Source organism: Protomyctophum parallelum (assembly GCF_964188405.1).
Source record: "Protomyctophum parallelum genome assembly, chromosome: 20".
Lineage (NCBI taxonomy): Eukaryota > Metazoa > Chordata > Actinopteri > Myctophiformes > Myctophidae > Protomyctophum > Protomyctophum parallelum.
In genome coordinates, this window is record NC_139718.1 from 24,653,907 (window position 1) to 24,759,542 (window position 105,636).

Here is a 105,636-nt window from a genome sequence, read left to right on the forward strand (position 1 = left end):
GATGTTGGTACCATTACGAGAGACAACAGGCCATGTTGATCAAAATAACATGTTTTCTAAATTGTGTAGACTTAAATTAACTTAAGTAATGCAGCTGTTTAACAATTATTCAACTCTTCAGTGTAAAATTGCCATGCGTCTCTCAACCATTCTGTCAAACTTCAGTGAATTAATCACGCGTTAAAAAAAATAGTGCCGTTAAAAGGATTGTGAGTTAACTAGTTAATAGTGCGTTAACTTTGACAGCCCTAATTATTATGCAATGTAATCTTTATCTTTTATTTTTTGTCTTGGCACTGCTGCTGTTTATACACCCATGATGCATTTCTCTATTAGCTACTTGGAAATGTTTAATTTATCATTGTATTGCAATCTTCATAAGAAACTGGATAAGATTGTCACCTAAATGCCTTGTAAATGATCAGAGCTGCTTTAGAGGACTTCCATTACGGACCATGCATATCGCACATTTGTCCACAAATAAAATGTATCACTGTATCACATCAGTGTAGTCAAAAAGAAGACTTAGGGTCAAAGAAGAAACGCAATATATTTTTTGACTACTGAACTGGCTCTGTGGAGGGGGAGGTGAATGATTAACCCAACTGTGCCCTTGAGCAAGGCACTTACTGCCCCTTTACTCTTACAGCTTGCATGGAGATGCTCAGCACACAGCAGTAAAGCACTGTGTAAATGTTAGGAGACAGTGGTTCATTGCAGCTGAAACAAATAGCATGCACACTCAGCAAACCTTTCCCATGTATAAAGTCCAAAAATATTTACCCGTACGAAAATTTAGATTTCACTTCCTTCACGACACATTGACAAGAACTACCATCAATGTTTGTCTACTGTAGCCTAAAAATGGGACAATTAGACTTAAATGGGACAATTAGACTTATTTACAGCTTATACTCATTGGCGCAAGTCACAAGTGCCAACCTGTGGAATCAAATGCCTCATTAGACCATCCATTAGAGCACAATATCACAAGTTTGATTGCAGAAACATGCCTGTGTGAGAAAACCTGTAGCTAAGGGGTTGTTTGTGTATGTGCATGTGCGTGCGTGCACGCACGTGTGCGTGCGTGTGTGTGTGTGTGTGTGTGTGTGTGTGTGTGTGTGTGCAAGGCATGTGCAAGCACACACGTACACGTGCTTGTGAAACAAACAACCCTAAAGGGATGTGGCTGAAGTATTTATGAGCATTACGTGCTGTTGCCATGGACAACAACAACAGCATGGCATGTCCATCAGATCAAACATCTCCAAGTGTGTGTATGAGTGTGGCCTGTGTGTGTGTGTGTGTGTGTGTGTGTGTGTGTGTGCGCGCGCATGTGCGTGCGTGTGTGTGTGTGTGTGTGAGAGAGGAAGGTTGTGAGAAAATAGTCCTTTGTGTCCTCTTAACACAAGCATACACACACACACACACACACACACACACACACACACACACTAACACACACACACACACACACACACACACACACACACACACACACACACACACACACACACACACACACACACACACACACACACACACAGCGCACGCATGCGCGTGCAAAGATATATGGTATTGTTTTAAGTGAAGCTAATAGGTTTAATTGAGTTCTTGCTGGAAATATGTAGAGTAGGACTCTAATTTATAATGTAATGTACATTCAAGCTGATGTGTAATTACGTTTATTGAGAAATTAAATGCAGGTTTATTTGTAGGCCCATTTCAATTTAGACAAATTAAAGTGCATTTTAAAGGCAGAAGTAAAATAATAACTGTATTCTTGATGTTTTCGTTTTCTTGATAGTCAGTCATCAACTGATTTTGATTGTCCATAGGCTTTTTTGATTGATTGATTGATTTAAGTATTTATTAACAGTTTGCAGAATTACAGTACATTTCAAGTACAACTCAAATACATAATACTAAACATAACAACAGCCTTTATGTTTTCTTCTTCTAATAGAAATATTTTCTTTCAGGATGTATGATCAATACACTTAGATTAGCAATACCCTGCCTATCTCCCAGACTCCCTCCCAGTCAGTTATCGGTTTGAATTAAACGATAATAATATATAAAAATGTAACTAATATAGGCTAATATTTGAATGATTTGTTTTAAAAGAAGAAAGCTCTCTCTCAGACTTATGCCAGTGTGCCAGTGATCAATCTCCCCTGTGCCAATGGTGGCACCCGTGCGGCCGTGCCTAAGGTTGTCTACCCCTGTTCTACAGTCTATCTCACTCCTTATATTTCTCTCTCACTATAATTCACTATACCCCTCGCAATAATATTATAACTTATCCTATTTTGTCAATTCAATATTTTCCAGGGTAGCCTTTGGGACATGTGACCCAAATTGTCAAATTGATAGACAGAGAGAGAGATATAGAGAGATATAGAGAGAGATATATATATATAGAGAGAGAGACAGAGAGAAAGAGAGAGAGAGAAAGGGGGGAGGGCCCCCCCTTCTCCTCTCGTGTGCGCGTCCCCGCGAGTGTTATGTTGGCGGGGTCTTGCAGTCCCTCCCTCCCCATCCTCGCCCCTGGGGCGCGTGTCCGCCGCGCGGTGTGTCCGCCAGGGGGCAGCTTTGTCTCGGTCTGAGGCTGCGCCGTTCCTGCTGCATTACAGAGAGAAAAATACCACCAGATGGCAGTTTAGGATTGCTGCTCTTCTCCAAGGCGCGGTTCCGCTCGCACGGCCAATTTTCAATATTAATATACGCACAATATACACACAAATATCGATTCATTATTTCGGAAGGTCCTTTTTGACTCAGCGATGGTCGATAAAGGTGAGTGACTTGTGTTTTGGTCATGTTTTGAGCGGTGGGAAGAGAGACGGAGCACAGATTAAAGATGGTGGACACAGAACGGGGGAAGGCTGGTTAGTTGGGGGATGGGCGCTGTAGCTAACGGAGGTGAATGTGCTTTCTCTCTCCCTCTCTCTCTTCCCCCAGTCAGTTACACAGAGCTGAGCGATTAGCCTCGCAAGCTAGCTCGAATATTTTCAGCAAAGACCACTTGCTAGAAGGCAAGTGGTGGCCGCAACAACACTCCCCTCTTTGATACAAATAGCCACCAGACGCGAGAGTTTGGCTCGTCAACAATATAAAGCCATGCGGTGTGACGTGTTTTGTGCCTCTTGCAAGGCAGTGAAGTGCAGAATTGTGAGCACCCCCCCCCCTCATTTGCAGACTCCTATTATGATTGTACAGTATTGCTGCCCGCTCGTCGTGCAGCGCGTTGGTTATTGTCATCTGTGCGAATGCTACTTGCCACGTTGGTTGTGGACTTCATTGTTATTCGCCTTTTGCCGTTCTGCTACTTGCATATGCATCTATTTAAGGATGTGGGATGCGATCTCTGCTTCTTGACTGTTACTTTTTCTTTCTTGTATCAACACGAATATCCCGCCCTTTGATGTTTCAAGTTTTAGCAGACTAATTTTGTTGTGGTGATGCGTCAGATCCCAGATTAATGCATTGTTTTAATATCACGAATGACAACCCAGGGGGGTGTTTTCACCTGGTCTTATGAACTTGCGTGCATGCATGTGTTACATTATTATGGCGTTTCTTTCCATTCCCGCCCCCTTCTGTGCGGGAAGCAGGCAACATTGAGCGGGGAAACGTGAGTCACAATGGGGGATGGGCTCCTGAAAGCTGACCCTGGTGACTGTTGAGTCCTACAGGTTTTTTAGTAGGCTAACTGGTCGCCTGCAGACTTTTGCACACACACTAAACAGCTGATGAGTTAGGGATAGTTATAGCAGGTCACAGTCGCCCCAGGCAGTGTACATGATTCCATGATTGTTGCATAACAGCTTTGTTTACAGTTTGAGAGCCATGTGATTTTCTTTCTACCAGCCTATGCCTGCTTGTCTGGAGCTTGCTGAGGCCACTTATCTGTAGATGATCACTTAATGCATCTAGGAAGATGTGACACAGAAGATGATGACCTGGAAAAGTTCATAATGAAAGTGAAAAGACCCAGCCACACACAACCAAGAAATACATGTGAACTCTTATCAGTCGATGTGTTATTTGATTCCCTTTTATATTGGGTGATTTACCTTGAGAGTCTTGGGAGTACATCTCTCTCCTGCATTTCACAGTTGCCACTTGCCAGCCAAGTGTATTGCGATCATGTGAAATTAGACAATCAGTAGCCGATTGATTATGTGATTTCCCCACTATGTAGGATGCTATGTCCAATAATAACCATTCATTAGCTGTATGTTCTCATTTTACTGTTTGTGGTTCATGCCGCAACATGGTCTCTGTTCACTCTGGACCTTTGATCACTCCATTTTATGTAAGGAGGAATGACCAATATTGACCAAATATAACCACCAAATCTGGTAATTTGTGATATAAATCAATTTGAATAGATGTTTTTCTATTCCATATTCACCACTGGTTAGACTACATTGCCATATGCTTTAAACCAAATGAACCATTCATAAGTAGTAGATCAGAGAGTTTTATTGTCTGTATCAGCCGAGACAACCGGCGGCGGTGGCTCAGGAGTAGAGTGGCTGGATGGTAACCGCAAGGTTGCCAGTTTGAACCTGGGCTCCTCCAGAGACTTTGAACCCCTAATTGCTCCTGTCCTGATGTGCTGGTTGGTGCCTTGCATGGTTTCCTCTCCCATCTGTGTGTGAATGTGCGTGTGAATGGGTGAATGTAATGCACAATCTATGTAAAGCGCCTTGGATAAAGGTGCTATATAAATGCACCTTTTACCATTTACAGTGGGAGTCTATCTCCGTTTCAATGCACTAGAGCTGTCCTAGATCCCTGGGAGATCATGGATTGCTGAGGTGGAGTGCATTAACGCAACACCCTACCATCAGCTCCTATTTACTTAGCACATGACACAATAATCAGACGCTGAATGACACAATATACCCATGACATTGTGGGCCAAATAAGGCGAGAGCTCTACAGACAGAGCTGCAGGACACTCACCCTGTTGATAGACTGTAAATATATTCATTCATACTGTATATTAGGGCTGCAAAATAAATGGAAAATATATCGAAACACGTGTCATTGTTCCGACGACACATTATCCAACGTATCGTTGGTCCGACTCTCCCCATTCCTAACCCTAACGCGAAGCCACGTAGTCGGAGTAATGGGATGTCGGAATTACGAGCAAACCCCTGATATCCGGTCTCTACACCCAAACGCAGGCGCGGCCCTCAGAGGCAAATTCTAATCATTTTTTGCCGATTTGTTCCCAGATTGGTAAAACAGAATGTGTGTACTGCAGCACTAAAACAGGCATGTGACAAACTATAAATAAAATTGGTGGAATTTAGAACGTTCTATTTTCCATATAATTAATATTTTTCATCTTTATGCAACATGATTTGCAAGGCCACAGTTTTCTGCAAAACGCCAGAGGACATTGTTGTCCAGACTCACTCTGCACTCTGCTATTTTTAAATAGCTTTCTGTATTAATTTATACTAATTTATTGAATTTTGGTGTCCCAAATACTGGACTATCAGGGCCTTCCCTCCTGTCAATCTGCCTTCAAGGTTCTGTTACCCCTAATCTCAGGTTCTGTTACCCCTAATCCCAGGTTCTGTTACACCTAATCCCAGGAATTGTAAAGAGGCATGGTTGGCAGGGTATTGTTGAATCATAATAACATAACAATAGACAAAATGTAGTGTCACTGCCACTGTTGAAATGAGGAATGTAGTGATTCACTCAACTGACGATTCGATTCATGATACTGGATTCAAGATACAATTTTTACATAATTAGATTTGAGATGAATTATGATATTTTAATTATTTCTCATTAAAAATGCTACTGTTTATGGTAATATTGTGCATCAGAAATGACAGATCAACAAGCTCACAAAGTGTTGAAAAGCACTGTGGCACTTAGTTTGCAGCTTGTCAGGTCTACTGTGTCTAACGTTCATTTTAGCTGATTTTAGTGATACCAGTGCAGTGGTAACTATCTGGTCATTATAGCTAAAACTGCTATTCCAACAGCCTGGTCGAAATGAAAACAGTCTCGTTGGAACCACTGCAAACAAAACAATAGGCATGGGTTGAGCTGTGAGGCTCTGTCCTAGTCTGCTGGCAAACATACTGTCCACCAGATCAAAAATATAAGTACGTGCAAATAGTATCATCATTGATGTGGTGTTGCATGCACAAAAAAAAGAGAGAAAAACGAGGCCACTTGTTGGAGAAGGACTTGCAAGTTGTTCTCAGCATTCTTGTCTTCCTTGACCGCACCAGCCAATTTGATATGCATGTGCTCCTCCTTGCAACTACTGTAGATAGAATTAATATATTATATCTGCAAGTAATATACATGTTTACATGTTAATTATTTCTGCTTCTTAAAGGATTTCACAATTACAGACCTTACTATAAATGCTTAGTTCTACAGCAAGGCTAAAATTGAAATTCTTTGGATTTAGCCTCTCTGGACTGCTATTTTCAGTTTTCTCAGGCATTGTGGTTGTGGTACAGCTACTGTAAGATAAGTGGGATAAATCTATCTAACGTTTGGCTTTTCTTGGCTCACAGCCTGAACTGGTTGTCCCTATAATAGACCTGTAAGGACTGGGTGTCCCACTTACAGATTTGAATTCAAAATAATAATAAATCAAGATCAAGATATTTGGCTATAGCTAGAATTATATTTCTTATTTGTAACTACTGTATTCAGCATGGAAGGGGGGGGGGGGGTGGACAACAAATGATTGAACCTGTTCAACCAGCATTAAATCAGTCAGTGTGATGTGTGTAATTGTTCCTGGCTGCAGCTGTGCCAGGCTAAAGAGGGGCGGGGCTCAACTGACGCACAACAGCAAGAAAAAGAGTATTTAGAATGGGCCAACTGCACACCAGGCCATCTCTGTTTTGAATTTCAGCTGTCTTGTAGCTTTTACCATGTTAACCTGTGGTTGTGTGAATGGAATGGAAATTAGGCATTGACTGAAAACAGTTTGGAGAACTCTACTGAGAATAAATAATACAATACTGTCACACACCCATGATAATGTTGTGACATTTCTTTGTTGCGATATCGATAAATAAATAAAACATATTGTTACATGCTTAGTGCATACTGTTGTTATGCATCTTCATGCTTCCCGAAGGATGAACCCTAGTACCACTCTCAGGCCAAAATTTCCACTTGCACACAAAATATCTCAATCTAAAAGGCGGATTGATAAGAAATGGGGTCGCTCAGATGAGAATCCTAACCATTTGAGAAGTATTGTGAGCTTGTGGATCTGCTATTTTCACTAGGCAAACGTCTGATTTCTCTTTTGGGTCATGGGTTAAAATGTTTGGGAACCACTGCTTTATTGGTCACTGCAGACATAGGAAAGATACACTACATGTTGTGTTTTGTACATGACACCAAGCCTTAAAGTGGCCTTAAAGTGCACTTCGATTTTCAAATATTCCTCGAATATGGGGGGAAAAGATATATTCTAATTAGTTTTATTATATAAAAAAAATGTTTATTTGACAGGGACAACACAAAAAACAATGTATGAAGTTATAAAAACAAATAAATATCCTTTTATCGGATCCAAGAAGCATGTGCACTGTCCCTCGTCCGCTGGTATCCTGTTTATAATAAGTAATTTTCTATATATTCAATATTCAGGCCAATTAAGACCAATATTCACATTTACTTCTTGAGGAATGTTAACAGCCCTACACCCACTCAGGAGAGTTTGCACTAGTGCTGAATGCTCATTATCATAACATTATATTGTAATACGTACAACGTACAATATGTACAACGTGCAAGATATTAATCAATGCAACAGATAATATGGATAGTATAATTTACATTTCCCCTGCTCGCCCTGGATGTACAGCTAAAGTCAGCCAATCACAAATATCCCTTCACACTCTGAGTGTGTTTATTGGCAGTTTCACAGGTCCTGCTTGCTCACCTCATTGATAATGATTTACTAGATGCCATCTAAAAGACTTTAATGCAGCAAGCAGCTTACCATACCAAAGCCTTCTTATGAAAAGCTTGGCCGCTTACGTGGGTTTCCTTATGTCAGATTTAAATGATCACTGCAAAGCTAAGTTTAGCACGTCTCAAATCGTAGTCAATCAAGTAAGCCTTTGACTTCAGGTCAGTGGAATTCAAAAGGAGAGCAAAATTGACTGGCTATTTTTGAAGACTGCTTAGTTTTCACTGTGTGTGACTGTGAATACTGTAGTCATATTGTATTACTATTAGGGATGTCAACGGTTATTCAGTATTCAGCATATATCCATTATCCGTATAATTATGCTTATCAGCTTCTTGGTTAATTTGCATAACAAACACACATTTGCTCACTGGGGCATATGTCGGAGACAGATCAAGAGCGAGAGCGAGCATGGTTTGGGACAATTTCACAAAGATAGACAATGAGAAAGTTGCATGCTAATCATTTGAAATATAAGCACCTGTGTGTCCAAGCCATCCATTATGCGTGGATGAGGACTGAAAGAAGAAATTATGAATGCGACTTGCGAGTTACCTGTTCCCTGGACATAACTGTAATTTCTGAGGATTTCTCGCCAGAGACTGGAGTAAATGGAGAGGACTCGTTGCCCAATGTTCCAATAGGAACCGGAGGAACAAGTAACTTGTTTCATTACAGGATTATTTATTGCCAATAAAAAGTATTCTGGTACGTGGCCTGGGCCAGGCACCTTGGCCGGTAGTCCGAGATTGGCAATGCGTGGGTTCGACTCCCGATCCTGACGGCCTTTACTGCATGTCACCCCCCCCATCTCTCTCCCCCATTTCCTGCCTTGTCTGTCCCTCTATAAAAAATATTTAAAAAATAAAGGCGAAAGCCTCAAAAAACAACAAAAAAAGTATCCTGGTACGTTACAGAATGACCTTTTGAGAAAAGCAACTTTGCATTATTATTATTTTTGCATTACCGATGGTGATGAACAATGATTAAAACCCACCTGCGAGAAAGTGGAGTGTTCTGGAGCTGTGATGGGCTTCATCAAGGCTCATTTGCATTGACGTTCTCACCAATTTCACCAATAAAAAAATAAATAGTGTGAATACTTCCACGACCGTACTAAAGGGCAACCTCTCTGTCTTCTCTCCATCTTTGCCATGTCCCACACATGCAACAAATGAATGTAAGCAAAACCTGTAATACCCTCAGCTGTGGGTCACATTTTGTGACCCATCGAATATGGTAGATTATTATGCAATCACCACAGACTGCAAGGATGGATTTTCCTTTTCCTTTGTGGCGAGTGCAACAGAATTAACAGGGACATATAGGTCTTAATGTAGCAAAGTAATGCCAAATTTTGGAAAAGGTAACTTAAGTTCATGTGCCTGAAGGCACATATCACATGACCACGTACACTTGTTATTGGTTAACTCACTTCTCACAACTTTTCGGGACAGTCCAAAATGAACGGATTCGTGGTTTTCCGGAGTTTCACAGGAAATGCAATGCAAGCTAGAATATACACAGGTACCTTCAATTTTGTTGTCCACACTTGCAGCTTTTAGCTAAGGTTGATCAAGGCCAATCTGGGAAGTAAAAGGTTTTCTCTGGAAAGTAAAAGGTTTTCTGATCCCATTAGGTACTGGTTCTGTCTGAATCCATCCCAAATCAGCACTTCATGTAGGGCTGATCATGCTACTTGACAGTGGACACGGTAATTGTAAAATGCAACACCTGTAATTAAGCTGCTAGCAGCAAGGTCAACAACACCTGTAATTATACATATTGATTTAACTATTGGTCAAGGCCGATGTCTTTTGTTTTCTTCCGGAACGGGCTTATGTGATAGGGGTGTGACGAATCAGTGAAGGTGAATGGTGTGATCCAGTCGGGAAGCAAACGTGGTCATTGCTTTCTAAATGTCTCTTTTTCCAACCATCCAAACAAAAAACTGAAGTTTTCAAACTAAACCCAGTCTCTGTTTCGAAAACACCATAGTAGTGGTGATGACGGTTGTAAACCTAGAAAAGGTTAGACGTTTTAAAGTAACAACTATTCCACAATCTCCAAAATGCTATATAGAGTCTGACTCTGGAACTACTGTACACCTCCCGAAATCCGAGTAAGTCATTTCCGTTAAAAATATATATTTTAAAATATCTTTCGAGCTTATTTTTCATTTATATTTCTTCTAAGCAGCAAGCTGCACCATAGATGATTTATATTTATATTAGGATAAATTAGCGCAACTGTAAAGACGAAACGGAAGTGAGGGGGAGGCTCCACTTCCGCTTTATATTTTACTCATGATCAGTGCTTCCATTGCTCCAGAGTCCAGACTGTATGAAGGAAGCATTTGAAAATTGCGAGAGGCAACAGTCTGGCAACGCACGCATGACTACCTAAATATTGTTATTCTCACATTTGCTGCTTTAATTGTCAGTATTACATTAGATACTTGTGAATTGAGTAATACATGTAATTGCTATGTAGAGTTCTGGATTGCACTGAAGTTAACCTGAATTATTCTCCTTAGCAATGGACTCATAATGAAAGTCAGTGTTGAGCCTGAATTACCTTGAGTGTTTCTCTCAATGACCTGAATTCTCAATGATTTAGAATTCATTGCCATATTAATCTCAATGATTTTGAATTAATTGGCATATAAATCAAACCTTATTACAGTCTCTACCACAAGACAGCAGAGCCCTTTAGCTCCGTTGTCCTTCTAACCCTTTTAACGCTATTCCAAACGTACACCACCAGACAGATGTAAAACTCACTATCGATTGCTATCAATCGATGTGAAACTCACTATCGATTGCTATCAATAATATCGATTGCTTGTAAATGTCATGTGTCATATGCATTGTGATCACACAAGACAATATGACAGATTCATTATAACAACCTGCTCTAAATAACTGGTGTAAGGTGTATGTATGAAGTGCGTCTCTGTGAAAACCTAGCTAAGTGACAGAATTGCTAAATTAATTTGTAATTAGCATGACAAGATCCCAGAATTATAAAGAAAATTCACATTGAAAAGTCCAGTCCAGAAGACAGGTTGGCCATCACAACTGCACGACACTAAATCCTCTCAGTCCATGTACAAGTCAAGAGAGTGTAGAAAACAAAGCATACAATAAATATACTAAACGGCAACTCAAGTTTTACAAGCAAGCTAAGCAGCATGTAAAACTGATATATGAGTGAATGAGTGAAATCATCAAATACAAAAATAGTGCCATACACATGGGCTACATGCACGCTGAAAGCCTGGACACTGACAACGACAGGTTACAGCCCTGCGCGCACCCAGCGTGGCTGCGTGACACACTGAACAGCACGATCACAACGGAATGCTTATCTGTCGGGGTCTCGGGGTGGCCAAATGGAGACGTTTGGGGAAGACAGATCCCGTGCCGTCAGAACAACACAATGACAAAATACATACAGACAGATGCAATGACAACGACACGTTCCTAAATCACACAAAACATCAAATTCTTATCCTGATTATATAAAGAACAAACTACAACTTGCTTTGAAGCCCAAAAAGCCAACCTCCGCGTTCACCGTTTAATAGCTTATAGAGATCAGGCTTGCCGAGTCTGTGCCCCGTTTTAAATCACTCCTTAAAACTCATTTCTACAAAGCTGCATTCAACCCCCTACCCATGTGATTTGTGATTTTATTGATTTCTTGTTGTTATTGTCATGTATTTTATTCTATTGTGTGTTCTCCTTGCTATGTTTTTATATATGTCTCTGTAAAAGCACTTTGTGACTTGTTCTAAAAAGGTGCTATACAAATAAAGCTTTATTATTATTATTATTATTATTATTATTATATCTCCATGGGCAGCAGACTGTGAGCGGTTAGGGACCGTCTACAAAGTGCAACACCGAACTTGAAAATATTCAATAACTTCCATTTATAGGCAGAATATCACCACCATATTTACATCACACATCAATGGTCACACATCAATGGTGTACTACAGCATTTAATTAGCCTATACTTTTGTGCCCAACCCAACTTCCCAAGACCATCTGTAAACAATTCCCCCCCTATCAGTAATGTGATCTATTACATCGCACACTGACCATGATTTGCTGTTCATATATTCAGAACGGGTAAGGACTAGTATTAATAAGCCAGTAGAACTGGATGTCAATAGCTTCATACAATGCAACAAGAACACAGCGTATGAATGCACTGCATATACTTCAGCTTTAGTACACTGCATACTAAGCTGTTGTAAATTGTGTGTAAAGTGGTGTACACAGTCTGACGTGTTATTCATGAATCATAAAAGGGACTGTACAGCCTTGACTTGTGTGTCTCACAGGTGTTGTATGGCATGATGACACGGATTCAAGCAAAAATAATATCTCACGACTGACAGATATTGTATGTACAAGTCCTAGTGTGAAAGGAGCCCCACACACTAGGCGCCGTTTCCGAAACAATTAACACAATATGTAAAATGATAAATGTTTTAGTAACATTGTTCCCGCTGTTCTATATACTGCCAACGAGGTGAAGAAATCACAGACCGAGGCTTTGACCTTTGCTTTTATATAATATCCATTCTATTGGAAGAACATGAAAAAGTTGCTAGTTAAAACATCCCGAGCGGCAAGGACAAGGACATCCCCCCCCTCCATTTTAGCCAATGAGACCGAAAATCTTAAAACGTGAATAACTCTTGATCTAAATCATTCCGTCCAATTCTAAGCAAAGATTATGTGTTAGACGGCCCATCGCGGTCCCGTCGCTAGTCGCGTTAGAATTAATCATACCTCCCGTTGTTGTCCATCGCCTCGGGAGTGTTTTGGCTACATCAAGCTACAGCTACATCCGGGATAGTGCCTGGTGCGTCGCTAAATGTGCTCCGCTGCTATAAATCGCTGGGTGCTCTGATTTAATGGATTAAATAACCCTGGGCGTTTAACGTGTTTTAACCACTCTAATGCTATAATATTACAATAACCGCAAAGCTCAAATAATCTAAAAGCTCAATGCATGAAATCAGTCGTGGCAACTGAGAACTTTAATCCATGTGATGATCTTGTATTTGAGAAGAGAGTTCACCCTGATTTAACCCAACGTGAAACCTTAACCCAACGTGAAACCAATTACACCGTGCTGAAGAAGTTGAACTTCGTCTCTCGTTAAAAAGACAGATCATGCCTTGACAACTTGTACATTTCTTCTGTCTGGAAGTGAGTCCCTCAATTGCAAAATGGATCAGCTGAGCGTTAACTCATTGACACATATATATATATGCCATTTCAATCTAACGCACAGTGACGCATGTGTATGTCATGATGTAAATAGGTTTTCAATCTAATGTATCCCGGGGTTGCAGGGATGGTCTTTCAGATGAGTCCCAGGGACATTTGATGAGTCCTACTTAAGCGACGTTAACCCTTGGAGTCCAAGGCTTGGACTGCCACCCCAATAGCAGCTTTTCAGTGCCTTCTGCCAGCTCTATTCATGATTTTAATTCATCATTTGAATGCCAATAGAAGAAGAAGCCTAAAGTGAATTTAAGCTTTTTGCACAAAGAAAAATAATAGGTAAAAAAAAATAGGTGTATATCCAACCAGAAAACTCAATTCAATTCAAGTAGGCCTGAAAGCAGCCTGAATTCAATTTCTCAACCCACTATGAGGCTAATGCATGCTTTTATTTGTTGACAGTGACAATTCAATCAACACATGCTCACCTCCAGTGAGTTCATGGCATGCCTAGTCAGCCTCCAACACTGAAGCTCAAATCCACGTCAAATCATTTTCCATGATAATGATCATGATAATGTGTGAGGGGTGCTAGCCCCTCCTATGTCCAGCTTTGAGGGTGTACATTGAATGCCATTGACAATGAATGGCCAGCTTTGAGAGTTTGTCCCAACACAAACAATGAATGGACAGTTTTGAACACAAACATTGCATAAACTCAAACATTGAAGACGAAGGTGGACGCAAACTCTGGAATTGGCCGGAATGAGATGATGTATTATGATGTACGATGATAAGAGCGCCCCTCACTTCACACGGGTGTGATTTTATTTACGTGTTTATAAAGGCTCGTCAAGCTTTTAGTTTTATTTGAGGATACTCCATAGCTGAGTATTATTTGCTTGGGACTTTAGAAAATGCTACAGCTGTCCCCCTGTGAGTTTAAGTCTAGGAAATGCACACATTTGTTGACACTGGTGGCAGTTGATCCCACATTCTTCCTTTCTTTTTTTTCTACATTCAGCGGCAGTAAAAGCAAGGCTTTGTGGACTGGAACACCTTATTAAAGGGTGAGCCTTTAGACAGACGGCTCAGAGAAAGAAGGCTGCCAGCGATGCTTTGCTCTCACTGAATAAAGGGGGAAGAGAGAGCGAGAGCCTGTGTGAAGAGGGTGTGAGCTAGTAGATGCAAGTCTGTTTTCATTTTTACCTTTTATTTGAGGGCATTTTAACTGGTGCTCTTTCACACAGAGTGACTGACACTGAGAGCAGAACAACAGTATGCTTAGCCACTTAAGCCCCCCATCCTTTTTGAATGCTAATCCTATGCCAAGCTTTGAGGGTTTGTGTGAACACAAACATTGGCTGATGAATTGGCTGATCACCCCATAGTGATGATTTGATTGGCTGAGCAAATACATATTGAGGATAAAAGTTAGGGCAGAAAAGTGAAGAGTGATTGGCCGCAATGACATTTGTGTTGATTTGATTGGCAGAGCACGGAATGTGATGTATGATGATGATTTAATAGCAGTATTGCTATTTAAAAAAAAGAAATCACCCCATGACATGCCAAAAATAGGAATACCAACAGTAATCTATGCAAAGTTCAGGGCACCACTGTACGCTGCTGATAAATATGGCATTTTTTGAAATAAATAATAATAAATCCATATCTCCATTTGCGCATCGAATTTCACAGAAGCTTTTCCTTCACTGTAGAATGAATTTGTAAAAGCATACTCTATTCAGTAGAGTGCCATGATAGAACCCTTAGATATACCGAAACATTACTGCAGTGTTGAGATGTAGCTACTAGCTCTGTGTGTTTTCCTGTGAGTTTTGACTGGAACTAGAAGGTGATCCATTATTGATCCCAGAGGGGGGCATCCAAGATTCCAAGGTGCCTCCAGTTGCAAAGGCACACACATTGATAACATGGCAATTTAGCAAACACAGACTCTAGGGGAGGCAGCCAGTCACTGAGGAGATTATTATGTATGCTGGTGAAGGATTCTACTGTATAATGCTATTATTAGAATTTAGATTCAGACAGAAAGGCTTGCTTTCAATTGGCACAGGGCCTGCCCTGAACACAAATCCTCCAGGTGGCAAGATTAAGAACCATATTGAAAGTATAAAGACCTTGTGTGCGTGCGTGTGTGCACACACGCACGCTTTGGAGGTTATTTACACAGCCTCTGCTTTACTATTGATTCACTGTTCCATGCCAAATCACCTCCACAGCTATGTACAAATGAGTTAGTCACAGAAGGACATAAACCTCAGCGTTACAAGCAATTAGAGGTTGGGTTTGGATGCTGGAACAGTGACAATGAAGCTTATCTGTTGCTTAGATTCCCATTTCATTTACATAGGCTATTTTTGTGAATTCCATTGAGCTGTACTTTTACTGAAATGCTGAAGCTCAGGCTATGACTGTGTTGTGCCCACAAGTAAGACATTTCTGCTTGTGTTTATATTTTATTGTCCAGAGCCCATCTGCTCTGCTAGTGTGTCTACTGTCTATGATGTTAGCACTGACTACATTACCGACAGATTATAGTGGTCCTTTAACCAATTGTCCCATTCCTCACTGACCCAGTCATTATATTTAGGACATGAAACCTATCTAATATCTATGATGTATGACTTCAAATGTGGGCCAGGACTTAATGTTAAATTTATAAATATGAATTTGTGACAATTTGTTGATCGGTCCAGCAGTTATTTTGTTTTTGTTTATTGTAACACTTAATCCCAAACCACACCAATGGGTCGCCATGCGTCTACTCAGTACTCGCAACCATTTATGCAGCTCCTTGCAACCAAATGGTTGCAAGTAGATGCATGGTGATTGGTGACACATTGGTGTGGTTTGGGCCATTGAATTGAACCATTTGAATCACATGGGTTGACTTGGGTCGACGTGTAACAGGACATATCGCTGGGACACTAAAACCGTCTTGTCCCGTCTCGACCCTTTGGTGTGGTTTGGTCTTTAGACTGCTGCTGTGTGGCCACAAGTGGTAGATCTCAAGCACTTCCGCTTTCCAGTCTCTGCAAATGAGAGAAGAAAAAGCTAATGATAGCATTAGCTCACGCTAGCTATATCTTTCTCCCGAAACTTTCATATTTCAATCGCGATGCTGTAAAAATAAAATCTGAAATCAGATCCAAACCTCGGATGTCTGATCAACGGACAGCAACGTAGTTTTCAAAATCCATATTAAGCGATAAAAATGCGTAAATACGTCAATCGCAGACAATAGATCTGCTATTTTGAGTATTTTCACCTCCAAATGTTTCTCTGTTTTTGCAGAATATTCATAATGACATGCCCAGAATAGGGATGCTAGGGTTTATTGCAAACGCAGGTCCCCTCAGTCCGTCAGTCCGTTAAACACCACACGCCTACACGTGACATCATGTGACAACATGTGACATCATCAGGGATCTCCATATATGGGCATTTATGTAGTCGCGACTGTAAACGACATCGCCAGCGGCCCTTCCCTGTACATGGGAATGTCAAGAAAAAAGGAAACAAAATGTCCATAAATGGGGGATTCCCAGCCGATGCCCTAATACAATCCCTGTTATGCCCATATATGGAGATCCCTGATGTCATCAATAGTAAGCCCATATATGGGAATGTCAATACCTGTATATGACCATATTGGGCGTCTTACTGGTTAGCCTGGAAACCAGACCAATCTGCCACAGGAAAAACAATACGCAGTGATATTAGTCTGGCCATGTCAGGCTAAGGGTTTATGTGGTTAACTTGCATATATTGCTTCCCAAAACACATCTTGCCATCATCTGTCTGACTCTAGTCGACACGCTCTGGTTAACCTTCACCAGGTTAACTGGTTTATCTGGGCTTTAGTCTATTATGCTGCTCAGCCCCACATTATTGCTCCATCATGATTTTGACTTTGACACCCTTCTATTCTGCCTGCATTAGCAGGCTGCTGTAGCTCCTGTTGGAAATCTTCAAGTGCTGTCAGGTCATTACAAAGTAATTATGGGTTTGGGGGCTAATAGCCCACTCAAGAGTGTGTGTGTGTGTGTGTGTGTGTGTGTGTGCCTCAGTGTCTGACTCCATATGAATTTGTCCCCCCCCCCCCCCCCCTTTCTGCCTGTCTCTCTCTCTTTGCCCTGTCCTATCCCTCCATTAGCTGTGAACAACAGGCGGTGTGAGAATCTGGGCCAAGGTGAGAGAGCAAAAGAGAGAGCGTAGACAGATGAGAGAAGAACAAATGAGTATTTTTTTCCTTCTTCCCTCACTCTCCCACTCTTCACCCCTCCCTCCCTCCCTTCCTCCTGCCATATTTCTATCTCGTCTGCTCCCACTGAGAATCCTCTGCTACTGTACACCCCCTGCCCCCCCAAACCTCCCCCCCCCACACACACACACACACGCTTTCTCCCGGCTCCATTTTGCGCAAAGCCGTAGTCAAGCAGGCAGCCATTGCAGGAGAGAGACTGAAGAGGACTCTGCATGTCCTCAGCGTCTTTCCTCCTGATTTAACGTGTCTCTTATCGTACTCTCTCTCTTAATGGGATTTATTTTCTTTCTTTTTCTTACCCCGGTTGTATCTATTTATCCCTTATTCATTGAGGTGAACCCCGTCCCCGCGGGAGCTTAAAATTCTAGTTTTCAGCAGAGAAGAGATCTTGTGTCTTATTTCTGCAGTTCACACACTGCCAGACACATACACACACAGACGAAGCACCCCTCCCCCTGACTAAGCTCTGTTACCGCATGGAACAGTGGATGAACATACAGTACACTTTCTTGTTGTAATGACAGATGGTACCTACCTTGTGTGCTTCTTTTTTATGTCCATGACATCCCATCCCTGAGTGTGTGTGCTGCTGTCCATATGATGCTCTAGTACTATTTTCTGATTCTGTGTACATTATGTGTAAATATCTGCGTCAAGAAAGATTATCTGATGATCATGATGGTAATCCTAATCTGGTGAAAGTGGATTGTGACAGTTGGCTACTGGGGGATTAGGCCAAGGTTCTCTGCTGTCAGATCATAACTGTCAGCACAAGAGACCTGTTGGTTGGGCTTGAATATCTGTAGTCCATTGGGCCTGGAAGGATGTATGGTGGACTGGCTAACATGCCGGACTGATCCCGGAGTCTAGCATGCCTTCTGTGATTTGTCAGCATATTGTGCAGAAAATGAAGGGCTGTGCTCAGAACTTTTTCTATCCCTACAAATAACCAATTGAACAATCAGGCTTTCATATCATATTGGTGCTTTAATGGAAATTGCTCTCAGGAACAGCTCAACTGATTTGTCCTCATCGTGATGTCATCAATGTCATCCTACTTTGTATAATTCCTCATATCATATTGGTGCTTTAATGAAAATTGCTCTCAGGAACAGCTCAACTGATTTTGTCCTCATCGTGATGTCATCAATGTCATCCTACTTTGTATAATTCCTCCTCTTCAGTTCCAAATGTGCATTTCCACTTTGTTTACAATGTCCACCATTGTTGATTTTCCAAGCTGGCATGGAATGGAAACAAGCCTGGTTTTATCTAGCATCAGTATTATAATGACTCAAATATTAAATAATCTGCATATCAGCACCCCCACCATCTCAGGACATGGGGCATGTGGTACTGCAGCTAAAACTGCGTTCAAATGGTGATTGAGGCTCAAACCATTAGAAATAACTTTGAGGGACATATATGATATGACGAAGCAGTTTTAAAATGCATGTTATTTGCGCTTTAAAACATTGATTAAGGAAGGCTGACTCTCCATAAACGGGATCGGCATCAGACCCAAAAGGATAAGGCTGGCATCGGTCAGGCACCAACTATTCCACAATCTCAGAATGCTATATAGAGTCGGGAACTACACCTTTTGCGTTCACGAAAATATTTTTTCCAAATATCTTTACATTTTATTTTCTTTATTTCTATTTCTGCCTAAGCAACAAGCTATATATGCTTTCTATTTATATTAGGATAAATTTGTGCGACTGTAAAGACAAAACGGAAGTGGCGAGGACTCCGAGGAGCCCCTATTTCCGCTTTATTGCTTAGAATACTCATGATAAAGCTTCCATTGCTCCAGACTGTATGACGCAATCATTTGAAAATTGCGAGAGGCAACAGTCTGGCCATACGAGACTAGGCTCTAATCATCAGGCATTGGCTGTAGCCTTCGGTTGGACAACCCCAGCCACTGACGAGTGCCTAGGTGCTAATTGATGTGAATAATTATAATGATTATTAATAATTAGTTGTATTTTGTATGGAGTTCATATTATTATTTAGTTAACAGTGGGAAAAAATAATTACAGTAAAAGTACATGGACCTGGAAAAGAAATCCCCGTTCATTTTCCTCATAGACTTTTCAGAAAGTATTTATTTAAAGACGTTGATGCCGCGGACAAAGCCAAATCTTGTCGTGACAAATCATGACAATAAACACAATGTTTTGGGCCAAACAAAGAATTAGAAAGTAGAACATTTTGTTGATTTGTTTGGTCCAAAATATTGTTTATTGTCATGATTTGTCACGACTCGAGTTGGCTTCGTACGACGCTTAAAATAAATAAATAAAATAAATACTTTTTGAAATGTCTATGGGAAAAATGCATTGGGATTCATTTCCTGAGCCTGCCGTCGTCATGAAAGGGGGCAGGACTGTGACGCTCTATAGACGGTTTTGAACATAATTGCATTTGTGGGCCTGGCTTGGGACACAATGATACACAACTCTGTGCTTTATCACCACCGAGTGACAGGGATGTGGCAATTACTGTTTATTGTTGGTCATTAGTGAAGTGACTACAGTTATCGCAGGTTGCAATCTGATGTGTCTAGCATATTCTTAATCTATTCAGTGTGTTGCGCTGGTATTCCTCCCTCTCATATTGCTTGCTATCTGTATTTTGTGGCTGTTTTTGTCTCTCAATACCTTCTCCCTTTTGCTTAAGCTTCTTTCCCTCTGTTTCTGTCTTGCACTTGTTCTATCGCTTCAGTCTACACACACTTCGAAAATCACTTTTGTTTCTCTCGACATCTGAAAGACGCTGATACAGAGATTCCCCCCCCCCCATCTCTTCTTGTCCCTGTTTTACAGATCTGGGCAGTGGGCACAGAGCAGCTTGTCTGTAGGAATCAGATAGACTATCAGCTTCAGCCAAGCTCTCAGTTTACGCTACGCTCTCAGTTTATGACCTCGTCGTCAGTACTGGAAAATACTAGGCACGAGTGGTCTGCTCAATAATGACTGAGATATTTAAAGTTGATGTGGTTTTACGCATCGCACCACAGCTTCAACACACCTCATCAGCCCCTGCATCCACATAGTCTTTCCAATTTCCAAACACAGTGGGCATATTCAGAGTTGAACTGTTGACGGCCTGCTGGCCATCTGACAACCTGTTTTGAAGATTAGAAAAAGAGTCTATCACTGTATTTGTCTGGTGGTTTGTCATTTTAGGCACAAACTACTAGGCTACTTTCATATCTATTTTTGTTATGCTACACTTTCGAATTTCCTCCGTGAGTATTCCGTTCTTTTTTCTGCCCTTCCCAGTGACTGTCAAGTGGTTGTTCAGTTATGTCACTGACAGGGTGTTGGTCCATTGAGCATGATGATGATGTTGATGATGACGAAGATGTAATAGGTTCCACCTGGACACTGACACACCCAGGCACAGTACTAGTCCAGTACTACTTTGACTGTGGTCCTTGGGGCCCCTGGTACTAAGGGACTCAATAAATACCAGGTGTTTCACTCTGGTTGAGTCCCCTGGTACTATTACGTAATATACAACAATGACAGTCACTGGATTGTATGTCAATGTCGCCGCTATATTTTATAATGATATAATAATACCCACTGAAAGAAATATGCCTCATGTGCAGTTTGGGGCTGTATATTATTAAGTACCTGGTCCTGGAGACAAAAGCCTCTTTTGTTTTTTATAAATATTACTGTTACTAGTATCTATATAAGATAAAGTATTTTGGTATGAAAACCCACATTTGTGCTTTATCCAAGTATCCTATATCATTTCATAACTACATGTCTGGTATTTGTAACAAACCCAACGGCTTCACAATCAGTTGAAATTTCAGCGAGTTATGGTGATTTTCAATAGACAAGACGAAGACATGCATGCAAGCCATGCATTAGGAGGCACATCATGCCAGGACATGGTCAATGCAGCATACAGTATTATCCATGCCTGGCTGGTACTGCTGATTAATGTCTGACCTACTAGAAAGTTAATTGCATTCACCTGGTGTCCCAGCTCCAGGTTCATGTTTAGACATCGGTAATTACGCCAGGTAAAACCTGCAGTAGCGGTATTAAGAGTTGTTGTTGTTTTCTTCTATTTAATGTCTCCATCTTCCTGCTGATACACAGCTGATAAAGATAAATCTTTTGGTTGTCGTACCAGGCACATAAACATTGTATATACCACCTGTTTGATGTCATACTCATTAACCTACATGGTTGATTTTGCTTCTGCAGCTCATTGTGCGTGACCTAGTTAGCTTTGTTTCCAAAAAACACTGAAGTCACAAATAATGATTCTCACTAAATCAGCACTTGTATTATCCAATGCAAGAAATGAGACTGTGTGCGTCTTGTTCCAACATTGTTTAGCTCAAGCTACTTATCCTGCTTCTTGCTGCAATGATGCAGCAAGAAGCAGCATGGCAAATGGCAAATTCTTGGGGTTTACAGGATTTTTATATTTCTTATAGTCCATACTGTTTGCCTGTAATTGCTTCCAAACTTAGTGGGAGGGGACTATTTATTTAAAAAAGAAGCGGAAAACAACTTCTGTCATGAACGCAACATCCAATGAACCTCAAATTGGAATTGCATGTTGAGGGGGTGCCCCCTGTCCCCCAAGCTTCCTCACGCTAGATGGTAACATCTCACAGTCCTGGTGAGGTTTTTAACACCATGACCCTCCTGTCATGGTATAATCTCTCTAGAGCCACCACTCCACCGTATCCACAACTTGAATCCACTTAACCCAATCTAATTCTTCTTAGTCCACTGCCCTCCATCACCTGGCTGTCACGCCTGGCTCCTCTCCAGTCGCCAGTAGCCCAAAGGGAGAAGAGATAATGTTAAGGTCATATATGTATCACCCTACTTCCTGACATTGCAGTGTTATCACTGTATGTGGTTGCTCTCAAAATATTTATATGAACAGGGGGAATAGATGAGACATGGTCTGCTATTTACAGAGGTTTTCAGTAATTTGAACCAAATTCCCCACAAGCAAAACATGCTAGTGTTCACTGATTGAATACTTTATTAGGCAGACAATCACAGATTCAGAAATATAATATCAGATGTGTGGGGTTTCAATTATCTGTCACTCATTCTGTCCTGTATATTGCAGTGGAAGTGATACTTGTATCCCTTTTGTTCCTTGAGTTGTGTAGACCAGTGGTTCCCAAACTGTGGTGCGTGCACCCCTTGTGGTGCGCGAGCGCCTTCTAGGGGGTGCACGACATGAAAAGGCTAATGGTGGTGCTATGGTTTTATTATACAGTAAATATATTAACATAGTGTCAATATATGCAGAATATAGCCTATGCTATATGCCATATTCAGGTTCATATACCGGTATGTGTATATATAGGAAATATATATAGCTTATGCAATTTCTATTTCCATGTGGGGGGTGCATCAGCTAGGTCAGGAGGTAACAGGGGGTGCATGGGCAAAAAGGTTTGGGAACTGCTGGTGTAGACTGTAGAGGATGTTTGCTTGTGATAATTAAATGTTATGATGAAGAGAGGTGTCGGGACACTACAGCTGCTCGCTTGTAATGCCTGTATCTTATATCGTGTATGAACGATCCTGTGGTTCTTGAAGATTTATCCTTATCCCTGTGTCCTTTTTGGTTGTTGAGTGTAGCACAATGTAAAAAGTACAGAGTACAGTCAAAGCTGAGAGCTTATCCCTAAAGTTTAGGGATGTGAAAAGGTAAAGATTAGTTTAGGGCCTAAACTAATCTTTACCTTTTCACATTGAGAGCTTGTAGATTGACTATTTTATCTATTAAAAAATGTTTTTCAAAATAGTAAAAAAAAAGTTTGGGGATAAGGGGACTACAATTAGAGCCCTTAGTCTTAAAGGAAAAGTCCTTACGGTCTTGTTTCCATTCAGGTCCTGTCCTGGGTATAAAATTCATAATCTTGACATGAAAAATAACAAAATTCAAATCATCACAAACTTTTATAAAAAAAAAGACGGGTTCAGAGAAAACATTTTCTTTCTGTGATAAATCGCCCCTTTCATATTATAAATTGACCATGTTTTTCTTAGGGCCGAGAGTCTGCGACACTATGGATGCTGCTATGAAAACACCCTTTAGCTTGGACGAGTACCCAATGCCTTATTCTGAACGTTTTGGGGGGCAGCTGCTAGTGGGACGTTTCAATGCCTGTAGTGTTTGTGTGGAAGTTCCACCAGTTTTCTTTTAATTGAGTTCACTGGTCTTCACTCTTTATCTGTCTATTGTCTTTGAATAGAGAGCAATAGAAAGCTGTCTGGATTGTACAGGGTTAATCAGCTTTAGCTTTACAGCGGCAGCACAAGCAGTCAGTGGCTGTGGTATACAGTACGAGACAGGCGAGGCAGAGTTAAGTAGCTTTATCCACTCAATTACAGCTCTACAGGGTGGTGTGGAGGCTAAGCTTGTGGCTGTAATACAGAGGAGAGATGGACGCCCTCTTGCTGTTTTACTCCCCTTTTGTTTAGTTTCGTAAGCTGGTGACATTTGGCTTGTCAGAACAAAAAATGAATTGCAAACAGAAGACGCTTAATTGCTAAGTACTCTATGAGATGAGACAAAGGTGAATAATTCACTTTGGCATGTTCTGCAGTGACAGCCTCGCATAACACAGGACTTGCTGACAAGACTACATAGACATGCCGGACTGGCATGTATTACAAGATCATCTATATTCAGACAGAACATACATACGAGATATTCAGGCACAGCAGACACATTTCATACTTTCATAGTTCATACTGCTTTGCTTTCTTGTTCGCCTTGTTCGCCAGGCCGAAGGTGTGGCCGAGACTATGTTTTGCCCCTGTCCATCCGTCCGTGTCCGTCTGTGAGCTAATCTCCAACACTGTTGGCCCGATCGGCATGAAACTGTGCATACCCTGGAGGCTAGAGCAGAACTGCTGCCCCATTCCTGTTATAGCACCACCAGGATTCAGATTTTTGCAAGTTTAAACAAGTTTTTTGATAATCACTGATTTATTGGTTTTGTCCAAACATTATGCAAATGGTTACACTACCCATAATCTCTATAGTCATGTGATCAAGAGTGGCTCAAATAAGCCACTTCACATTAACACCAATAACTCTTAACAGTAGCTGTTACCATGTACCATACCTGACTACAATGTCCGACCTTCATATATCAATATTTTTCTACTATAAATTTTTGCTACTACTCGAGAGGAGCACATTTTTCTAGTTGTTAATATGCCTGGTTGAAAGGGTCCTATCAACAGTTTATGACGGTAATAAACTAGGCATTGTTCTTTCCTTCTGCAGAGACATTTTTCTTCCATGCCACTTCAGTTATGAGACTTTATGATCAGCTGTATTGCAGTTTCTCCTTTCCTGACCAACAAGCAGGAAAATGCCACAATGTCTGGCAAACCTTCAAATTCACAAGTCAAGATAGCTTTAAAACGTATGATTACCTGCCCATGTGGACTCGTAGAACAGAGCGGATACGAGCCCTTGGCTTTGTTGTGTGGCTAATGACACAATTATTAAAATAAAAATAATTCAATTTAAAGGAAGAAAATGTTTCTGATCTGAATGTTTTGCTGCTTTGTAAATCCACTTATTTTAGTTAGTTGCACTTGAGCACTGTTTGACAGCACAGATGTCTTAAATTAGAGACATCTTTGCATGATTCTCAGCAAGTTTCTTTCAGGCTTTCTATCCCAGGGACATTGGTGTGCGCAGCAGGGATCTCTACCATTGTCCTCTTACTAGAAATGTACATTTCTCAGCATGTTGCTGGTCGAAGGCTCATTCCCTTGCCTGGCCCTGAGGCTGTAGCTGGTTGTGAGCCACCGTGAATGTGAGTTCTAATCACTCTGTTCAGTGTCCTGTACATCAGTGAATGTGAGCTCTAATCACTCTGTTCAGTGTCCTGTACATCAGTGAATGTGAGTTCTAATCACTCTGTTCAGTGTCCTGTACATCAGTGAATGTGAGCTCTAATCACTCTGTTCAGTGTCCTGTACATCAGTGAATGTGTGCTCTAATCACTCTGTTCAGTGTCCTGTACATCAGTGGTTCACAAACGTTTTAGCCCGTCGTAACCCAAAAGAGAAGTTAAACGTTCCCCGGCCTGGGACGAAAATGAGTGAAAATAGCAGATTGACAAGCTCACAACGTGTCGCTTCGCGCCGTGTTGTGAGCTTTTAAATCGGCTATTTTCACTACTTCCTCAACATTTGTTTTCTACTTTATGGAATTTCTTAGATTTTCCTTTTTCAAGAATTCAAGAAATTAATAAGATAATTAAATGAAGCGAGCCATTCAAATGTGTGCGCAAGCCACAAATGGGTCCCGACCCAGTGGTTGGGAACCAGTGCTGTACCCTGCATGCTTCTCTCTGGGACTTTGGGGGCCACTGCTAGCAGCCAAACTGGGACGGTGGGTTGGGGCGTTCACCAGGAACAAATTGGTCTAAAAAAAGACAACGCCACCACAACCAAGTCAACCATAGATTGTAACCTTCACATAATTATTGGCTATTTCGTCGTGAGGCTACTGAGGTCATTGCTATGGCAAGGGCTCCAATTTAACTTGCAAGATGCACATTTTGTACTCGTACCATTAATAACTATAACCTCCAGGAATGGATCAATAGTTTCCATTTGAAGTGAACTCAGGAATTCATTTTTCAATTGCACTGAATAAATTGCAGCCCCCAAACCATATACTGTACCTAGTAGTTATCTCTTTCTCAGTGCATTGGGCAGTGACCTTCAGAGAGCAGTGACATTTTCACTGGGATGTATTCCTAAATTTAAAAGTGCAGCAATGAATTGCAGGTGCTTGAAGTGTGAGAATAATTAAAGGTATTATCAGTCCCTATTTAGAATTACAAATGACACATGCTCCTTTTTCAATTTCCCATTATGAATTTTAGGAGCATACAGCTACTGAAAGTGTCCTGCCTAATGTTATTTAACTGGCGGCTTCTAAAATTATTCATATAAGTTATGAATGAACAGTGTGGTGCACAAACCCCATAATGGAAGAGTTAAAATGCTGCATAAGAATCTAATGTCGGATTCATGAAACGTTTACACAGCCTAGATTTTTGCATAGAGACATGGACTGTAAAAAATATGGACAAAGCGTTCTCCGGGTCTGATATGGACATAAGATGAAGCCTGTCTGTCCTTGAATTGTAAATCGACATCTTTCTAGATCCGTTTGGGCCTAGCTGGCCATTGGCTGGCCCAGCGGGGGGTGGATCCCGATCATAGACTGTAAAGGTAGCCACGCCCCCTCAGAACATACTCGACTTTATGGTAATGTTTTTAATAAATGGGACCATAATTTTCCAAAAATAATTTTATGAGAAATGAGACTGGAAGCAGAAAGTATTCATGACCATGTTTATTAAAGTAATACAGTCTAGGTGAAGTTGGGCCCAAATACATGGACCTTTATGGAGCTATGGGGTTTTTTGGGCCCAACAGGCCACAACAGGCCATTATATGAACTTTCAGGAAGTCAGGATTTCCTACTGGCTTCAGACACTATTGGCTTCACTGCCCCCTGGGTGGAGACCACAGGTGTTAACACTAAGTACAGGTCATGTTCTACTTGTCCAAACGTTATGCCCAATTCCCTGAAAAAAGCGCCCATATTTAAAATTGCGCTTATAGACCTAATTGAATGTTAAATCCAATCGATAACTGCAGAGTGGTACAGTCACTTTGAAAAACAGAGTGAGTGCAACAGCTAGTTGTAAATAAAATGTAATGAAGACGGATTGCACTTGACCGTTGGGCAACCTGAAAGCAAACTCCACTTGACCAAATGTTTTATTTACTTACTTTTATTTATGGGCTGTCGGGCAACTGTTAACACTCTAATCGCCTGGGGTTATTTAATCCATTAAATCAGAGCGCCCAGCGATTTATAGCAGCGGAGCACATTTAGTGACGGACCAGGTGCTATCCCGGAGTGAGTGAGTGCTACATTCATAAAAATAAAACTCAATCCCAGCCGTTTGTGCTTTATTATCTTGTCAGTGGGAATCAAACCCCCAACCCTGGCTGAGTTTGTGTTGAACTACTACACTACTATTATCTTGTAACTTCAGACACGGCATCAGGCATCAGCCAACTGTACCAAATTGACACCGGAAGAGAGAGAGCCTAGATCAGGTTTTGTTTTCATCATAACAGCACATACAGTATCTGAACATGAAGTGTCCTTGTTCTAGCTGGGTCCTTTCTGAAAATGTGAAAACTAAGGCTGTTAGTAGAAATGAAAGCAGTTTGTCTCCAAGACAGCATTTCTCACCCTCTGTGTTGAAGCCATGGGCTTTGAAACACACCGACTCTGGATATAATGGCTAATTATAACAGATATATTATAGTTTATGCTAGTGTGAGCAATCAGCCTGCAGGGACTAGCAGCACAAAAGGTTTTGGGGAAATGCTTGTTGTGTTTACAAAAGTGCATGTGTTCAGTGAATGTACAAAACATTAGAGAAGTTAGAACACCTGCTCTTTTCCATGAAGTAGACTGGGTAAATCTATGAGGAAAGGGTGATGCTTTATGGATTGAAGGAGGAAGGAGGTAAAACAAAAAAGAGAATTTTGCCACAGATTGCTCCAGGCAGGGACTGAACTTGCATATGGCTATGGCTTTCTTAATGTCTGACATTGTCTGGTGCACTGTGTGTACTAGATGGTGTTGGTGTTCACTGTTTGGCCCTGTAGATTAGGAGCTGGGCAGTATATTGTTATGTGTCTGTCTATATTGTTCTAGTAGCCTAAATAAACACACACACGCGGGCACACACACACACACACACACACACACACACACACACACACACACACACACACACACACACACACACACACACACACACACACACACACACACACACACACACACACACACACACACACAATCAGAGTACAGAGTACAGGTATACAGATAATGCTGAGCTATCATTTAAGCCCTCCACCAGCAGTATTTTATACTTTTATTTTGTTTTCCCATGCCAACTTGTAGTACTATAAACTATACAACCTATAATAATTAATAATAATCCATGTAACCAACTAACTGACTGATTCCCCATTGTTGAAACATGCATGTGACAATCGCATTGCCTCATTATGCTGAAAACAGCCAGCGTTGTGCTGGGAACGTATCCCATTTCCTTGTTCTACTTTCCTCACAAACTTAACACGGAAACGTATGTGTCACCATTATCCCACAGCCAGCAATGTGCTGGCACTGGCATTTCATATTTTACTGGATTTCGTTTCAGATGAAGTGACTGCACAGAAAGTTACCATGCTTTTATAACCAACGAATCAGAGACACTGACATGTAGTTTGGAATGTGAGCATTTGGTGTTAAATTAGTTCCCTGTTACTATGTTGCCTCCATTATGAATATATCTTGGAGCTTCTCTCATGCTCACTCTGTTTCAGAACGAGCGTAAATTCTGCAGTCTAGGTAGTACTAGTGAAACAGTAAAGTAATTTTGACCAGCTGGTGTGAAGCTCAAGCTGGTCTGGTCTGACTGCGCTAGTCATCTCTTTCTCATCACTTCCTCATTGGCTGTCTGCAAAGGGTTCCCATACTCTGAACAGGCGTAAGAGCTTTGCTTCCAGAATTCGATGCGTCATTGCCTAACTCTATGACTGATTACTGAATCAGTTAGTGCACTGTTTCCCAAACACTGGGTCGGGACCCATTTGTGGGTCGCGGACACAATTGTATGGGTCTCTTTATTTTTTGTTTCTTACATTCTTGGTTTCAATTATTATTTCAAAACATTTGCATTAAACCTACCCAAAGAAGCTACCAGGTTGATCCTGCCAGTAGCATATGCTTGTCTCAAAGATTAAGCCATGCATGTCTAAGTACAAACGGCTTGTACAGTCAAACTGCGACAAAAACAAATTAAATGTATTTTGTATTTTTTTAAGTGGTGCAACCACTTCCTTACGCAGCTTTGTGTGTCTGTGGGTGGCTGGCTGTGTCTGTCCCTGTCTGGGTCCGAGCATGAAAATAGCGTTTGGTTGGTGGTTTTCACAACCAACTGTCACTGTTGCGCAGCCTAACACACACACTGTATATATGATGATTTCGGGTGTGCTAGTACAGTGACAGTACAGTACAGTACAGTACAGTACAGTAGAGGGACCCCCACATGGTAACTCATTTCTCAACCGTTTCGGACGCGGGGAGGCTTGCCGCAACCGGGCCGGCACGTTCCTGTGCGTCTGGAGGTTTTGGGGACCCCCCGGGGACGCCCACACGGATTGCACCACTTACTTTCATGAAGAAACATGAATGAAAAATCTAATAAATTCCATAAATTAGAAAAGAAATGTTTAGGTATTAGTGAAGGTGTCCCAGGGAAGCATCACATTTCTTGTATGGGTCACAGGCTATTACGTTTGGGAACCGCTGAATTAGTGCAACACGTTCACCCGCACGTCCTCTCAGGCTATGGCTTCACAACAGCCGGTTCTACATGAAGAGGAAAACGTGCATCAGTTGATTAAATTATTAAACATGTTTTATTTGATTGATGAATGGCCAAACAACACAGTTTACTGAGAGCACCCCTCCCCCATCTGACAATGTTGTTACTTGTTAGCGGCCTGTCTGATTACAATAGCCTATTTAAATTATTTTAAATGACTAGAAACCTCTGCAGCTATGAACAGCACTCGGGTCAGGATTATATCACATCAAAATGTATAGATTACTAATAATTTAAAACTGCAGTTTTTACTAGAAGCGCAGTGGTTGTATTAGTAATCTTTGTTTATGGTTACATTTATATGTTTGAATTGTTTGTCCCTGTAAGAGTGCATGAATAAATCCACTAGTGATCTTTAGATTAAATACACCTTAATTTAATTTAAGGGAGACTTGTTGAGAGGGAACGTGACAATGTTTTGTCGCCTGTTTTGGTCCATCAATACCGTATTTAATTTCATTTGTCACATGATGCATCCCCAGCTGACAAAGATATGAAATGGTATATTTACTGGGAAATCCCAGAGTTACTAGATTCTGCAAAAACTGGATCAGATCCGTGGTGGTCCATGGTCCCATTGCCTTCCCTGCCATTCCTCCACCCCAATCCCACCAACCACGTATGCGCTCAGCCAATCAAATATGCCGCCAGCGCCGGGCTTATGACCTGCGCTGGTTGCCATAGCAACGCCGGCCTGCCTCCAGGAGTGCATGTCATGCATGTTAAGTGGTTCTGTGATGCTCCTTCTCGCTCACTCACACGTAAACACACACACACACACACACACACACACACACACACACACACACACACACACACACACACACAGTATGTCAGTCTCTCTTACACAGGCTGTGGAGTGAATGAAGTGACTCGTAGACTGCAGATGGTAAACATGTTGGTTAGGTAGTGTCTGTCAGCCAGTAGTCAGGTTGCACAAGCAGGCCCCCAAGCTAGGTTTATGTGTCTGTCTGTGACTTTGTGGATGAACAGGTGTTATTACAGTACCGATAAGTGACTAAATCCCCTTGTTTGACACACAAGACCTACACGCATGCACGCACACTGCAGCAGCACCTGGAATGTCTGAAGGTTGGGGGTATTTTTAAATACCGGGAGCAAAGTAAAGGAACAAGTCTGCAGGCTGTGTGTGTGTGTGTGTGTGTGTGTGTGTGTGTGTGTGTGTGTGTGTGTGTGTGTGTGTGTGTGTGTGTGTGTGTGTGTGTGTGTGTGTGTGAGTGTGTGAGTGTGTGAGTGTGTGAGTGTGTGGTGAACACAGTTGGCAGCTTCTCTCTTTTCCCCCGAAAGTAGAGGAATCATGCAGGAGACATGCTGCAAATTATTCATAGCCTTGTGTCAAAGCATCACCACCACTGCTCTGTGTGTGTCTGTGTGAGAGAGAAATGGGGGTAGAGAGTTGGTGTGTAATGAAAATGAGGAAAGCCAGTGTTCATCAATTATTGTCTTAGTTGTTAGTGTGTGTGTGTGTGTGTGTGTGTGTGTGTGTGTGTGTGTGTGACTCTTGTGTGTGTGTGTGTGTGTGTGTCAGAGCAGAGGGAGTCGTGTGTTCTCCCCATAGAGACTATTAATGGTGAGAGGACCATGGAGAGTGCTGCTTCAGCAAACTGCTAAAATATAATGATCTGTGAAGAACACAGGGGAGGGGAGAGGAGAGGGCAGTGGGTGGGTGTGTTTATGAGTACGGGTGTGGGTGTGTGTGTGTGTGTGTGTGGGGAGTTACATAATACCAGAGCTCCTCTCTCTCGTACTCTGCCCTGTCACTTACTGCTTAATGCTCTGCACTCAAGTCCCAATTGTATACAGCTATGGAGATCAGAGCTATTTTTAACACAAATTACTTTCTGCAGGTTCAGGCTGCAGAGTTTTTTGTGCGCACAGTAAAATGGGCTCATTCACTGACTTGTTTATATTTTCAAAAGTGATGCAATTTGTTTTCATGTCTGTAGCAGTGTGGTTGTTTACATTTTGTGTGTGTGTGTGTGTGTGTGTGTGTGTGTGTGTGTGTGTGTGTGTGTGTGTGTGTGTGTGTGTGTGTGTGTGTGTGTGTGTGTGTGTGTGTGTGTGTGTGTGTGTGTGTGTGTGTGTGTGTGTGTGTGTGTGTGTGTGTGTGTGTGTGTGTGTGTGTGTGTGTGTGTGTGTGTGTGTGTGTGTGTGTGTGTGTGTGTGTGTGTGTGTGTTCTTTTTCACAAGCCATTGCATGTTTTACTCCAGTCTGGATGTTCAGACAGTATTTAATAGGAGGTTCAACAAACAGTGTGTGTGTGTGCACACACACTGTTGACCCTCCTATTAAATACTACACACACACACACTAGTGCTGCCAACAAATATTCCATATTCAAATTAATATTCGAATGTAAAAAAACAATAATAATCGAATATTTTAAATTAAGATTCAAATTAAAAACATAACAATAAAATTGCTGTGTGAGTTCATTCATTAATTTGATCTCGCAAGACTCAAGAGAGTGCATTTCTCATTTCTCATTTGCCCATACAGGACCGGACCATATAGATAAAGAAAGAGAACGTTTTACAGCATATTATTCTGAAATATTCATATCATATTCATAAAAACCATCAATTGTCCGAATACATGTGGTGTTTTACAAGGAATATTCAAATATCGTTTTTGGCCAATTCTGGGCTGGCAGCACTAACATACACATACACACACACACACGCACACACACACAGTCACACACACACAGGTTTTTAATGTTGCATGTATTTTGGGGGACGCTGCCCGGAATAGTGTAGAAACGAGTGCTTCGCATTTGTGTGTGTGTGTGTATGAATGTGTGTGTAATTGTATATATATATATATATATATATATATATATATATATATATATATAATTTCTTTTTTTTACTGTGTATGTTTTACAACAAAAATGACAAATCATAATTCAATCCCACTCACAACAGCAAGGATCTTTTCATTTAAACTGTTAATATTTCCAGACCAGTTCAGTTGCCCAAGCCAGGCCAGAGAAATAAACGACTTGTTCTTGAAATCTTGAACGACTAATAGTGTGGACTATGACTCGCAGTTTATCAACCTATTCTATAGGTATAGGTGATAACGATGGTTGGAAGCACCAAACGTCAAATATCAGACCACAACCCAGTCTGCCTTTTGTTGTTCTCTGTTACAGACTTTAATTAGGCTAAACAAACAACATGTATGACTTAATATATAAACCCAATATCTAGTGTTAATAAAAAGATCCACCTAGCCTCATGCTTATATAGGACTCATATAGGCTCCCCAGGTGCAGATTTAATAGATAAATAATGGGATTATTCATCCCACCCAGAAGATTTAAGTGAATCATGCATCTTTCTGAAGTCAGTGTTCATGAACTCAGTGTGATCCTCTGCAATCCACAGTCTCTCTCTAGTGTAGGCTAGCTACTCTGCTCTCTGGCACCCAGTCTGGTTGGCTGCGAAGCCACAGTCAAACAGAGATCTGTACAGTGTGTGTGTATGAGAGAGAGTGAGTGTGTATGAGTCTCTCCCGCCTGTGCTATTCCTCTGTGCAGATGCAGTGTGGAAGGGAGTATTTAAATACACTCTCTCTTAGCCTGCCCCCTACTGTTGCCCAGTACCACTTTCAAACACACACATACACACTTGCACTCACTATGGTAAAAGTATGGCCCTTAAACAAGGTGCAAACTGACCAAACATCACAAAGTTCACTTGTGTGTTAATGAGGGCCACGTTTATTTTCCCACGTCCACTTTCCCCGGTTAAAATCTAATTAAACACTATGGAGATAGACCAAGGGCAGAGGACTTTGTGGATCATACTGCTCCCGCTGGTGAAGTGGGGTTACTGCACCTCCATCCATTGGTCTCAGGCTTAATTTGCATATAAACAGGTAGTCGTCCACTGTTTTAATTATCTGACCTGCCAATCATCTTAATTAGTGTTGGTCCTCTGAGACGGCTCTGGCTGCAAGGCATTTTGGGGATGGTTTCAATGAGTTTAACTATTGTTTGCCACAGAGTTTTTCATGTGAGAATAGATGCAGGCTTTCTTGGGAATCTTATCACAGCTCTGAGTTTGATCAACATCTTATTTTACTTAAAGACACTTTGATTTGAACCTGGGTGGTGGTGAGTTCAATAGTACTACTCACCCAACTTTAAACATGATGCTTGAGCCCAAATATATGGCACACTTGTGTTTCTCTTGTTTGATATATTTTGATATCAAATTATGACATTTTGTTTAACAAGCTTAATCTGAATGATCCTGAAACTACCTCACTCCTGTGATAAACTCTTGCCAAACGCTTGTCCAACTCAGCATTTCGTTGCTGTTGTAGATCTCAAAGTGGCCAGTTGGTGTCTCCCTCTCCCCAATCACCCTGCTACTCAGTCTGCTTTTATTCAATGAAACATTGAACTGTGTCTCTCTGGTTTGACTGACATGCTTTGATGTGGTGTTGTGACCTCATCATTTCCAGTGCTTTGGTCAAACAGCCTCAAAATGAAGGTTTTATTTTATTATTATTATTTTTAAACAACACCCAGAGCATTGATTTGATATGATATATAAATATATAAAAAAGCTTTTATTTAAACATCGAAGCAAAGTTTATATTTAAACTGTCCTATTAATCTCAATCTCTCTCTCTCTCTCTCTCTCTCTCTCTCTCTCTCTCTCCCTCCATTATTTCTCCAGGGCCTGGAGGGTTTTGAGAGCCAGTGCCGAGTGTCGACGTCAGTCCCGGAGCCTCATCTCTCCCGGGACCTTACCTGACGACCCCGCCCCCATCCCCACCCCCCCACCCTCCCCTGCATAGCCACTGTCCTGCACCCCTGCCATCGGACCACCACGCACGCAGCCTCACAACAGAGGGCACATACACACACCTGAACACCTCACCCTCTGTCCCACGCCAATCAGGATGATTACGTCAGAGCTGCCTGTCCTGCAGTGAGTACTGCAATTAATGGACTCTCTGGGCTGATGTTATCCTTAACCACTCTCAATTCCATTTCGTTACAACTTTTGAATAACCCCTGAATTCCAACATAAATATTGAAGGTGCATTTGATGTGGTGTCTCTCTTGCTATCTCAGGGACTCGTCCAATGAGTCGGGGGCGACTGACGCGGTGAGCTTAAGCATGAGTATGAGTGAGATCGAAGACCCAGAGGCAAAAGGCAAGAAGAAGAGAGGGAGGCCCGGAAAGCAAGCCACGGTACGAACTTGTGTTTGTCTGTTAGAGAGAGCAGAACAATTCAGTATGATATGATGTATAGCTGTGCGTTTGTTTGCATTGTGCGTGCGTGCGTGCGTGCGTGCGTGCGTGCGTGCGTGCGTGCGTGCGTGCGTGCGTGCGTGCGTGTGTGTGTGTGTGTGTGTGTGCGTGCGTGCGCACGGACTTGCATGTGTCATTGTGCCTTTTGTATTAGTCAATACTAATTATACCCCTGCCCCCCTCTCTCTTCTCAGACAACCAATAAGAAGCCTCGGAAGGCCCCAGTGGATAAGAGTGCAGGCGTGGCCAGAGGGAGGGGCAAAGCCAACGGCGTGGCTCAGCATAATGGCGAGGGCGGTGATCCCGTCACGTTGTTTGAGGTGGTCAGACTGGGCAAGAGTGCCATGCAGGTAGGCATATATACCTGTAGTGTAGAGCCCTGCACGGGCCTAAAATATAGGCCCGTGCCCGGCCCGGGGCCCGTGGAGTTAAGGCCCATCCGGCCCTAAGCCCGTTGGTACAGTCCAGAAATGGCCCGGGCCCGGCCCGGAAGCCTGACATATTTTTATTTAATTTTTCAAGCATGCGTGCCGCCGCCGCGGTCGCTCTATTGGTGCACGGACGCAGCAGCAGCTACTGACTCACAGCTGCACTATATTGCTCTGATAAACCCACATTAAGGAACAAGAAGTCAATAACACACAGACGTCACACTAAAAAGTAGCCCACTTAAATATAATTTTATACAGTAGCTGCTGCACGTGCACTGTCAATCAGCGCAACGCGTTGTGAGCTTGCAGATCGGCTATCGCGGACTCACGCTGCATTATAAAACCCAGAGTAGACGGACAATAATAAGAACACTTACGTTATGTATCTGCAGTTTCTGCAATGTACAAATCCAACTTTGTTTAGTGTGGTAATAATGCTCCCGCAGTATTTAATGTTTTTAGAGCCGTAGCCTATAGGCTACTTACTTAGTAGGCTACTCGGTGTGTGTGTGTGTGTGTGTGTGTGTGTGTGTGTGTGTGTGTGTGTGTGTGTGTGTGTGTACAGCTGCGCTGCACAATAATTAGAGAGAGAGAGGACGAGAGTTTATAGGCGCGGAGAGAGATAGAATGTAAAACACGTTGTTTCAAAGTCTTTATAGTTTTGACCATATTTTAGTGTGCTTGGCTTGTGTGTGTGCGGACACTGCGGAGGGGTTATTGTCACGTCACTATGGAGCATGCTGCCGCGCTGCTGAAGCAAGTCCAGTCTGGGTGAAATTCACATCGGAAAATTAATATAACGGCGCGTGAGCCCGCCCGGCCCTGGGCCCGTTGGGCAGTGACAAAGTCGGCCCGGCCCGGCCCGTTTTGGTGGGCTGGGACGGGCCCCGTCGGTACCCGACGGGCTTGCAGGTCTCTACTGTAGAGTATAACATGCCATCACAAGCCTTAGGGCTCCATTGTGTACATCATCATCATACCCAGAGGTTTGGAACGCCTACTGAGTGGCAAACAAACGTTCTGGCCTTGACAGCCCATACATCCAAACAGGAAAGTCCTATCTGATTGCATTAAAGCCAAGGACGTTAACCGACGTTAAACTCACTTTGCCAGTCGATTTGCTACTCACTTTATGCATGCACACATCTCTATTCTCTTGTCATTTTCCACTTTATTTCACTGGTGGTTACATCTGTCTTATCTTTAATTCTAAGTAACCAGCTTTCAAACGTTCTTAAATTTTAACTTGACTGACAACTGCAGTCACCTTGTTTTGTGTTTTTAATGTAGGCAACAGTACTGTTTTGTCTTTTATAGCAGAAATGACCCTACATTATGAAAATGAATATCACAAATCAAATCGGTCAATAGATTTTTGTCAGAATAGGTCTTTTTATAAACTTCCACTTTAAAGGAGTCATCGTCGCTCTTTGTCATATGTCATTTCACGTCGTTCTTGCTGCTTCTTGTGGATACATAGAGCCTCATATAGCACAGAGACGTGTGCTTACTGATTAACTGTGTTAATTTGCTTAACTATATTAATTTGCATGTGCTTGTCTCCACAGTCTGTGGTGGATGACTGGATTGAGTCATACAAACAGGACAGAGACATTGCTCTGCTCGACCTCATCAACTTCTTCATCCAGTGTTCCGGATGCAAGGGTGAGAGCTGACTTAATGACATTGTGGTAAAGGCAGTTTGGCCTTGGCTTTGAGCGAGGGAGTTCAACAAGTAACTCAAAGGATGCTGTTTCAATCTCTGGCACTGACAAGAGGGTGTACTTCTGCTGTAAACCGGTGACTGGGTGTTTGTTATAAGAAGTCTAATGCCGCGTTCACACGGGCAGATGCAAAGATACTGTCTACCTTTAATTTTCAATGGAAGCCAGCGACGTGGAGATACAAAGATACATCCCATGTTTGTAGCTGCTGCAAAAGCTACGACGGCTACAATGCTACAAAAAGGTTGAGCTGGTTTCAACTTCAACTACAAATACACTGTGTAGCTTTGCATCTTTTGCATCTGCCAGTGTGAACACAGCATAAGCACTGTGAATCTAATCTATACACAGTACTACACGTCTGTGATCACTGATGTTGTTTCTCTGATTAGGTACGGTGCGGATCGAGATGTTCAGGAACATGCAGAATGCCGAGATCATCCGTAAGATGACAGAGGAGTTTGACGAGGTTAGCTGCTTCATTCACTCTGTCCACTTCAATAGTTGGTACTTAAGTACACTTTTGAGCTATTTATACTTTACTCAAATATTTCCAATTTCTATTACTTTTACTTCTACTCCACTACACTACATTTACTTGAAAACTTTAGTTACTATCAAATTTGTAGATTTGGATTATTATAACAAAACATACTGTAACCACTTCAGCTCTATATACATTTTGGCCATTTGAAATAGGCGATCTACAAGCTCTCAATGCACCACGATGCGACGCATTGTGAGCTTGTAGATCGGCTGTTTTAAAACTATTTTTAAATACACATTTCAACATTCTGCAATATGAGTACTTATACTTTTAGTACTTTAAGTACATTTTGATGACAATACTTTTGTACTTTTTTGAATACGGGACTTCTACTTGGCAGAGTACATCTACATTGCAGTATTGATACTTTTACTTAAGTAAAACAATGGATGACTTTTTCCACCACTGGACATTTTCCACCAGTATAACAGGTGATGTGGCATTTTAATCATGACTGACTGACCTGGATTCTCCAATCAGTCACGGTAGCGAAACAGGAAAGGTGGAAGAGAGAGATAACTTGGCAGGAACTTGAATCGAACTCAGGTTCTCACAGTGCGTAATTGATGCACTAACCAGGCAGGCACCCTCAAAACTGTATTGTTGATGCATACATATTTATAGTTAATAACACTGCTATATAAAGACAACACCTCAGACCTGCTCCATTAAGCCTGATTTATATTCCATGATATGACAGAATCTCTTGGCGACAAGCTCGTAGATCAGCTCTTGTCGTATAAATTGAGCTTTACATTTTTATTAAAAATTTTAATTAAGAAGATAAATGCATTGATATGCGTCATCTAGTTTTCAAGCGGGTCCTCGGGCACAATGCATAAATAATGATGATAATAAATGAAACAATCCCACACAAAAAATTCAACACTGTTATCATCAACAAATGCACACACACAAAGTCTCATCTGTTATAATTGTTCTAATAATTATTCTATTGACTACTTTTTCAATGAATCAAATTATCAAGTTTTATATTTAGAAATAGATTTTTTTTATAATTGACTAAATCAATTAACCCAATGGTGTTAAAAATAACTGATCTACAAGCTCACAATGCTAGGTGTTTGTAATATATTTCACAGATGGCTTTGTAAAAAGAAATATTTGTTTTTATTACAATTACAATTTAGGCATTTAGCTCTTAATCCAGAGCGATTTACATTAAGCAAGAACAAAAAAAGCATGGGAATACAATACATCACATATATAAAAAGCATTTATCATGAAACATGCGTAAGCTAAGAACGTAACAGTGGAATATCTATATAAATTATATAGATATTCCACTGTTACGTTCTTAGCACACGCATGTTTCTTGATAAATGCTTTTTATGGGAATACATCACATATTATGTGATGTGTTCCCATGCTTTTTTTTCAAATGGTTGATCGATTCGTTTGACTAATTGCTGCCCCTCTATCTTGTTGCAACTTTCACACTTCTGAGCATTCTTCCTGCCACGCTCTGTTGTACAGGACAGTGGGGACTACCCTCTGACCATGTGACTCTGTTGTACAGGACAGTGGGGACTACCCTCTGACCATGCCTGGACCCCTGTGGAAGAAGTTTCGCTACAACTTCTGCGAGTTCATCTGCGTGCTAATTCGTCAGTGTCAGTACAGCATCATCTACGACGAGTACATGATGGACACGGTTATCTCTCTGCTCACCGGGCTGTCTGACTCCCAGGTCCGAGCCTTCAGACACACTTCCACACTGGCAGGTAACCAAAGACTGAGTCCAATAAGCTGAAGAGTCCCTAAAACTGAGTCCCTAAACAATCGGCTAACGGATCGCTCAGAAGTTGCACGTCCAAAAACCACTAGAAAAACGTGACGTGTTTATATGGGGGCAAGTCCACACGAGGCATGCCGTACCATAGGAAAACAATGATTTAGGTGTTGACTCGTTTGATCATCCCCTAGGAAATAATTGTGACTTAGGGCTAGATCTACAGATTTACTATTTTTGAGCCTTTTCTATCTATATATTGTGTTGTAGTATTATTGAAATGAAAAGTCTTATATTGTATATTATTTGATTTTTGGACAAACAATCCATTGATGTGGGTTTTACGTGCGTGTGCGTGTGTGTCCACAGCAATGAAGCTGATGACGGCACTGGTAAATGTGGCGTTGAACCTGAGCATCCACCAGGACAACACTCAGAGACAATACGAGACAGAAAGGAACAAGATGGCGGGAAAAAGGGCCAACGATAAGCTAGAACTGCTACTACAAAAGAGAAAGGAGGTATGTCGTTGGTTGACTCGGTTTGGTTGAATGAAAGTTCCCAGAGGTCATTGCATTCACTTAGATCAACCCCCAACATCTACACTGTAAAATCCCCAATTTTACTCCATCCTTTTGTAAGTGACTTTGGTTACTTACTTGGGGAAAGATCTGAGCTATTATTTCACACAGAAGGATGGTCTTCCTGCTAGGACTGTCGCACCTCCAACAGTGCCCCATGGCAGGGGCGTCCTCTTCTGGAGCCAGGCCTAAGCCTGACCGCATACCAAAAAGGGTCTTCAGCTGGGGACCACCATTCATGGATGTCTGGCCCCTTATCCAGAACATCTCCTGGTGGCGGGGCAGTGAACGGGGACGTCTCCCCGACTGACACCCTCTGAAGCGCAACTTATTTTATTAACCAAGTTTTTGTGTACAATCTGGTTTCTCTGTGCAGCTCCAAGAAAACCAGGATGAGATTGAAAACATGATGAACTCCATATTCAAGGGGATCTTCGTTCACCGATACAGGTCTCACTTCTTAATAATGTCAAAATCATTTAGATTATATTGCCATAGTTTATTTGTATTTGCCATTCAGACGATGAAGGTAATTATTTGTCTTGATTTACAGAGATGCGATCGCTGAGATCAGAGCCATCTGTATTGAGGAGATTGGGGTGTGGATGAAAATGTACAGTGACGCCTTCCTCAATGACAGCTACCTGAAATATGTGGGCTGGACACTGCATGACCGGGTGAGCACACACTTAACAATGATGGCTACCTGAAATAGGTGGGCTGGACACTGCATGACCGGGTGAGCACACACTTAACAATGACAGCTACCTGAAATAGGTGGGCTGGACACTGCATGACCGGGTGAGCACACACTTAACAATGATGGCTACCTGAAATATGTGGGCTGGACACTGCATGACCGGGTGAGCACACACTTAACAATGACAGCTACCTGAAATATGTGGGCTGGACACTGCATGACCAGGTGATCACACATTAAACACACCTTTTCTGTGTCATCTTTTCCAGTTGTCCAAACTTGACAAGTGTCAATTTAGTGTTGAGGGGATTTCTTATGTGTTCCATGATTTTTATATATAATATATTTTATTCTTACCAGGAATTGCTCCAGAGAGCGTATTATATAGAAATGACAAGCTCATGTAGTTAGTGTGAAACTAATTCAACAGAAACATCTACACACTTTCTCAAGCAATGGAGATGAAACATTTTTGTGTCCCTCTGTTTCTCCACACAGCAAGGAGAGGTGCGTCTGAAGTGCCTGAAGGCTTTGCAGAACCTTTACACCAACCGAGAACTGTTCCCCAAACTGGAGCTCTTCACCAACCGCTTCAAGGTAGAGCGCCACACATGGTGCTGTTTAATTTTCCAAGATAAGCATTATGTTATACTTTAGCTATTGAAAAATAGCAGATCTACAGAGCGCTACGAGCTTGTAGGTCTGCTATTATTATTTTTTAATGCTGCACAGATCATTGAATATATATTCTTTCAGAGCGAACGTTTTTATTATTTCGACGTCAGGCCTAAATGGGTTAACAACCACTAAAATGACATTAAAATGGTCACACACTCCTTCGTTTAATGTCACAGGCAAGGCTAATTAATTTTTTTCATCACACATTTCACACACAGGCAATTCAAAGGGTTTTTATTTTACATAAGACTGTAAGACATTAAAGGCATTTGAAGGTATATTAATTACACATTTGGAGAAGAAAGGAAGAATATAATAACTAAAATGAATTAAAAATGAATGAATTAATTAATTAAAAGCTAAACTAAGGAGTATTGTGCAACTTCCCATGGTTTTAATGCTTAGTATTATTCCATAATCGGTAAGCCGGTACTGTTAATGATTTCTAAATGATCTAATAAGAACACATGTACCTTTGTTTTGTGGGACAGGACCGTATAGTATCCATGACCCTGGATAAGGAGTACGATGTGGCTGTGGAGGCCATCAGACTGGTCACACTGATCCTCCAGTGAGTTACACACACACACACACACACTTACATCAGACTGGTCACACTTACTGTAACCTCTTATCTCCATATATTCACTTTTTGTGTTTTTTGGTAAAATAATACACGTACGTGATCATACTAGACTGGAGCACTGTTTCTCGACACATTTGTGGGTCGCGGACACATTATTATGTGTTTTCCTACATTTAGCTTTTAATTATTATTATTTCAAAAAACATTGTTTTTTCAGTAATTTCATGAAGAAATTCCATAAAATTAGAACAAGTAGTGAAAATAGGGACGAAATCCATTCACGGCGTGACGGGCACGGCGTACGGCGTAAGTCGGGGCTTTTTTTTTATACGTTGCAGCGTTAAGAATCCGTAGTGGCGTGAGGACTCGTCGCGGCACTCGTCGGGGCTATAGATAATAATTCGCCACGACTTAATAATAATTTGTCGCAGCGTTAAGAATCCGTTGTGGCGTGAGGACTCGTCGCGGCACTCGTCGGGGCTATATCTACCCGTTTGCGACGTAATAGGTTGACCTATTGAATAATAAGCTACGACGGAAGATAATAAGTCGGGACCTACGTCTCCGCCGTAAATGGATTTCGCTGTCTCTCGAAAATAGCCGATCTACAAGTACACAACGTGGCACAAAGTTTGGTCTGATGTTGTCACTAGACTGGAAAGGTTATGGGATCATGTAAATCAATAGGCTTCTCCCATAGGCAGAACTGTCCCAAATAAAATTAAAATAAGTAAAATATAGATATAGCTGGACGTGGCAGTTTGACTCCTGAGACATATACTATTACTTACCTTCAGTATTTCACCTTATTTTTGTCGTTGCACCAGACAGTCTTTTTGTTATTTTCTTGTTTTTCTTTTTTTTATGTTTACTGAGAATACCAGGGTATGGTATCGTGATGTATCGAGATGTTTAGCTAAACGATTTTCCGATTGGCTGTTCCAGGGGCAGCGAAGATGCCTTGTCCAATGAAGACTGTGAGAATGTGTACCACCTGGTTTACTCCGCCCACAGACCAGTGGCCGTAGCTGCTGGGGAGTTCCTGCACAGGAAGTGAGTCCATCTCGGAAAAATACTTTGTCCAAATCATGTGTTTCAATCTAATTTCTCATTCGTCTTTTTGTCTCTTTCTGCATTCTCTCTTGCTTTCGGTTCTCCATCTCCCTCTTAAATCTCTCATCTATCCCTCTCTCTCCATTACTCCCCCCCTACCCCCCTTTTCCCTCCCTCTGTGGTTGCTATATAGCAACGTATTCAAACCTCTTCCGCTTTCTAGGGCAGGCAGTGAATACGTCACCATCCATTGGCGCCGGGCCCAATGGTCCATTTTTGTTATTTTTGTAAACCATCTTCAGCTTTAATTCATGTTCTACTGTACATCATATTACATTGCGGGTTTTCAGCAAGCCCACACAGTTTCTGCAGTCGTTCTCAACCCTTCTCTCAATGTCTGTCCTCCTCCTCTCTCCCTCTGATCAGGCTGTTCAGTCGACATGACCCGCTGGCGGAGGAAGCTCTGGCTAAGCGCAGGGGGAGGAGCAGTCCCAATGGAAACCTCATCCGCATGCTGGTGCTCTTTTTTCTAGAGAGCGAGGTACACCAACACACACACACACACACACACACACACAGACACACTATATATAATATATATATATACTGTATATCCCATTTTGACCTGAGATCGGATTCTAAAAATGTCTTCTACATCCTGACAGTTTTCTGAACAAACTGTTTCTATGTCAGTCATTCTTCGATTTTTCAAAAATAGCAGGCCTACAAGCTTGTAGCGCACCACTCGGTGGCACGCTATGAGCTTGTAGATCTGCTATTTTTCAATAGCTAAAGCATAACATAATGCTAACACCAAAAGGGGTTCCCGCCCTAAATGGGATATATATATATATATATATATATATATATATATATATATTTCACGACTGTATTTGACTTTGATGTCTGGCTTTTGAAATTATGTCATATGGCAGCTAAGTCTTTTACAGCAGTAAAAGTCATGTGACGTCATGTGGATCAATATAAATGCATCAGACACCCCTCACTTCACACAAGTGTGATTTTCATTATTATCAGTATTCCTTCCTTCCTAACAAGTGCTTGGTACTCCACTTAGTCATAACGTTATAATTCTAAGATTGCACCTCCAAACCAGCACACGTGTGTACTAAATGTATTTGTGACCATAGGTCTCATTTACTAATGAAAACCTGCATTTCCGTGTGTCACACCTCCATATATGGTCACGCCTTGTGACACCACGCCTCCATATATGGTCACACCTCGTGACATCACGCCAACATCTTCTGACATTCCATAGGTTGATCCGTCCCCACCTCCGATGTCTCCCTTTTGACTGATACCTGTCCATTCAAACTCTAGACGGGCCCGCCCCAAAGTTATTAGTGCAGCCGTGCCTGGCAGCTGGCGAAAACTAGACTTAATTTAAATTAACTGCACGAGGAAGCTAGCTATGAAGATTGCGTCTTCTGACGTGATCACAGAAGCATTTTATACACTCACAGGTAATCGATTGGCTGGGTCTGAGACTAATGTACACCTTGACCCACCCACCGGGCTAAGGTGGTAAAAGGTGCCACCCAACCAATTAGTCGTCACTTTTGTGTAACTTCTCATGAAGATCACATGCATTGCTACAAGTCTTGACTTCAGCGTGTTTGAGTTTCTAGGACAGGAGCGGATTCTGGTTCCACAACTGCACCGCTGGTGAGCTCCTGACTTTGAGATTATCCTCTAGCTTTAGCTACGCTAGCTACTAGCCGGACGACCATCATACAGACATACATAGCCCCAAGCCTGCTAAAGCTAAGCTACTTGTAACTTAGCGCAGTTCCTATAAAAGGACGCCCCGCGTTAGCTCTTGTTAGCTTCCCGCTAAGCTACCCTCCCCTCTGCAAACCTCCTTGCCAGAACTACTACTCCAGAGCGAAAACTAGAGTTCTCAGAGTTATCTAGGCCCTCATCAAACCCTGTACACTCAAGACACTGCCCCCGCTGCCACCCTTAGATCTCCATATATGGAGCTGACCTGTTTTGACATTCCTTAGTTAATTGGCCTCATCAAACCCTGTACACTCAAGACATGCTCCATATATGGCCAGTACAGAATGCATTCCATATGTTGATCTGACCCCCCATGCCATAGCGCCAGCGCTCGGCCAGCAGTCTGCCGTCACCCAGGCACATGCGTGCACGTGCCCTTTAGGGCGAGGTCGCTTCTCGCCCCCAGGGCGTCTTACTGGTTTATTTATATTTGTTGTGTGTGTGTGTGTGTGTGTGTGTGTGTGTGTGTGTAGCTCCATGAACATGCAGCCTACCTGGTGGACTCATTGTGGGAGAGTTCTCAGGAACTCCTGAAAGACTGGGAGTGTATGACTGAACTCCTGCTAGAGGAGCCTGTACAAGGAGAGGAGGGTAAGATGTACGCATTCACACACACACACACACACACACACACATCACAGTTCTTCAGGCTGAAACTATATGTAAAACTTAAACGTCTTTGAAATCCAGAGAAGATATAATGAATTCTGAATCCTTGAAATCCTTGTCTTGCACTCTTTCTCTTCAAATGTGTCCTTGCCCGCTGCCTATTTTTCACTTCTCTCCTTCTAATCTCTACAGTGTTGTCAGACAGACAGGAGAGTGCCCTGATAGAGCTGACAGTGTGTACCATACGACAGGCAGCTGAGGCACATCCCCCTGTGGGCAGGGGCACCGGCAAGAGAGTAGGTTGCACGCACGCACCATAGACTGTAAAAAATAGGCACACACACACACACACACACACACACACACACACACACACACACACACACACAAATGAATGAACTTTCACCTTTCACTCCGAGCACCCCAGGAGCACTGAGGTTGAGTTATAAATCAGTTATGTGAGGGATAATTTAATGTTTAATGATGTATAACTACTTATGAACGATTGAAATAAGGTAGGGTAAGGTAAGGTAATTTTATTTATAGAGCGCCTTTCAAAACAGTTGTTACAAGGTGCTGTACAATAAAATAAAAGGAATAAAACAAGAACATCTCAATCAAAAAATAAACCAACAATGAAATAGGAAACAGAGCAACAAAGACAGTACCTAGAAATAGATAGAACAGTACATAGAAATCACTGGAGCAAGCCAAAATGTTTGCGGTACAAATGTGTTTTCAGTAGCTTCTTAAAGATGCCAACAGACACAGCGTTTCTCAAGCAGAGTGGTAAATCATTCCACAGCATAGGTGCAACAAATTCGTAAGCTCGATTTCCTTTGGTTCGCAGCTTAGTGGCGGGGATAATGAGAAAACCTTTGTCTGAAGACCTAAGTTGTCTCATATTCACCTTGGGGTTCACTTAAATAAATTGGGCCCAGCCCATGAAGAGATTTATAAGTAATTAATAAAATGTTAAATTGAATTCTGGAGTCGATTGGTAGCCAATGCAAGGCTGCAAGCACAGGAGTGATGTGTGACCTCCTTTGTGTATTGGTTAACAGTCTAGCAGCCGCATTCTGCACAAGTTGGAGGCGGTATATAGAGGAGCGACTCAATGTTGTAAACAAAGAATTACAATAGTCCAGGCGGGACGAAATAAAAGCGTGGATACGTTTTTCCAGGTCTTGTGGTGTTAAAGTCTTAATTTTAGCAATGTTTCTCAGCTGAAAAAAACATGTTTGGACAACCTTTTTTACATGTGGTTCAAAACTCATTTTGTGATCAAACAGTACACCTAGGTTTTTTGATACCTTCGTATAATTTGCTGTAATACCCATAGACTGCTGTATTTCACAGTGGGTGCTCTCAGGTCCTATAATTTATAAATAGGATCTCAGTCTTGTCAGGGTTCAACTGTAAAAGGTTTTGGGACATCCAGTCCAGTATTAACACATTTCTAATGAGATTAAAGTGGTTACAAGCTATAAGGTGACACAGATGCGTCCTCGGGTCTAAATGAGTTTAACTTGTCTGACTGTTGCCCCTCAGGTCCTGACGGCAAAGGAGAGGAAGACCCAGATAGATGATAAGAACAAGCTAACGGAGCACTTCATCATGGCTCTGCCCATGCTGCTGTCCAAGGTGAGACCCTCTTGGGCTAACACAGGGCGAGCAACACAGGGTCTCTACTGCAGTGGTTCCCAAAGTGGGGTCTGAGGACCCCCAGGGGTCCTTGAGAGAGTTCCAGGGAGTCCCCAGCTAAATGATAGTTTAGAACCAAATGGACCATTTTGGGTCTGTAACTCTGAGAGTGTACAAATTTGTACACTCTCAGGGTTAAATTAACATTGATTTTACAATACAAATTGGGGGTTCCAGAGATAGAAATGCCATTAAATGGTGGTCCGTAGACTAAAGCATGTCAAACTGGGGGTCCTAAACGGGTTGAGAATCTCTGCTAGAGCCATACAAATCTTCTCTTATGGGGGGTCCATGGCATTATGTTTTCAAATGGGGGTCTGTGGGAATTTTGGGGTCCTTGGCATGAAAAGGTTTGGGAACCACTGCTCTACTGAGCATACAACATACCACAGTGGTGAGACCCTCTTGGGCCAACACAGAGCGAGCAACACAGGGCCTCTACTGAGCATACTGTGGCTTCCAGTGGCTCTGATCAATTGGCTGGCTGTTTGATGGATTAGTGGGCTAATTGGTTGATTGATTGATGGTTTACAACTGTACATTTGGGATGAACTATGAGGTGTGACATATTGACTGACTGGTTGGCGTATCGCTGTTGAATAAGCCTGCTGGCTAAAAGTCGGCTTAATTGTAATTGGCTTTTTGACTGATTGAACAAACATACGGTTAAGTGGAACACCAGTGAGATTAGATCCATGACATCGGCATTTCTCTATTGCTGTCTCTCTTAAGCGTAATTTATGCTTTGTTGCATGAGTTGCATCGGTTGTGTCGCTCACTGAAGATAATAGATTTTCAAGCTGCTTTTGAGACCAATCCGGTACCGATATGGTATTGATATGGCCGATTCTGATTACACTACCAATTATATCGTGCATCTCTAATTAAAATATTTGCACACATTTTCATGATAAAAAAATGCAGATTTATCTGCTTTATCTCGGTTAAAGTGGTTAAGCGACACAGACGCGCCCTCAGGTCTAAATGGGGTTTAACCATCTCGCTATCTGTCCTGCCCTCCTCTGTGCAGTACCAGGCGGACTCGGAGAAGGTGGCCAACCTGCTGCAGATCCCCACGTTCTTTGACCTGGACGTGTACAGCGCCGGGCGCATGGAGAAGCACCTGGACGCCCTGCTGAAGCAGATCCGCCTGGTGGTGGAGAAGCACATCGAGGCGGACGTGCTGGAGGCCTGCAGCAAGACCTACAGCATCCTCTGCTCCGAGGAGTACACCATCATGAACCGCGTGGACATCGCCCGCTCGCAGCTCATCGACGAGATGGTCGACCGCTTCACGCACTCAGTGGAGGAGCTACTGCAGGAGGTACCATAGGGGGGAGGGAGAGAGACACCATGATCACCATTACAAATTGGCGATTCATTTTCACACAAATTATTGCGATTGACGATTTAATTGTGTTTTTTGGCATCGAACATCAGAACATTATGAATATTGAATAGAATTAAAATTTCTGTTTGGCTTTTGAGTCCAAACCACACCAGTTGCAACTCTTGCAACAAAACAGTTTAAAGGGATTGTGACATTAAAAAAAATGGTTTTGGAATTGTTCTTGTTTTTTTTAGGTTTTCTAATCTCAATTGCACCCAAAAACATGAACTTTTAACATTCAGTAGATTTTCTGTGATCTGGGGTTTTCTGGCTCAAACAGGTGCTCTGATTTGCCGGCAGTAAGTGACATCACTTACTGCAAATCCCATATATGTCAATGGGATTTTCCAGCAGATGTCACTGTTTCACTGTGTTGCCTGTTTTCATTGTAGCTCAAAAGGCCCAAAAAACCCCAAAGAAAACTTCAGACCACAGAAAATCCACTGAATGTTCAAAGTTCAGGTTTTTTGGGTGTAATTGAGGTCATAAAACCTAAAAGAAAAAAGAAAAAGAAAAAGAAATGAAAATGAATGTCATAAAACCTTTAAGGTCAACCACACCAATGCAACTCCTTGCAACTGCCATTGGGGGATTCTGGTTGCAAGGAGTTGCATGGGCTTTAGGCTTCATAATCAGAAATAGCACTGGGCAGATATACAATTTAGGCATTTAGCAGACGCTCTTAATCCAAATTAAGCTTACATTAAGCATTAAGCAATAACAAATTACTTGAATATAAAAATAAATGACAGACAAATGTAATCATTTTATACTTGTGTAAAAATGTATGGACATTTTTCAACATGGAAACGATTGACGATTATGCAAGAATTATTTTGATTATCTCAAATAATTGCGATTAGACGCCTATGTAATAATTGTGACATGCCTACCATTTGGGAAGGGAGAGGGGTGGGTGAGGGTGGAGAGAGAGACAGAGAGGAAGGGGGTGAGGTGAAGTTGTGTGTGATCTGTTTAGTGTCTTAGATGCACAGCGCCACACTATTTAGGAGTTGTTTTAGAGTGGGAGTGAAATGTGGTTATTTTCTTTTATATACTGTACATTATGGTAAACGGACTGCCTTAATAATGGCTGAGAGGTGTAGTGCCACCGCACCCTCGCAGCCATTATAAAATAGAGGTAAACTGAGACCTTCCATGGCTTTTCCAAAATGGTTGCAAATATGGCAACATGAAAATCATAGACACGTCCCAATTAAAACAGTTCATAATCATTCACTACAAGAACAACTACAAGAAAGTAGTTCCTGGCAACCAGGAAGTGTCTTCCTGACAGATAAATAAAATGCCTGTTCACTCAGCCAGTTCAGCTAGGGTGCATGTTCGACGTCAACTTTCATACACATAGAGAAACAAAACTTACATGTTAGCTCAATCTCATTGTATCTCAGATATTTGATAGAAATTCATAATTTTTTAAAGACATATTTAGCTACTATGTATGTCTATGAAGTATGAACATCCTGTGTAAACTGCTAGCCTGCTCCTTAGACTTCCAGCACAGATGGTTTGCGAGGGATTGGGAGCACTTGTTTTCCTTACAAGCCGTCACTCACAGTCTGTTGAATTTCGAGGACAAACAGGGGTAGCTGTTTTTCTGTTATTTTCCGATCTCAGATTGCTCACAGTCCTACACAGGTGTTTCTTAAAAGGCTTCTAAGGAAAACAAGTTCTCCCCTTCCTTTTCTCAGTTACAGATACACTGACTGGATCACTGTAGACAACAATTCACACACCTGTGATTGATATAAACTGATCTAAGGTGTGTAGATAGTCTCTTTTAGTGCCTCTGTTAAACGGAAATCAGCCAAACTGACTCATTGGGACTAACCGTTTTAGAAAGAGCTTTTCTAGCCTTCCAACCCCTCAAAGAATGTTACAATGTATTCCTCACATTCACCTATTCACACACTGACAGCAACCATACAAGGCTCAAGAACACCACCGTTCTACCTCATGAGCCACTGTCACCCTATTTGAAATGATGTGCAACTCGGGCATTGCAATGGTGTTTTTGACAGAATATCCAGTCCACTACTGGCATGCCCAAAATGGTTTGGTATGAAGGGTTTGCATTAGGAGTCAATGAATGTTATCTTTCTAACAAGGGTGTGTATGTGTGTGTGTGTGTGTGTATATGTAACTGGTGTTTCTGTGTCTTGCATCAGGCTGAGGAGGCGGATGATGATGACATCTACAATGTTCTGTCTACACTCAAGAGACTTACGGCCTTCCACAAGTCAGTCTCTCATTGCCTCTTTATTTCCCTCCATCCATCATTTAACCCTCTTATTCATCCATCCACCCCTCTCATCTGCCCACACGTCCTCACATCCAGCCCTCTCATCTGCCCACACGTCCTCACATCCACCCCTCTCATCTGCCCACACGTCCTCACATCCACCCCTCTCATCTGCCCACACGTCCTCACATCCACCCCTCTCATCTGCCCACACGTCCTCACATCCACCCCTCTCAGATCTTGATTTGAAAATGGTTTAAAGCTGCAATCTAAGATTTATGTCCTAACTGGGATTGAAATCCCGTCTCCCCGCGTGAGGGAGTCCTTTTGCTACTCAGCTTAGACAGAATGCCCGAATGAACTGGGGAGATATTGTGTTTGGGTTTTGGGCGCCTAAACACAATTGAAGAGCAAGCATTTGTGTTAGTTACTGTATATTGTATTAACATACTCAGAGTACACACACACACACACACACACACACACACACACACACACACACGATAAAATAAAGGATGCACAATTAAGGCCGATATTGGTATCGGCCTTAATTGTGCAATTATTGAAAACAGTATTTTATTTTATATTCTTTATTCGTTTGAATGTGAAGCCTGCTGCGGTGATTGAAGGCTTCAGTTATCGTTCAAAAGAGTCTACCTGTAGAAATAATTAAATCATGTCAGGTTTTCAATCTTTACTACATTTAAGTTGTTGAAGTAATTATGTTCATTCATACATTCAATTCAAACCTTTATTTATTCTCAAAGGGACATTGAGGTTGCCCTCATTTGCATCAAGATACAGTACAATTTAAATACAATTTAATTGACACATTAATAGTCGAATAGAATACAAATGTCTCTCTTTAGTCTTCCATATAATACGATACAAACTTAACAAATATTTTTTACCCCCTTCCTCTCCCTAATTTAGTCGTTATTCTAAGTAATTCCTCCCCACACACATTCTGATGTCCTTTCTGTTGTCCTTTCTGTTGTGTCCTACTGACTTACTGCCAGTGAGGATCCCGTACATACTACTCCTCCCACCCAACACTCCCCGCTGACACATCCAACAAAGCATCAATTACGCTTAAGATAGACACGTGTCCATCCATTCGTGAACTCTGACAAATATTTTAAAATGTACAATTGGAAGTGACACGTTCTCCTCCCGTTGTCTCAGTGCCCATGACCTGACGCGGTGGGACCTGTTTGGAAACTGCTACCGGCTACTGAAGGCGGGCATCGAGCAGGGCTCCATGCCAGAGCAGATAGCCGTCCAGGCCCTTCAGTGTTCTCATTACTCCATCCTCTGGCAGCTGGTCAAGATCACAGAAGGAGCCCCCAGCAAGGTGCAGGATCACACACACACACACACACACACACACACACACATACACACACACTATCCCAGGGTTATAATCAAACCTAGGCTAAGCACTATGTACAGTACACAGTCAAATCCCAATGATTTGAACTTAGCTGGGAGGGAATTCAGCCAAAGTCATCAAGATTGTGCACAAATTTCTGATTTATGGGCATACCATAGTTGGGCTTGCCCCCTAGTGGTCTGTTTGCAATTAATCCAACATTAGATATGTCAGTATATGGTTGAACTTGAAACCCCAAATAATTTATAGAAAATACCTAACACCATGCCAAAAATCAAAAACAATTTGTGCACCAAGTGCACGAATTTCACAAATTCCCTCCCAGCTAACTCTGAAGAGTGTACAAATGAAACCATGAGGATTTCACTGTGTAGAACGATGTTCCCTGGGGACCTCTTTTTGTCTGGTGTGGTTTGTTGAGAGTCTTGTTGCCAGGAGGCTCTTGAAATCCCATGTGATGTTTCTGTGGTATGGAACGGCCAAAACGGTGATATCATTGATGTACAGAAAGCTTTACCGCTTTCAGCTGGCTAAACAGACACATGTCTTTGGTACTAAAAGTCCCAAGTCAGAGATTGAATTCAAAATATCATTCAGGACACACTGATAAATAACATAACATCCAGCCCAGCTGTGATAATATTACCTCTATACTGCATCAGTTACAGCTGCAATAAGCCATTTTTGACCGCTAGAGGGCAGCAAGTATCATAGTAAGTTAATAAGTTAATAGGCATGCAGTTTATTAATGAAGCTGTACAACGCATTGTGGTGATCAGTAACAAAGCCCCCCCCCCCCCCCCACACTATAAAAATTTGGAGTAACTAAGTTTTTTTTTTTTTTACATTTTTTTTACATTTTTTTTTTTTACAGTTTATCTGCTATTACCGGTACTACTTTTGAATTTCCTGGAAATGCACAAGAAACATGCATTTCATTCATAAAACGTACTGTTCTAAAACATATTGATGTTCTGCATCATGATCAGTCTTCATTCTGCTCCTGGGTTCAGGGAGTTAAGGGCTCAAGTCAGGTGCAGTCCACATTGGCATTTTAGCCCATGTTTGTGTTTGTTTTTTCAATTAAAAATTGACCCGTCTAAAGTGAGTGGTACTGTACTGTACTGTACTGTACTGTACTGTACTGTACTGTACTGTACTGTACTGTACTGTACTGTACTGTACTGTACTGTACTGTACTGTACTGTACTGTACTGTTACAAGCCCTCCCTGGCCTGTGTGTGTGTGTGTGTGTGTGTGTGTGTGTGTGTGTGTGTGTGTGTGTGTGTGTGTGTTAGGCAGTGCAACAGTGACACTTGGTGGTGAACAAACGCTATAACGCTATTGTTGTGCTCTGACACAGCCAGGGACACAGGGACAGACCCAGGGACCCAGCCACACACATAGCTGTCTATAGGAGTGGTTGCACCACTCAAAAAGTGTTGAAGTGTGGAAGTTAAGATACCATTATATTAAACTTTGTATAGTGTTTTCATATGCTGTTCTCTGGGGCATTTGTTTTTAAATCCCCCGAGTAAAACTCCATCATCATTAGTCAATGTAGCAGAGGCTCTCTGAGTCACTCGACGGAGCCAACTGGAAACAACAGAGACGTTATTGATTTCCCTCATTAAATTAGGGCAAGCGCTTTAGGATTACAATCATTAACATTGTGGTTGTGTAATTTGGAATGATCCAGTTATCCAGTGCCACACTAAAGCATTTAGCCGGCAAGTGTTTACAAATTGAATCTGCTAAATTGACATTTTGTGTGTGTGTGTGTGTGTGTGTGTGTGTGTGTGTGTGTGTGTGTATAGGATGACCTGATTGCTCTCAGAAGAGTGGTGAAGTCATTCCTGGCTGTGTGCCAGCAGTGTCTGTCCAACGTCAACACTCCGGTTAAAGAACAGGTAACACATCACATCTCGTCTCAGCTGCTGTCATGTTTAAGGTCTCTGATCTCACCCTAGGTCAGTGGTTCCCAACCATTTTAGCTCGAAGACCTAAAAGAGAAATTTGATGTCTCCAAAGTAAAAATAGCTGACCTACAGGTCAGGTTATGTATTTATGGAATTTCTTAGATTTTTCTAAAATGTATGAACTTCTATGGAATGCATGTTTAAATGTATTAAATTTATTATTAATAACGTTGATCAAAATAACAAGGTCCACCAAGGACAGCGATCCTGGAGTCCGACTTATGGATGTTTGAAAAATCCTCCTTTCAACTGCTTTGCACTGTGATTAGTTTTTCAATCCCATAGTTGGGACGGTGGGGCGTTTTCTCCCACTTTCTGAGCAAATCGCTAACACAGTAGTAGTAGTAGTAGGGTGAACACAGGTGTTATAATTGATTCCATTGGTTCCATTCCTTTCAGGCCAGACAGTCAGGGAACTGCTATTGCGTATGTTGGCTCATTGGAAAGGCTCTGCTACACAACCTAGAACAGAACCTTAATAGGTGTCATTGGTAACCTGTGTTTACCCTATTATTTCATGCCAATATGGATGCCTTGGGGGGGGAAAAAGGATTAGTGTGAACTTCCTTGGCCAATGAAGTGATATAGGTGATCCTGACAGCTGTTCTTAATTGTAGAAGCTGTATGCTCTTTTGTCTCCTCTCTGCTGTCTCACTAAAGCATAAATGTTTGGGAAAATAACCTTTTTAGAAAGAATATCCAACAAATGGCATAGGTTGTTTTTATAACGACGGTGATCATCCTTGTTGTTCCTATCTCTAGGCACTCGAGCTGTGCATGCAGATACGTGAATATATTGTTATTATTCCCACGTGCGCACACAAACACGCAAACATACACTCTGTAATCCTTGTTTTCCTTCGCCTCACTCTGTAGGCGTTCATGTTGCTGTGTGACCTGCTGATGATCTTCAGTCACCAGCTGGTGTCTGGGGGCCGAGAGGGCCTCCAGCCGCTGGTCTTCAACCCGGACAGCACGCTGCAGAATGAACTCCTCACCTTTGTCCTGGACCACGTCTTCATCGACCAGGATGACGAGAATCAGAGCATGGGTGAGAGAATGAATCGAATAGACTTGTGGTTCGTTTGTAGAAAATGGCAAATTGTGTTAGCTTGGTGCACAGATTATGAAATATCATGTCGTGTTTCTACCCCTGGAGGAAAGCTTAGGCCAGAACATCCACAACCCAGATAAAGTCTGTAGTTTGATGCCTTTGGGACCAGGCTATTGCTAGCCTAGTTACGATAGTTTGGGACTCAGCTTACAGAGTCTGAGGGAGAGAGAGAGAGAGAGAAAGAAGCACCACCTGAAAGAAAGTTAAGATATAGTTACAACTGGAATACAACAAAACTTAAACTACAGTACGTTTCTTCTCTCTTCCCTCCTTTGACAATGTTCTTTCCCCTCCATCCTTCTGTCTACAGAGGGAGACGAGGAGGATGAGGCCAATAAGATTGAGGCTCTCCACAAGAGGAGGAACTTACTGGCAGCCTTCAGTAAACTCATCATCTACGATATTGTGGACATGCCCGCTGCAGCAGACATCTTCAAGCACTACATGAAGGTGGCTGTCCTAGTCTTCTACTTACCACATCGTTTTTCTTTTTGTTTTCTCTTTTTTATCCCACAATTTTTTAACCCATTTTTTCACCCAGTGTCAATTATCTAATGTAATCCTGGGCTCTACACTCCCTCCGCCAACCTGGGGAGAGCAACGGACTGACCTCATGCTTCCTTCAATGCATGAGGATTGCCATGGTGGCAATGGGGAGGCAGTTTAGAGACCAGGATTACTGCATGTTTTTTGTGAGGGTACCTACCTACCCTAGTAGGGGACACAGGGGGATCATGACACATACCACATTGTTTTTCAAACATTTATGCACCACTGAGCTGTTCACCAGTTTAAACCTGGCCTAACCTGGCCTCCCTATTTTGGGCATGTCATTATTGGAGACAGTTTTGGAAAAAAGAATTAGGACAATTCCAAAAGTAGTAATAACGGCGGATCAAAGTATAAATTCACACCCATGTGAAGTGAGGGGCGCTCATATATTAAAGTCTAACTCATGTTGATTAGGTGATGTAAAACAACCGGCGCAAACGCAAACATTAAATGCCATTAACAATAAAGAGACAATATGGTGTAAATGGCACATTATGATGTAAATTCTCCCTTCATTGTCAATGGCGCTTACAAAACAAACATTGAACTAAAGACGAACATTAAACCTGTTATAGGTTCAAGGACTTTCTTCTATTTGGGTGGTGTTACAGTCACTTTTACAGATCTGATTCATCTCGTCCCTGATTTATTGCTAATCACATTTCCCAGCAACTTTGGTTGAGCAGGCAGTAGAAGTAATCAAGCTTCAAAAGAGTTAGCCATCAGAGTAAATGAGATCGAACAGTTGAACTGACATGTCTCTCTTCTTTTCATACCTTCCTTCAGTATTATAACGACTATGGAGACATCATCAAGGAGACACTCAGTAAGACCAGACAGACAGACAAGATCCTGTGTGCCAAGACACTCATCCTCAGTCTGCAGCAGGTAAGGAGTGGACTGTACAGTGCTTGTGTAAACCACGGTTATAATAGTTTGGGATTTTTCATTATAGTTTAGTTTTAGTTAGTTTTGACAATTCTTTTTCTAATTTAGTTAGTTAGGTTTAGTAGTTAGGGCTAGTTTTTATTTTTAACGCTTAGTTTTAGTTTAGTTTTTTATTAGTTTTAGTTTAGTTTATTAGTTTTTTATTATTTTTGAATGTGTGTGTGTGTGTGTGTGTGTGTGTGTGTGTGTGTGTGTGTGTGCGTGGTAGCTGTTCAACGAGCTGCTCCAGGACCAGGGTCCCACCCTGGACCGCACGTCGTCCCATGTCTCGGGCATCAAGGAGCTGGCCCGACGCTTCGCCCTCACCTTCGGCCTGGACCAGATTAAAACCAGGGAGGCCGTGGCCACGCTGCACAAGTAAGAGCCGCTGGTGTGCTGGGGAAATAGTAGCATTTATTGGTACAAAATCTACTCAAAGTGCCAAAAGTAAAAGTAGTCATTGTGCAGAATGTCCCATTTCACAAGTTTTCAAATGTATGAAAAGTAGCCAATCTACAAGCTTTTTGAAAATAGCCGATCCACAAGCTCACAATGCGTCGCATGGCGACGCATTGTGAGCTTGTGGATCGGCTATTTTCAAATGGCCGAATATTATAGGGCTGAGGATTTTAATGTATGTTTTGTAATAATAATGAAAGTAACTAGTAACTAACGTTTTCAAATAATTGTAGTGGAGTAAAAGTACAATATTTGTAGAATGGAAGTAAAAGTATTGGAAATTAGAAATACTCAAGTAAAGTGCAAATCCTAACTGACTTAAGTACAGTACTTGAGCAAATATACTTACCGGTAGTTACTTTGCACCACTGCGTATGTGTGTGTGTGTGTGTGTGTGTGTGTGTGTGTGTGTGTGTGTGTGTGTGTGCGCGTGCGTGTGTGTCAGCAAACTGACTACACACAGGTCAGCTTTTGGTGCCCTCTTGAGACGAGTCCAATATTGAACTTTCTGTGTGTTTTTGCCCTCTACCTGATGTGGTCTTTTCCAGGGACGGAATAGAGTTTGCATTTAAGTACCAGAATCCCCGCGGTGGAGAGTACCCTCCCCTCAACCTGGCCTTCCTGGAGGTTCTCAGTGAATTCTCCTCCAAACTACTGCGCCAGGATAAAAAGACAGTGTAAGTACCACAGCACTCTGGCCACTTTGTATAGCACGCATGTGTGTGTTAAAGGACGTGTGTGTGTAAGTGATGTTTTTGCTTTGTTTTGTTAAAACAAAAAGTATATTGTTAAAAAGTTTAAAAGAGGCAAAAGTGGTCCCCTGAAAGATCTACTTAACCCATTTTGGGCGGGAACCCCTTTTGGTGTTAGCATTATGCTATGCTTTAGCTATTGAAAAATAGCAGATCTACAAGCTCATAGCGCGCCACCGAGTGGCGCGCTACGAGCTTGTAGGTCTGCTATTTTTGAAAAATCGAAGAACGACTGACATAGAAACATAGCTTTTTCAGAAAACTGTCAGGATGTAGAAGACATTTCGTACAATCCAGCTCAGGCCTAAAACCCAAATAAATGTTTTATTGGCGGCGCGTCTGTCTCCTCCTCAGCCATTCGTACCTGGAGAAGTTCATGTCGGAGTCCATGTCGGAGCGGCGGGAGGACGTGTGGCTGCCGCTCATCTCCTACAGGAACAGTCTGCTGACGGGAGGAGACGACCAGGACCGCATGTCCGTCACCTCCGGCTCCTCCAGCAAGACGGGCTCCGTGCGCAGCAAGAAGGGCCGGACGCCGGCGCTACTACACAAGAAACGCATAGAGGGTATAGCAGGGAGACCATGCATCTATCTGTACGCATAGAGGGTATAGCAGGGAGACCATGCATCTATCTGTACGCATAGAGGGTATAGCAGGGAGACCATGCATCTATCTGTACGCATAGAGGGTATAGCAGGGAGACCATGCATCTATCTGTACGCATAGAGGGTATAGCAGGGAGACCATGCATCTATCTGTACGCATAGAGGGTATAGCAGGGAGACCATGCATCTATCTGTACGCATAGAGGGTATAGCAGGGAGACCATGCATCTATCTGTACGCATAGAGGGTATAGCAGGGAGACCATGCATCTATCTGTACGCATAGAGGGTATAGCAGGGAGACCATGCATCTATCTGTACGCATAGAGGGTATAGCAGGGAGACCATGCATCTATCTGTACGCATAGAGGGTATAGCAGGGAGACCATGCATCTATCTGTACGCATAGAGGGTATAGCAGGGAGACCATGCATCTATCTGTACGCATAGAGGGTATAGCAGGGAGACCATGCATCTATCTGTACGCATAGAGGGTATAGCAGGGAGACCATGCATCTATCTGTACGCTAGAAACTCAGAGAGGGTTGGATTATATTCATTCATGTGTGCACATACTGTACATGCATGTATGCACACACACACACACACACACACACACACACACACACATGCATACAGCTTTACCACTTAAAAACCCCTATACTTAGTTGACAGGACTCCCCCAGGGCTCTATAGTAGCCCCCCCCCCCCCCCCCCAAGAATAGGGTTAAATGACAGTTAATCCAAGGATGTAAATGACCACTAAAGGGTGCTATCAGATGCTGTTCTGGCATGTGGAGATATTGATTTCCCACTCATCTTCGTTGTTGCTGACATGACATTTCTCTGTGTTTTTCCAGAGGAGAGTAGCGTGGAGGGCTCGTGGATGATGCGTAATGACACGCTACAGACACCGGGGGCGCTGCAGACTCCGCAGCTCACCTCCACCGTGCTCCGAGAGAACAGACCGGCAGAACACATGCCAGACCCCGACTCAGAGCCCGGATCAGAAAACGACTTTGTACACAAGTCAGTATAGTGCACATACATACACATGAACTAGAACCTCCAGAAAAATGTGTTTGTGTTCGCATAATTCACCGCGTAATCAGCCAAATGGTGCAAATTATGCAGGGGTCTTTTTTTCTTCTCAAAAAGGGCACATAACTGTGCAAACATCCCGCATATTTTGCAACTTCCAGCATATATCACTGCAAAATCTTTGTTTTGGCAACTTCTCGCATATTCCTCATTTTTCGCATATTTTGGAACTTTTCACATAAAAGAGAATGATGAAGGGCCTTCATCAGCATTTTATTGAAACGCTTTGAAAATAATTTCATGGGTGTGATTATGTAATTTAATGATAATCGGCTGCAATTTTATTACTATCACCTGTTGTTTGCTGCGGGAACAGTAGGAATTTAGAGTAAAATACGATGTGTTGGATGTGCTGTGCAGTCCACAGATGCAGATGTCATGGCTGGGCCAGCAGAAAATGGAGGAGGTGAACCGGAAGGACCGCTCAGGGATGAACTACATCAAATCACGAAGCAACCAGGGGGTCAGACAGACTGTGTAAGTGTGTGTGTGTGTGTGTGTGTGTGTGTTTATGTTTACTTGGCTCAGTAAATTGCGATATCTCTGGTTCATGACCCTGATTAAAGAACTAAAATCTTTAAAAAATGTAGTTATGATGCATAAAATGCTGTACTTTCATGGAATTAATTAACACAGCACCTGGGGGGCAATGAACTCAACTTGATTTGTATAGCCCTCAATCACTGGTACTGTCTCGAGGCAAACCGAACAAACGGCCCGCTGTCCAATTGGACAAGGAACCTTGGTGGAAAAAGAAAAGGAAGAAACCTAGGGAACAACGAAGGGGGACCCAGGCTGGCATGGCGGACAGGTGTGCAATAAATCAGTATGTAACATTCACATGTGTTTGTTCATCTGCTCTCCAGACGAGGGCTCATGGAGGATGATGCAGAGCCCATCTTTGAAGATGTGATGATGTCATCGCGAGGTCAACTGGAGGACATGAACGAGGAGTTTGAGGACACCATGGTCATTGACCTGGTCAGTGACATCACTTTTCCCACTCTCCATCAACCCCTGAAATAGTACGAAAGGAAGCCTGCTGTTGTGGCACTTTTAGTGCTTCAGCCAGTTCAGTATTCTATTCTGTACTTCCTCTCTACCTTGTGTTTCCTGCCTTTCTACACTGTAAAACTATAACATCTTCACTTCAGTGTTAAGTCATTGAACTATATACTGTAGTGTACTACTGTATCATGGTTTTGTAGTCGCACTTCGCCTCGCAACTCAACTAATAATCATGGTCCTTTGCAAGGACAAAAGCGACGCTCGCTCATTCGCACTGCTCACTATTTTTTACTTTTATCCTTCCCAGCCACCATCCAGGAACAGACGTGAGAGGGCGGAGCTGAGACCGGACTTCTTCGACTCTGCAGCGATGATTGAGGACGAGTCGGTGAGTGAAAGCAGATCTGGCAGGGAACCCCTGCGGTGTGAGAACAAGTATTTGGGCAGTGCTTTCCCACTTTGATGTATTGGTTGTTGTTTTTCTTCTTTTTTTGGAATGTAATCCAAACATCTGGGTGCACTTACAAACAAGATGGTACTCATAGATGCTGACAATGTGGTACTGATGCAATTATAGCATTGCAGTTGCAGAGCATCCAAAATCCTAAGACTTTATAAGAAACAGAACTTCAATGTACAGGATGTATTGTTATTCAAATATGTATGGAGCTCAGTTAATGTAACGGTTAATTCCCCAAACAGATATTTGACCCGTTTTTATGTTTTATATCTTGAGTGTGTAGCACTGCATAATGCTGTTTGTAGTAACTGAAGTCACTTAATATCACTACACCAAACGGCAAACATCGGGGAAAACATTGTTTTCATGTACTGTGCATGTTTAGCCGTTTTGTTTACAAAACAAGCTACAAGTTCTGGGATTCAACGTATGGACAGAAAGGATTATATTATATCTTACCTTATCCCTGAACTTATTTGCCATTTGTTGGTGTATGACATCCCCTTTGCTTTGTTATTCCAGGGATTCACCATGCCCATGTTCTGATCTGAGGTGGGTGGAAAGGCAGCATTCCTGACACCAGGACCTGAGATGGGGGGGGGGGGGGGGGATTGGATTGTCTATTCTGAACCATCTGCCAATCAAACTTTTAAGACAAAGAAACCCCCATCAACATCAATGAAGAATCTCTTTATTTCACACCTGAGGGGGAGGACGATCGCAGAGCAGCAGATCAGCAACAGGACATGGGATCAGTCAGAATTTACCCCCTCGAGCTGATGGTCTCACTTCAGGCCAGCCAGAAGATCCAGTCCAGCCCTCGGAAGAAGACCTTACCCATTCTAAACCATGACTATCACAAACTGAGCGAGGGTCTCTTCCTCGTACGCCTTCCTCCAGCCCTTCTCTTCCTCCTTAGCCCATCCCTTCGGTTTAGCTCTGTTTAGCGATAGTTCCGATTAGCACTCGGGCTAATACCGCCGTTGGCCGAAGGGCACTTGCGTCCTGTTTTACAGTCCCCTGTTCCACAGATGTACAGTTGTTAGTTCCGCTTCCCCTCCTCCTTTACACAGCACAGAGCAGCGTAACGCACTGTACAGTACCCGTCCCGTCCCCGTCCCAACGACCCCTTGTTTGATGTCCCACTCACATCCGTCGGGTTTCGTTAAAGCCAGACAGGATTTCAATATTAAATGTTTTAAATCTTTGCTCTTATACCCCCCTCTGTTTGTTTTGTATCTGATTCCCTGTCTGTGGTGGTGGTGATGATAGTGGTGGTGTGTGACGTGTATACTGTGTTGGTTATGACGGTTGGATAGCTGTGTACACACACACACACACACACACACACACCCTCAAAAGTGATTGGTTTTACACTGCTGTGGAGGAAGTGATGTAATTATTTTGTGCGTGACGTCAAAGAAAGGCAAGTGTTGCCATTGGACAGTTGTGTGACACGGAGGTAGTGAGCCCAAACTTCAGACCTTTAGCCCCCCTCAGAACTCAGAAATACATACTGCACACATGCCACCAAATCACAGCTTTTTGACGTAAAAAGTTGGGGGTTGACGAAAAAAAGATAAACATATTTTGAATTCTGTAGCTTTAGTACAAAGGTTTTAAATCCAAGTGTGTTTTTTGTTTGTTTTTGTCTGATGTTTGTACAGCTCTTTCTTGAATATGTATCTCGTTGCCAAATTGTGGCCTACATACAGTATATACCGGTACCCTCCCTCCCTCTGTAACTCATATCTAAAGGTTAGAGAAAGCCTAGACTGTTGCTATGGGATACCAGCTAAAGCGCTGTATGGTTCGATTGTAATCGTTTGACAGATTTGTTGCAGCCAACTAGGCTTGTTCAATAACGAGACCGCTGATGTTCCAGGTCAAATCAATATTGTGTAAATCGCAAACCTACAAACACGGTTACGCGATCAAACAACGCAGCCGCAGATTCATTGCCGACTTCATATCTGTTCATATCCAGTACAGCAGTGGATCTGTATGGCTGTGTTGCGCGATTGGTCAGTAGGTTTGTTTGTGTTCAACATTCAAAGTTCATGGATGGTTCAGGGTTCTTTGCGTCAGGTCATTTATGTCACAGTCACAACTGTAAGCTGGTTGGTCGGTCGGTCGGTCAAATCAATCATGCACAAGTTTTCCCATTGGCTGGTTTGACAGTCCTTCTGTAAATACGAGAGGCAATTGGCTCTTTACGTGGCGCAATTGACATAACCTGCCCTTAAATGCTCTAAAAGCCTGTTTTGTTTTTGTTTTTTTCTGTGAACTTAAATTCTTTTTAATAAAATTAATTCTGTAATCGAGTTGTGGACCACCAGAGTGTATTCAGCATATTTTACATGTTTACTTTTTTTTTTAAATAACATTTACTTTTTCAGAATCACAGTGCCAATGCCTGGACTCAACTTTGACAGCTTTCAGGTAAGGTTTCATTATCCACCAATATTTGTTCCCCAAATCTTAACTCGATCTACCAGTCATTATAAAAATGAATATGTCAACATTTTCAGTCCGATTAAAATGATTATTTCACAATTTATATGCAGAGAAAAGCAATAGAACGAAAATACATTGCATGGATGCAACTGGGACGTATCCTCAGTGATGTATCCAAAGGTCATCGGGGTTTCGGGTCTCACGAACATCATACCCTTTACTCGGGTGACCCAGCCGGGGTGATCAAGTCCCAACTCGCATCCCATTAGCCACCCTCGATCAGACCCACCAGGGAAAGACCAGGGCCACACAATCCGTTGGTACCACTACTACTATGCCAGGACTGAGAGGTACAATTCTGGCATGTGGAGGGACTAGGCTCTGTAGGTTGACTCCTGTCCGGGCCCCTCCTACGTCTCACCAGGTCCACTCCTGCAGTGGACCTGATCATTGCGATCCGCACAGAAGAGGCGTGTGTGGTGGCGTTTCTGTACTACTATGAAGGTAATCCCTGGCTGATACTCCTTCTCCAGCATGAGCTCATAATACAGCACCTGCATAGAATAGTTGAATGTGATGCACATTGTGATGCGCTAAAATGCTCTGTACAGTATAAATGTATAAATGCACCATTTACCATTTTTAGGTGAATCCTAAGTGTTGCTTCTCATTGCGACACTTTATGAGCTTGTATATAATAAATATTTTACATTTGGGTTTTTTTTGCTTTTTTAATAGCGCTCAAGTGAACTCACTTGAGTATCTCTCCCCGGCACTGCCTCTGTGTGGCAAAGCAGACAATGGCCCACATCTTGATCTCTACGCCCCGTGACTTGGTGTGGCCACGGTGAGGTTCTGCATCGACAGTTCTGGGTTCATCTGCTGGGGCTGGTGGTCACACAGACACACATACAGTACAGGGTTCATCTGCTGGGGCTGGTGGTCACACAGACACACATACAGTACAGGGTTCATCTGCTGGGGTTGGTGGTCACATACAGTACAGGGTTCATCTGCTGGGGCTGGCGGTCACATAGACATGGTCAGCTGATTGGGTTAAAATGATAGAGGGCAGTGGAAATCAAAGCAGGTGTGGCCTGAAGATAAACAACTTTTTCAGATTGTTCTAAAGCAGGGGTCCCCAAACCTTTTCCTGTGAGGGCCACATAACTTTTCCCTTCTCTGATGGGGGCCGGGGTCAGTTTGTAACAGAAAAAGTGTGACGATCGCAGGGGGTGCCTAAACGTAAACATTATTTTTTTTCCAGAAAGCCACACATAACCAAATATTAATAACCAGTGCACGTACTGTACATGCAGCACTACAGGGCTGCATAGTGCATGTACTGTACATGCAGCAGTGCCAGGGTTTCCTGCACAATGTTGTTGGCATGGCGCTGCCATGCTTGAAATAAATCGCGCCATGCCAAGCTGTTTTTTCTTTTTTGAGGGGCCTAGTGAATCATGGTGTGTGTGATATGAAATGTCCAGTACCTCCCCAGTGCCTCCTTAAGTGCCACCCCAGTGTCTGCCCTGCAGTGTCTGCAAAGTGCCTCCCCAGTGTCTGTCCCCCCCCCCCCCCCCCCCGAGTGCCTCCCCAATGTCTCCCAGTGCCTCCCCAGTGCCTCCCAGTGTCCCCCTGAGTGCCTCCCCAGTGCCTCCCAGTGTCCCCCTGAGTGCCTCCCCAGTGCCTCCCAGTGTCCCCCTGAGTGTCTCCCCAGTGCCTCCCAGTGTCCCCCTGAGTGCCTCCCCAGTGTCCCCCTGAGTGTCTCCCCAGTGTCTCCCCAGTGCCTCCCAGTGTCCCCCTGAGTGTCTCCCCAGTGTCCCCCTGAGTGCCTCCCCAGTGCCCCCCAGTGCCCCCCCCCCCCAGTGTCTCCAATAGCAATACAAGAGCAATAATACAAATTAAACTTAATGTATTCATCTAATTATTTGCTCTCATCCAGTGCTAATGAAAAAATAAAATAAAATCCTATATTGTGGCTATTAAAAAAAAGAAAAAAAAAGGCAGGCGGGCCACATAAAATGACATGGCGGGCTGTATACGGCCCGCGGGCCGTAGTTTGGGGACCCCTGTTCTAAAGTGATGAATGTAAACAGATTGTGTTTTAGCAAGCTGATGAAGTAATTAATTGAGCATTGAAGTTGAGCATAATGTTGCTCTGAAAGGGAATAGTTAAGTTGGTTATAAGAGAGAAGATGTAGTACACTGAAGAAAACTAAATTGTCTGGATTATGAAAGTATTCACTCAAAAATATGAAAAGGATTCAAAACAGCATGCATGTAAACAAAGTATAAACCACAGACATTCCAAACAAACAAAGTCAGAAAGGACTGTGGTGCAGAGCTGAAGCAAAGCTAAAGAGATGATTATTTTTAACAACTATACAGTATATGCAAAGATAAAGGGTTTCCTTCAGTAGGCAAATGCCATTCAATGTTAACAGCTACATCAAACAGTTGGATTGAATGGAAGTTGTAAAATCAACAAGGCCTTTCTGTGCTCCGATACAAAATCCCAACTTCAACAAAAAGAGAAAAGTGCAAAATGCACGCTTCACTTTGTTATAAAGACTCATAACTCAAGACTCATTTCCACACACAAAATGGTTTATCAGGATAACTAACAAAAAAGACAACTGGTCACTGGAAAACATTTTATTCATAAATCTTTTAGAACTCAATTAAAAACTACAACAGGGCTGCTGCCTTTATAGAGGTAAAGAAAAGGGGTAACAATATAGAGATCACAAGATTTATTTTACAATAGCAGCGGACTGCCACTGAGAAAAGGCACAGTTCAAATGAGTGAGATACAGATTACATGTAACTCCCTGTCAAGACATGTCCATTTGATGGATACTTATACTGAGATATATACAGTACTGTAGTTTTAAACAGACTGCACATGGGATATATTGACAATGCGTTTAATTTGAATAGACTGGTGTATTTGAACCATATATGAATTTATTTAATGGGCAGTACGAGCTTTCACACAACGTCATAGCTTTCATAGTGAAGGCAGGTATACAGTACAAGTCAAGGAGAGGTCCAGAGCACTATGCATAGCATTTTCTAATTACTTTGTGATCATCTCGGTGGGACGTTTGGGGACATTCTAATAATAATTTGCTCTCTGGAGTGAGGACATAATGAGTGTCACTGCCGTGGCAGCAGAGAAAGTCCTACCCAATGATCCTTTTATTGAGTGTTCAGTGACTGGACATGGGTGTGTTTTAGAGGGGAATGTTGGCGTGCTTCTTCCAGGGGTTGACCTGTTTCTTGCTAGCCAGAACTGCCAGATCTCTGCAGATCCTCTTACGAGTGGTCGATGGCTCAATGATGTCATCCACGAAGCCTGAAACATGGACATCAACACTATGACTCAGAGGGTGGGCGACATGTGTCGTGCAATGTTTACTAAGACTCTTTATGGGTGATTTTCAAGGGGAATTAAGAGATTCTCCCCGCCTACTCATTTAACTCTGGGATGCAGTGTACGGATGTAACCAAATTAATTACATTTGTAGACTCGCAGACGACATACAAATCGGTAAATTAACATTCATTATACCGTGTTGAAACATTTCATTCTAAAATGAATGATCCATTTGAATTGACAACTTTATCAAATGACCACTGGTTACCATTACACCAGTCTATAAGAACCCTGATTACAAGAAGGTGCGCAAGCCCCTCAATGCATGGCTTTTGAAGATTACATATACTATAGACCAGCAGTTCCCAAACCTTTTTGGCCATGCACCCCCTGTAACCTCCCAACCTAGCTGACGCACCCCGCCCCACATGGATTTTTTTTTGCATAAGCTATATAGAGACATACATTTTCTATTTATCCACATATAGGAACCTGAATATGGCATATATATGCAGCATAGGCTATATTCTGCATGTACTTGTCATAATATGTTAATAAAACCATAGCACCACCATTAGCCTTTTCATGTTGCGCACCCCCTAGAAGGCGCCGTTTTGGAACCACTGCTATAGACTATTCTGTATTTCAGAAATATTGACTGAAAGTTTAGCTTTCATCTTTCCTCTGCCTCAAAATAGCTAAGGCCTATGTAATCTTCAAATGAAACTCCACTTGACAGTCGAGTACAAACAAGACATTGAGAGGGAGGTTAGCTGACCTCTGACAGCGGCAGGGAAAGGGTTAGCAAACTTCTCCACATATTCAGCCTCCGCCTCCGCCTGGTTCTCCTTCCCTCTGAAGATGATCTGAACAGCACCCTGAGAGAGAAACGGACACATTAATGTCATGCACATTTATCAAAACAAATAAGACTAATCTAATCAGAGAGCTGGGGGGAGATTGTGTGTGCGCGTACCTTGGCACCCATGACCGCAACCTCAGCACTGGGCCAGGCATAGTTTACGTCGCCTCTCAAGTGCTTAGAGCTCATGACGTCGTAAGCTCCTCCATATGCCTGGAAAACGTATACAGATCAAATACACATGCATAAAAGCCTACACACAAAAATATATACAGTATGAGCACATACAGTAGGAAGTTATCCCTTCTACTTTTTCTTTTATATTTTGGGTTATTTCTGACTTTATGGGAGAGAGATGGGGAATGACACGCAGCAAAGGTCATCGGGATCGGGAGTCGAACCCGCGATACCAGCGGGTATTAGAGCCTAGGTGCCCAAGACGGCTACGCCAGCCGTCTGGGCCGGAAGTAATTAGCTCAGACTTGCTAACTCATGAGGGGAAAAAAGGGGTTACCGGTATTAAAGGGCAAGACCACTTTGGTAGTAGTCTCTCGAGACAGATTGTCTGGTTGAACTGGTTGGAATAACGTGCTCCTTCCACGCGCTACGTCCAACCAGGGAAACTCCCCCCTGTCAGGTGTAAAGGAGCAACTTGGACACTCAAGCATGAAGGAAGCATGAGTTAAGTCCATTGCTCTCCCTAGGTTGGCGGAGGGTGTGTAGAGCCCAGGATCACATCACAGGATGATTGACACAGGGGTGAAAAATGGGTTACAAAATCGTGGGACAAAAAATATTTAAAGATAAAGAGACAGATTGTTGACTCACGTTTGTCAACTCACGTTGTCAATTAAAAGAGGGCACTGTTTCTCCTTTATTTGCCAATGGGTTCACAGATTGTTTTGGTAGAGGTTGGGTTGTTACCTTGCCATGATGTAACTCAAAGTGGACAAGAAATCAAAAAGAATTCTCATTGACTTTCATTCATTGTACAGTGTAACAGCTCTCAAAGTCACACTAAATTAACAAAGCTGATTCAGACAAATAGTTTTATAGATTTAGAATCATACATTTCTAATCAATAGAGCAATTATTTTTGACATGCACAGCTTTGTGTATGAGAACGGAATGTGCTCAGCTGATTTGCTGAGTATGATGATAAGAGCGCCCCTCACTTCACAAGAGTGTGATATATTATTTCTTGTCCACCTTTGGAGTTACCTCATGGCAACCCAAACCTCTACCAAAGTGGTTTTGCTCTTTAAATCTGGGCATGGCTCGATAATATACCGTGTATGCATGTATAGCAGCCTTATGGGCCTTTCAAACTGGAATTGATTTAACGCACCTATAGATAATTTTCAATGAGACCTGCGGTTTTTTTCTGTACACGCGGAGAAGTCGAGGGGCAATATCGCAAGCGTATTTACATGAGCGCGGTCCCGTGAATTTGTTGCAAGTGTGCTCGTTTTGTGCACACACCAGCGACTCACCAGACCTGGATTCTGTTGGCTTTTTTTACGCTTGCGTTGTTGCGCCCCTCTTGAGCAGACCTGTAGCAGACCTGTCCTTGATCCATGTGACAACGGGTGCGTTCATTGATCGCTGCCCGTTTGAAAGGACCTTAACCATTATCATTCAGTCAGAGTGACATCAGCAAACTGCAATTTAATCTATTCAATTCACAAGGTGTGTGTGTGTATGTTTCAAATCTGCAGCCCCTCTGTAAACAGTGTTGTCTGTCGTTTAAGGACACCCGATACCTCCTGATGAGATTGTTTGAGTTTGCCCATTTCATTGGTCCTCTGCCATGTGGATTGCATTTCCATAGAGCAGGCCGCTTCTCGCAAGCCTCGATGCGTCTCCCTGAGAACCGTCGCTCAAATTGTAATGATAGGGAAGGTAGAAGTCCTCCCCACCCATCTCCCCCACCTTTCCAGAGTTCAAATGTTGTTGGATCTACATGATTCACATGGATGGCATATTTTTATTCAGATGGGTAAATTTCACAGAAAGGCAGCAAGCTTGCAGGTCTGAAAGCTGAGAGGGAGCGGGCCTAGTGAGGAACAGGAACAAGGCAATGGTGTTATATGATCCCACTCGAGCTGGTGCACACAATGGGGTTTTGCCGCATGATCTGAGTTGACAGTATGTTCTTTGACTTATTGCCACTTAAAAACCACACGTACCTTCCTGGTGATGATGGTGATTTTAGGGACGGTGGCCTCTGCAAAAGCAAATAGGAGCTTGGCCCCATGTCTGATGATGCCTCCGTACTCCTGTGCAGTACCTGAGAGTGAAACAGGCGTAAGGGAGGGGTGTGTGTGTGTGTGTGTGTGTGTGTGTGTGTGTGTGTGTGTGTGTGTGTGTGTGTGTGTGTGTGTGTGTGTGTGTGTGTGTGTGTGTGTGTGCGTGCGTGCGTACAAGTGATGGAGAAATCACATGTGGAAGAGTGTTTACCTGGCAGGAACCCGGGCACATCCACAAAGGTGATAATGGGGATGTTGAAAGCATCACAGAAGCGCACAAAACGGGCTCCTTTCACTGAGGAGTTGATGTCCAAGCAGCCTGGAGATCAGAGCACAGAGATGAGACCAAGAAAAAAACTAGACTTCTATTAGACGTGACATAATAAAACATCTAATAGATAATAACAGCCAGTGATGCTGTTGCTCCCCTCTCATTCCCACCAACCACCTCTCTCTTCTCCACCCTCTACTCACCAGATGCCACTTTGGGCTGGTTGCCCACAATGCCCACCGTGCGTCCATTCATGCGAGCGAATCCCACCACAATGTTCTTTGCATAAGCGGGCATGATCTCAAAGAAGTTCCTTTCATCCACAATCTAAAGAAGGAAGACAAATTGTACAAACTGGCGACAAGTAGCATTGTATTGTGAGCTTGTAAATCTGCCACTGTCTATGACTTAACTGCCAACAATTTTCCAAACCATATCATGGTTTGCTAGATTTCTGAGGAAACCACTATATTCCACTCAACTTGCAAAGTATTTTTTGTCAGTTGCGTTTTAAGTGTGTGTGTGTGTGTGTGTGTGTGAGAGACAGTCAGTCAGTCAGTCAGTCATACCGAATGGATGATATCCAGCATGTCATAGGCTTTAGTTGACTCTGAAGGGACAATGTTGTCCAGGGCAGGCACCAGACGTTCACTAGAAACAGGATGGGAGTGAATAGGTAAGAGATACAATTAGGTCAAAGGATAGATAAGTCAACAAACATCCATGCAAACAGGGAATTGGTTTATCAGGCTGTGTGAACGGACACCTGGGGTCGTGGCACTCAGTGACAGGGGACGGGTCCTTGTTGCTAAGAGGCAGGAAGTTGAAGAAATCTCTTAGGTTGAGCAGAGCGTCAATGTCATTCTCAAACGCACGGTGGGCCACACCTGACAACAGGATTGCATTTTAAAATACTATTAACTATTAGCTCATTCCCACTCAGCACAACTAGAAGGCATAGAAGACATACGGTCATGTGGCTTAAACAGGAGAAATCGCGTAAATCTTGGTTTGATTAAATAAAACTACGTTTCAAAAATGAAGGGACTGACCAGACACGGAAGTGTGTGTTTTGGATCCTCCCAGCTCCTCCTGGGTTACATCCTCATTGGTGACTGACTTCACAACGTCAGGCCCTGTGATGAACAAGTATGATGTGTCCTACACACACGCACGGGACACATACACACAATAAATGTATACTGTTGTAGTATGACAAGATAGAGGATTTTACAGTGTTATTTAATGCTAGTAGATTCATTTCATGTACTAGCATTTATACAACACATCAAGGCTGCAGAATGCATCCAGTCATGATACCTTGACCATGAAGGTGAAGTCTGTCAGGGCAGGGGAGTAGACGGCCCCACCAGCACAGGGACCCATGATGAGGGAGATTTGAGGGACCACACCTGAAGCCAACACATTCCTCTGGAGACACAAGAGAATGACTGCCATTTATTATTTTAGTTCTCTTGTGCAGATGCAACCACTTTGATCTAGTTGCGTGGAAGTGGCAATGCTTCAAGCCACACAAATTCTGGTTTAGCAGACCATAAAGAATGGGGCATGGCGATCTTGTAAGGTTACTGGTGAACAGCCATGATTTATAAACAAGACGGTGCTCTTTGCAAAGTTAACCTCCTCTTTGTTTGCTGTACCCACCAGGAAAATATCTGCATATCCAGCCAGAGACTCCACACCTTCTTGTATCCTAGCTCCTCCAGAGTCATTTAGTCCAATGACTGGAGCTCCCACCATCATGGCCTGGTCCATGATCTAACCAAGACAGATGAGGTTATAATGCATGCAAATCCAAAACGTCTTGGACCGTGAGGTAGGTATCACAGCCATAATAAAATTAACCACTTCCTCCATCTGCATTACTGCAACACCCACAGCCTTACCTTACAGACCTTCTGTGCATGAGCTCCGGAAAGACTGCCTCCAAATACTGTAAAGTCCTGAGAGAAATAATAAGTACAGAATAGAGGAAATGTTGATTTGAAATATAGATTTTATTTTTTATTTCATGCTTTGCACTAATATTAATGATGTGCTGCCTGCACCTGACTGAAGACATAGACCAGCCTGCCGTTGATCCTTCCCTGTCCTGTCACAACGCTGTCACCTGGGAACTAGAAAAGGAGCATGTATGGTTACATCGCTCCTAATAATACATTTTAAAGCTTGTATTGATTTATGAAATTAGCCTCTGGGGAAGGATTGAGCTGTCATTTTAGATTTATTTTTGTGGCTTTCGCCTTTGTATTATATTTTTTATAGAGGAGGGACAGACAGTGGCCCACAGGAAATGGGGAGAGAGATGGGGGGGGGGGCAAGGTGCCTGGACCGCTGAGCCACGGCTTAGGTCATTTTAGATTTTAGCTATTCAACAATAGCAGATATACTAATACAAGGTCACCGCGACGCGTGTCTTCTCACTCCATGCCACGCTGCAAGCTTGTACTTTTTTCCCCCACATTTTTGGAATCTTGAAAGTGTTGAATCATTTTTAATTACAAAAAATATATAGGTTTTAGAACCACTGAATTAGAAGCCATTTGTAGAATCGGCCTCAGGTCTTAAGTGTATGCATGATTTATGGACAAATTAGTGAACAAACGACAACGTATTCACTGTGGTCCTTCACGCAACAGATAGTATCGTTCATGTCCCCAGGTTAGAAGAGAGATGAAACTCTCTGTGTTGTGTGTACCTTGTTACGGTCCTGCTCCATTCCAAAGTCCGAACAGCGATGCTCTACGAACATGTCATACTCTACAAAGGAGTCTGGATCCAGGAGTAGCTCCACTCGCTCCCTGGCTGTCAGCTTGCCCTGCAAGTTGCAACAGATACAGTAAACTCTTATATAACCATTATTCTTACATAATGAGCATAGTCAGTTGGATGAATGAAAACGGGGTTGAGCGATATGGTCAAAATCTAATGTTATGTTTGAGCAAATACCATCGATATTGGGATTGTGCTTTTAGAAAGTATTTACTGAATGACATTTTCATAAATCATCGTCAGATCATGTCTGTATAATAGTAAGTCAAGTCACTAAAGTCAAATAATAGAAGAACAGTCAGGTAAGTTCCGAGAATTACATCACTACTCTAAAGCAGCTTTTAAAACCAGTAAAAGACTAAACTTATACAAGACTGAAAAAAACAGGTGCTCACAGGAGGATTTTTTTTTTAAAGGTGCTCACACGAATCAAACGGGATCAGGACATGTTTGACCATGAAAGGTCTTCATCAGGGCGAAATGATGAATCGTCTCTTTCTTGTTATTTATCCGTCATATGACTATCCAAAATCCCATACAATATATATCTCTAGTCTCATCACAATATCAATATAATAGCTTTATATTGCCCAGCAAGCTTAAAGTTTGTGAAACTTTAATGGAAATTAAGGTGTCAGGCTCTGCACTAGGGGCTAGAGCTGCTTAGCTAGACTGTGGGTGACCTTTTTCCAGGCATGTGATCTACTTTTCCAAGGCTGGGGATATCAACCATCCTGTATACAAGTTACTATGTGCTGATATTTTGACATTTCTTTGCCATGTCTTCTTTCAAACATACACCGTCCTTTAATTATGTATGTGTATATACAATATTTACTTATAAGTAAATATTTGACATTTAGACCTTTCTTGATAACTGTAAATGATGGGAGGTTGAACCGACATACACTAGAACGACTTGTTTTACACCTGTGATGTGACAATTAGTTGATGTTAAAAAGATAGTTGTCAGTGTACCCAGGCAACCATGGTTACTGTCTGCTCATGCAAAAGCTGCCAGCCTGCCAGCTAACGACGCCTCCTACTGTCATTTGAGTGCTGGTGGTATGTCAGGTCAGGTGGGTGTCAGCCAGGTATGTTAGTACAGTAGCAGGGGGGGGGTCTCTCTCGTGTGTGTTCAGTGTTTACCTTCTTGTGCTGTGCATCAATCCTGTTCTGACCTCCCCCGACCAGCGCCGCCTTCCGTTTCTTGTCGATCCTCTCCTGCACGGTGAGGGGGCTGGCGGCTGCATACCACCGGCGGCAGCTCGTCTGCGGCGGCCGCAGCGACGCGGTGACCACTGCACCATGTCTGACCTGTGCCAGACTCCTGAAAGATGCCCTCAGACCACTGATCAGCCCGCAGCTGCTTCGTGCCACCGTGAACGCCGCCATTGCTGTGTGTGAGCTAAGCTTGCGTGAGCAGCAGTGTTGCCATGTCCGCTTATCATAAGCGACTTGTTTTAGGCTTATTTTTCTGTGAAGTTGCATTGGTAGTTGCGGTTCTTTGGGTTTGTTTCACATTTAATTTTAATTGTTGCATCCGTCCAGCCAGCGGTTCTCATATGTTCATGTCATGGTCATGGACCCGCCAAATTAACATGTATTGTCCATAACCCCCATCTGAAAATACCAGATTTGTGTTTGTGTTTCAAAAATCTTCCAAATACTAAATTTTATTTCAAGATTATTATTATTATTATTATTATTATTATTATTATTATTATTATTATTATTATTATTATTAGTAGTAGTAGTAGTAGTAGTAGTAGTAGTACAGTAGTAAAGCCGATATGTCTACAATACGTATTAAAGTGCTCATAGGCCTATTTGCTTCTTTTGGGCTTGTTTTCCTAGACCTGGCAACACTGGTGGCTCTGGAGGAGGTGTCCGAGAGACAGAGGCTTCAACCAATCACAATGAGACGATTTCTGCAGTGGGCTTTCTTGTATTTTACTGTTTTTGTATTCCAATGTCACTAGAGTGAACTACAGTTCCCAAGATCAAGATGTTATATCTAGGACAAATCAGAGATTAAACTGGGAATTAACCATAGGATTTAACAGATATCCTGTTTTAATATATCCTGGATCACTGGATCAGCATTAACCGGTTTCATGAAAACGGGTTAATCTTCCCAGTGCAAGTGTTTAAGAAGAATTATTATATTATATATATTTTTTTTTTTTTTGTAAAAGTGAAAACTGAATACCTGTGAGTGGGGAGTGTTGGCTGATGAATGAATATCAACATCCTAATACATCCTGATACTGGGGGGTCAAATTATGAAAAAACGACATAATTTTACCATTACTCATCATTTCACCCACTATTGAACCCATGCCATTGACCCACGGTTCACCAGTCTGGTCCCTGTCTGGGCAACAACCCCCTTCCCCAAATGTTGCTGGGGAAGGTACTACCTGTGAGTGGGGAGTGTCTGTGTCTGTGTCAACATCCTAATACATCCTGGGGGGTCAATTTATGACAGGCAATTCCTGCTGTCTCCCAGTCAAAAAACACTTTGTTTGAAATAGACACTCATGCTTTCCAAGGTGTGATTTGGGCTGGGAGGAGTAGGACTAAGGCCCTATACGTCCTCTCTGGGGGGGGGGGGGTACTACCTGTGAGTGGGGAGTGTTGGCTGATGAATGAATATCAACATCCTAATTAATACATCCTGATAAAATTATGACAGGCAATTCCTGCTGTCAAAATATGACCCCCCCAGTTAAAAAACACTTTGTTTGAAATAGACACTCATGCTTTCCACGGTGTGATTTGGGGTCCTAAGGATGAATACAAAATGAATATCAACATCTTAAAACCAAAATGTTGGTTTGAGCTCAGGGGGGTAACTACCTGTCAGTGGGGAGTGTTGGCTGGGAGGAGGAGTAGGACTAAGGCCCTATACGTCCTCTCTGGGGGGGGGGGGGGTACTACCTGTGAGTGGGGAGTGTTGGCTGATGAATGCATATCAACATCCTATTCCTAATACATCCTGATACTGGGGGGTCAATCAATCAAAGCTTGTCGAACTCTGCAACTCTGCAGCACTTACGGTAACCAGGGGTAACCGACCCGGGTCTCTCGCGTGATGATGACGGCTATCGCGAGAGACCGATGAGGAAAAGTGAAAAATCAAATGATTGATGCCTTTGTAAATCGGCTAGCTCGATATGTATCGGCAAACGTTCACGGACTATTGTAGTGTCAAACAGACGTATCAAAAACATATGATTTTAGACCACAGGTTACATTTCAACCCGAGGTGCACGAGGTAGATCTGCATACGGTACTGGACTGGAGTTCTACTACTACTACGGGTGGAATATCTGCTTTGCTAATTATGCTAGCAATGCTAACGTTAGCTAGCGTAGCTTTGTTTACATCAAGTGCGCGCCTGGGATCTTGTAACTAGCGATATTTTCCTCTCACAGCGGGAGCTTTGGGGGTTTGTTCAGCCATCAACGAGGATACGGATTTGGATGTTAGATGGAATAACTTGGCCAATACACCAACTATCTGTGCTGCGCAGCGTTTGCTTGATTTATTTTTCTTTCTTTTTTTAAGCTAAAGCTAGGTAGCTAGCACAGCTTTTCACCATGGATCGTTTGATCTAACGTTACGGTAACGGCAGATACGTGACTGTGTAGGGGTAACGTATCCACAGAGGGGCTAACATCAACCTGAACTGTGATCGGATATAACTGCGCTGGGAGAGAGTCGTGATCATCAGCCCCGGCGATGCTAACGCTAGCTGGCTACATGCCGAGCTAACGGTTTGCGCTTTTTGTGACACCGTACACCACCATGTTCGCTTTTGTTTATTATTTATTGGACAGTCTTCGCTGACGCGGCCGTTCGGTGTGGTCTCTTTGTGCTCTGTGGGAACGGGGCTGTTTTGTTGCCACGCCGCCTGGCGAGTGTCGCCGACTGTCCATCCACCCTGGGACCCGAGTGCCTCGGTGGTCCCAGTGAGTGGCTGGGTGGCTTGCTTTTTCCCGGGCCGAGGAGGCGACGACGGGAGCATCGATATGAACCCTGTCAATGCCACCGCTCTGTACGTGTCCGCCAGCCGGGCGGTCCTGCAGTGTGATCCGCGACAGCCCCACTCCTTCACAGAGATGTACAAACTGCTGCCCTTCTTCCGTCAGTCCCTCGCATGCCTGGTCTGCGGTAAGCATCACGCATTTGTGTTGTTGTTGTTGTTTTACAGATTTTATCCTGCTGATTGAATGATGTGAAATTGTGAATTCATACCGGTGAGCGGTGACTGCGTTCATATCACAGGGACAAACTAACGGAACATTACCTTTTGTCAGAACCAAAACTGTACCGCTCATCCAAAGAGGACTCTCACTTGGCCAGGGGAGTGAGAGGAGGTATTAGCTCTATAAACTTAAGGCAGGGCTACTCTATTACACCTACACTGTAAAGTGTAGTGTTTAACCCTTGAGACTCTGTGTACACATTTGATTTAACCAATGGATCCATAACTTGATTACATGTGTATACTACTCTAGATTTGCAAATGAATGAATGAACACTGCTGAATTTACTGTGTGTAGTGAGTGAGTGATGACAGAAAGTGTCTCACAATGATCTGTGTGCTGCGCAGCAGGTTTTCACTGTTGTGGTCTCCTTGACAACTGAGGCTGAGCCCTGGTAGCAGCTGGCTGCTTCCTCACTATGCAAGAAGCGGGCACCCCCGCTCAGTCCTGACAGTGTACAGATGACTGCACTGTTGTCTGCCACATAGACCATGTGTATCCTATTCATGGCTGAATTCACTTAGCTCAGCAAGAATCTCAGCAGGATTATAGACGGGGGCAGAGCTCATATCACACTTGACATTATAGATACATGTGTCTTCATAACAAATTGTATTTGCTGGCATGAAGTGATCAAGGGATGGCAGGGATTATATACACAAGAAACTTGAAACCAGTCTGGTCTGGTCTCAGTCTGATGAAATGGAACTGGTGGTAATTTATACTGTAGCAAATTTGCTGATGTTGAGAGGCGGATTAACAGACCCTTTACCTCACAATTATTTTGTCCCAGGTAAACTGCTCCAGGACCCCATCGCCCCCACAGACTCGTCATGCCAGCATTACGTTTGCTTGAGCTGCAAAGGTCAGAAGATGACAATGAAGCCGGGATGCAGCTGGTGCAAGGACTATACCTGCTTTGCGGAGAACAAACAGCTCTCTGTGTTAGTCCAATGTTACAGGCAACTGTGCTTGTACATCACTCATTCCCCACTGTTGCAGCTAATCAGCAGCCAGGTGGGAGGGTCTCCAGAGGTCATGGACCTCCTAGAGGAGGTCCTAACGTCGAGCAATGACATGGAATTGGAGGTGGAGGTGGAGCTGGAGGCGCAGGAGCCAAACACGGTGCTAGAGGAGCCCAGCTACTTGGCTTTGGCATCCCTCACACCCATGGAGGCGCCACCTGTCCCTGCTGAACCCTCAGCCAATCCCCAGAGTTCTTCCTCTAACCCTGCCTGTTTCAATGGACCCCGTGACTGCAATGGACTGGAGGAGCTGGGTCCTTCCTCCCCAGAGCTGGAGGTATGTGAGCTGGTGGAGGAGCAACCACAGGGTGGCCTCACTGTGTCCGCAGCTGGCTGCGGTGGACTGGAACTGAGTCTGGCCTCCAGGCCTTTATCATCTACACAGGCCACTGTGTGCTCACTCAGGGACGGGCAGTCGGGTAGCAGGGACCTGGAGGAGGGGGAGGTGCTGCTCCTCAGTGTGGAGGAGGTGTTACAGACTTTGGATCCTCTCCAAGCCAGTAGAGACACTCTTCACACGCAGCCAGACAGGACACTCTCGCACTCGCACATACCCTCGGACAGAGCACACACACACATGTACATACAGCTGGACACGGCACACAACTACACGCAGATTCAGACGGACAGGACTCACATAGGCTGCAGCCACGGTGCTCACACGCTCACCTCCTCCACAGACCCCCCTCCTCTTCCTAAGCCCCCGCCACTCCGCCTCAACCGAAAGCGTTCACGCTCGGAGGGTGACAGGGAAATCGTGAAGCCCATTCCCATCACCTCCATCCTGCAGGGCACCATCTCACACCCACACACTCCAACCCCATCTCACACGCAGCAGCCTGTGCTCCACTCCTCGACTGTATCTGCGCATGCTTACTCCTCCCTATCCAACGGTGCGTCACTCAAGCCCAGTCGCCCTACACCCAACCACAGTAAGGGTGCCAAGAAGCACGGCGACCAAGCTCCAAAGAAGCCAAACGCCAAGGTCCGCAGCGGAGCACCCAAATCCAAGGACCGCAGCAAAGACCCGCGGATGCTGTCGGGCTGTTTGGTGCCGCCAACCCCAGCCAAACCCCCATATAAGAAGGCTGTGGAAAAGAAAGGCTGCAAGTGTGGCAGGGCTACGCAGAATCCCTCCGTACTGACTTGCCGGGGACAGCGATGCCCCTGCTACTCTAACCGCAAGGTGAGTTCTGAGACCTTAAATGCATCATTCACATGGAACATTATAGGGGAAAGTGGAATAATGGATATCATATTTCTTTGCAACAGTTATGATTATTAAATAAATAGGAGAGCTATTTGTTAACCAAGATAGAACTTACCAACAACTAATATTGCACACAGTACCTTGTTTATGTTTTGTATTGTCAATGCTGAGTGGAGACTTTTGAATGGGGCCAGAGTATTTTTATTTATTTATTTTCCCTATTTCATCATGGAATATGAAAACTCCTACTTTCTACAAGGCATGGTCAGTCTTGCCAAAACAAATGGAAAATAGCTCATAACCCAAAAGTCATAGAACTTCATTGATCTCCAAGCAATCTGTTAAAACAAGTCCCAGAGTCAGTGTAATGCAACATTGTAATGAACCTGGGCATTGTGTTTTGTCTTGAACCAACTTTATGAAGTGACAGCGAATGTTTCTTTTGTCAGTGTGTAGCTGGCTTTTGACAACCTGGCCTCGTCAACCTGCCAAAGTTACTGTATGTGCAGCTGTACGCCTATGCTATGCTAGAGTCAGTTCATTAAATAGTGTTTTTCCACCAAAAAACCCTATTGAATTTACATTTACACTGCACCAAAAAGTCAATATTCCCTGTCTCCTTTGCCAATATATCACTGTTATACTGTCTGCAATGCTGTGGCTATGCTATTTACTGTTCGTGCACTGCTAATGCTGTTTCTGCTGGTCAAATTGTACCGTGGATCAGTATCAATTCAAAATGGGAGCAGATCGATGCTAAGCTTTTCGTAATATGCCCCCTGACTTTGGATCTAATTATTCAATTTTGCACTTTTCTCAGGCATGCTTGGACTGTATCTGCCGTGGCTGCCAGAACTCTTACATGGCCAACGGCGAGAAGAAGCTGGAGGCCTTCGCTGTGCCAGAGAAGGCACTGGAGCAAACGCGGCTCACTCTGGGCATCAACCTTACCAGCATCACCGCTGCCGCAGCTCTCCGCAACCCGGCGACCACCAGCATCCACGGCAACACCCTCCTCAATGTCGCTACGGCAACGGGAACCCCCGTGACCACAGCCTTTCTGTCCCCTAGCCCCCCACGAGAGTCCAACTACGAGGACAGCCTGGAGCTGCTCATTGGCTGAACGAGACTCGGGACTTCCTGATTTCCTTGTTGGACGGAGGATACAGACGGCTTGGTGCTGAATGAATATGACAACTGAGCAGCGTGTTGGTCAAAATGACACGTACCTCTCCCATAGATGGGGAGGTAAGGCAGCTATGGGTCTGTCCTGTCCTGTTCTTTTGTAATCTTCTTTGTTCTGTGTCAGATAAAGCAGAACACAGCAGAGCAAGAAAAGCATCGGCGTGCCAAAGCCTCATGCATCGTCCTGGGTGCCAGTCTGTTGGTAGTTGCTAACAAATGAAACGCAGAGATCTGGTTCCCAGGTGCTTACTATATGGTTCACAGACCACAGGCGTAAGAGGCAATAGGAAAATTCCACACCAGGTTTTGTGTTTATTAGTGTGTGCACAATTGGATGGATGTGTTTCTTTTATAAGTATGACTGTATGTATGTAAGTGTGGATTGGTAAAGTGTGTAGTGTGAATGAAAACCATTTCTGGTTTATCATATCTGATGGTAAACTTATTGCATTGTCTGTGATCAAAGTATTACTCCACGTCTGGCAGGCATTGATATTCAAGAAGAATCTCATTAAAGTCTGAGTTATACTTGGTCACGCACTGAAAATATCTGAGCAACTAAGTAGTATAAATCAGGCTTAATCCTGTATGTGTTCAGACTCCTGTTGTGATTGAATGTCATTGGTAATCTACAGAGACCTACCTTCGATTCTCCTCTCACTCACTCATCCCAAGTACTGTCTATTAAGTTAACTAATTTGTCTTAATGAACTTGACTAATGCAAGTGCTGTACAAGGCAAGCCAGAGGGAGATAATGTCAGAGCCCTTGGCTGGCTCCGAGGTTTCTCTGTGTGTGCGTGTGTGGATCGCTGAGATTTACTGTAATGTCAGCAGGTCGGGGGTGGAGGTGATATATAAGCACTTACTCTGATTGATTGGTCAAATTACAACTGGGACCTTCCTTGGTTACCATAGCAATAGCAGCACCATGAGCTGAACCCATAAGGAGCCTTTCACTCCTCTCTTACAGAGACACATAGTTGTTTACAGTATTGCCATGTGTAGAATAATTGTCTTTTTAAGACATTATTGCAGTTTGCTACTGGTATTGAATGTGAGAGTATGCATGTGTGCATCAATAAACCGAAGCCATAGGTTGCCACTGTCGAGACAAAACAATGTCCTCTGCGTTTCCCGTTTTCCTAATTGTAGTTTCCCAGCAGATCAGAGACCCAACTCAGAGACTTTCTGTTTTAATACTGACTTGAGTTGGCACCATGTTTTGTTAACGTCTGTGTTGTTTTGGTTAAGGCACCTTGAAACACCTTACCCTCATTTAACTCAGAGGGGGTGTATTGTCTGTGTTTGTGTTTTGTTTACTGTCTCAAACTATATCTGTATATGCGTCTGTGAGTCCTGAGATGGGGGGGACTCAAACTGACCAAACAAACACGTGATTGGTTCTCCATTCATAGACCAGGAAGTAGCGGGTTGATTTTTATTTGTGAATATGATCCGTCTGCCTTTGTGTCTGTGCGTTTCAGTATGTCTTTCTTTTGGGCATTACTTGAACCCTAACTATTTGTTTTTGTTTTAATTATTTTTTATTATTTTATATGTAAGAAACTCCTGTTAACGGGAGGGACTGTTCTTGTTCAAACATTCACTGCCACATTATGGAAACAATACAACAGGATTAAATGATAGTTTTTTACTTTTTCAGTTCTGTCTTTTTTTGTGGTGTGGGGGGGGGGGGGGTGTCTGGTTCCTGGTGACTGCCTGGTTGACCGAGTTATCAAGTTTCATGTCATTATGTAAAGTGGATGCTTTAAGATAAGTATATGGGACGTATACTGTAGAATAGATCATACAGTACATGGGTAAATGGCATGGGTAAATGACCTGCGGGCCACATGTGGCCCGCAGGTCAATATCCCAATATTGATTTTTGATCTATTTATTTATTTCAACTGTTGCAAAATTTACTTTTTAGTACTTTCACTATTAGTAGCTGAATGATAGTATTATGAACTATATTTTTGTCAGGTGAAACCTGACTAATGAACGCTCATGAAATGTAAGCGACCGATTTGCAACGTAGTTTTTATGTCCGTTGTATTTAGTTTATAAATAATGAAAATACAATTAAAAAAATAAATTCAGGATTTCTATTCAAATAGCAAAATAGCTGATCTACAAGCTCAAAACGCTTCGCAGTGGGATGCGTTTTGAGCTTGCTGAGTTTGTAGATCTCTTGAATTGCCAATGTATACATCGATAAAGTGGTTAAAATGATTGTGATGCTGTATTAACTACTTTTTGAGTAGCCAACGCTAAAATCTAAAATGAGACAAATGCGAGTTTGCATGACGAATATCCCCCAAAAGATGACGGCTGACCGATTTCCAACTTATCCCAATGGCCAAATCAACATGTGTAGGCCTACTAGTGGTTCTCAAACCTTTTCATGTTAAGGACCACATTCAGTTCCGACGTGGAACCCAGTTTGAAAATATTTTGTGCCAAGCTTCTAGATCCGTATTTATGACTAGCTAACATCGTATACATTGATAAAGTGGTTAAAATGATTACTGATGCTGTAACTACTTTTATGGTTCTTGGGGGGCAAGGACCCCTGGGCGTCCCCAGACCCCACTTTGAGAACCGCAGTAGTCTTAACATTGGTCACTGAGCAGCTCGAACTCAAGCAGTTCAGGGTTAAATGCCTTGATTGGGAAATTCCATTTACTTCTGTCAATATTTTGAAACTAGATTTGAACCAGCTTTGTTTTCCTAATCAGAACAAAGAGGTAGGAGTGCACACCAATAGTGGGGAGGTGCTGACCACGGGAGACAAAACTTGTAAAGGAAAGGTCGCACAGCTCGTAGACACGATGCAAAAAACGATGCAAAAATGTATTGAAAGAATAAAACCATATGCCTTCTTCAGGGTTTTCCTAATCAACCAAACCAATTTAGTCTAGATTAATTTCAGTAGGCTCTACACATGCAAGTCTGGAAAGGATCTTGAACAAATTAAGAAAATCAGGAAAAATATTACATGCTGATGAATAAGCCTATCCATATTAGTATAGTTGAAGGTATCCACTAGTATACAGTGAGAAAAAAGACCCCCAAAAGGCCTAAATAGATCAATAAGGAACAGTGGGAAGAAACTTTAATGCAGAAATATGTTTAATGTTGCTCACAGTAAAATATACAAAAGAAAAAGCTTAAGATGCAGTCTACACAGGCAACATGTTCCAAAAACACTCTTTCTGGCAGCATCACAGTCTTTACTTCTCCCTGTGAGGCTCATGAGAGCATGACATCTACAAAAAGTGCATTCAAAACAAATTACAAAGTAATAATATTCTAAACATAACTTATAAAGTTCAATTCACATTTTGTCTGGAAACACTGACAGGAAAAAATTAAGTCCCATTCTCTGGCAGTTTGGGATACAAAGATTTGACAAAAAGAGGACTACAAGTGTCATGCGTCCCAACACCACAATTAGTTCTCAGGGGCAGCAGCTTGTTTGCAGACTGTTCAGACCTACTGCAGGCAAGGCATTACTCAATACACGAGTCACACACCAATGCATAGCATCAGTCTGATAACCATAATGCTTCTTTACTTCCATTTCCCAGCAATAAGCAACACTTGATATCACAATAACAGTCTTGACATCCTATGAGACATTGGGATGCGCCGACCATTGACCAGTTCATTCTAACTGGAGCAATCCCACCAAGCCGTCCAGCTGTACTGTACTAGCAGCTTAGGTCTGCCACCTTATTTATGTTCCATGGCCCTGTAGAAAATTATCCACACTTCATGGTCCATACTTTCATTCCAGCCACACCAAGACTTCACAGCGCAACCCAATGGGTTGAATATGCTGTCATCCACTGAAGTCAGGATCCATCTCTCACACAGTCCATTTCCAGTCAGGCATCGTTCTCAGACACCTCACCCCAAGGTTTAGTCTAGCCCACCAGGAAAGCCCCAAAGTAGCTGGCCCTCCCATCCATCTCCATGGTGCTGGCATTGCTGACAGTGATGAAGAGGCGATCTGCAGGCTGCAGGCGAGCTGTGCCAGCTTGGTGCAGGGAGAAAAGGCCCGGTTCCTGACCCCGGGGCCAACAGGCACTCCGGGACGACTTCATCAGCAAGATGGGCACTGGATAGGAACTCATCTGTGGGTCACAGTTCAAAACTTAATCATCAGAGGTATTTAAAAAAGAAAACGTTTGATTACTTTCTGACAGTTCTGTTACATTAAAAATAAACTGGAACATATAGGCTACTGGAAGATCTGTTGTGTTGTACCAGCATGTTTGCTGATATTGTTTCAATATTGCTCTTATTTTTACACTACACAATTATATTTGCAGATAGCGGCTGCCTTTTAGATCTTTGCCTTGCAAGAGACAACAATCTGAAATGGTACATGCACGCAGATACATTCAGTCAATTTGATGGCCACCAGAGGGAGACATTCCCCAGGCTGGCCCAGCAGAATGTGCTGAAAACGTCCAAATGCCCAGCAGAAGCCTCACCTTTTTGTAAATATACTGAACAAGCTGCGCTCCCTCTTCCTCCCCCGTTTCCCCCTCCGTCTCCTCCATGGAGGGGAGTCTGAAGTAAGTTTGGGCATAGATGTAGTAGAGGCCTGCTCGGGGCACCAGCAGCTCCCCGCCCCTCAGCTCCATGTTCTGTAGGAAGGACAGACCCCGCTGGCCCTCCCACGCAGCGATACGCTCCCCCAGATACCCCCTGCTGCTCCGTGAACCTGTTCTCACACACACACACACACACACACACACACACACACACAGACAGGCAATCAGCTAATTTCAAGACTCCCTAAAAGTTATTTTCTTTAATTCATAGAATTTCTTTGATCTTTTGAACATTTCTGAAATTCCGTAGAAAAATGTTATAACTTTCTATTACAATTTTGAACATATTTGCCTATTTACAAACATTTTCAAAAAGTAAGAAAAAACTATATATTTTTTTGTAGTAAAAGAGAAAATAAATAGGGAAAATCATATTTGCTCATGACCATTAGAATTCTTTCTGTGACCCACAAATGGGTCCCGGCCCACTGTTTGGGAAACAGTGGGATAAGACATTGGAGATCCAGAGTGGAGTAGTATAGGAGGTTATTGAGCTCTGTCTGCTCAACACCACCCACCAAGCAGCACTTGTTTCGTCTTAAGATTCTCATACGATGACTCAACACTGTGCCATTCACACTACCAGCGTGTTCTGTTATTCAAATTAGATACAAATGTCAGGGAGGTTCCACTCACAAAATATTTTTTACAGATGTGATCACAGGCCAACACTGCCCAGCAGTTGTGCAACCAGGGCCTTCAAAGATTAAACTGCTCATGGGAGGGGGGAAAGGGGGAAATATCAGTCTTTCTTTCTGGACTGCTTTTATGTTCACTGACATCATCAGAAGTTTAAACAGCACCACCCGCATCACAAGAACGGGATGGGGAGCAGCCGGGGCGGGGGAGGGGGGTGTGGGAGCATCCGGGGAGTTAGTGAAGTAAGAAGAGATGCACATCTGTTTTCTTCTGCAGGTCTCAGCAGTCAGATCGGATCGGATTGACATTGACAAATGTGTGCTACAGGAACCTGCAGGGCTTCAACATGCATTCCTCCGGTCTGACCTGCTCTAGGCGTGGGGGAAGTTCACCTGCCTTTACTAACACATAAAAAAAACACATAACCTGCACTTTGACATCAGCCAAACCTTGTGTTGCACGGTGAAAACACTGAGTGTTAATTCAACACAGAGTTACAATTGAATTATGATTAACAATGAGGATTTCACTATAGCCTATAAGGACACTGGCTGGACCTTTAAAACCTGGTTAATCTCTGAATAGTATTCCATGTGATCCTCCTCACCTTCAGTGGTTGGAGGTTCTCTGGTTGAAGCGACGCCTGTCACATGGGCCGCAACTTTAGGAAGAGGGACTCCTCGGACCCCTGGGGTCAGAATGGGCAGCCCTCCGGTCAGTTTACCTGTTATTGATGAACGATGAGACATTCTGTATAGAAAATACATTTTAGGTGTACTGTACAGTACAGTACAGCAAAGACAGTAGGCTACAGTAAGTCAGTCTTTCCCAAACACTGGGTCGGTTTTGAGAATCAATGGTATACTATAAGTGATACTGTAGCCACAATTTGCAACAGTAGTTTTTTACAATGGTTGAATCTAGAGTTCCAACACCAGCCGCTGACAGCCCATTCATCCAAACAGAAATGTCAGATCTTCTTGTATTAAACAACGGTAAACTCACCAACATACAGAAAGCTTGAATAGCCTACGGAAAGTTTGAATTATCCTCTTTCAATCAAAGTGTTTGTTTCATAAAAATCCACCGTAGACAATTTCTTTTCATAAAAAAAAGGTGTTAATACAAGCAGATCAGACTTTTCTGTTTGGATGAATGGGCTCTCTGGATTCAACCCATTATTAAAAATCGAATGTTGCAAATGTTGTATATAACTGGCTGTGTGGGACAGTGGGATTAATGCAAGGTAAACGTCTTACTTCTCATAGTTGTTGACATCTCCTTCTGGAACCGCTCAGCCATGATCTGTGGTTAAAAAGAAGAAAAAAGAAAGAGTAGGGAATAGAAGTGAGCTGTAACCCAGTAGCAATGTTGATGTACACTGGCATTCCTATCTAGACTAATCTGACTATCTGACTAATAATATATTATACCTTCTCTATGCGGTACTGGAGCTGTTGTGTCACTTGCCAGCAGGGGTCGCTCTTTTTCTCCTCTTCTGGTGTCTCTATGAGACCCTCCGCTGAGCGCAGATTGGCTTTCATCAAACATGACACACTACTCCTGGAGAAAGTCTCCTGCATCTGGCAAGGTAAAAGTCACACAAAAAAGGAACACTGAGGAAAATAGAACTATATTAGATTTAAGTAATCCAACAACACTACACCTACGACTTTAAAGTGTTGTTTTACCGGAGTGTCAGGCAGTGGAGTTTCTTGTATTAGGTTATTAGGCAGAAGAAGAAATTGCCTAATAATCTCCCGAGTTTAAATAAGTACAACAATTTCCTGCTATTGTTTTCGGTTGTCGACTTTTCTATCTTTCCCATATCTTCCATTGTTCAGCTTCATAATGGCCGAACATTTTGGACTCCTAAAATGTATTATCAATGTTTGGATTCCTGATCAAGGCTATTTCTTAGGCTACTAATTTAGAAATGTTGTATTATTAACTCGGACGTCCATACACACCGAATGCATTTGCCATTTCAACTGGCAAGGTTTCCACTGGTTTACAAACCTCTGCAGTGAGCCTTGTGTCATTTCTTACCGTGTTTAGAACGTTGTTGAAGTACATAAAACTGACGGCAACCGCGATGGTCTGAATAAGAATAGCTGCCAGTGTCACGAGTCCCAGACACGGGAGTGAGATAGAAACAGCCATTATGAATAAATAACTATGACGATCAATCCGAAAACTGGCAAACAGAAGTAGGTATAGTTCCCTTCCAGACCCAGCACGCAGCAGGACAAGTCAGCTCAAGATCTGTGCTGCACTTTTGCATGAAACGAGGACTCAGTGTTGGGAGAAAAAAAAGTTTTGTAGGTAGGTGGAGCAGAGACACAAGCATGGTCTACCCTCCTAAACGGCCTCAAGATGTCACTGTTAGAGGACATTAATAAAGAACAGGCTCTACAGGGCAGGCAACATAGTCTTACACAGTTACACTTAAATATAGTACCAGTAAGATGCCCTGAGGGGTGGGGGTGAGAAGCGAAGTTGCATGCACCGTGCTTGCATCCGCCTGGGTGACCGTGAATTCTGTACTGGCCATGTATGGAGCGTGTCTTGAGTGTACAGGTTTTGATGAGGTCAGATCAACATAATGGAATGTCAGAAGAGGTCAGCACCATATATGGAGATCTAAGGGTGGCAGCGGGGGCAGTGTCTTGATTGAGTGTGCAGGGTTTGATGATGGCCCAGGTATGATGGCTGGGCCTTAATTTTCGGGCCTGTTGAGAACTCTACTAATTACTTTGGGGCGGACCCGTCTAGAGTTTGAATGGACAGGTATCAATCAAAAGGAAGACATCTAAGAGGAAGGACGGGTGGGGACACGATCAACATATGTCAGAACAGGTCAGCTCCATATATGGAGATCTAAGAGCTTGAGGTCAGATGTAGAGTTGCTGGCATCTAGCTGATGATTCAGTCTTCTCCATGTATGGCTATCCAGGGTTTGATGAGGTCAGCGTCGTGATCTTCATATATGGAGACGACCATATGGTGACACGACACACTGATGGGAAAAACTCACAATCAACACATAAGAGCAAGTTGCAGAAAAGAGCCATTTTGTTTGTCTCTTTCCTGGTATTGTTGGACGATCTTCTAAGCCATCACTTACTGTAGCTACATTTGCCCACATTACACATGAGGTAAAGTACTAGTAGCCTACTTGTCATGGGAAAGTCATTAAATCTGAAAAGTGGAGGTACATGGCCGTTCCTGCCAGTGTTTATCTGCCAAATATTAGCTAGGAAATATAAGCTTTCCGATGGACGATCTCTTCAAAATTAGAGTACCCTCTAGAGTAAACTGAATCCATTGAATAAAAAATGGGCCGTTTCCAGACTATAGAGCGTCGCAGTCCCACCCCCTTTCATGACGACGAGTGGCCCGGAAAAGAGAATTTCCCATTAATTATTTCCCATAGCGGGACTACGACGCTCTATAGTGGACACTGGACAAAAATCGGTTCTGTCTCAACTGGTCTGACATTAAAAAATGTGCCATTTCCAGACTATACTAGTGGATGGTGTTCAGAGAGAGTTTCATAACAGAGAGAACACCACACTCTCCACTAAGCAGGAGAGGTATAAAATAAAAAGGGGAAGTGGCAGACCATCTAGTGTGGTCAGAGGTAAAAACAGTGCCATTTCTTACTTCGAGTAGGGTTAAATGTAAAAAATGTCTTTAAACTAATTAAAGTAGGCCAATACTTTTATTCATTAATTATTCTGTATTTAACTAGGTTAAAATCTCTCTTTGTATGACAAAAGCTAATTATGATTTAGACAATATTTCTAAATTGTTCAAATTAAATAGATACATTAGACAATAAGAATGTAATAAAATAAAAACGTAGGCCGATATTATTTACAACTTGCCTACATTATGGATATACAGTATAATGTATATATTGTATTGTTAAATAGATGAGATTAACTATAAAATGCCCATTTAATGGGGATCAATAGCCAATTTAAATCGGTAACAACCTTTCATGGCACATATACAGTAAGTACTCTAGTACGCTATTTAAATGCATTTATTTAAACTAAACGTATGACTTTAAAAAAACATTAAAACTTTAATTATGAGGTCTTATTCTGAAGACCTAGCTCGCAACCAGAAAGTAAACAGGAAGTGTTATATTTGCTGGTTTGATGGGGCCCTGGTTCCTGTACTTTCATTCTATCACCTCTCTCCTCCCTTCTATTGTAGGAATGAGGAAATGAGGGCACAGCCACAGGAGTCGGAGCTGCATGATGTTAATGACCTGGGCAATGGCCAACAATTATAACCATAACCTGTATGACGGTATGTTCGCACACAATCTATGCTGTGAGTATACACATATTTATCCTACACATGCATGCACACCAGCCCCTACAAACACTAGCCTGTGTGTGGGTGCACATGCAGGTGCGTGCGCGCTCACACATTTCGATTTCTTTATTTGAATCCACAAATTACAATTAATTTTACAAGGAAACAAACATAACGGGGTTGACAGTTCATGTTCACTTAAGGATACACATGGCACCTCCTTCTCCACACAGACAAACTGCCTATAACAGACGAAACAGAACAGTAAGTTGTTTGGCTTTGCTTTTTGTCATGCCAGCTATTCTTAGGCCACTCATGGTCAGTTTATGCACATGGCCCAGGCTTCCGAATATCAGTATGGCAAATCTACAGCGATACCCCAAGTTTGTTATACTTCCAAGTAATGGTTGATACTTAGAATATTTATCTTGGAATGCCTGGTCCATGTACAAATCAAAGACACAGCCCACCTCCAGAATCAGGACCTCCTTGTGTCTGGTGTCAACAAAGACAACATCAGGTGTATTCAGGATGTTAGCAAAGACATCGCATGCACAGCTAAACCAATCTGGTAACACTCTTGAATGTTATACATTGCTGCACTAGATGGCACATACTTTCGAACTGCATCAGACACTAGGTCAACAATCCGGTCGTGGCGAGCAATATACTGTATAAGTTTTTGTATGCACTACATCCATTTGTTATGTGTGCGATGGATTCTAGGTGTTGTTCAGAATCATGATGGTTTATACAGAGTGGAGTGTGGGTGTCGGGATACCAGATTGACAGATTGTACTTGGTTGGTAGCAGCATTTTTGTACATCGAATGTGAAACAGAGTGATCAGCTGAATCAACACAGGCCAACTTTCCCTGCAGTCGAAGGCCACGCCAATGTTCTTTGGCTTCAGTCTGTTTTGTGCTAAGCAGAACCCTTCTTGCCACACACACACACACACACACACACACACACACACTGCCACTTGAATTAAGGTGACTTGATTGATTGACATAAAAAGGGCCTATCAGCTCAAACACACAATGCAATACTTTGTTTTCAAATTGTTGCGTACAACCATCAGTAGCATTAAAAAGTCAAATACCAAAAAAACTACCATTTCCCCCCCTCTATTTCTCATTCCATTTGTCTTATATGTAATGCCAGCGCTGCTAATCCAAAGCCCGCTCAAGTACATTTTTAAACTATTTTCAGCAACGGGATAATAGTTTTTTTTTGCTGGGTAGATCTTCTTGACCCGGTCGTTTTGAAAGTAGCTCTCAAGTCAAAAAAGTGTGGGCACCCCTGCACTACACACACACACTAGGCTACAGTACATACACACATCCATCACATCCTCTCGCAGCAGGTTCACACAGTCTTCATAAGAATAGGGGCAGGTGTGCCAAAATGAGCTACAGAGTGTGTTGCGCACAATGGAGCACAACACACACTTTATAAATCATATTAACACACATAGAACACAAGTATTAGGGCTGATTGCTCAACTGATTGAAATGAGAATGTGAGAGAAGCTTCCTGTGTTCCCTTAAGTGAGTCAGAATTCTCATGCTTGTCAGAGAGGAGGAGGGGAAAATGTTAATGATACCTGAGGACTGTGCGCCCTTGGGCGAGGAAGATGACACCCTGAGAGACATCCTCTTCTCCAGTCCCATGGCTGACTGACACACAGACAGAGTGTGTGTGTGTGTGTGTGTGTGTGTGTGTGCGCGCGCGCGCGTGTGTGTGTGTGCGCAAGTGCGTGTGCACGTGTGTGTGCCTGTGTGTGTGAGAAACAGAAAGAAATAACGACAGCAAATTCCAGCACCTGAAGCCACAATCACTTTGAGCTGTTTTGTCATCTTAAGCTCTCTCTTCAGTCTTCACACAGACGTCTTTTCTTTTTTTCTTCTACCTTGTCGGTCCGCAGGGCGAGGAAGGTCCACTCAGCTGGTGATCTTTGACTTGAGTCAAAAGTCAACAGCTCCAGGCCCAACAGACCCTGACTTGCTCTGATCCGCCAACGTTCCTGACCTTAATTGTCTCTCAGTGTCGTAGCAATTTATTTTACGGCAACGGTTTCATTACCAACATTATTTGAACATCTTAACTAGTACAGGAAATAAGTGATCAGTACTGCACTTCTTCTCAACAGTATACATTAACGTAGTGTCACACTTTTGCATCAAACACATGTTAAGCTTACATCATTTAAGTTCAATTCAACTATTTATTTTCCCATAAGTGAAAAAAGAAATTATGATTTGGCTGGACGATAACCTATTTAGATAAAGTCTATAAACAGTAAAGGTCCCTCTCTCCACTCCAGTATCTGATTCTGAACTACCCAAACTTAAACAAATCATTAGTACTAAATATGGAATTGTATAAACACATCCACTGCTGTGGAACCAAAGTGTTGTTTGGCCTGAAGCAGAGTTTAAGTAACACCCTGAAGGCACATAGAGGATTTGAAGGATGATGGAAAGACCTCCACCCTCTTCCCTCCTGCACTCGCCTCCTTCCGGTTCCATTCTTCCCCGGGGCTCCGTCTCTCACATTCTTCTTCATAGAGTCCTGGAATTTCCCTGCAGTCCCGCCTGCACATCACACACAGCTGTTTAGTCTGATTGTCATAATTTAATATAATGCTGAGAAATGCTACAACAGCACAATGCAAGCAAAGAGTTGACTCAGAGTTGTTAAACACTGGCGACAATGAACTGTGTGTGTGTGTGTGTGTGTGTGTGTGTGTGTGTGTGTGTGTGTGTGTGTGTGTGTGTGTGTGTGTGTGTGTGTGTGTGTGTGTGTGTGTGTGTGTGTGTGTGTGTGTGTGTGTGTGTGTGTGTGCGTGTGTGTACGCACGCACGCATGTGTGTGCAAAATAGTATACCATTGAACATTTAGTTTCCTTGCAGTAAATCGTCCTAATACTGTAGAAGCATAGGAGCCAAGCAACGATGCCTTGATGTTGGATGGAGGGAGGATGCATATTTCCCTGTGGTATTGATTACTGATTTTCACATCCCAACGTTCATTGTGATCTTCAGGCCACCCAGAACAGCTCACATATTCCGTATTCTTTTACCTCTGTATCTCTGCCAGCAGCCAGAGAAAACTCTGATTTGAATGCTCCACGGTGCCTTGGCCGGGTGTTTGAACGAACACAATTGGTTGTGATCGGTGGGAAGGCGGATGGGGAGGGCTGTCTATGTTGCTGCGCTAGCAACTCCTAAAGGTTGGTCAGGGTGCCTTGTTCAGCAGGGAGCGGAACTTTGCGTAGGATTGTGTGTTTCTCTGCACATGTTACGGTCGTTACGCCCTCCCGGTGAAGACTGTGGTTAGCAGCAATGATGCACATGCATTGGTCCGAACGACAACCTACCTCAAACCCTCACCCTAACCCTAACCTCCCCCAGGGCAGCACACCCAAACATAACCCTCTCCCGACCCCCAACGCACCTCGGACCAATGCTGCTCTGTGTGTGTGTGTGTGTGTGTGTGTGTGTGTGTGTGTGTGTGTGTGTGTGTGTGTGTGTGTGTGTGTGTGTGTGTGTGTGTGTGTGTGTGTGTGTGTGTGTGTGTGTGTGTGTGTGTGTGTGTGTGTGTGTGTGTGTGTGTGTGTGTGTGTGTGTGTGTGTGTGTGTGTGTGTGTGTGCGTCTGTCTGTCTGTCTGTTTTAGAGCAAATGTGCCCTTAGCAGACCACTAGAGGGAGGTGTCAAGCTTCTAGTTGCATGACATTTTCCATTGAATGGGCATCTGTTAAAAAAGAATGAGTGTCTGGTTATGAAAATGATGTGAAGGCATACATACAGTTCTGCCTCTATGTTCTGCCCTGACCTCCTCCTGAACCTGTTTTATCATAATGTGGAGGAGAGTGCACTATGTGAGCGAGTAGCAGTTCTATTTATTGTACCATATATCAATTTTCTTTCTTTTCTTGTCTTTCTTTCTTTTTTACTAAGGAGGTATAGACTATGGTGTGTGTGTGTGTGTGTGTGTGTGTGTGTGAGCAAAGCCCTGGAGGAGATATCACCATAGTCTTCCATATTTCGCCACTGTGATTTATGAGCTCTACGGGGAGCCCGAGCGAGACCTGCACAGCACTGTGTGCACATATGCATGTCTGTATTCTACCTTCTTCTTCTCCATTCAGCCTTTCTCTTACCCTCTGACTTAGACCAGAATGGGAGGAATACCAGATGAAACAACATTTTGAACAAAGTGCAAGTCATGCTAAATGAGCTTTAAAACCTTTTTTTATTCATTACTTTATTGGTGTCCGTTTCAAGGAGTAAAATAAGTGAACTACAGTGCAGGAGAGATTTGTGTCGCACATTAGAGTACTTTTAAAACACAGGAATGGAAAGTTTAATTCACATTGAACAAATTGAATAAAATGTAACAGCATTGCAAACTTGCAACCCATAAAATGTCTTGGAAATAAGCACAATATTTTAGGATGGAACTGAAATCTGTGGACGATATAATGTTCTATAATATGCACTCCTGAGAGTGTCTTAGTTTTCTCATGTTCATTGTATTTTGTTATGGTTCAGCAGGGTTGAAACAACTCGTGAAAATGATTGCAAATACAATTTGCCCTTGTGCTGAGGTGAACATCTGAACAATGCTCCTTTCAAGAGATTACTGCCCTTCCAAGGAAGGAAATAGCCAACACTGCTGATGCATATATGGACTGGACAGATTGCATAATCTCTCCTATGAGACATACATACAGTCTTGAAAACACTTCTGACATACTACTGATTTGTGGGGTGCACCATCTAATATCTCCACGGTAAAAGACACTTAAAACCGACTGAAGAAACACAGATGACAGGTATTTATCATTTGTAGGCTGTACTGTGCCGTACCTCTCATCAAAAAACATGATGACATGCACTTATTTGTAGTGGTCTATTCGGTAATAACTCAGTGGGACATTAACTGAGGCAGCTGTACTACTGCCGGTCCATTAGTGCAAAAATAGGAGATCAGACAGTTGTAAAAGTGTCTGTATACAGGACCCTTATGTGTTCAGTAGTATAGGCCAATACAAGAGCTTTGTGCCAGTGGTGTAAAGAACCGTAGATAGATTTAAGGCCAACTTTTAGGTCAAGCGTACTATTGGCAGACACCTGCTGCATAATAGTACGCTATGGCTGACTTGTGTCGTCAGAAACAAAACACGCACGCACACGCACACACACACACGCGCGCACACACGCAAACAACCTTGACCTTGACATAATCTTAGACTGCCAGGGCCAGGGCCAGGGCCGGATTTACCGTTGGGCTAGGCTGCTAGGGTGGGCTGCAGCCCGGGGGCCCTGTATCGTGGTCTTATCCTGATGATTTATGTGGCTGTGTGGTCTGATCACTGATTTGGTATCACTGCTCCTTTTATAGATTAGTTAGTTAATTCGTTTTTGTTAATTAGTTAGTTAATACGTGTAGAAAAATGATACGGGTATGGGTAATGGGTATGAAGAGAGACAGCATTGCCAAATACTTAGTTGTAGTCCTCCAAAACTGTGTGTGTGTGTGTGTGTGTGTGTGTGTGTGTGTGTGTGTGTGTGTGTGTGTGTGTGTGTGTGTGTGTGTGTGCGGGGGTGTGTGTACACTAGTATTATGTAATACGTATGTATGTTTAGGTACAAATATGGAATACCTAGTATTGTCTTGAGTCTCACAGCTTTGGCTTTTGATATTACTTTAGAGCATACACACATGGGTCCGGTCCATGCATGCACACCCACACACTACAGTCTTACTTGTGACACACACACGCATGCGTGCAAAGTCAAGTGACTGTAGTCTAGACTTTATGAGATGGATGATTAGTAATAGTCATCTTCATATTATTGTTTATTTAGGTCCAATAGATTCCTTCTATTCTCAATTTCTCAGTGATGTCATGATGCAAAGAGAGAGAGAGACGTTAATTAGTTGGACCTGAGCAGCTGTGTTGCTAAATTCAAATTGGAGAGTTGGCTGTTTGTTTGTTTCGCTCAGACACGGTTATTTCGCTAGCCTACAGGATTAACAGTGGACCAGTTCCATGCCAGAACAGAGACGGTGACTTTAGTAAATCTATAAAACCGTATATAAACACCAGAAGAGGAGCTTTCTTCAACCAGACCCTGACCAATGGTGAGATTTCATTGTACCATGTTAGTGGCTTCTATATTCTCATTTCGCTTCTAAGCTATTCGGGAGGGTATGATATGTGTGGTGCATCAATCAGCTTTTTGACTGTTGAATACAGCATAAGGAAATAAATGTACTAATAACCATAAAGTAATCTCCTAGTCCTTAATAAAGTGTAATTTGTAAAATGGTATAGTCACACTGACAGTGACAGTCTTACATAGTAGTTTAGCAGAGACTGAAGTTGGAAAGGCTGTGCCCACTGCCCTGTGCCCAATGCCCTGTGACTGGCTGTGTCTTGTGTGTCAGCGGGCAGCACAGCGCCAGTGGTTGATACGTGCGCCGTTGGGCCATGTAGGGCCTTTTGATTTGGTGAAGCGCCAGGGCCTTGAGAGGGGTTGATCCGTCACTGCACACACACACACACACACACGCGCGCACGCACGTGCGCACGCATACATCCAAACAAACATGCTTCTACTGAGCGGCACAGTGGATGATCAGCACTCACACTGACTACAAGTTATCCTGCAGCCAGTTGATGTAGCCCATAAGTGCCCTCCTCCCCACATCAAAGTGCGTCGGCCAGAAAGAGAAGCTAAGGCATCCGTGGAAGGCGCCATCATAATGGTCAATGGTAACCGTGACACCGGCATCCTGTAAGCGCCTGCCGTACATCAGACCGTCGTCCCTCAAAACATCATACTCGCAAGTCAAAATGTACGCCCGCGGGCATTTTCCCAAAATCAAAGGATCGGCCAGCAGTGGCATCGCCCGCACATCCAACAGCGCCGGTACTTCCTTCACGGCCGCACGCCCCGTCTCCACAACGACGGGCTTGTAGTTCTTCCTGTGTCTCGGAGGCAGGAGGGTGGTCCAGTCCACCCGCGCACGGATCTCAGGGGTAATGGCGGACTGCTGCAGGGAGCTGTGGTTGTTGACCATCAGGACGGGCAGCAGAGATTGATCTGCGCCCAGGTACTGGAGCCAGAACTCCACCATGGTTGACCGCAGAAGGATGGGCACAGCATGGTTCTTCTGGTAGGACGGAGTGTGGAAGTCCAGAGCCTGGAGCACAGGGTATATCAACGCCTGGACACTGAACTTGACACTCACACTGTCATCTGTTGAGATCTGAGGAGGAGTAGGATCGGTGATTAGATAAGCCTTTATGTTCTTACTACTGTGTAAGAGCCACTTTATGAGGTCATGTCATGATGACCTTAATTAGTGTGGTTGCCCAAAGGGCAACCAGACTCTAGTAATTGTAACACTTTATTCATGCGTATTATTTTACTGGAGTAAGACAAAGTTTGCCGCACTACTTGTCCCACTGTACGCACTTGAGCCATATGTGAAATTGACCGGAAAAATCGGGAATCGTGTGCTTGTGTTTTGCAAAGAGAAATGTTGTATAGTTTAATTGATATGAATTTATTAGTGAATTAAAATTTCCCATTGACATGAATGGGAAAATGCAAAAATTCACACTCAAGTATTTTTTCCTCGGAGACTGTAATCACTATAGTTACAAAACTTGGAGGAAAAATTCATACAATTCAACAATACAATACAAAATTATTTAACCTATAAGTTTATAATTTTATCGGTCGGCCTCATGGTGGTGCTATAACTTTACGTTTTGGCTTATAACTCTTGAACCGTAGGTCGTAAAATCAAAATTATTTCCCTGGATTCCTTGGGTCATGACGCATCTCCCCATATAGGTCACGCCCATTTCCGCCATGATATATTTTCCGCCATTTTTTATTTTGTCCAAAACACACTTTTTGCTTTTCGCAAAATATATTTTGTCCAAATCTCACAAAAATCTGTACACGTGATCTCTGGACCTTTCCGATGAAAACTCGAACGACGGAATTTTGATAATGCGTATCGTTTGGCCGTAATCGTCGTCCGAAGTTAGTGGGAGGGGCCCATTTAACAAAAAATGCCGCAAATCACGAACGGAATGTCCAATCCATCCCAAATTTGAATCACATGTCCGGGGTGGTTCAAGCAACCAAGTTCTAAAAGCAGGGGGCGCCGCAAATGCGAGAAATGTAACCATTTGTCGCAAAAACATGAATTTTGGGGGTTAAATCCCCTCCGAATTACTTACACATGATCTAAGGTGTGACTTGAAATTGTAATTGGCTGGAAATATTAGTGGGAGGGGCATATGTAAGCAACTGAGGCAACCACACACAATTTTCTAGTTGCTTGATTGTGCCTATTCTATGCAGCAGTGTTTGATCTCATGATAATTAGTGCAGCAGAGTACTCTTTTTACTGCCTTTCTTAGATTGTTGAGTTCTTGATTGAATGTTTGTGATTATCTCCTGTCCTGAGCGTGTCAGAAGCTGTGAAGTTGAAGTAGAGAGAGCACATATTTTTTCTACCACACATGTTATCACACACCATGTAACCTTACTAAGACATTTTTTGTACCTGTATTTTTTGCCTTTACATCAAGTAAAGTGTTACAACTGATACTACGTGCGTCAGATTATTTGTGCTCACAGCTTTTTAAGGTAATATATTTTGAAAATGTTCCATTTAATTGTGAACCAGAAAATGAATTGGTTCGGAATCCTAAAAGTTGGGCCCGTTCCATTTGTACACTCGGCGTGACCGTTTCTGGAAACGTTTCCAAATGGATTCTGGTTCCTCAATGTTGGATCCGGTTTCTCTGGATCCGCATCCCAACCCTAGTTTCATGGCGTGCGCTTGTATAGTATAGGCCTACCTCCTGTGCAATGGCAGCAGCCAGGTTCCCCCCGGCACTGTCCCCTGACACGGCCACCCGCTGGGGGTCCACTGAGTAACCAGCCAAAACCTCCGGGGACAGGAAGTGTTTGGCTGCAGAGAGGCAGTCTAGGTACTGCGTGGGGAACTGGACATCTGGATACAGACGATACCTAAAAACACACCGATGCACATGCGAGAATGCATATTACAGGCACTGTGTGCGTTGCTTGCTAAAAATAACGTATTTCCATTTATGTGGTCCTTAAATTAAGCTTTACAGCAGATGAGTTGTACGGTATATGATATACTTACTCAACAGAGACAACCACGGCATTCAGCTGATCTGACATCAGCCGAGTAATCGAGTCATACGCCCCCTCCTCTATGACAGACAGACAGAGAGAGAGAGGGGGGGGGGTCAATGTTTTTTTTTTAAGGTCGGGATGAGAGGGCAATTGAATAGAGGGATGGAAAGGCAGATGTTGGTTAAAAAAGGAAGTTGAAAAACATTTTTGTATTTATTTTTATTGTGTTAAGTTACATTGCACAATGCAGATGGACTATTTGTTATACTCACTGGCACTGCCCAGGGCCCATCCTCCTCCATGAAGAAACAGTACTGCCCTCCTCAGTTGGTCCTCCCCTCCCACGGGGGGCTCATAAATGCGCACCGGCACGCTGTCGAATGCAGTGTCGGTGACCCTCACATCACTGGGAAACACGGAGGTGCCCTCCATCAGCTTCCCCAGTGACTCAAAGCCTTCTGTGGAAGCTTTGAGTAAATGGATGTGATGGCCCAAACCCAGCCACTGTAACGCAAGAGACTAGAGAGAGAGAGAGAGAGAGAGAGAGAATCAATGTATGCCGTATTGAATGTGCAGCATGACATGTAATGATGTACTGTATACTATACTGTAGGCCTTGTGCCATCCATTTGTGAGAAGTTGAGCAGCCTCACACACACACACACACACACACACACACACACACACACACACACTAAGGCTGTCCCCAAACATTCAAGGTTCGAATGTTCGCTCGTTAGGGTTGGCACTCGAATCTTAATTAATGGGTTTGAACCATTCGTTTTTTTTATTAATTTTGTTTTATAAAAATAAATATTATTATATATATTTTTTTTTTATTAACTCGAAAATATATCTCGGCGAGAATGTGATACGAGCATGTCAAAAAAAGTAAGTTTCTAGTGTATTCCTGTCAGAAGTTATGTCTATCTCCCTTGTTGTACTGTCCCTCTCCTTTTTTTTAAGATTTTTTTTTTTTTGCGGCTTACGCCTTTTATTGATTTTTTAAGGGACAGACAGTAGGCTGACAGGAAACGGGAGAGAGATGGGGGGATGACATGCAGTAAAGGCCGTGTCGGGCTCGGGAGTCGAACCCGCGGCACACTGCGACTGGATTACCAGTCCGGTGCCCAGACCGTTACGCCACGGCCTGGGCCTACTGTCCCTCTCCTTGACCAACCTTGACCAACAAGCCAATCACACAACAGACAAAATGATTTTCCTTCTCTTATTCGCGCTGCTTGCGTTCCCTTCTCTGACTCTGCCTCAGTCAGGTTTACGCGCACACACACACACACACACACACACACACACACACACACACGATACAGAAAGACAACGGGCGCAAGCCTTTGATATGAGCAGCACGTGCTCTCATCGCGGCACGCACGAAAAACACACACACACACACACACACACACACACACACAGAGAGAGAGACGACTTTACGATGATCCCCGTTCCAATGCGTTGTGGTGAAAAGGGTAGATCGCTCACCGTTTGGGGGCTGCGGTGCGAAGCCCCCAAACGGTGAGCGATCTACCCATTGCTCGAGCGAGGGAACCACCACGATACAGAAAGACAACGGGCGCGAGCCTACATTGATGTGCTCTCACAATTTGGGAAAAAGGTTAGTTATCTCTCTCTCTCACTCGCTGCGCTGTGTTGCACTGCCCTCGACAGAACCGAAAGTGCTATATACTTACAGTAGGCCTACAGCAGTGCAGAACCGAGAGAGTGGATGTAAACTGCGCAGATTTTATGATCACACACACGCACAGAAAATAATTCGTCCGTGTGTGTGTGTGTGTGTGTGTGTGTGTGTGTGTTGAGAGAGACGAGAGAGATTGATAAAGAGCGGGGGAGACGCGCTGTGCGCTCTGATCGAGACGATTATTTTTTTTAATTAATTAGAAACAAATGGTCCGAATGTTCACTCGAAAATTCCTGCCGAAGTTCGAGTCCTAAAATAAGGGTTAGGGTACAGCCTTAACACACACACACATACAGCACCACTCAGTTCAGACGGCTCTGATTTTTAAAACTGTCTTTATAGTTGTAGTAGTATATGCTTGGTGTCTGTCAACAGTCCTTAAGCTGGATTTAAAGATAGATCTAAAAACAGGAAAGAGGTTGTGAGAGGGAGGATGACTGATTTAAGCAGTCACACCTGGCCTGAGTCAAACTAGAACTGGACTCAGAGCTGGGTGTGGCTGCGCACCTGTTGTGCATGGACTTGATCAAGGCACAACAGGTTAAATCAGTCATCTCCACAAACACTGAAACACTGTCCGGACAGTGGAGAGCCATCTGCTCTCCTGTGTAAACTATTATTGTGATGCTTTCAAATTGTTATTCCCTTGACTTGGAGGAATAAAGCGACTAAAGGAAGCTGCCTTGTCTTGTGACCCTGGGTAGTGACAGAGGTGAAAGTAAAATTAGCTGGGACACTGTGGCAGTGCGGGTGGTGCATCAAGGCCACACATGTTTTTGAAGACACAGTGCCAAAATAAATGGCAATGTTGGCCATGGCCTTCTGAGGTGCTGCTTAAAATATTCACTTCATCAGCAGGCTGACGGGTGGCGGGTGCTGTTGACAAATTTCACCATCCATTTAACTATTTCAGCATTCCCCCTGGACATTATTTCGGCACCGTCACTTGCAATACTAGACACAAACTAACAGTCTCACCCAGTAAAGTCTGTACTGTTGCATCAGTGTGTTTCTTTCTCTGTTTCGTAGTGTCTCAATCTAACCCAGTCGCTTCCCTGTCCCACAGGTAGTGTCAACACAGGGCCACTAGTGGACACAGCTGTAAGGTGGTCTGTGTCATAATGAGGCCACAGACCACCTTACAGCCAGCCAGACAACCTCTCAGTAAGCGTAGCCCCCGGCCCAGTCAACCAAAACCACTCGCCACCGTCAATGAGCCATTCCCCCTCATCCAGTAAGGCTTGACTTTGTCATACGATGCTGCCAGTGCCAACTGTGTACAACTGGTTGAGGGAACTATTGTTTAGTAACAGATCGTTGCTGTTGTTGGTTTTCACCCATAGAACTATGTGCAACCATAGAGTTATAAATAAGTGTGCAACATTCACAGCCATGCAGGGTAAAGGCCAGGAGATGGCGAAATTAGTGCAAAGTTCATTGTCTGCAGTGCACACACAAGCACACAAAGAGACAGCACAACTGCAAGAGAGAGAAATAAGTACTCTCTACTCTAGAGACTCTAGAGTAGACCGACACCTTCTGCGACTGAAGATGCCTCTGACAGGTTGACAATCCTAAATGAATTGAGTAAGAGTTCAATATAAATGCATGATATTACGACTACAGCTTTAGCACCACACGGCAGTGAAGGCACTGACCACACCACACTACACCAGTGACCACACCACACTACACCACTGACCACACCACACTACACCAGTGACCACACCACACTACACCAGTGACCACACCACACTACACCAGTGACCACACCACACTACACCAGTGACCACACCACACTACACCAGTGACCACACCACACTACACCAGTGACCACACCACACTACACCAGTGACCACACCACACTACACTACACCAGTGACCACACCACACTACACCACTGACCACACCACACTACACCAGTGACCACACCACACTACACCAGTGACCACACCACACTACACCACTGACCACACCACACTACACCAGTGACCACACCACACTACACCAGTGACCACACCACACTACACCACTGACCACACCACACTACACCAGTGACCACACCACACTACACCACTGACCACACCACACTACACCAGTGACCACACCACACTACACCAGTGACCACACCACACTACACCAGTGACCACACCACACTACACCAGTGACCACACCACACTACACCAGTGACCACACCACACTACACCAGTGACCACACCACACTACACCACTGACCACACCACACTACACCAGTGACCACACCACACTACACCAGTGACCACACCACACCACACTACACCAGTGACCACACCACACTACACCAGTGACCACACCACACTACACCACTGACCACACCACACTACACCAGTGACCACACCACACTACACCACTGACCACACCACACTACACCACTGACCACACCACACTACACCACTGACCACACCACACTACACCACTGACCACACCACACTACACCACTGACCACACCACACTACACCAGTGACCACACCACACTACACCAGTGACCACACCACACTACACCAGTGACCACACCACACTACACCAGTGACCACACCACACCACACTACACCAGTGACCACACCACACTACACCAGTGACCACACCACACTACACCAGTGACCACACCACACCACACTACACCAGTGACCACACCACACTACACCACTGACCACAACACACTACACCACTGACCACACCACACTACACCACTGACCACACCACACTACACCACTGACCACACCACACTACACCAGTGACCACACCACACTACACCACTGACCACACCACACTACACCACTGGCCACACCACACTACACTACACCACTGACCACACCACACTACACCACTGACCACACCACACTACACCACTGACCACACCACACTACACCACTGACCACAACACACTACACCACTGACCACACCACACTACACCACTGACCACACCACACTACACCACTGACCACACCACACTACACCAGTGACCACACCACACTACACCACTGACCACACCACACTACACCACTGACCACACCACACTACACCACTGACCACACCACACTACACCAGTGACCACACCACACTACACCAGTGACCACACCACACTACACCAGTGACCACACCACACTACACCAGTGACCACACCACACTACACCACTGACCACACCACACTACACCAGTGACCACACCACACTACACCACTGACCACACCACACTACACCACTGACCACACCACACTACACCACTGACCACACCACACTACACCAGTGACCACACCACACTACACCAGTGACCACACCACACTACACCAGTGACCACACCACACTACACCAGTGACCACACCACACTACACCAGTGACCACACCACACTACACCAGTGACCACACCACACCACACTACACCAGTGACCACACCACACTACACCAGTGACCACACCACACTACACCAGTGACCACACCACACTACACCACTGACCACACCACACTACACCAGTGACCACACCACACTACACCACTGACCACACCACACTACACCAGTGACCACACATGGTAGTGGAAAGTGGAAACCTGGCTTAGTCTTCTGCTTACCCGGCCATATAGCTAAAGTGACTTAAGTTATAACTGATAAGATTTCCCTAGAAAAGCACTAAATAAATGTAGGCTACCTTGCCTGAAGCTACAAGTACAGAAGTCAATAACAAGGTCAAGGTTAACACGAGCAAGTCTTGGACTCTTGGTGGTCCGTATGTGACTTTCACTGCTACGCAATCCGTAGGGCTATGTTATGCAGCATGCAAACTGTGGAAAATACACATAAAGCTCCATTGTGCTTCACTGTGATTATTCATTT

The 105,636-nt window shown here is 43.2% G+C and overlaps 6 protein-coding genes across 8 annotated transcripts in view; 3 read left to right on the forward strand and 3 right to left on the reverse strand.

The window, feature by feature from the left end:
- The first annotated feature begins 2,645 nt into the window (after positions 1-2,645).
- Positions 2,646-63,858, forward strand: stag1a (STAG1 cohesin complex component a). The gene is made up of 32 exons (XM_083792425.1): positions 2,646-2,799; positions 34,782-35,036; positions 35,183-35,303; positions 35,558-35,713; positions 37,363-37,459; positions 37,911-37,987; positions 39,606-39,810; positions 40,188-40,339; positions 40,776-40,849; positions 40,953-41,076; positions 41,598-41,696; positions 42,269-42,348; positions 43,309-43,416; positions 43,843-43,957; positions 45,696-45,813; positions 46,024-46,127; positions 47,383-47,475; positions 48,566-48,859; positions 51,115-51,185; positions 52,374-52,542; positions 54,399-54,491; positions 55,437-55,611; positions 55,985-56,124; positions 57,013-57,114; positions 57,383-57,531; positions 58,161-58,289; positions 58,719-58,930; positions 59,830-59,998; positions 60,431-60,547; positions 60,937-61,051; positions 61,386-61,466; positions 62,061-63,858. Exons 2-32 carry the CDS (start codon positions 35,008-35,010, stop codon positions 62,082-62,084), a joined length of 3,792 nt encoding a protein of 1,263 aa, XP_083648551.1. The 5' UTR covers positions 2,646-2,799; positions 34,782-35,007; the 3' UTR covers positions 62,085-63,858.
- Positions 63,859-66,638: 2,780 nt separating this feature from the next.
- On the reverse strand, positions 66,639-74,949 carry pccb (propionyl-CoA carboxylase subunit beta). Its single transcript, XM_083791967.1, has 15 exons — positions 74,702-74,949; positions 73,479-73,598; positions 72,829-72,897; positions 72,667-72,723; positions 72,425-72,538; positions 72,080-72,190; positions 71,812-71,920; positions 71,526-71,646; positions 71,329-71,410; positions 70,963-71,086; positions 70,700-70,807; positions 70,429-70,529; positions 68,354-68,452; positions 68,156-68,255; positions 66,639-67,356 (listed from the first exon to the last, which is right to left on the reverse strand). The coding sequence occupies exons 1-15, from the start codon at positions 74,945-74,947 to the stop codon at positions 67,235-67,237; spliced, it is 1,683 nt and encodes a 560-aa protein (XP_083648093.1). The 5' UTR covers positions 74,948-74,949; the 3' UTR covers positions 66,639-67,234.
- Positions 74,950-76,685: 1,736 nt separating this feature from the next.
- On the forward strand, positions 76,686-82,866 carry msl2a (MSL complex subunit 2a). Its single transcript, XM_083791227.1, has 3 exons — positions 76,686-77,731; positions 78,620-80,037; positions 80,882-82,866. Exons 1-3 carry the CDS (start codon positions 77,590-77,592, stop codon positions 81,182-81,184), a joined length of 1,863 nt encoding a protein of 620 aa, XP_083647353.1. The 5' UTR covers positions 76,686-77,589; the 3' UTR covers positions 81,185-82,866.
- Positions 82,867-84,364: 1,498 nt separating this feature from the next.
- Positions 84,365-88,737, reverse strand: LOC310877818 (tumor necrosis factor ligand superfamily member 10-like). Of its 3 annotated transcripts, none has more exons than XM_083791772.1 (6): positions 88,564-88,737; positions 87,948-88,091; positions 87,774-87,819; positions 87,122-87,238; positions 85,753-85,985; positions 84,365-85,389 (listed from the first exon to the last, which is right to left on the reverse strand). In XM_083791772.1, the coding sequence occupies exons 1-6, from the start codon at positions 88,675-88,677 to the stop codon at positions 85,180-85,182; spliced, it is 864 nt and encodes a 287-aa protein (XP_083647898.1). In that variant the 5' UTR covers positions 88,678-88,737; the 3' UTR covers positions 84,365-85,179. The 3 variants fall into 3 exon arrangements, with proteins under 3 accessions (XP_083647898.1, XP_083647897.1, XP_083647899.1); XM_083791771.1 differs by having other exon boundaries at positions 87,948-88,097; XM_083791773.1 differs by lacking the exon at positions 87,948-88,091.
- A 2,099-nt stretch (positions 88,738-90,836) lies between these two features.
- ppp2r3a (protein phosphatase 2, regulatory subunit B'', alpha) overlaps positions 90,837-105,636 on the forward strand; it is a 137,973-nt gene continuing 123,173 nt past the window's right edge. The window contains exon 1 of the mRNA XM_083792355.1: positions 90,837-90,861. The gene's annotated coding sequence lies outside the window, so the exon portion shown is untranslated. The remainder of the gene's footprint in view (positions 90,862-105,636) is intronic.
- Positions 95,088-105,636, reverse strand: part of nceh1a (neutral cholesterol ester hydrolase 1a) — an 11,574-nt gene continuing 1,025 nt past the window's right edge. The window contains exons 2-5 of the mRNA XM_083791319.1: positions 100,328-100,574; positions 100,063-100,132; positions 99,749-99,920; positions 95,088-98,133 (exon numbers count right to left, since the gene is read on the reverse strand). Coding sequence (XP_083647445.1) covers positions 97,516-98,133; positions 99,749-99,920; positions 100,063-100,132; positions 100,328-100,574 — 1,107 coding nt within the window. The 3' untranslated portion in view covers positions 95,088-97,515. The remainder of the gene's footprint in view (positions 98,134-99,748; positions 99,921-100,062; positions 100,133-100,327; positions 100,575-105,636) is intronic.

Bases quoted from the DNA above. Each gene is read 5' to 3' on its own strand.
- stag1a (XM_083792425.1), top strand. From the start codon at position 35,008: ATGATTACGTCAGAGCTGCCTGTCCTGCA. The intron at 42,349-43,308 runs GTGAGTTACACA...TGGCTGTTCCAG, and splicing joins CTGGTCACACTGATCCTCCA to GGGCAGCGAAGATGCCTTGT. The intron at 43,417-43,842 runs GTGAGTCCATCT...CCCTCTGATCAG, and splicing joins GGGGAGTTCCTGCACAGGAA to GCTGTTCAGTCGACATGACC.
- LOC310877818 (XM_083791771.1), bottom strand. From the start codon at position 88,677: ATGGCTGTTTCTATCTCACTCCCGTGTCTGGGACTCGTGACACTGGCA. The intron at 88,098-88,563 runs GTAAGAAATGAC...TTACCTTGCCAG, and splicing joins TCAACAACGTTCTAAACACG to ATGCAGGAGACTTTCTCCAG. The intron at 85,986-87,121 runs GTGAGGAGGATC...GTGTGAGAACAG, and splicing joins AGAACCTCCAACCACTGAAG to GTTCACGGAGCAGCAGGGGG.
- pccb (XM_083791967.1), bottom strand. From the start codon at position 74,947: ATGGCGGCGTTCACGGTGGCACGAAGCAGCTGCGGGCTGATCAGTGGT. The intron at 72,898-73,478 runs GTACACACAACA...CTCCTTTTCTAG, and splicing joins TGGAGCAGGACCGTAACAAG to TTCCCAGGTGACAGCGTTGT. The intron at 72,539-72,666 runs GTAAGGCTGTGG...TGTCTTGGTTAG, and splicing joins ATGCACAGAAGGTCTGTAAG to ATCATGGACCAGGCCATGAT.
- msl2a (XM_083791227.1), top strand. From the start codon at position 77,590: ATGAACCCTGTCAATGCCACCGCTCTGTACGTGTCCGCCAGCCGGGCG. The intron at 77,732-78,619 runs GTAAGCATCACG...ATTTTGTCCCAG, and splicing joins CCTCGCATGCCTGGTCTGCG to GTAAACTGCTCCAGGACCCC. The intron at 80,038-80,881 runs GTGAGTTCTGAG...CACTTTTCTCAG, and splicing joins CCTGCTACTCTAACCGCAAG to GCATGCTTGGACTGTATCTG.